The sequence below is a fragment of the Neofelis nebulosa genome, chromosome 9 (genome assembly GCF_028018385.1).
Source record: "Neofelis nebulosa isolate mNeoNeb1 chromosome 9, mNeoNeb1.pri, whole genome shotgun sequence".
Classification (NCBI taxonomy): domain Eukaryota; kingdom Metazoa; phylum Chordata; class Mammalia; order Carnivora; family Felidae; genus Neofelis; species Neofelis nebulosa.
This window is the reverse complement of record NC_080790.1, coordinates 93,692,161-93,836,339: the sequence shown is the minus strand read 5'-3', so window position 1 is coordinate 93,836,339 and position 144,179 is coordinate 93,692,161. Positions and strand designations below refer to the sequence as shown.

General features: G+C 43.7%; 3 protein-coding genes and 1 long non-coding RNA gene across 6 annotated transcripts; 2 read left to right on the top strand and 2 right to left on the bottom strand.

Annotated features, from left to right (window-relative positions):
* The first annotated feature begins 80,281 nt into the window (after window positions 1-80,281).
* SSTR4 (somatostatin receptor 4) lies at window positions 80,282-83,165 on the top strand. The gene is made up of 2 exons (XM_058684733.1): window positions 80,282-80,997; window positions 81,194-83,165. The coding sequence occupies exon 2, from the start codon at window positions 81,278-81,280 to the stop codon at window positions 82,439-82,441; it is 1,164 nt and encodes a 387-aa protein (XP_058540716.1). The 5' UTR covers window positions 80,282-80,997; window positions 81,194-81,277; the 3' UTR covers window positions 82,442-83,165.
* Window positions 83,166-94,394: 11,229 nt separating this feature from the next.
* THBD (thrombomodulin) lies at window positions 94,395-98,434 on the bottom strand. The gene has a single exon (XM_058684731.1). The coding sequence runs from the start codon at window positions 98,318-98,320 to the stop codon at window positions 96,299-96,301; it is 2,022 nt and encodes a 673-aa protein (XP_058540714.1). The 5' UTR covers window positions 98,321-98,434; the 3' UTR covers window positions 94,395-96,298.
* A 1,034-nt stretch (window positions 98,435-99,468) lies between these two features.
* LOC131485340 (uncharacterized) lies at window positions 99,469-103,233 on the top strand. Its single transcript, XR_009248785.1, has 2 exons — window positions 99,469-99,822; window positions 99,855-103,233. It is a non-coding gene; the product is annotated as an uncharacterized LOC131485340 (long non-coding RNA).
* A 1,448-nt stretch (window positions 103,234-104,681) lies between these two features.
* Window positions 104,682-137,807, bottom strand: CD93 (CD93 molecule). 3 transcript variants are annotated; one of them, XM_058684729.1, is made up of 2 exons: window positions 135,512-137,806; window positions 104,682-107,602 (listed from the first exon to the last, which is right to left on the bottom strand). In XM_058684729.1, the coding sequence occupies exons 1-2, from the start codon at window positions 137,431-137,433 to the stop codon at window positions 107,557-107,559; spliced, it is 1,968 nt and encodes a 655-aa protein (XP_058540712.1). In that variant the 5' UTR covers window positions 137,434-137,806; the 3' UTR covers window positions 104,682-107,556. The 3 variants fall into 3 exon arrangements, with proteins under 3 accessions (XP_058540712.1, XP_058540711.1, XP_058540713.1); XM_058684728.1 differs by lacking the exon at window positions 104,682-107,602 and adding an exon at window positions 115,504-115,687 and having other exon boundaries at window positions 135,512-137,807; XM_058684730.1 differs by lacking the exon at window positions 104,682-107,602 and adding an exon at window positions 134,177-135,262 and having other exon boundaries at window positions 135,512-137,804.
* Between the last annotated feature and the right edge of the window lie 6,372 nt (window positions 137,808-144,179).

Below are 144,179 nucleotides of genomic sequence, written 5' to 3'. Positions count from 1 at the left end.
TAGGTAAAGTGTACAGGGGAATCTCTTTGTGTTATTTCATGTGACCACATGTGAACCTACAATTATCTCAAAATAAAAGAGTTTAATTAAAACAAATGTGACCAGGTGACAATGATGTGGGCTTTTTCCCAACCATCAGTCCTCAGATGTTGATGTTCATTAAGATAAAGTTCTCAGATGTGGATGTGTATTAGCAGAAGAATAAGGTTTAACCTGACTGGGTTGGGATTTGCCAGTGACAGCCACGAAGGGAGTTGAGGATGTAGGCAGGGAGCAGAGATGAGGCTAGGCCTGAAATCATAACTGGGGGAGCAGGGAAGTAGAACTGGACGGCAGGCAGAAGTGTTGAATAGTAAGGAAAGAATGAGCTAGTCCATTGAGTCCTACCGTTTGAAGCACGGTAGCAAAATGAATGAGCTGGAAAGACAGGATGACGTTCTGAGAGTGGGATGCTCAGTTGAGGCTTTGGAGGAGGTATGATTATGGAAAGGAATTGCTGAGATGCAGTGGAGAAAGAGACCTGGTTGTGAGGAAGTTAAGGAACCAAGAAGCCATGGCAGTGGATGGATCATTTCCTTGGATTGTTGAATCCTTTCAAGGGTGAAAACATACATTAGTGAAGACAAAAAGGGAGTCAGGTACTAAAATACTCCTTAAATGAGGCCAAGTTGGTATGATCTCATGGTACACACTCCAAATAAGCCGGGTTTTTGTAAGAGAAGGGAGGAGAAGAAGTGGTCTTGTCTGGAAGCAGCAATTAGGAACAACAACAACAACAACAACAACAAAAAAAAAAACAGAGCTAGCTCCTTACACTCCTCATGTGTGATGGGAATGAGAGTAGCTTCAAGGAAAAGGTAAGGAGAGTCTCAGAAAACAGATACAACACTCAATAAATATTTGAAATATTTTAAAATTAAATTTAAACATACAAAAATATTTAAAATTACAATTTGGAAGACTAACCTTTCATCAGTTGGTGGTTGCCTGCAATTTGGGTCCTGAAATTTGTTTTAGAAACTCATTTTCTAAATAAATGAACTGCATTTTTTTAAGTTACATTAAGAATGAGAGTAAGAACTTGGCAAACAACAAACAAAAATGAGAGGGGTAAACAGAGATACTTGTTATAATACTAAAATATCTGCCCAAGGAGGAGCTGAGGCTCATTTACAAAATTTTTACATAACATACAATGTACGTACAGGCATGTTTCTTTGAGTCACATGCACAACCTTATGCCCCCCTCTGCATACAATGACAAGGCTTCCCTATTGAAATATTCATCCTAACCCTAATCAAAAGGAAGCCATCCATCCTTCCTTGAGGAATCATGGCTTTGAAAGCCATTCCCTGTGAGCTCCTTCTTTTCTGCAGATAAGGTTTTCTTTGTGTGACAACCTGGTGCAGTTTCTGTGACTTTCCAAGGAGTGAACTCAGGTTGGTTCGATTCCAAGATCAGATTTCAGAGTATCATTCTCCTCTGCAGCTATATTGGTTTTTAGAAAGTTGGCCCATTTCACCCTAAATCATTTCTTGAAAATAGTCACAGGAACCCTGGAGGGAGCTTTTTGCTTGAGGGGCTTTTATTCTCTGATCTGATGTTATCTGGTTGAAACTATAGGCTCAGGTGACTTTCAGAAAGTGGGTTGAGTTCATTCTCCTGACTGTCTTTGGATGACCTATGCTCCCACTTCAGGGAAGATAACTTCTTGTCTGCAGAGCAAAGGGCCATTCTCATGCACCCCCCTTTGCACAAAGGTGTTCTGAGATGGTGAATTCCCAACATAAAGTTACATCCCAAGGGTACTCAGCTGTGAGGGGACGCCCTTGCGGCAGTCTGGCACAATCAGTTCCTCCTGCTAAGGAAAATGCCTGCATCCATGTAGAACCATGAGGCAGTTTGCCAATCTGCCCTTGACCTTGGTGCTCATGTTCCTCTTCATACCACTTTACCTGAAAAGCACACAGTGTTGCTGCACCATACTGAGTCCCTCAATATCCTGTTCACTCAACCCAGAAGGAGCTGACCATTCGGCTCGTGATGTAGCATGATGGGATTTCTCAGGGTACTGGCAGCCATTCCACCTTAGGGCTTGGGCATGGTCAAGACCAAAGTCAATGTGTTGGTATTTCTGCATGAATTTTATCCAGCTGAGAAACGTCCTGCTGCTTGAAGGCTTTGGTTGCATCAAAAAGGTTGTCATAATTAATGTTTGCTTTTTTGCAAAGATTTAAGCTCTAATTCCCAATTCCTAGTGTGTCCCTTGAATTTTCACATGCTTACTTTGGATGACAAGCCAAACAAGCCTTTGACTTTGTACCATTTGTGCTTGTAACTTCTCAGTGTTTTCCAGTAAACCTGGTTGTTGTGGAGCTTTAAGAGAGAATTCTTGTTGACATTTTTTTTTCTCTGTACCAGGTATTTCAGAAAATGCTTGTAGTTTTACAATGATCCAGGTACCTGTTTTTTGGGCTTCTTTACTCAGGCTTTACCAGCCACTAGAAAGAACACACCATGGTTAGAAGCTTGGAATTTTTAGCCCCACCAGCCATTCTCTTGAGAAGGAAGAAGGGCTGGAAATGGAGTTAATGATCCATGGCATCTACATGAGGAATCTTCCATATGGTGTGTCCCAATAGTACAGGGTTCAGAGAGCTTCCAGGTTAGTGGACACACCCAAACTTCAGGGAGGACAGAAGCTCCTGTGCTTAGGACTTCCCCAGACCTCGCCCTTATGTATCTCTTTATCTGGCATCCTTTATTATACTCTTTAATAAACTGGTAAACAAAAGTGTTTCCCTGAGTTCTGTGAGCTCTTCCAGCAAATTAATGGAACCCAAGGAGGAGAGTCATGGACCCTCTGATTTATAGCCAAATCAGACCAAAATTGTGGGTAACCTGGGGACCTACTCAGTATAATTGTAAATGGGAAAGCAGTTTTGTGGGATTGAACCCTTAACCTGTGGGATCTGACACTGTCTCTAGGTAGATAGTGAGTTAAAATGTAGGATACCCAGATGGTCTCAGTTAATTGCTTGCTGGTGGGACAAACACACACACACACACACACACACACACACACACTCATCTGGTGACCAGAAGCAAAGTGCTCTGTATGAGTAGTAAAGGAAACACACAAGAGAAAAGAACTGAATTTTTCCTTACAAAGGAGAGAACAGGTTGTTTTTCAGTATACAGTATTACCTCCAAGAGAATCCTGAAGAAAGAAGGTGAGTTTGGGGTCTCCGAAGCACTGCCTTTGTTTGCTATTACCATGATAAGAATAGTGGTGACTGGGCCCAGGCAGTTCCCTGATCACGAGCGATCAATTTCTCTTACCTATTGCTTTTACTTTCATCCCTTCTGCATGGCTATCTTTTTGTTTTCAGATCCTGCTAAATCCACTAGTTGAGTGGGGAGGTCTGTATCTTCAGACTCTCATTACTGTTCTCTGTTGACTCCATGGTAATTGCAAAGATAGCGGGAGACATAGAGCGTTCTCTGTCATTGATTTGTTGTCACATCCAGGAATCCCTCAGTTGGGTGGGTCTCTGCACCAAGGTGAGCACCTGCCCCACTGCATCCACCATACATATTTCTTTCTTATAAGCTCCTAAATAAAAAACAGCCCAAAGCAGAAACCTACAGGTAGTTTTCAATAAAAGAAAGCAGAAAAAGGGAACTTTGTAGCTTTAGCCCTTTCTTTTCCACAGTCAATTAAGAAAAACAAATATTTAAAACTTCATGGAATTTCCCAAGTTATTAGAACAATTATCAGGTCCATCATTAGAATGTTTTCCCTGTACCAAGCTATCTATATGCAAAGGAGATGCCATTGCAAACACCCCTGCAAGATGCCACAGTACTCGTGGCACAGGGGAGCACGACCCTGCACCTGGGTGGTGTCCATGCCACATGAGCACCAGGAGGGCCTTGAGGAGAGCACAGCAGAGCTCCATGTTAGCTCTGGGCCTTTGTAGCTATTTTTTAGGGGTCTGAGAAAGGTCCTCCCTATTCCTGGTGTACTGAGAGATTTTGTTATGAATTAACATTGAGTTTCGTCAAATATTCTTCCTTTATCAATTGATATGATCATTTTTCTTTAGCCTTTTAATATGGCAGATTCCATCGACTGATTTTCAAATGCTGAAACCTTACATAACTGGAAAAAATACCCCTTGGTCATGATTCATTATTCCTTTCATTCCCTGTTAGGGTGGAATTGCTAATGTTTTGTTGAGGATGTTTTGTTTGTTTTGTTTTGTTTTGTTTTACATCCAAGGTCATAAGAGATATTGGTATGCAGTTTTCTTTCTCTTTCATTGCTTTCTTCCTGTCCCCCACCCCTTTTATGGTTTTAGCATCCAGGCAATATTGGCCTCTTAAAATGAGTTGGAAAGTGTTTTCCCATTTTTTACCTTTTAGAATATGTAAAATTGGTATTACTTTACTGTGAGTGTTTGGCAAAATTTTCCAGTAAAACTATTATGGGCTTGGAGATTTCTTTTTGAAAACTTTTTAATTATGAATTTATTTTTTTATTATTTTTTAATGTTTATTTATTTTTGAGAGCCAGAGAGAGACAGACAGAGAGACAGAAAGAGACAAAGTGACAATGGGGGAGGGGCAGAGAGAGAGAAGGAGATACAGAATCTGAAGCAGGCTCCAGGCTCTGAGCTGTCAGCAGAGAACCCAATGCAGCACTTGAACCTATGAGCTGTGAGATCATGACCTGAGCCAAAGTCGGATGCTTAACCAACTGAGCCACCTAGGTGCCCCACAAATTTAACTTTTAAATACTTACAACATATGATGTATTTTGACCAAACTTACTCCTGAAAATCTTTCCTATTGATTTGTTACCTTCCCCAATTTATTCTATCTACTTAGTATAGCATTGAAATATATATATATATATATATATATATATATATATATATATACCATCCCAAATCTTCATTGAAATAAAGTGAAAGGCATGGGGGTGCCTGAGTGGCTAAGTTAGTTAGGTATCTAACCCTTGATTTAGGCTCAGGTCATGATCTCATGGTCATGGGATTGAGTCCCATGTTGGGGTCTGTGCTGAGTGTGGAGCCTGCTTGGAATTCTCTCTCTCCCTCTCCCTCTTATTCACATGATGAATGTACTGTCTCTCTCTCTCTCTCCCAAAATAAATAAATAAACATTTTTAAGTGAGAGGTATAGAAAAAACAAATATTACAGAAATAGTACCTAGTCCAAATTATACAACTGAAACAAAAATATCCATTGTGTAGTTTGAAGCGGTTGACTTACTGCCTCATCCCTATGTTGTGAATTATCCCACAGCTCCCCAAAGAGTGTCTGTTTTGGACACTTTTGAAAAAAGGCCACCAAAAAGACTCCAGTGGAAGGACCTAGAGAATATGTGACAAATAGTCCAAGATTTTTCTAACGAAGTTTCTACGTACCAAGAATTCACTCTTCAATGTGGGGCCAAGGCAGCCAGGTGGCCCTGGGAGCCCAGGTGAGTAACACAGAAGGAACACACCCAGGAATGCATCTTCTGAGTCCTGGAGAATGAGACTCATGGGAAAGGAGAAAGGGAAGTCTGGACATGGGCAGCAGGGCTAGTCCTGGATCATAGAATGTGCTAGAAGTTGACACACAGCTCAGTTATTATGGATCCATTCTTTGGGGTTTCAGGAAGTGGTGCATGGAATGGGAAAGTTCCCATGCTGTGTCCCAGGAGCCCAGGTTGCTGTGAGGGTGATGGCGACCAGAAGCCATCACACCAGCTCTGCTCAGCTGAGTCACAGCCACTCTGTTGCCTGCTTTGTCTGGGACTCCAAATAAAAAGTTGACTTGGGGATTGAAATTGGACCCTTTAGAAAACAAATCCTCTGTCCTTCTGGCTTCATCTGTTTTTCTCATACCATAAAACTGAGAGAAGCCCACCAACCCAAATGCTTCCAAAGGCAGTGGGACCTGGAATTCACAGAGGCCTTGTGATTAAACTCCATATGGTGCTTTGAACTTCCACATGAGATTTTAAAAGAGAAATGTGAGTGGAAAGGTAGGTGTATTTTCTTTTTTTTTCCCCCATTGGCTTCTCCAGTTCTCATTTCTTCTGTGTACTGGCATAGCTCCCTCTCTGTCACCCCTGGACACCCAACAAGGGACTTACATGCAGAGAGTAGGCAGACAGGAAGACTTCATAGAAAAATGGAGAAAGCATTAACTGAACAGATATATTGTTTCCCTGGTCACCCATCTGCAAGCCTTGGAGGAGTCTAAGGGCCTGCCCTGGTCCAAATCACTTTCACTAGGCTCTCTGTTGGTTGCCACTTTTTTCCTACCTTGAGTCACCAGAAATGCTGGAATCCAGGCTTCCTGCAGAAGAAGAAACTGTTTGTGTCTATTATGCTGAGCACCAGCGCTGCTCTGCTCCCCTGCACAGCCCAGGGGCCTCTTCTGCAAACCAAAGATCCATTCACCAAATCAACGTACAGTTCTAACCCTGGAAAGAATTCTGCTGTTAGAAGCAGAAGTGTTTACCTTGGGGTCCCTAGGTAGACTCAGGACAGGACTTTCGATGGAAGAAAATAACATCTTTATTTCCATTACCCTGAAACTGAAACTTGGCAATTCTAAATGAGACATCACCAAAAAAGTTGTACAGGAATGGGGAGTTCTCCAATCCTCACCTAGCTTGTGGGAAAACATGCGGCTGCTTTTCTGTTGACCAAAGCTATGTAAAGAAGGAAGGTGAGGCTGTGGGGAAAAAGGAACCCTCGTGCACTATTGGTGGAAATGCAAGCTGGTACAGCCACTGAGGAAAACAGTATGGAGGTTCCTCAAAACATTAAAAATAGAACTATCGCATGATGCAGTAATTCCACTATTGGGTATTACCCAAAGAACATGAAATCACTAATTTGAAAAGATAACATGCACCTCTATGTTTATTGCAGTGTTATTTACAATATCCAAACTTTGGAAACAGCCCAAGGATCCATCCATAGAACAACAGATAAACACGACTTCTTGAAGCTAGAAAAAGAAATCCTAAAATTTGTATGAAACCACAAAAGACCCAGAATAACCAAAATAATATTGAAGAAGAAGAACAAAGTGGGAGGCATCACAATCCCAGACTTTAACCTGTACTACAAAGCTGTAATCATCAAGACAGAATGGTCTTGGCACAAAAACCAGACACACAGACCAATGGGATAGAATACACACTCAAGAATTGGACCCACAAAAATATGGCCAACTAATCTTTGACAAAGCAGGAAAGAATATCCAATGGAAAAAAGACAGTCTCTTTAACAAATAGCGCTGGGAGAACTGGACAGCCACATGAAGAAGAATGAAACTAGACCACTTTCTTACACCATTCACAAAAATAAACTCAAAATGGATGAAGGACCTGAATGTGAGACAGGAAACCCTCAAAACTCTAGAGAAAAAAGCAGGAAAAAACCTCTCTGACCTCAGCCACAGCAACCTCTTACTTGACACATCTCCAAAGGCAAGGGAATTAAAAGCAAAAATGAACTATTGGGACCTCATGAAGATAAAAAGCTTCTGCACTGCAAAGGAAACAATCAACAAAACTAAAAGGCAACCAACGGAATGGGAAAATATATTTGCAAATGACATATCAAAGGGCTAGTATCCAAAATCTATAAAGAACTCACCAAACTCTACACCCAAAAAACAAATAATCCAGTGAGGAAATGGGCAAAAGACATGAATAGACATTTCTCTAAAGAAGACATCCAGATGGCCAACAGGCACATGAAAAGATGCTCAATGTCACTCCTTATCAGGGAAATACAAATCAAAACCACAATGAGGTATCACCTCACTCCAGTCAGAGTGGCTAAAATGAACAAATCAGGACACTATATAGATGCTCGAGAGGATGTGGAGAAACGGGAACCCTCTTGCACTGTTGGTGGAAATGAAAATTGATGAAGCCACTCTGGAAAACAGTGTGGAGGTTCCTCAAAAAATTAAAAATAGATCTACCCTATGGCGCAGCAATAGCACTGCTAGGAATTTACCCAAGGGATACAGGACTGCTGATGCATAGGGGCACTTGTACCCCAATGTTTATAGCAGCACTTTCAACAATAGCCAAATTATGGAAAGAGCCTAAATGTCCATCAACTGATGAATGGATAAAGAAGTTGTGGTTTATATATACAATGGAATACTACTTGGCAATGAGAAAGAATGAAATATAGCCTTTTGTAGCACATGTATGGAACTGGAGAGTGTTATGCTAAATGAAATAAGTCATACAGAGAAAGACAGATACCATGTTTTCACTCCTATGTAGACCATGGGGGAGGGGAAGGGGGAAAAAGTTACAGAGAGGGAAGGAGGCAAACCATAAGAGACTCAAAAAGTGAGAATAAACTGAGGGTTTATGGGGAGTTGGAGGGAGGGGAAAGTGGGTGATGGGCATTGAGGAGGGCACCTGTTGAGATGAGCACTGGGTGTTGTATGGAAACCAATTTGACAATACATTTCATATTTAAAAAAAAAGAAGATGTGGTATATATACTCATTGGAATATAAAAAGAGATAAAATCTTGCTATTTGCAACAACATGAATGGACCTAGCAGGTACAGTGCTAAGTGAAATAAGTCAGAAGAAGGCAAATACTATATGATTTCACTCATACGTGGAATTTAAAAAAACAAAGAAAAAAAGAGAAAAACAAACAAACAAACAAAAAACAAGACACTTAAATACAGAGAACAAACTGACGGTTGCCAGAGGGAGAGCTGGGTGGGGGAGAGGGGTGAAACAAATAAAGGGGATTAAGAGTTAAGAGTACACTTATCTGAATCAGCACTGGGAACTGCATAGCATCAGTGAATCACAACATTGTATAACAGAAACTAACATGACATCATATATTAATTACATTTGAAACAAAACAAAGTAATAAAAGAACCAAGGCTCACCAGGAAACCACATTCTTCCCCCAAGGTACTGACCCCAGGACCTGGGAGGAAGCACACACTCTTTGCTGGCTGTCCCTTATCTAAGAATGAGACACAGAGCAGGCATAGCTCACCCTTGGCTTTCACAGCACATTTCAGGCACTGTTAATATCCTGTGCCATGGTCACCACTATTTTCTTATCCAGCTCCTTGTCAGCCTCCAGTGGATCCTGCCAGTCATCTTGTACAGCTTGTCCCCACTGACTTTTTAAATTGTAGAATTAAGAAATACAATACAGCAAAGAAACGGTTGGATTACAAAAGTTTGTTTGCACACTGCTCCAGTAACTCAGAACACATTCCCCTAAAAATAAAGGAGATAAGGCATCAACACGGGATGGCTCTCTCCCTCTGCTCAGCAAGAAAGGATTTGGCCTATGATATTTTGAAAGTACACTACTGTCTCACGAGCAAATTGTTTTCCAAAATAATGCATTCTGACTTGAAACTTAGATGTCTAATGCCTTTCTAGGACCATAGTGATTTTAAAGCATGGCCTCAAATATTTTTGTACTTTTCCCATTGAGGTGAGTCTATGTCCCCTCCTCTGGAATCTGGGCTTTGCGACTACTTGACCAAAAGAGTATGGCAGAAAGGATACTGTGCCAGTTTTATTTTATGAAGATAATATTATCCTGACAAGATAAACACACAAGGATAGTACAAAAGAGAGAGAGACCTGTATCCCTACTAAATACAGATGCAATGATTCTTTTTTTTTTTTTTTTAGTTTTTGAAAATGTTTTTATTTACTTTGGAGAGAGAAGAGAGAGAGAGAGAGAGAGAGAGAGAGAGAGAGAGAGAGAGAGAGAGAGAGAGACTGAGTACAAGTACGGGAGCGGCAGAAAGACAAGGAGACACAGAATCTGAAGCAGGCTCCAGGCTCCGAGCTGTTAACACAAAGCCCAACACAGGGCTTGAACTCATGAACAACGAGATCATGACCTGAGCCGAAGTCAGACACCCAACTGACTGAGCCATCCAGGTGCTCCACAGATGCAGTGATTCTTAACAAAGATAATTATGAACAAGTGGGTGTCTCCAGGAGTGCAAGGCAAGGCTGGTTCAGTATCTCAAAACAAATTAATGTAATCCACCATATTAACAGGCTAAGAAAAAAAGTCACATGATCATATCAGTTGATGAAAGAGAAAAACGTTTGACAAAATTCAACACCCATTCATGATAAAAACTATAGGAAAAATAGAAGAGGTTAGAACTTATCAACTTGATGAGGAGCATCTATAACAAGTCTGGTTTCCCTACAAGTTCTCTCTTGACTGCAGGAGAGTGGGAGTTCCTACTGGCTGAAAGGTATGGAAGTCTTGGCTCCCTAGGGGGCTTCTCTGATACCATCCCATTGTAGGGGTGAGGCTCCCTGTTACAGCCCTGTGGGGATGAAATTCCAGGTTCCTCATGCAGCCTTGGCTGGGGTGGATAAGGATGGAACCCCATTTTTTTGTGGAGTTTGGCTGGAGTAGAGTGGTTCTTGTAAAAAATGTTTTGTCTTTTTAGGCAGCCACCTGCCTAATGCTTCAGCTAGAGATAGCAGCTTTTTGTTAGGGCCTTTCTTATCTGTGCCTGTTAGCATTTCTGGGTTCTTGGCTTCTTCAGGTCCAATTCCAGGATACATGAGGTGAGATAAAAGCCTGCAACTCACCCACTATAGTTTTCCTTGGGTCCTGAGGTTCCTAGCCAGTTAGCTTTTTCTCCACCTTCCAGAGTCTTCTTATGCTTGCTTTACATAGGATGTCCTGGATTTTGTTGTTCTTAGCAGGAGGAAGAGGGAAACTACATCTATTCCATCTTCCTAGAATATCCGGCAGAAGTCCCAATATTTTTGAAATATTTTTGTTCTCACTTACACTTTATTTGTCTGAATATAGAATTCTGGGTTGTTACTAGAGCTTAACAGTTTAGCTGCACCAACTTTTACTTTTACAGTGTTGCCTTCTGATTTCATTTCCTTTGAATGGGTTCCTCTTTCTCTTTCTCTCCCTTTCTCTCTTTGTCTCTCCCATCCTCTATCTCCCTCTCCCTCTCTCCTTCTTCCTATTCTTCCTCCTCTCCTTCCCTACCGCCCCCTCTCCCCGCTTCTCTCTCTCTCTTTCTCTCTCTCTCTGGATACTGCTTTCTGTCTAGAATTCTAAAACGTCAGGAATGTGTGCTTTGGTGTGTGTGTTTTCATCTCTTTGGTTAGGTACTCCTAGGGCTCGCTCAGTGTGGAGATTCATGGCCTCAGGGATGGAGAAGTGTCCCCTACCACTTATGTGATAGTGATGGCTTCTTTACCCTTTCTTCTCACTGTTTCTGAGTTTCTAAAGAGTCAGGTGTTGTGTCTGGCTTGCTTCTCTAAGTTTCTTATCTTTTCTCATCCATCTTATATCTTCTTTTAGTTTGTTTTATTTTCTGAACAAATTCTTCTAATCTTATTTACTATTTTTGGCGATTGTATTTTTTAATTTAGACTTTCTTCACATTATCTGATTTTTTCCGTTTTTCATAACATGGCATTTCTGAGAATGGAATGACTTGACTTTGGATTCTTGGTGTATATATGTTCCAATGTCCACTACATTACTTCCTCTGGGTTTCTTAAAAAAACAACAACAACAACAACAACAACAACAACAACAAAAACCCAAAAAGTTTATCCTCTTCACTGCATGTCCATTTCTCTCAGTTTCCCTTTGTTTGCTTATTTGTATGTTTGTGTGCTTTTTCGTTTGCGTCTCTCTTCCATGTTGAAGGGGTTCACTTATCTGATGTTCCTGGAAGCCATTTCAGACTTAAAAAAGAGAAACTGAGAGCTGATTAGAAAGTGAGCTTTATATTTTTTACTGGTGGCTCCAGACTGCATCCCTTCCACCCTGTTCTGTGCCCCAGAGGCTGACCTACTTGCATCATCTAGCTTCCTTTACACTATGGATTCTGATGGGCTTTAGCCACCGGAGCACTGGCAGGGGATCAGACATCAGGATGAGATAATGTTTGGGGAACTGATGTCCCAGGTTTTCTGCTGAGCTGTGTCTTGGCAATGGCTGCATTCCTCTGCTGAAGGTTACAGACCTCTCTTGTCAGTTGACCTTCTCTGACAACCTCAGCCCTAGTTGGGTTCTAGGAAACACTCCCATCCTGACTCGCAGACACAGAAGTGATAACAGCTGCCTCTGTTGTTCCTCCCAGGGCTTGCACCACCCTGCCTTGGTTTCCCTTAACCACACCCTCAGCTCTGTAAGTAGCCCTTTTATTAAACTCGGCTCTACCTCCCCTTTAGAGAGTGCCATCAGAATTTCTTGCCAAGGCCCTGATCAATACAGAAGCTCCATGCACTTAGGTAAGACCTGTGAACTGGTGGATTTCATGGTACTATGACTGGCCTTTTCACTGGAGGACATCCAATGCATCAGTTTGCTCAGGCTGCCATAACAAAGTACCACACATGGGGTGATTTGAACCACAGAAATGCATTTTCTCAGACTTCTGGAGATCAGAAATCCAAAACCAAGGTGCCAGCAGGGCTGGTTTCTTCCATAGGCTTCTCTCCTTGGCTTATAGGTGGCCAATTTCTTGTTATGTCCTCACATGGCCTTTCCTCTATGTATGCAAATCCCTGGTGTCTCTTTATACAACCAAATTTCCTCTTATAAGAACACCTGTCAGATTGGATTAAGGCCAACCCTGATGGCCTCATTTTAACTTAATCATCTCTTTTTAAAAAATATTTATTTATTTATTTTTAGAGAGAGATAGAGAGCAGGGGAGAGCCAGAGAGAGAGGGAGACAGGGAATTTCAAGCAGGCTCCATATTGTTAGCATGGAACCCCATGTAGGGCTCAAACTCACGACTGTGAATCATTGACTTGAGCCTAAATCAAGAGTTGGCGCTTAACCCGCTGAGGAACACAGGCAACCCTTAATCATGTCTTTGAAGGCCCTGTTTCCAAATATCACCTACCACATTCTGAGGAACTGGAGGTAAGGACTCCAACATAGGAATTTTGGGGAGACACAATTCAGCCCATAAAAATCTATATCTGGAGGTGTCTCTCTGGATAAGACCTCTCTGGGGTCTGTTTCCTTAGAAGAATCCTCTAATTCATTATTTGGAGAGCACACACCAGGCTATTAGCCTTTTGAAACAGGTCCTGGAAAATGACCTTACTGTTCACAGTGGGAATTTTCAACTCTTCCAAGAGTTAGTCCTGGGACTGAGTCTCCTCAGTGTGTGTCCAGAATTGTAAACCAGCCTGGTCTGGTGTGTCCAGAGAATGAACTGATCACCTACCTTGGGATAAGAGAATGTGTCTCTCAGCAACCTGGATCCAGGGAGACAGCACCATCCTCCCCTTTCCACCCTGTTCTTCAGCCCTGCCCTTAGGGGTATTGGGCACCTCTGATGCATTGGCTGTTCCCGGTTACTGCAGAATAAGTTAACTCCTTGCTGCTCCTCCTTTCCACAGGCACTTGGGTTACTTTTTTTTTCTGCTTTTATGGATATGTTACCACCAGTTCTGTGAATCGTCATGTAGAAGGATCTACACTGATGCATGTTCAGTCAGTGTTAGCTGTTCTCTTGTCTGAAACATTCCAGGGATACCCTCTTTGTTTTCTTTGTCCAAATAATTTATTATACTTTTTTCCCGCCTTTCATCATTGTGGTAATTTTCAGGAGGTAGTAAAGACAGAGACTGATCCACCACATTTAACAAAAGATCCACATTGACCCTTTGGAGTTAGGCCCTGAGAGTCCTGCAGTCACTTTGGCCAAGTATTAGGAGTGTCCTTGACCACTAGTATCCAAGCCTATGCAAAAGAGTATAACAAAGGGGCTGGATTTCAGATTTTTTTTTTCAGTATTAGGTATTTCTATGTGTATTCCTTAGCATAATATGACTGGTCTTTTTGCCTGAAGAATTTCACCATTTTATTACCAGCTTTTCTCAAAACCCTCTTGCCTACTCCCTAGAAATAATTCAAGAGCTTTAATTTTATATCAAATTCTAAAAAATACTTCAGAAGCACTGGACTTACACAATGCCTGTGTTAGGACCAACCCTTTTTTATGATTAGTTGTATTTAACTAATCTTTTTTTTAATTTCTAAAAAAGTGGTAAAGACAGTATGGAAGGCACCTAGGTGCTCCTCCTCATCCAGTTTCTCAGACTATCAGTTTATATTAGCAGGTATATTGATCACATATAAGGAACCAAGTTACTATTAATGAATGTCTCATTCATGTTTCATTCACTAGTTTTTTTTTTCTAATGTCCTTTTTCTGTTTTAGGATTTAGCTCAGAAGATGAAATTACATTTAGTTGTCATGTCTCCATAAGCCTTCTTTGGTTGACAACTGTTTCCCAGATTTTCCTTTATTGATGACCTTGAAGAGTGCTGGTCAGGCATTTTGTGGAAGGTTCCTTAGTGTCAGTTTACCTGGTGCTTTTCTCATGGTTAGATGGGGGTTATGGGCATGTTGGTAGGAAGACCACAGAAGCAGAGTGCCATTCTCAACATGTCATATCAAGGGAACATGCTGTCAACATGTCTGGTGGTAGTAATCTTTATCCACTGGCCACTCTAAAGCTACTCTCTCTCTTTTCCATGTTCTACTTTTTGGAAGGAAGTCACCATGTGCAGTCCACATTTGAGAGTGGCAAATTAGGTGACACCTTCTTGAGCCTCTCTCCCACAAATTTTTGATTTTACAAAACCACAGATGATTTTAGATGGCTTGAGTTTGCCGATGACTCTCTCTGGATGAGTAGAAGTTGCTCTAAACATCATCAGTTACAGACAAAAGCGAAATTGTCTTCCACTGCCCCCAACATCCTTCCTCCTGAAATAAAACAATCGTCGTTTCTCAGAAACAAAGTCCATGACATCACGACAACGAGTTTTTCTACAAACAAGCAGACACACGTCAGGAGGTCTCCTGGGGGTGCAAAGGGCCAAATTTATACTTGGATGTGGATTTCAGAAAGTTATTAGGTTCTTGGGTGTGTTTGTTTGAACAAAGTTGTGTATTCTGGCAATGAGAAGCCTAAAAAGAGTGATTGGAAACCCGGAGCAGTGTGTGGGGGAACAAAGTTTCTAGGTTTTTCTCTCATTCCACAATTTCCTTTGTCCTAGGGAAGATCTGTGTCTTCCATTGTGCAGGACACAGATCGCATTTCTTGGCACTTCCCCATCTCACCAGGCACTTCTGGAGGCTAACGAAATAAGTGTTTAAAGAATTCTTTGTGCTCCCTGGAGGAAAGGAAAAGCCCTGTGCCAAATGTATATTGTCTGTGTGAGGCTAACTGCTCTGCTGTGAGTCACATGCACAGATTTTCAATTTCTCCAGATTCACGGGAAGGAATTAGTTACCTGCCTGAATGTAAAAAGTACTAAAAACAAACCCTAACACTATGCTTTACCTACAGTAGCTCCCAAAAGTGCCCTCACCTTTCACTGGCATCTCCTAGAGTCCTTGTTCTCTAAGTACCCTCAGCTTTCACCGGTGGTGTCTCTTTTCTTTCCACTTCCTAAGTGTCACTGGAGCCAGTGGTTGCATGTAAGTATTTGGGGTCAGGATCCTTTGGCTTTTTGGCCTAAAGCACATAACTTTAGTTTTACCAAGGAAGTGCAACTGGCATCTTTCTCAAGTTATTTTTGGAATTACAGACAAAATTAAGACTTTTAAAATGTCCTGGACACAGTGGACCCTGTTACAGGTGCATCTCATTTTATTGTGCTTCCTTTAGTGTGCTCTGTAGACATTGCCCTTTTAGGAATTGAGGGTCTGTGGCATCCCTGTGTGGACGGAGTCTATAGGCGCCATTTTTCCCACAGCATTTGCTCCCTCATGTCTCTGTGTCACATTCTGGTACTTCTTACAAAATTCCAAATATTCTATTAATACTATATTTGTTCTGGTGATCTGTGACCAGTGACGATCCACTGAAAGCTCAGAGGATGGTTAGCATTTTTTAGCAGTAAAGTATTTTTTAACTAAGGTATGCACATTGTTATTTTCGACATAATGCTATTACACACTTAATAGACTACAGTGTAGTGTAAACATAACTTTTATATGCACTGGGAAAGCAAAAAATGTCATGTGGTTCACTTAACTGTGCTATTCCTTTTTTTTTTTTCTTAATGAGAGCAGGAGAGGGGAAGGGAGAGAGGGAGACACAGAATCCGAAGCAGGCTCCAGGCTCTGAGCTGTCAGCACAGAGGTCCTCTCAGAACTTGAACCACAGACCCTGAGATCATGATCTGAGCCAAAGTCTCATGCTTAACCAACTGAGCACCCAGGTGCCCCTGTGCTGGTCCCTTTTTTGTGGTGGTCTGCCACCAAAACTGTAATATCTCCAAGCTACCCCCGTGTTGGGGATGAAATGATCACTGACTATAGGATCACTGCTGCTCCACAGGGGAGAATTATAAGCTACAAATAGGTCAAAAGCACCTGGAATCCAGGCTCCAGTTCTTTCAATCACTCATGCAATCATCAAAGGTAAACCATGCCTGCGCACTAGCCCAGCACCCCTGAAGACTGGACAACAGAAAGGAGTGGGGGTGGCTGGCACCGTGGAACCGAACCAAGTATATTTTAAAGGAGGCCAAGCTGGAGGCAGTGCACAGGAATGGTTAACCCGGCCAGCCTTGCACACTGTTTCCAGGAACACACCCAGGAAAAGGTGAGGTCCACCCGTTAAATTGACAGTCCGGCCCAGTTACAAAAAGACACTGGGTTATTTTTATAAAGAAAGAAAAGAGGCAATCCCTTCCAAACAAATCCCAGATGGGCTGAGACCCCTTTCTGTAAAATAAACACACCCCGAACTTAGGAAGTGCAAGGGGAAATGTTTACAGGAGATCTGAGAGCTGCCCAGCCAGGGCCCGCAGACCTGGGCCATCTGAAGGCAGCCGCCTTTGTGGAAATCGCCTGGCTGCTAGAAGGTGAAAGCATGGATGCTAGAATCCTACCCACAATGGAATTGATTTCTGACACTCTAGGATGGTCTCCTGCACGAGATGAAATTCTTTTGTGATTTCATTAAACCTTTTATTTAAAAGGTGTCTATTAAGCTACTGCCACATAATTTTCTTTTTATTTGAGGGTTTCTGGCATGCATTTATATTATAATAAGCAATTAAATTGAATGTGCAATGCAAAGGAAAAGAGGAGTGTGTACATGTGTGTAAGTGTGTACCAGTGTGTGTGAGTGTACATGGGCATATGTGAGTGGGTATGTATGGCGTACAAATGGTAGATTTGCCAAGTTTAGCAAATAAGAATATAAGATGTTTAAATTTGAATTTCAATAATGTTTTGGTCTAAGTATGTACCAAAGACTGCATGGCAATATTGTAAATACTACATGTGCAAATACTGCATGGAAAATATCTACACTAAAAACTTGCTCATTGTTTATCTGAACTTCATTTTATTTTTTACTATTATTTTTAAGTTTTTATGTATTTATTTTGAGAAAGGAAAGAGAGAGAGAGAGAACAAGCTGGAGAGAGGCAAAAAGAGAAGGGGGGAGAGAGAGAGAGAATCCCAAGCAAGCTCCGCACTGCCAGCACAGAGCCTGATATGGGGCTCAAACTCACTAACTGTTGAGATCATGACCAAAGCCAAAATCCAGAGTTGGACACTTAACCAACTGAGCCACCCACGCACCCCTGAAATTCATTTTAAACTGAGGATCCTTCTCTTTTCTGTATTTATCTTGAAATCCTAGTGAATGTGAGTGTGCAGAGTTATGTCAGTATGTGTGTTGTGAGTGTGTGAGTGTGAGTGTATGCACATGCACATGAGCATGCTACGGCCAGGTGGGGGAAGAAAGTATATGTGAGGAACATGGGTGACAGTGCCACACCAGTCTGAAAGAAGTCACCTACTGCCAGTTTTCATTCCATCCACCCTCTAAAAGTCTACAGTACCCATCACAAATCATAAATTGCAGATCACAAGCATTTCCAACAGGCTTCATACAAATTGAAAGTGTACATTTTTTGAGACTTTTTGTGACTTTGATCAAAAACATCCATGTCAGGCAACATTGGGTCCAGTGAACTTCCAACTTAGGGACTGACTCTGACGGGCTTTTCCCCGAGACCCAGGATCTCTGACACATCATTTCCTCTCTTATGCATATATGAAGAACAGTTTTAAATTATAAACTTTCAAATGATAAACCTCACTTCATTAATGCCACCTCTGGGGATATCATCGTAAAAAAAATCTAAAATGTGTTAGCTGCATTATGTGAATTCATGGTTTATAAAATGGACTGCAATGTTTATAAAATGAAAGCAACTGTAAATACCTAAACATCATCCTACAGGATGCCCGAGTTGGTTATGGTCCATTTACACAATAAAATAATATGCAATCAGTGCAGCAATACTTATGAAAGTTTTCCATCATTCAGACTAAAGGAATCTGACAAACAGGAGACAGAAACACACTTATGAAATTATTTCTCTATGCGTAAAAGGTATAAAATATATAGTGCATGAAAAAACCTGGTAGGAAAAGAAAAAACCTGAATGAATTATTATCAAATTGGAAAAAATAGAAATGGAAGGAAATGAACCAAAATGTCAATAGAGCGTTTTCTTTTGTGTGTGCTGGGTTATTTATTTATTTTTTAGATTTTCAATGCTTTCCGCAATGAATGTGTGTTACTTTGAAAAATTGGAAATAAAATTTATTTTGGAAGGAAAATAAGTACACACAGAAATGTGCTGTGGATGATTGTGATGCGGACAAGGCACACAGCATCCCCGTGACCACGTGTGAGCTGTGTGGGAAGCCTTGGAAGTTCTCGCCCAGGGACCTTGTCAACACTGGATGCACAACTGACCCTGTGAAGAATGTGATTCAGGTTCCCTGGGAACTACCAGCTAACCAGGGACATTGTCAACCATTGGGGGTAGTCATGTTTAGGTAGAAAGAAGGTTTCAGGGAGAGGAAAGTTTCAGGCCTTTGTGCAAGGACAGCTAAATGGTGGCTGGTGCTCTGGCATGTGGGCTGACATTGGGTTATGGAGCTACAGTACATATGTATGCCTGGGAGAAGTACGTAAAGGCCAGGCCAGCACTCCAGAATTATTTAAGCAGAGTGTGTATCTCCCACTTGTTGGCTTTGTGCCCTTGTGTGTTCAAGTTTCCCTTCTCTCCTTTGTGGTTGAATGTGATTCTAGCTGTTGCCTTCTCTTGCATCTCACATTTCTTGATTGTTTGCAAGGATTGATGCCTGTGAAGTGCACTTGTAGATTTGTGTACTTGCTCTGAGGCATCCCATGACATCTCTGAGCCTGGGAATGGTCAAAGCATGGAGCAGAGGCCTAGTCTCTGTGAGTGCAGAGGACCAAGGGAAGGTTTATGCAGACCCAGTTAATGGCTAACCAGTCAGAATGGGAGAGTTCAAAAGTGACATGTTGGGGTGCCTGAGCGGCTTAGTCGGTTAAGCGTCTGACTTTGGCTCAGGTCATGATCCCACAGTTTGTGAGTTCAAGACCCACACTGGGCTCTGTGCTGACAGCTTGGAGCCTAGAGCCTGCTTTGGATCCTGTCTCCTCTCTCTGCCCCTCCCCACTTGAGCTCTGTCTCTCTGTCTCTCAAAAATAAATAAATGTAAAAAAAAAAAAGGTGTCTTAAAAATCAAAAAGGGAATATTGCATTGTATTAAGCTCTGTTACAGGGCATGACACCATGACACCATGTGACATGGATCTAGATACAGTCATCGGAAAATTCACTTTTGTTCTTGCCCTTGGCATGTATTCCACACTCCTCTATTGGGGAGCAGCTGTGGAAGAGGGGAGCCTGACTGGTCTCAGTCAATGGGAACAGTCATCTACCGTCCCTGGTTTTGGTGACCCCCTGTAAGTCCTGATTCAAGACATGGCTCAATACCTGCAACCCAGTCTGGGCCAATGAAATGCAAGAGCGGATTCCTTGGCCAAGTCCCTTTAAAGGGTGGTGTATGAGTGTGAGGCTGAGAACTGTAGCAGCCACACCATAAAGGAAGATGAGGTCCCTGGGATGGACCTGGCAGCACAGAAGGTAGGGAGAATGCAGGACAGGTGCTGTTGATGAGCCAGCTATTAAATCTAAGCATCATGGAAGGGCCTCTAGTCCCTGAGCTTTCTAAGTGTGGGATCCAATAAATACCTTTTATCGTTCAAACTTGGTTGCATTGGATTTTCTGTCATTTACACAGAAAATAAACTGGTTTCTAAACTGATTCCTTTAGAGGTTATATTTTTATAAGTCACAATATGGGTAATAATGTATTGGGGAAATAACATGCACCCCACTGTTTATAGCAACACTATCAACCATAGCCAAATTATGGAAAGAGCCCAAGTATCCACTGACTGATATACAATGGAATATTACCTAGCAGTCAAAAATAATGAAATCTTGCCATTTGCAACAACATGGATGGAACTAGAGAGTATTATGCTAAAATAAATGTCAGTCAGAGAAAGACAGATATCATATGATTTCACTCATGTGTGGAATTTAAGAAACAAGACAGATGAACAGAGGGGAAGGGAATGAAAAATAAGATAAAAACAGAAAGGAAGGAAAATCATAAGAGACTCTTAAATACAGAAACAAACTGAGCGTTTCTGGAGGGGAGATGGTGGGGGATGGGCATTAAGGAGAGCAATTATTGGGATGAGCCCTGGGTGTTACATGTAAGTGATGAATCACTGGGTTCTACTCCTGTAACCAATACTACACTGTATGCTAACTAACTTGAATTTATATTGAGAAAGAATTGGGATCTTCATGGAAAATTCAGAATCAACAGTTTTCATAGATAAGCCACAAATACAATTATTTTCCCCAAATGACATAACTTAGAGGCTCAATTAAAATCATAACTTTCAAAAAGGTGTGAAATGAAATGATTTAGGGGTAAGACCAAAGATGGACCAAAGATGGTCCCAGAAAAGATTATGTATTTGGGCTCTCTCACCAATACAGCCCATCCTCTTGCCTGCCCCCATTTCTCTCCCTTCCTGTATCTCCACCTCAGTGATCAGTAACGTGGCCACATTAGTCAGATTGCCCTGGACAGATCTTGGCTTCTCCACTTACTGTCTGAATGACTTGGGGCAATTTTCAGAGGAGGCCCCAGCAAACTTCCCTTTAGGTCCCACTGGTTCCCAATGAGGCCAGTGTCCATCCATGAGCCATCCTTATGGGAGAGAAAAGGTCAATTGACAGGTACACACTGACACAACCATTGGGGTGGGTGAGTCTGTTACCCCAGTTGGCCCAGGCCAGCATTGAATAGAGGGCCAGGCATGCACTAAGCACGAAGCACATTAGAGTTTGAGATTATTATTTTTGTTACATGCTTACCCAAAGCAGCCTGTTTCTTTCTACTCCTGCCTGATATTGTTATTAAACATTATTGATTAATGTTCAAGTGAGTATCAATATCAAATTTTTGCCCTCCCTAATTGATATGATTTCTTTGATAGTAAGGACTGGAGTCTTGCTCAAGTGGAATAGGGGAGGGGTCTTGCTTTATTCCTTGAAAGGAGGGAACATAAGTGAAGACAGAGTGATCAGAGCCTTCCCACTTCTTACCTCCCCCAAGAAGTTGCCAACACTGCCAAATTATATTACACACTATGAACATGACCAAGTGTAAATATGAGACAGGATGAGTACCCTTTGCCAATGCTGCCATGACTATAGTTTCTAAACACAAAGCTAAACAAAACTGGGAGGGTTTGGTTTAAAAAACAGTCAGAAGACTTAAAATTTGTAACAGTCACAGAGAGTTAAGACCCTAGGATTTCTTTTCCACATCTCAGGTTGATTACTCTGTGCTCACTTGCAGTAGGGTGGATAAGATGTGAGCAATCAGAGAAAACATCTGAGAAAGAGGAAATCCATTCTTCATGCACTGTGTGAAAATGGAGAAAGTAGACTCATGAGCAAGAGGAAGACATGTTTTCACTTTAAGAAAAACTCAAGTCCCTGGGTTCAAATCCAAGATATGTTTCCAGCAGGGTGATAGAATGTCACAAATTGTAACAAAGCTTGTGGCACACTAGACCTCAGTTACCACAAATAATCCAGTTATATGTAAGAATAAATAATAAATTCACTTACATTTTTTATTGCCCCTTTTACTTCACACTTTAAAGAACACTAAGGGAAAAACAAGTTAAATTGCAAAGAAATGTGGCCCATGTTGAATAGCCAATTGAGCAAATACAAATGTGAGCCATTTTTGGAAAAACTGTTACACAAATATCTTTCAACTTAGAAAAACTCATAGTTTAGAGAAAACTGTAACAATAGAGGAGACCTTAAAAATGGTTCAACAAGGACCTTATTTAAAAGGTGTGCAATGAAAACAAACAGGAACAGACAGAATACTGTTTCCATGAAATCTCTAATTTTCAGATTTTATTTGTATTATCTGGGATACCTTTGCTATACAAAAAGAAGACTCACCTCACAGACACAGATGATGAGACAATTTCTTACATCAAGTAAAAGATATTTGAAGGTCTGGCGGGCTCCCAGGTTGGTCAATTCAACAGCTTGCAATGGCATCAGGGACCCATGCTCTTTTCTGTCTCTACTCTGCCATCTTCTGTGGGCTGGAATTGCCCCCAATGGTTTGCCTTGTGGTTGCAAGATGGCCCCAGGAATTCTGGATATTAAAACCAGACCTTTAATATCCACTGTCCAGAAACACAAAAGTACCATCCCTTCATATGAGTCCTTCTGAGGAATGAGGAAAACTTTTCCAAGAGCTCCAGCAATCATCTCAATGACTCGTTGGTCAGACTGGGCCAGTGTCCACTCCTAATTCAGTCATGACCAAGGCATCAACCCACCATCCACAGCCGGGTCCACTCATCTGTTCCCCCTGAGGAAGGCAGAGTCATCATCGCCTCTGGGTCAATAGTTAAGGAACAAATACCTGAACAAAATTAAGAGTCTGATCAGGAAGTTATTTCAGTGATCGAGTTCTAGTCTAGTTGTTTCTGAAAAGCACAAAAGTTCAATTGTTTGAGTCAAGAGGACAGGAATTGAAAATACTTTTTAATTCACAAAATAGTTTTAGAGTCAGCAATTGGGGTGATTTCTTTTTCCAGATTTTGCTTCCATTGTAATTTTCTATTTTAAATGTATGATAATTTAGTTTATAGACATTGTATACACAGTTTTTGAGGGTCAATTTATTGTAGAGAATATGGTTTACTTACGTTTACTTTGGAGCAAATTTGGTAAGGGAAAAATATAATAGATGCACTCCAATGGCATGATTGGGCTGTGCTTTGAAAAGTTGATTTGTGTTGCTTCTTACACAAAATGTTATTTTAAATCTTCTTTTGTTTAACTTATATATGATGCTAAAATTTCCATAAAGAAATGCTAATTGAATTTTATATGTAACTGAAGAATACAATATCATTTAACATGATTGCAGAAATGTAGATATTTAGTTTGATTGACACCAAATATGGAAGAAGAAAAAAAAAACCTTGAACTTTGTGTCTGAACATATTTGAGGAGTAATTTTCAAAAAAAACAATAACAACCAACTTCCACCTCCCTAAAAAGGCCTATTTTAACTTAATTTGGGGAATATAAATTTATATGACAATGCTATGATGTTTATCCTGAGGTATGAGAGAATGTGGCCAGTTTTAGCCAACTCCCAAACAGAAATTAATCCAAATAGCATTTCTGGCAGTTTCCAAAATGGGAAAGCCAAGACTCATCTTACTGTGGGTTGGCTTGATGATCATGATAGTGAAGATAAGTCAAAATTCCACTTGGTTATGAAAGATGTTATTTGATCAGATGTTTCTAGAAACACAAAACTTAGAATTAAAGAAAAATCCCAACTTCACCTTCACTCCTCCCAGTGTTCTAGGTTTCCTTTACTCTTTTTATCTGTTTTGTGGGGGACGGGACTACAACAGGAGACTTGTGCCTATTTTCGTTGCTGACCCTGCAGTGTTCTGAGTACCTGCTTCATGGCTATGCCTATGGAAACATAAAAATTGTTTATTAACTCTTGTCTCGAACCCATGCTGATAGTAAAATTTTTCCTATTTGAGGTATCGTAAGGAGCTGGCTTCTCTCCAACAAGGCCTTTGGTGTTGTGGGGAAGGATTGATTGAAGCTTTAAGGTATCATGCTGCTGTGGGTTTGCTCTAGCGGTCCACAGATGTGGTACCTGGAACTGCACCATTAGCATCTGGGAACTTAACAAGTGCAAGTCCTTGCTGGCTCCAGAGATACCTGAAGGGGGTACCCAACAACCTGTGTGCAGACAGACCTCGAGGGAATTCTGATGTCCATTGAAGTTTGAGAACCGCTGGGTTAGCCATTCTCAATTCTTTTTTCCCTCAAAGATCTACTGGTCACTTAACTGTAAAAATTAGTTTGTTTTAATGATGGGGGATGGGCATGTATGAGTGCTATTTAAGGTTTGGAGGGAGAACTATGGATTTCCCCGTTGTAACCACAACATCCTGGGTGCAGCCCAGCCAGTATTTCAGATTCTTGGTCTCTTTGAGCCTAACCCAGGGCCTGAACCCTGTACCATGGGATGGGCACAGTTTCTGCCATCCGTGAATAAATCACTGCAGGAGCCCACTGGGCTGAGGGCTCAGCCCAGGTCATCACTGAGTGTCCCTTACCTTGAAGTAATCAGCCATGTGTGCTGTGGTTCCTGATGAAGGAGTTTTGATCATTTCAGTGGTAATCAATGTGCTCCTATTCTATGAGATACGCCACACTAGGGTGTTGAGGCACTGATATTAGGAACACCTGCGACCAAGGGCAGGTGCCATGTGGTGTGGGGACCACCAGATGGTGTGCCATGGCCCAGCTGGAGCAGAGGGATCCTCCACAGAATCACAGAAGGGAGGACAAAGTTTACCTGAGACCCAGATATCCTGACTCTGCATTCATCCTGCCATTAAAAGCATCACAGAATATGGAGAATGGAGTCTGGTGTGGATAGAGATGCAGGAGAAGCTCTCTTGCTTTTCCCACCATAGACAGTACCTGTACCCTGCACCATCCCCTGGGTTCCTTGGCAGAGGATCAGTAGAGCTCTACCTCGTTGGAGGCCCAACACCAGAGGAAGGAGGATGGAGGACTTTGAGCCCACAGTCTCCAAGAGGCAGCTCTGCAACTGTGGAAACTGATGGGAATTTACACAAAAATCGGTGCCAAGAGTTTTCCTTCACAAAATCTCATTGCCTCAAAGCCCCTAATGCTCACCCAGGGCAGAAAGGCATTGGGCAAAGTGTTAAGCAACTAAATGGCCCTGGAGTAAATAGCAAAATAAAAATAAAAATAAAATAAAATGTCCTGAAGTTATAGGGGACTGTACTTAAACTCTAGCTTGGTAGCTCAAACCTGTCGTGCAGTCCTGGGGTGAGTTACCCATTGGTTCACATAAGAATGGTTATTTCAACATGCACCAGCTACTTCGCTAAGCAAGTGAGATTCTTGGGTAAGAAAGGGTTTGTGGACATTTATAGGAAAGCACAGAAAAATCAGATCTGTTTTTCCCTGGCTTCCACTGAAAGTTTTTCTCAAGATTCCTTAATAATTAAGAAAGAAAATCCTAAATACCGAGCAGCAGAAACCCAAAATGGAAGTGGCTTCTCGTGTGCTCAGTAGTCCTGAAACAGTGTGTCTCCACATGCTGAGAAGTCACTGTGAACATTGACATCACCAAAGGCATTTTAGAAGTCCTGGTGCCTTATCTGAATTTCTTAATCTAGCAACAACACTAGTGTCCACCCACAGGGTTTTATATTCCTTCTCCATTCCATTACTACTCTGGAAGCAATTGGGTCCAGTAAGGTTGGACACAGAATGAGTAGTGTAGGTGTCTACAGGCATATAATCGTGCCAGGAAGTCTATCTCCCTCTCCACAAAGAATATGGCTATCCTAATATACTTGCCACAGAGCCAGACACCCCAGTACTAAAAGTTCATTCAGCTGGATCTGGAAGATGTTTTCTCTTCAGTGCCTCACTGCCGCATGCACACCTGTGGGCGAGGTGTCACTGACCTGCATGCAGCAAATTCATTAATGGGATGGGTCCAGTGGACCAGGGGAGACAAGTCCACCAGAGAGGGAAGCAGCTGTCAGGAACTGCTTTGCCACCTGAATAAATTCATGTGCAAAAACACCCAAACAAACCCTCAAAGTGCACATGCTAAGTTTTCAAAGGGAACCTCCTGCTGCCTGTCAGGCTGCCTCTGCTAATGCCAGCCCATGGTCTTCCTGTGGTGGAAAGACCCAGATTAAACAACATCCAAGCCCAACAGCCACTCAGACATTAACTTGGCACGGATTACACGTCAGGCAATGCCTAGTTGCCGACAATCAAGATATGGTTTGGGCCCAGTTTCTTCTTCTGGGCCAAGTGGGCAGGTCCTGTCCTGCTCTGACCTGTTTGCCTCTTCCACGAAATGGGAATAAAGTAATTCAAACCCCTTGCCTATTGAGAGGACGGATGAGGTACTCGGCAGACCATACAATGAAAATGGCATACACATGGAAGGAATTACTGGTCTTTTCCATAAAGGCAAATTCAGCCACAGACTGTGCAGGGCGTTGTGAGTATTCTGAATCTCCTTCCTCTTCCCTGGATCCAAGCTCACCACAGAGCTGGTTCCAATGAGGGATCTAACAGCGTCTGTTAAGTGATCAGTTGAGCCAATCCCTCTCTCCATCTCTTCCACAAATCAAACTCAGGCAGTTTTACTTTTCATGCTGCTTGGTGATACTTAAAAATTAAAGGCAGATTTACAAACACTCTGAAGATGGCAGGCAGGACACTCCATAAAGATAGCTCTGTGAGATGGAGACCTGCTTCTCTCTGTGCATACATGGGAAGTCTCTGTGTCACACTCACACCTTTTCTCCCTGCATGTGTTCTCAATAAACCGCTCATAGGAATAAACCGGTTTCATAGGAAACCGGACCTTCTTTGAAATGAGACACTGTATTTAGAGCTGCTCTTGACCAGTCACCATCCTGAGAAGCCATGCAGAGTTCCTGAGTGCAGTATGTGCTCTCGACTGGTGTTTTGGCACTTGGAGTTTTCCAAGCCAGTTGTGTCTACCTGGGTTTGCTTTGAGCTGGCTCCAAGTGGGGTGAACCCCTGTATGAGTTAGGGGGTGGACACCGGTGCTGTTGGCTACCTGCCCATATCCCCTAACTCCTCGCTGGTCCAGTGACCCCTCTGCAAGGACCTGTATTACTGCTTTCTGACCCCCAGGGAAACCATGTCCCCAAGAGCTGCCTTGGGCAACAAGGGGAAGGACTTAATGGCAAGTCCTGGAAACCCTAGTCCTAGTGGATCCCCCATCTCCTTCAGGCCTGGCAGCAGGCAGCAGGCTGCTGTGCTGCATGCTCAACATAACCTCCTGGAGGTGACACAGATGAACTGTTCATGATGCAAATCTGATCATCACTCCCTGTGTTTTTTCTTCCCTTCCCTGCTCACTCCCCCTGAAGATGCACCTGGGGTTCACCTTCCAAGCCAACACACCCTTTTCCCTTAAATCCCCCTCCTCCCAGGCCTGCCTCTGAGGATTCCACTTTAAGATTGAACCATATGCTGCAGGCTCTTGCTTGGGAAGATCCCATCAACAAGGCAAAAACAAAGTTTTGGAGAAAGAATTGAAGCAGCTGCTAGAGCTATTTTCTTCCTTGGACTTACTGACACAAAGCCAGTTAGTGCCTCATAGCCCTTAAATCACTATTGGTGACCCTGACCCTAAGCCTGAGGTGGAAAAGCATGTGATCAGAGTCTGGAGGAGAGGGATTTCCCTGTGATGATCACCCCAAGCTCCATCTGAGCCCAGAAGCAGTCACCAGCTGACTGATAATCCCAAGCACAGCCTCCAGACACATGGGGGCAGGGTTATAGCCTGGAGAGTTGGCCTGAGGATCTCCATAGTCAGGAGAGATCAAAGTCACATTGAGTTCCCTAGAAGGGCCAGGAGTGCCCCTTCCTTGACAGAGGCACGTCCCTGTGGGCCACCCCCATGGGGCCATCATTGCTGCTAGCACAAGACAGAGACGAGACCACCTTGAGAACACCTTGTTATCACAGGGTCCCTGGTGCCATGTGCAGAGAAGGTGCCCCAAGCATGTCTGTGTCCATTCCTAAGAAAAGGCAAGGCCATAGCCACAGTTAGACTTATTTGGCCAGCCAAGATGCAGAGGCCACTTTTATTTTTTTAATTTTTTTTAAATTTTTTAATATATGGAATTTACTGTCAAATTGGTTTCCATACAACACCCAGTGCTCATCCCAAAAGGTGCCCTCCTCAATACCCATCACCCACCCTCCCCTCCCTCCCACCCCCCATCAACCCTCAGTTTGGTCTCAGTTTTTAACAGTCTCTTATGCTTTGGCTCTCTCCCACTCTAACCTCTTTTTTTTTTCTTCCCCTCCCCCATGGGTTTCTGTTAAGTTTCTCAGGATCCACGTAAGAGTGAAACCATATGGTATCTGTCTTTCTCTGTATGGCTTATTTCACTTAGCATCACACTCTCCAGTTCCATCCACGTTGCTACAAAAGGCCATATTTCATTTTTTCTCATTGCCACGTAGTATTCCATTGTGTATATAAACCACAATTTCTTTTTTTTTTTTGAGAGAGATTAAATATTTATTTTTTATTTATTTATTTATTTATTTATTTTTTAATATATGAAATTTACTGTCAAATTGGTTTCCACACAACGCCCAGTGCTCATCCCAAAAGGTGCCCACCTCAATACCCATCACCAACCCTGCCCTCCCTCCCACCCCCCATCAACCCTCAGTTTGGTCTCAGTTTTTAACAGTCTCTTATGCTTTGGCTCTCTCCCACTCTAACCTCTTTTTTTTTTTCCCTTCCCCTCCCCCATGGGTTTCTGTTACGTTTCTCAGGATCCACATAAGAGTGAAACCATATGGTATCTGTCTTTCTCTGTATGGCTTATTTCACTTAGCATCACACTCTCCAGTTCCATCCACGTTGCTACAAAACGCCATATTTCATTTTTTCTCATTGCCACGTAGTATTCCATTGTGTATATAAAACACAATTTCTTTATCCATTCATCAGTTGATGGACATTTAGGCTCTTTCCATAATTTGGCTATTGTTGAGAGTGCTGCTATAAACATTGGGGTACAAGTGCCCCTATGCATCAGTACTCCTGTATCCCTTGGATAAATTCCTAGCAGTGCTATTGCTGGGTCATAGGGTAGGTCTATTTTTAATTTTCTGAGGAACCTCCACACTGCTTTCCAGAGCGGCTGCACCAATTTGCATTCCCACCAACAGTGCAAGAGGGTTCCCGTCTCTCCACATCCTCTCCAGCATCTATAGTCTCCTGATTTCTTCATTTTGGCCACTCTGACTGGCGTGAGGTGGTATCTGAGTGTGGTTTTGATTTGTATTTCCCTGATGAGGAGCGACGTTGAACATCTTTTCATGTGCCTGTTGGCCATCCGGATGTCTTCTTTAGAGAAGTGTCTATTCATGTTTTCTGCCCATTTCTTCACTGGGTTATTTGTTTTTCGGGTGTGGAGTTTGATGAGCTCTTTATAGATTTTGGATACTAGCCCTTTGTCCGATGTGTCATTTGCAAATATCTTTTCCCATTCCGTTGGTTGCCTTTTAGTTTTGTTGGTTGTTTCCTTTGCTGTGCAGAAGCTTTTTATCTTCATAAGGTCCCAATAATTCACTTTTGCTTTTAATTCCCTTGCCTTTGGGCATGTGCCGAGTAAGAGATTGCTACGGCTGAGGTCAGAGAGGTCTTTTCCTGCTTTCTCCTCTAAGGTTTTGATGGTTTCCTGTCTCACATTCAGGTCCTTTATCCATTTTGAGTTTATTTTTGTGAATGGTGTGAGAAAGTGGTCTAGTTTCAACCTTCTGCATGTTGCTGTCCAGTTCTCCCAGCACCATTTGTTAAAGAGACTGTCTTTTTTCCATTGGATGTTCTTTCCTGCTTTGTCAAAAATGAGTTGGCCATACGTTTGTGGGTCTAGTTCTGGGGTTTCTATTCTATTCCATTGGTCTATGTGTCTGTTTTTATGCCAATACCATGCTGTCTTGATGATTACAGCTTTGTAGTACAGGCTAAAGTCTGGGATTGTGATGCTTCCTGCTTTGGTCTTCTTCTTCAAAATTACTTTGGCTATTCGGGGCCTTTTGTGGTTCCATATGAATTTTAGGATTGCTTGTTCTAGTTTCAAGAAGAATGCTGGTGCAATTTTGATTGGGATTGCATTGAATGTGTAGATAGCTTTGGGTAGTATTGACATTTTGACAATATTTATTCTTCCAATCCATGAGCAGGGAATGTCTCTCCATTTCTTTATATCTTCTTCAATTACCTGCATAAGCTTTCTATAGTTTTCAGCATACAGATCTTTTACATCTTTGGTTAGATTTATTCCTAGGTATTTTATGCTTCTTGGTGCAATTGTGAATGGGATCAGTTTCTTTATTTGTCTTTCTGTTGCTTCGTTGTTAGTGTATAAGAATGCAACTGATTTCTGTACATTGATTTTGTATCCTGCAACTTTGCTGAATTCATGTATCAGTTCTAGCAGACCTTTGGTGGAGTCTATCGGATTTTCCATGTATAATATCATGTCATCTGCAAAAAGCGAAAGCTTGACTTCCTCTTTGCCAATTTTGATGCCTTTGATTTCCTTTTGTTGTCTGATTGCTGATGCTAGAACTTCCAGCACTATATTAAACAGCAGCGGTGAGAGTGGGCATCCCTGTCGTGTTCCTCATCTCAGGGAAAAAGCTCTCAGTTTTTCCCCATTGAGGATGATGTTAGCTGTGGGCTTTTCATAAATGGCTTTTATGATCTTTAAGTATGTTCCTTCTATCCCGACTTTCTCAAGGGTTTTTATTAAGAAAGGGTGCTGGATTTTGTCAAAGGCCTTTTCTGCATCGATTGACAGGATCATACGGTTCTTCTCTTTTTTTTTGTTAATGTGATGTATCACGTTGATCGATTTGCGAATGTTGAACCAGCCCTGCATCCCAGGAATGAATCCCACTTGATCATGGTGAATAATTCTTTTTATATGCTGTTGAATTCAATTTGCTAGTATCTTACTGAGAATTTTTGCATCCATATTCATCAGAGATATTGGCCTGTAGTTCTCTTTTTTTTACTGGGTCTCTGTCTGGTTTAGGAATCAAAGTAATACTGGCTTCATAGAATGAGTCTGGAAGTTTTCCTTCCATTTCTATTTCTTGGAATAGCTTGAGAAGGATAGGTATTATCTCTGCTTTAAACGTCTGGTAGAACTCCCCTGGGAAGCCATCTGGTCCTGGACTCTTATTTGTTGGGAGATTTTTGATAACCGATTCAATTTCTTCACTGGTTATGGGTCTGTTCAAGCTTTCTATTTCCTCCTGACTGAGTTTTGGAAGACTGTGGGTGTTTAGGAATTTGTCTATTTCTTCCAGGTTGTCCAATTTGTTGGCATATAATTTTTCATAGTATTCCCTGATAATTGTTTGTATCTCTGAGGGATTGGTTGTAATAATTCCATTTTCATTCATGATTTTATCTATTTGGGTCATCTCCCTTTTCTTTTTGAGAAGCCTGGCTAGAGGTTTGTCAATTTTGTTTATTTTTTCAAAAAACCAACTCTTGGTTTCATTGATCTGCTCTACAGTTTTTTTAGATTCTATATTGTTTATTTCTGCTCTGATCTTTATGATTTCTCTTCTTCTGCTGGGTTTAGGGTGTCTTTGCTGTTCTGCTTCTATTTCCTTTAGGTGTGCTGTTAGATTTTGTATTTGGGATTTTTCTTGTTTCTTGAGATAGGCCTGGATTGCAATGTATTTTCCTCTCAGGACTGCCTTCGCTGCGTCCCGAAGCATTTGGATTGTTGTATTTTCATTTTCATTTGTTTCCATATATTTTTTAATTTATTCTCTAATTGCCTGGTTGACCCACTCATTCGTTAGTAGGGTGTTCTGTAACCTCCATGCTTTTGGAGGTTTTCCAGACTTTTTCCTGTGGTTGATTTCAAGCTTCATAGCATTTTGGTCTGAAAGTATGCATGGTATAATTTCAATTCTTGTAAACTTATGAAGGGCTGTTTTGTGACCCAGTATATGATCTATCTTGGAGAATGTTCCATGTGCACTCGAGAAGAAAGTATATTCTGTTGCTTTGGGATGCAGAGTTCTAAATATATCTGTCAAGTCCATCTGATCCAATGTATCATTCAGGGCCCTTGTTTCTTTATTGACTGTGTGTCTAGATGATCTATCCATTTCTGTAAGTGGGGTGTTAAAGTCCCCTGCAATGACCACATTCTTATCAATAAGGTTGCTTATGTTTATGAGTAATTGTTTTATATATCTGGGGGCTCCGGTATTCGGCGCATAGACATTTATAATTGTTAGCTCTTCCTGATGGATAGACCCTGTAATTATGATATAATGCCCTTCTTCATCTGTTGTTACAGCCTTTAATTTAAAGTCTAGTTTGTCTGATATAAGTATGGCTACTCCAGCTTTCTTTTGGCTTCCAGTAGCATGATAAATAGTTCTCCATCCCCTCACTCTCAATCTAAAGGTGTCCTCAGATCTCAAATGAGTCTCTTGTAGACAGCAAATAGATGGGTCTTGTTTTTTTATCCATTCTGATACCCTATGTCTTTTGGTTGGCGCATTTAATCCATTTACATTCAGTGTTATTATAGAAAGATACGGGTTTAGAGTCATTGTGATGTCTGTATGTTTTATGCTTGTAGTGATGTCTCTGGTACTTTGTCTTACAGGATCCCCCTTAGGATCTCTTGTAGGGCTGGTTTCGTGGTGACAAATTCCTTCAGTTTTTGTTTGTTTGGGAAGACCTTTATCTCTCCTTCTATTCTAAATGACAGACTTGCTGGATAAAGGATTCTCGGCTGCATATTTTTTCTGTTTAGCACACTGAAGATATCGTGCCAAGCCTTTCTGGCCTGCCAAGTTCCAAAGGAGAGATCAGTCATGAGTCTTATAGGTCTCCCTTTATATGTGAGGGCACGTTTATCCCTTGCTGCTTTCAGAATTTTATTTTTATCCTTGTATTTTGCCAGTTTCACTATGATATGTCGTGCAGAAGATCGATTAAAGTTACGTCTGAAGGGCGTTCTCTGTGCCTCTTGGATTTCAATGCCTTTTTCCTTCCCCAGTTCAGGGAAGTTCTCAGCTATAATTTCTTCAAGTACCCCTTCAGCACATTTCCCTCTCTCTTCCTCCTCTGGGATACCAATTATGCGTATATTATTTCTTTTTAGTGTATCACTTAGTTCTCTAATTTTCCCCTCATACTCCTGGATTTTTTTATCTCTCTTTCTCTCAGCTTCCTCTTTTTCCATAACTTTATCTTCTAGTTCACCTATTCTCTCCTCTGCCTCTTCAATCCGAGCCGTCGTGGTTTCCATTTTGTTTTGCATTTCGTTTAAAGCGTTTTTCAGCTCCTTGTGACTGTTCCTTAGTCCCTTGATCTCTGTGGCAAGAGATTCTCTGCTGTCTTGTATACTGTTTTCAAGCGCAGTGATTGATTTTATGACTATTATTCTAAATTCACTTTCTGTTATATTATTTAAATCCTTTTTGATCAGTTCATTAGCTGTTGTTATTTCCTGGAGATTCTTCTGAGGGGAATTCTTCCGTTTGGTCATTTAGGATAGTCCCTGAAGTGGTGAGGACCTGCAGGGCACTTCCCCTGTGCTGTGGTGTATAACTGGAGATGGCGGGCGGGGCCGCAGTCCGACCTGATGTCTGCCCCCAGCCCACCGCTGGGGCCACAGTCAGACTGGTGTGTGCCCTCTCTTCCCCTCTCCTAGGGGCAGGATTCACTGTGGGGTGGTGTGGCCCATCTGGGCTACTTGCACACTGCCAGGCTTGTGGTACTGGGGATCTGGCGTATTAGCTGGGGTGGGTAGGCAAGGTGCATGGGGGCAGGAGGGGCAGGCTTAGCTCGCTTCTCCCTAGGTGATCCACTTCAGGAGGGGCCCTGTGGCAGCTGGAGGGAGTCAGATCCGCTGCCGGAGGTTTGGCTCCGCAGAAGCACAGAGTTGGGTGCTTGCGCGGAGCGAGCAAGTTCCCTGGCAGGAACTGGTTCTCTTTGGGATTTTGGCTGGGGATGGGCGGGGGAGATGGCGCTGGCGAGCGCCTTTGTTCCCCGCCAAGCTGAGCTCTGCCGTCTGGGGGCTCAGCAGCTCTCCCTCCCTTTGTCCTCCAGTCTTCCCGCTTTCTGAGCAGAGCTGTTAACTTATGACCTCCCAGACGCTAAGTCGCGCCTGCTGTCGGAACACAGTCTGTCAGGCCCCTCCGCTTTTGCCAGCCAGACTCGGGGGCTCTGCTTGGCTGGAGAGCCGCCCCTCTGCCCCGGCTCCCTCCCGCCAGTCCGTGGAGCGCTCACCGCCTCGCCGCCCTTCCTACCCTCTTCCGTGGGCCTCTCGTCTGCGCTTGGCTCCGGAGACTCCGTTCTGCTAATCCTCTGGCGGTTTTCTGGGTTCTTTAGGCAGGTGTAGGTGGAATCTAAGTGATCAGCAGGACACGCGGTGAGCCCAGCCTCCTCCTCCGCTGCCATCTTCCAGAGGCCACTTTTAAATACAGACAGTTTTGAGGAACTCACACAGATGGAGCAAAGAGAGCAGACATAGATGCCAGCTCCCAGGTCTTCATCTGACACGCCAAACAGGATAATAGAGTGAAAGTGGCTGGGTATCATTGGGGGACTGGCACCACACTGCACCTGAGGGCAGAAGCTGGAAGCTTCAGTCTCATCAGGACCATGAGAAATTGAGTCCATGAGAAATTGTCTCCTAACAGCCTTGGGGGGCATGGGGAGGCCGGTGGGGTATGGCCTCTTATTCTGGGAGGACCATAAAGTGTCTGCCAAGACTCAGATCCACCACGTTCATGCCTTTGTCTGTGTGGCCATTGTGGGTACCTGCATGGTTGCCTTTGTGGATGTGAAGAATCACCACAGCTCAGTGTACTTATAAACAGATCATTTACGATCATAACTCAGAGCACTTTAACTTTCATTCTTCTCCACTGATATTTGAGCACAGATATTGAGACAGATGTTGTAGCAACACTTTAGAGACATATTGTATTATTTAACTGAATCTTTACCAACATTGCAACCCTTTTGCAGGTAAGGCAATAGATTCAAGTGGTTACGGGATAAGTCCATGGTTGGGCTGCTGGTGTGTAAGCCAGGGATTGTCAGAGAACCAGATTTCTGGGTTCATCACAACACTTTCCAACTTCCACTTTCAAAAAAGTTTAATGAAATACTTTCTTTAAAAAATGTTTATTTATTTATTTTGAGAGCAAGGGAGGAGCAGAGATTGAGAATCCCAAGCAGGCCCTGCACTGTCAGCACAGAGCCTGACATGGGGCTTGAACCCATGAACTGTGAGATCATGAACTGAGCTGAAATCAAGAGTCAGATGCTTAACCGACTGAACCACCTGGGTTCCTCTGACATACTTTCATATTATACATAATTTTAAAGAGTGGTCAGGAATATTACCCAGTGTTTTATGAAAAAAGAACACCAATATGTCCTTGAGCAAAGTCACTGGGTTCTATCCTGAGTCAGAAGGCCTTTCGGTGGGGTCCCTTGTACAAAAAGTGTCAGTGTCAATCAGAGCCACTTCTGATCACCAAATACTATGCACTATTTCCAAATTTGTAATGGAAACAGCAGCTTGGTGACCTTTAAACCTCTAGATCTGACTGCCTGGGTTCTCTGAAAACCTAAATTTAACAATGAACTAAATGAGAATAGGAAAGAAACACAAATAATAATAAATATCTTTCCTTCCTGGCCTCCAAGCTATATCTAACATCTCTCATCCACAATTTCATATAAACGGAAAAAGGAAGGAATCCCACACTTAGCCCTTCTCCAGGGCCCACAGGGGACACAGCCAGTACAGGTCCTCCTTCTGCTTCAGGAAGAGGCAAGGAGATGGGTGATGGCTCTATGTTTGGTTCTTCTGAAAGTAATATAAACAATGGAGTGAGTCTCATATTAGTTACAAATGAAAATGAATTTACCCATAACTTCCTCTTTAATGTTTCAAGTGTTTACTCCAATGAATTGATTGTTTGTAGGCTATGATTTTAAAACTTTTAAACTCAGCTGTTTCCTAGTTCTGCTTTCTAAAGTCATAATAGAGAAGATGTCACTGTCTTTCAGGGGACCATACTTGCTGAAACCCCCACAGGAACCGGTAGCTGATAGGCTCAGCTCCTCTGGGAAGCAGGGCAGGTCTTGAAGCTGTGAGGCCTCTGGTGCTGGGGGAGGCAGCTGGCAAGCTGAGAGCCAGCCTTTCCAAAACAAAGCTACAATGTAATGCCCTGACAGGATTTTTGACTAGTCCATTAACAAGACTGCTAATATTCAAGGTTAGCAAGGGAATAAGGAGCATTCACTCTCATACCATATTGGCAGAAGTGTTCGCTGTTAACGGTATTTTGGAGAGCACTTTGATAACACTTATTAAAATTTGAAATGCACATACACTTTGATCCAGACATTCCACTGTGGGATTTATAGAGTCCAGAAATACTTAAATATATACAAGTAAGTGGTGAATGTGACTCTGTAAATGACATAAAAATTTGGAAATAATCATCAATAAAGGAATAAATAGGCCACAGAACAGCGTTTATAGAATACTATGCAGCTAGTAAAAAAAATGATGTAATTCCATACACCACAATGGAAGGAATTCAGATTAATTAAGTGAAAAAAGGAAGAGTAGAATGATACATTTTGTATGATAGTCTTTCAGGACAATCATTTGATCCAATAGATCCACACACAGACCACTGAGCAGTGCATGTGGGTGCAGCTATATGCATATATAAGGGTAAAGTCACCAAAGGGCTGATAGCAATTAGCTGTAAGACTGTCGAGGAGGACAGCTGACCCAAGCAGAGTCACTCTCCTGGTATTCTGGGACTGGGTGTCCTTGGGTAGCAGGACACCACCATATGTAAATTTGTTTGCAGATGGGAGAGCTGTCTTACTCCCGCCATGTGATTAGCTGAGAAGTGAATCTCTGGAGCATAAAAAAAGGAAACAGAAACAGAGAAGGGAGGCCCAGGAGATGGAAGTACTGTTGTGTGGACACCAACAACTTTTCATCTAGCTTCCAACCTCTTCCCATGTGTAGCATATTCCCACCTTTGAGAGTCACTGCTCTGAATCCCCCTGGAAAACATGGGATAAGTTACTTCCTCTGTGTGTGGAGATGCTTAATTCAACCCAAGTTGTTTCTATAACATGTAAACACATTTGCATCTTAGTATATGTTAGGGAGCTACTTCTATTGATTGGGGAGCTATTTCTAAGTCTCTTGCAAAGTATAGACTCATTGGTTATTCAGCATACTATGCCCTTCTCTCTTGACCTTTAATTTTATTTTATCTTTTCCATCCATGGTACTTAATGTGGTGCTTGCTGCTCAGCTGGCATTTAATAAATGTTTTTGGTGAATGAACAAGTAGACATATTCAAATGAATCAATGATAGACAAGGACAGCCAGTGGATTTATCATATTCTAACAACATCATCCTATTGACTACAAGCACCTTTAATTGCTGAAAGTCAACTATTTTCACCACAAAATGGAAATTCTACATGCTATTACATTTTACACTCTGTAAGGCATTTTCACATCCTTTGTCCACCAGTTGATGGGGCCAGGCTCTAAAGGAAGGAGGGATTCTTCCCAACACACTGAGTGGGATGGATTCAACACTCGATTCCAGTCCCCATGGTAACTTTGGCAATATTCTCCTTTGTTAAAGAACAAGTAAAGAGTAGCTTGTGCTGTGTTGCAATTTGGCCCTACTTTGGCTGAGCACACTGAGGAGATGGGGCAAAATCCAATACCCCCAGAAGCCACGCCCACCACATCCACTGTAACTCAAGAGACACTTGAATGGTGAAGTTGGTTCCCTCTGCCACTTCTCAGAAAATTCAGTGTTGCCCAAGCCCTTGAGGACTCATATTCAAAACTGAAAAGGAAGAGGGAGGCTTCTCTCTACTTACAGTGAGAAAGAACCCATTTCTCAGGGTCATAGATTCCGTTTCAAGATCTTGCCAAGAGCTTGGTTTATATAAACCAAGAGGCTTGTGATCAAAGTCAAGTTTTCCTGTTAAAGTTGCCAAATATGTCACATCACAATAACAGGCACATTTTAGCTCTGAATTGGGATGTTTGAGAAATAATTCTAATAGCTCTTTTCAAAGTTTGGATTCCCCCCAGCTGAGCAATAAACCCAGTCATTGCCACTTCTTTCCTTTCTCTCAGCTCCCCATCTCCGACTTGCATTTTCTGGCTGTTGCATGCTACACGTGTAAACAAGCAATTGCAGGCCAAGCCTAAATGCAATCAGGTGGTATCCCTGATATTTAAGTCTTCCAACAAAAGATGACAAGTAAACGGCTTAGTAAACGGCTACCATGACTATACTGAGATGGTAAATATAACTTTTCTTGTATATCCAGGATGTTACAATGAATGCTACACTTGAGTCATAAGCCTTAAAACTTTTATGAAGATTGAGAACCAACTATTAGTCACTTACACCCTTGATTCTTCATCCATTTTACCAGTTTTTTTTGTTACCACCTATTCTTTCCAGGAAAAGACAACTCCAGCTTTCTGGAATGCCTGTAATATTTGGTTTCCGTACATGAGAAGCAGTATGCATTCTAGTTGGACTTATAACAGGAATAAGACCTGTCACCTGGGCAGCACCAGCTCACCCATGTGAGCCACACTTGGCCCCATCACCTAAACCATAGCTTCTATTTGCATTTCTGTCATTCAGCTCTGAAACTTTCAAAATCCTTGGACAGTTGTCTTTCTGGTCACATACCATTAACAAATAAAGTAAAAAAAAATAGGTAAACAAAGGTAAAGATCAATAAGTAAGTACATAGATACACAGATACAATACGTTTTGCTGTCTCAGAATAATGCAGGCACTCAAAATGCATATTAAGTCTTTGATTACAATCAAAGAATTAGAATGGACCTGAATGCCTGTTCAATTCATTAGCACATTTTTATTTCACTATGCCTTTTTCTGTGAGAGTTCTCTGTATTTTCTGGATATACATCCTTACAACAGTGAGCAGGCAGTACTAGGATAGACAAGAAAGTGAACAAGATTAGAGAAACCAGAGCCAGACCCACCTGATTTACAACAAAGGGGCCTCTGAAATATAGTGAAGAAGGGTTTGGTTTTTTTTTTTTTTTCAATAAACCGCTGGGTCGGTTGGTCTGCCATGGGAAAAAAAAAAGTTAACTTTGACCCCTACTTCATATCATACACAGAAATCAACATCAGATACATAGATCTTACACTGAAATATGAAAGGTAACATGATAAAGGTTTTAGAAGCAAATGGGAATATTTTCATGACCTTGAGGTGGGCAATTTTCAGAACCAGTATATAAAAAGCAAGAACTTCAAAACAAAACATTAATAAAATAAACAATCTTAATGTTAATAATGTCTCATCAAAATGTATCAATACACAGATTTGGAAAGAGGTTTACAATGCATGTAATATGTGTATTTTCAAAGTCAGTTCAAAACACCTTCGCAGTAAAATGAAGTAAAATAAAGAATAAATACCATTTATTGAGTATGCATTCTTTGGGGCTGGCCTAAAGACTTTACCCACCATGATCTAATTTAATCCCCATGAAAACCCCAGATGGTAGGTGCCACTAAATCCATGCTTCACAAGATAGGGGAGAGGGCTGTTTTAGGTTAAGTAAGCCCCCTAATCTCACCCAGGTAGCAAATGGCAAGGTTAGGAGCCGAACACAACCCTCAACCTCTGTGGAACTCTCAACCAGTGCACTCAACCTTCCATCTTTCTCTCCTCCTTCCATTTCTTCCACTCATGCTCTCACCCATGTATCCATTATTACTTCTTTGCTTCTGTTCCTCCACGGTAGTGTAAGGTTTTGAATGAATGTCCAATAATATGTGCTGTTTGGACATTTGGTGAAATTGGGAGAGAAGAAATTGAAAGATTGACATGGAAGGATGATGAGTCAGACTTGGGCAGATGCTCTAACCTGTCCATTCCCTCTTCCACTCCAAGCTGCTGGCTTCTCAGCTGTATGGATCCCCAATTTTGCACCTTGAGAAAATTGTATTCTTATTATTCCCTTAAGAAGAGTTTGAAGCCCCAACTTTGACTTTTCTACTTCAAGCAATGGGAAATATAGAGGGAAAACTCGCATGAGGAAATATGTCACTACCCTCAAAACTGTGAACATGAAAACTCTAATAAATTGGCCAAGTTTGCAAGACCTCTAGTTCTATGGCAAGTTATAACAATTGTCATCAGGTCAGAGGTAAGAAGAGTTTCAATGATCATGCCATCCAAGTTTGTCAGCCCTGGAGGCATAGCAGAGGCAAATGCCAGAACCAGGCATCATGCTGTTTATAAAGTTCTCCATGTGATTCTAATATTGATGCAGGGTTGAGAACACAGAGGTACTCCAAACTTTCCTGACTACAGGAGAAGCTAGGAGGACTCAGGGATCCCAACAAAATGTGGGTAAATGGTCCACAGTCATCTAGAAAGGAACTCATGATGAATTAACCAGGTCAGCATTTTCACTACTCTAGAGAATTCCATAGCTCTGCTCTAAGTGATTAATAAAGAACACCAATGGGGCCACCTGTGTGGCTCAATTGGTTAAACATCCATCAGCTCAGGTCATGATCTTGTGGTTTGCAAATTCCCGCCTCTCATCAGACTATCTGCTGTCAGCGTGGGACCTGCTTTGGATCCTCTGTTGCCCTCTCTCCCTGTCCCTCCTCTCTTGCTCTCTCTTTCAAAAATAAATCACCATTAAAAAATATAGAACACCAATGAAATTCATCTTCTTGCTCTCCAACTTCTTAGGAGACTGGCTGACTATCCATAGATTAAAACATAAACTTATACAAGATCTAAATATTCAGCAACAAAACCAGGGACAGCGCATGAGTCATGTGAAAGAAACTCAACTCTATCCCACTCTACTGAGGATGGCACAGTTTTGTTTTGTTTTGTTTTGCCTCTTCTCCATCTACAAAAAAAAATCAGGATGGCTTACAACCAGGATACACACACACATTTGCACACAATACATTAGGAAAGACAATGTCATGAAATGGAAATAGAGATATTGAATCAGGAACAGGAAAACATTTTTAAGGACAAAAAATGCACATGCAGAGACACTGAGTGAATAATGAGGCATTACCTGTGGATTCCTGAGACTGAAGAAATAGAATACCTAAATACTTATTAAAGGGATTCAATTAAATTATGAAAGGTCAATAAGATAAAAAATGAGGTGACTCTCTATGTTATGGTATGGAGGAATTTCCAAGACAAGCTGAAAAAACTAGAAGTTCAGTCCAGAGCACAGAACATGATACCCCCTCCAGAAGAGGCGATGCCAGAAGCAGGGGCTGCCTCTGCCTCTGCCTCTGGGGAGGGTTTCAGGATGGGTGGAACAGGAGGGAGTTGACATTCATAATAGACCTTTTTGATCTACTGGAATCTTTTGTACTATATGCTTTCCATTTTCCCAAATAAAAAACTAACGGAACACTACTAACACTATCATTTAAAAGAAGTACATAATTTTTAGAAAAATAGAATTTTAAGACTAAAGAAAGGAAAAACCCAAGTTATTTAGAACTGTGAAGTCCTGAATACAGTATTTTAAATTTTTTTTCAACGTTTTTTATTTATTTTTGGGACAGAGAGAGACAGAGCATGAACGGGGAAGGGGCAGAGAGAGAGGGAGACACAGAATCGGAAACAGGCTCCAGGCTCAGAGCCATCAGCCCAGAGCCTGACGCGGGGCTCGAACTCACAGACCGCGAGATCGTGACCTGGCTGAAGTCGGACGCTTAACCGACTGCGCCACCCAGGCGCCCCCAGTATTTTAAATCTGTCTCCTGACCTGTGAAGAAAAGGAGAAGAAAAGAGATGAACTTACAAAAATCCATGTGAACATTAAGTAATGACTTTCCCAGCCTAGGTCTGGGTTGCTCAGGCAAGAATGGACATTGTCAGGTTGTGTGGGCAGCAACCATTCTGCCCAGATCAGCCAGAACTCATGCTCCCAGTGTGACCTCCTACTTGGGACACTCTCCTTCAAACCAAGAACCCGAGTCTTTATGGAGCCCACCTTTGGGCCCAGCCAGATCCACCCAGACATACTCTCTTAGGGAAAGGCCACCACACAGTCCCATCCAGATGTCCCATCTCCCCATCCAGATGTCCTACCTCTTTCTAAGCTTTGCTGCATGATGAAGAGACTATCTCATCTTCTGTGGTGGTCACATGCTGCTATGCCGACTACAGATAATGCTGACTTGATGTATGAGCCCTTTCCTGGAGACAAAATACTGTTTGCATTTTCAGTGCTGGAAATTTTAGGCAGAATAACACTTTGAAAGATTCTAAGCTATAGAAACTTCCAGCAGCAACTCCTTGAATCATACCATATAAGCAAAGTCTTTCATCTCCCCCTTGGGTCTGTTCTGTGAAACTATGAATGTCATGTTCATTTGGGGAATGTTGATTTCTGTATTTTCCTGATGCCTCTCCCCTTTACTTCCCTCAATTAAGCTGATGGACAAGCCCCCATACTTTCGTACATTGCAAGAGGTTTGTGTCAGGAGAAAAACGAATTTGTCTGCAAGAGACTTCAGTTGCCTGATTTTGTTTCCCAAGGCTTATCCTGGTTGGAGGTTGCACCCATTGCCAGAGACACAGGAGAGGAGCAGCAGAGACTGTGTCCGGGTGGGCCAGGAGGATGATGGTAAGTGTAGCCTCGGATGGAAGGCTGACAATGCTTGGCAGTGGGACACCCAGGAGGTGGTAGGATCAGAGCAGTCCAGACACCCAAACACTGAGCTCCAGAATGAGAGGTCAGGGCCCCATGCCCCAGCTACCCCTGTCCCTTTCAAGTTCCCTGAAAGCCTGAGAGGAGGGGTCCCCAATAATGCCAGGGTGGTATCTTTTAGACATTTAGTTGAGGGCAGCAGTTTTGAGTCAGAATGAAGTGATTTGAGGGACTAGAGATAATTTTACTTCTTGCATACCTGAGTATGTGGGCTGAAATCCTACCAGTTATTCATAACTTTCAAGAACTGCTCCAGATCAAACCTGATAACTTCTTGTACACTGACTCTAAGTAGAATCAAAGGGAAAGAGAGAGAGAAAAATTTTGAAAGTGAGTCCTCTTTTGCCTCATGGTATGTTTTCACTATGAAAAAGGTGGTAATGGGGCAAGTTCACATTCCTCCTGAAGCCCTCATTCCTGCTTTCCTTAGGGGGCTTCCTCCACTCTCCATTGCTTTATATTTTGTTTTGTTTTGTTTTGTTTTTGAAAATAGGAGAGGCTCCAAGGCAGGGTTGGACAAAACTCCATAAAAAGGTCTGTCTCCTGCCACATGCCCCCTGCTTGACATGACCCAGGTTTGGAGAATGGAGGGCTGTGTGCTTTCTGGTATTCCAACGACATGTTTTATCTTCAGGGACTACATCAATGCCCATGGAAGAAACCGTGAGTCTTCCAGATAAATCCAGCTGCAGGAGGAAGCTGAGGACATACCAGGAGACTTGCAAAGTATACGTATATGAAGAGGTAAACCTGTGTTTCCCAGTGAGAGCAACTGAAGCAGATGGCTCTCACTGCTCATGAGGAAGGAGCTGGATAAGGTCACAGAGAATTGTGTTCAAGGACCAGAGAGGGACTGTTCTCAAGAGAAACCATAAACTGCCTAGAGATGATAGTCGCAGATAAGATCAAGTGGTGTCATTGTCATCCCATCTTTGCAGAAGTAACATGACAAAAAGCAGACTGGCTGACAAAGGCAGAGCTTAGATATGAACTGCAGCCCTTACCAAGGAAAATAGAAACTTTGCTGCCAATCCTAAGAATGACTGTACAGAAGTGAATGCTGCCCCATGCAGGATTGTACTGCAAGCGGGGGTGGGGAACAAGTACCTCTGTATCTACCTTCCAGGCTAAAGGGGTTAATGACCACCACTTTTCACTTTCCCTCCTAAAGACCTGTGGCTGGGAGCACTCCCTGGCCCCATAACCCCTCCTGTGCAGACGTAACATGCAGAACCTGGGGGACAGGCAGCTGAGGATGCAGAGCAGACAGCATCCCCTGCTGCCCTGGCCACCCGCACCCACCATGCAGCCTCTTTTTACCAAGGTATCGGGTGGACAAATCACATCCTGTGGGCCAGATGCCACCTAAACACTTGTCTTGTTTAGTCTGCACATAGTTGGGTGTTTTTAAGTAATTGCCAAATCATTTCTTGTAAAACATGAACTGTGTAAAATTGGAGAATCTAGCAAAATGAGGCCCAATATCTCAAGCCCACAATCCTCTGGGGCTAAAGTGCACTTCCCTTTCTAGATGTGGACTAGCTCCCTAGTTGGACATAGTCCCCTGCCACTCCCTATTTCACTGCTAGTTTGGTCCACTTCACTCACTTTTATTATTGCCTGGCCCATGTGGGTTTGGGGAACTATGATCTCTGGGAGAATAGAATCAAAAGACCTGTAAAGCCCAGACTTCACTGTGACCTGGCTGGATGTTTCCTCCAGCATGCATGTAACCACTCTGAACTGCGGGCTTCTGGTCTCCAAAACAAGTCATGATATCTTCTACTGGTACCTCACAGAGCAGTGGTGAGACTAACTGAGATGGTACTTGAAACACTTTTTTTTTTTAGGTTTACAAATAGAAGATAAATCTGGAGTAGGGGGCCAACAATCTTCCATTACCTCCTATTAGGTGTTTCTATGGGTGAGTTGGGCCGGAGTCTTTTCTCCCAATAAAATGCCATCTTGTTTGTCTGTGTCTGTACACACAGTGGCTTGGAACATACCCAGATGGGCAACCAAAGCTCAAGTCTTCGGGAGATGCTGGAAAAAAAAAAAACAAAAAAAAACCACACACACAAAAAAACAAGGAAACACCTTGCTTGGTATCCTTGCTACAACTCTTCCTCCATCCCCTCCCCACCTTTATGCCAATTACCACAGTTAGAGAATGAAATGCGATCATTTGAAGAAGCTTAGTGTCGAATCTATAATTTCCTTTGCTGTTTGGGTTTATAGACTATGACCTTCTTATGTCAGGCTCCTTGAAGGCTAGCCTGGCACCCCCCAGGATTCTGAAGAATCTTAGCAAATTTGTTTTCTCAAAGGAAAATGCTGAAGCTCCCATGGAGGGGATTCTGAATTTCTCAAGCTGGGACAATAACAGGCCGGTAGTGACTGGGGCTGGCAAGCATCTGCACCCACACCAGCTGTCAGCCTTTCAGCCTCATGTCACATAAACATAGTTTGTAGTTTGTCCAACCCCGGCATTTGATCACCACAAAATAAACACTGTGAAAAATGAATGTGTAACAGCCCTTCCCCCGACTCCCACCCAGGGCTAGGGGAAAGGTCAAAAGAAGTAGGAGGGAGATGACAGCCGATCATGTTCCTTTAGCTGACACTAGTAGAGAAGGTAGTAGCTTCCAGCAGTTGGTGGGGATGTCTTAAGTGAGACAGGCTTGGTCTCGAGTGCTTGGTGCTCCCTGAGGATGGGAAGATCAACTACTCACTTTGAAACCTACCCCAGGGATCTCTGTCTAGCAATCTCTATGTAGCTAGCATGATCTCTAGCAGCAGATGTGTTAGCATATGTACCTAATACCCATGCAAATGTTGAGTCAGGCATTCATATACATTCCCAGGCCAGATGTGAGCTCTTGCTGCCCCTTGGCATCCAGAAAGATTTCATTCAATGTTCCCTTCCCTGATTTGTGGAAAGTCTTCATCAAGGCTTTTTGCAAATTTCTATGAATCAGGGTTCTCTCAAGAACTTCTATTTTGGGGCATTATTTTCCAATTCTCATTTTTTTTTTTTTTGGTTTGGTCTCCATTTCATTGTTCCTCAGGGGAACTCAACACTATACTTTAATTTCATCAACAGACACATACACACACGCACACATTTATGTCGGTGGAGGAAACACTTTAATAAATGTTTTGGGGATAAAAGCACTTGCATGAAGGACTTGCAAATTATGAACAACTTACAATTCAATATCAGATGATTCTGCTCTTTAGATCCCTCCCATCACCTGCACAACTTGCTGGCCATACTGCTGAAGCTTCCTTTGTGCTTTCTCTGTCCATTCTCTTTCCCCTCGCCCCCTCCATGTCTCCAGGGTCCTTTCTGTTTCTAATGTAAAGTGGGTTAAGCAAACCACTGGTACTTTAGTCCTGGCTAGCCCATTTCCTCCCTTTTGGTCCCCAGGAGCCCACCAAGACATTGTCTCCTAACAAAAGTAATTCCCTCCCCATCAGAAATTATGGTTCAGGCTCTTAGAATAACCAGAGCACTCACTCTCCCCCAATGAAGGCTCCCCTTTCCACTTCTTAATCCTACTCTTTGGGAGCTCTGCTGGTCGTTATAAATTTTGGCTTTCAGTACAGAGAAAGACCTGAAATGACTATTTTGCCCATGAAAATTAAGTTTTTCTCTTCTACCTATGGGCACTGCCAGGTTTCTGTCTGAAACCTGAAACTGGGAGGTAGACTATGTAAATTTTTCACAAACATTGGGGAGCTTGTTCTATTAAAGAAAGTATTCTCATATTTTGAGAATTTTGATGGTCTATTTCTTAGTTTTGGTCCCCCCGCACAGGCCCTAAGACAAGGGCTTGGATCCAAGTGGTTTATTAGGGAAGTGATCCTGAGAAGCACACTGATGGCTTGCAGAAGCAAGATGGAAATAAGTGAAGGCTGTCAAAATGTAGGCTTAGGAGGGTGACCTCTGGAAGCCCCTGGAGGTCAGTCCCTGGTGACCTGAGAGTTTGTGGGGAGACATGCTCAGATCTATCTGTGGAAGGGCAAAGACAGAAGATATCAACCTCACACAGGATGGTCAGAAATGGAAGCTGACCTTATCAGAGGACCAGGGGATATTGGCTGGACACTGTCTCCATCTGCTACTGAGAACTAAGGTGACTTTTTCCAGTGTAACTAGCAGAGCGCCCATGACATGTACATTGTATATACCACTTCATTTGCTTCCTCCAGCAAATCTACGTAGTTAGTGTTCTCCCTATTTGAGAACAAGATGCCTGGAGCATTGGGAGTTTAAGCACTATGCCCTGGCTATGCAGCTGGTCATCAACAGGATCAGGGATTGACTCTTACATCTGATGCTCTAGGACACGGTCCTCAAGAACGGCCACCACAAATTCCCTCCCCGTAAGCATATGCTGTTTCATTCATTACGACATGTGGTCTGTGTCCACCATGACCCTGAATTTATACTGGCCTGTGACTGCTTTGACCAAAACAATGTGGCAGGGTTAACACCATAACAGTCCTGAGACTAGGCCTTATGTGCTTCACAGCTTTTATTTTCTCTCTTAAAGTCAGCCACCATGAAGACGGTGGGCCACACTGAGACCGCCATGCTGTGAGGAAGCTCGATTTAGCCTCATGGGGAAATGGAGCAACACCAAGACACCAGTGATGTGAGTGAGGACTTCCCTGATCCTCCAGACCAGTCCAGAGGCCAGAGACACATACAAAATGAATGCCTTCTACAAGTGTTATGAGGAGCAGAGCCACCCAGCTGAGTCAAGTCAGCACACAGCATCATGAAAAGTAACAAACCATTACTGTTTTAAGCCACAACATTCTGGCATGGTTTATTAACTGAATAATGTTATTTTTCCCATAGTCACTATCTACTTGCATATAACTTAGATAAGCAGAATCATTTTTTAAGATAAAAAAAACAATTAAATAGAAAATATTTGACAGGAAAATCTTAAGTTTCTCTCAGGCATCATGCAATTTTGAAGCCATTTCTAAGGGCACTGTAGCTATGGAACAGGTGGCAATCATGTGCAATGACCTTACAAATGAGAACACAGGAGAATTCGCAGGCCCAAGGCCTGCCCCTGCTCTGAGTCCAGGATGGTTCATTAGTGTGCCTTTGATGGTGTATTTGCCTTGCTCTGTCTCCATTTGAAAGTGATTTATCAGGCTCAAGAGGAGAAACCTTAAGCCCAGTTGCTCCAGGCCCCATCATTAACACACAGGGTAACTGAAGGAAGGCCAAAAAGCCCGAGGACCAGCCTCACTTGTGGCTCAGGACAGCTGTGACCATGCTTTCCAAGACAGAGTCACTGTCAATGAGCTGCCCAGGCAACAGCTCTCTAGGCACTAGTAGAGGTGAGGGGTAGAGGGAAGAAGGAGGAGGCAAAGCCCTGTCCTCAAGGTACCAACAGCCTAGCAGGAAAGATAAAACTCATGTGAGACAAAATTAGGGGGCTCAAGAAGAACGAGGTTGGAGAAATGACACTGCCAGACTTCATGTCTTAGTAACCAAAACAGGTGGTATGGAAAAAAACAAACATGTAGACAAGTAGACCAATGGAACAGAATGGAGAGACCAAAAATAGACCCACTTAAAGATAGTCAACTGACCTTTAACAAAGGAGTAAATGTTGAGAAAAGACAGTCTTTTTCAACAAACAAATGGTACTAGAAAAACTAGATGTCTACATGTGGGGGGTGGGGGCGGGAAGAACCTAGACACAGACCTTAATACTCTTCACAAAAATTAACTCAAAATGGATTATAGGCCTAAATCTAAAACACAAATGTATAAAACTCTTAGAAGATAACACAGGAGAAAATCCAGATGACCTTGCATTTGGCCAGACCTTTTTAGATACACCCAAAGGATGACCCATGAAAAAAAAAAAAAAACTGATAAGGTGAACTTCATTTGTATTAAAAACTTCTGCTTTGAGAAAGACACGGTTAAAGGAATGAAAAGATAGGTCAAGGACTAGGAGAAAATATTTATAAAACAATTACCTGATAAAGGACTGGTGTCCAAAATACACACACACAAATCTCTTACTACTCAACAATAAGAAAAGAAAACAACCTGATTAAGAAAGAGCAGAATAGCTGAGCAGACACATCACCAGAGTTGAAATACAAGTGACAAATAAAGATAGGAAGAAGATGCTCCATGCGTCCTTACGGAATTGCACAAGAAGACACCACCGCACACCTACTAGAGTGGCCATAAGTCCAAACACTGACAACACCACATACTGACAAGGATGTGGAGCCACAGGAGTGCTCGTTCATGGCTGGCAGGAACGCAAATGATCCAGTCACTTTGGAAGACAGTTTGGTGGTTTCTTATGAAGTCAAACATACTTTTACAATACGGCAATCCCACTTCTTGGTATTTATGCAAAGGAGTTTAAAATGTTTGTCCACATAAAAACCTGTACATGAATGTTTACAGCAGCTTCGTTTGTAATTGTCAAAATTGGAAGGAACCAAGCTGTCCTTCAATAAGTTAATGGATGAACAAAATGTGGTAGATGCAGACAATGTAATATTAGTTGGTGATTTTACTTATTTTATTTTTTAATGTTTATTTATTTTTGAGAAAGAAGGAGAGCACAAGCCAGGTAGGGGCAGAGAGAGAGAGGAGGACAGAGGATCTGAAGCAGGCTCTGTGCTGACAGCAGAGAGCCTGATGTGGGGGTTGAACTCACAAACCGTGAGATCACGACCTGAGCAGAGGTCAGATGCTTTACCTACTGAGCCACCCAGGCACCCCACTCAGTGATTTTAAAAATGAGTTATCGAGCAATGAAAAGACATGGAGGAACCTTAAATGCATATTGCTAGGTCAAAGAAGCCAATGTGAAAATGTTTACATACTGTATAATTGTAACATGACATTCTGGAAAAGATAAAACTATGGAGACAGTAAAAAATTATCAGTGGTTGCCAGGGATTTATGGGGGCAGAGTTGGGGAAGGAAGGGGTGATGAACACGTGGAGCACCAGGGGTATTTCAGGGCAGTGAAACTATTCCGTGTGATACTGTAGTGATGGATACATGTCATTATATATTTGTCAAAATCCTAGAATGGGAATATCAAGAGTTAACCCTAATAGAAACTATGGACTTTAGTTAATAATAATTTATTAATATTGGCTCATCAGTTGTAACAAGTGTATCACACTAATGTAAGATATTCATAACAGGGGAAGCCAGGGTGTGAAGAAGGAGAGAATATGTGGAAATTCTCAGAACCTTCTGTCCCTTTATCTGTAAACCAGAAACTATTTTTTAAAAAGAATAAAATAATAAGCTCTACTAATTTTAAACAAATAAATAAATGTAGACATGTAGATATGAATGTCGAGGTAAAGAATATACACCGAATTCTTTCTCTGGGTGGTGGGCTTATGGTGCTTATTTTTTTCTCTTTCCCCATCAGTATTGTCTATTTTCCTGCAATAAACATACAAAACAGAGACAGAGAACAAGTGAGCAGGTGTGAAAGTGCCTTTCCCTGACTTATGAAAGGGGAGAAGGGCCAGGACAGGTATACTGACTGAGTAGGTTTCCAGGAAAAATTGGGAGTATTGAGGAAGGAAGTAAACAGAAGTCTTGTTTGTGGAAGAAAAACCTGGGTGACATAAAGAGAGTGTGAAACACCCTAACAATCCATCCATAATGAGATTTTAATGTGTAGTGAGAATAATATACACTGTGTTTATAGAAATACATATTCTAGAAATTATTTAAAACTTCAGAGCTTGAACATTTTGCATTGCACTATAAGTTCACACTGCTTCTTCCACATACCCATTTGAGCATCACCGAGCAGGTGCTGTAGTCCCTCTTCTTCCAAGAGCTGAACCAAGGCAAGAGAAGCTGAAATGCCCAAGGCCACATGGCACGCTGACCCCTCTTCTCATCACCCATCACTCTTGGACTTAACAGTGCTGCTCTTGAAGTGACCACCATGTAATTAATTGAGAACTCCAGATCAAGGGGCACAGATGGGCCCCATATAAGCAAACCATGTGTAAACAAAATCTGAATTTAGCAAACGTATATGATTTTGTTCAATTTGCAAAATGATTTAGTTGAAAAGGATTTGTTTGGTCCTCAATTAACATATATAGTTTCACCAACTTCTTCTTAGAAATGATTTTGGAGAAGGATGTAGAAATTAAAAAAATAGCTAGAACACTAAAGGAACTAATAGCTGTTCCCTTGTTTGGCACACATTTATCCACTCTGTGCCCATCCCCAGGGACAGAGGAATGGACAAGTAGACAAAGTTTCTGCTGTCACAGAGCCAGGGAGACAGTAAACACAGAATTACATTATTATCTAGTGCTGAGTTATTCTAATGAAATAGGATAAAATGTGGGTCCAGCCTAGCCTGGGGGGTGGGAAAAAGCTTCTCAGACTAAGAAATACTTACACAGATGCTTGTCAAATCAGTAGGAATTGGCAGATAGTAGTGGATTGAGAGCCTTGGATATGAAGTCAAGAAAGTGTCAGGTGTAGGAAGCGGCATGTGCCCTGTTGGCAGGAAAGTGCTGGCTTGGTTGGACAAAGCTGACACTTATCAGTGAGTCTGAGACAGAGCTAGCAAGGAATCAGGTAAAAGAAAAGGTTTAGGAGATAGGCAAGATCTTACATGTCAAGGTGAGGAGTTAGGACAATATTCTCAGAACCATGGAGAACCCTGAGGATCCTGAGCTCAGGGGTGGCATCTTCCAATCTATTTTAAAAGAGGATGGAGCTAGAGTATAAATATTACCAACGTGATATTTTGTTTTAAATCTTTAATTATGATTCTTCTGAAGTTATAGTAAAAAATATTTTAAAAATAATGCTGGGGCACCTTTGAGTGTCCAACTTTGGCTCAGGTCATGATCTGTGTTTTGTGAATTCGAGCCCCACATGGGTTCGCTGCTGTCAGTGCAGAACCTGCTTCGGATTCTCTCTCCCTCTCTCTCTCTCTCTGACCCTCTCCCCCTCACACTCTGTCTCTCAAAAATAAATAAAACATAGAAAAAATAATAATGCTTGGTTTGCATACATTATTAACCTGTTTCCGTCCGGGACTCTGGGGAACAGGAGAGAGGTGGTGGTCACTTCTGTGGTCCTTGCCTGCACCTGCCACATGGGGGCAGCACTTCACTATGGTCATCACGGCAGGGGCGTCCTGAGCACAGCAGATGCTTGCTAAAGCTGTGGATCCTGGAGGTGCCAGGGAGACACCGTCTTCTAGAAGGCCACAGACACTCTGTGGCACACTTTATTACCCAGGCCTACAGGATGTGTTCTTGCCCTCATACCTGTATCTGACGGAGTCCATCCCCAAGATGACCCCTCCAGAATCTTCCTTTTGGCTCTTTCCCCAGGCCTCTGATAATGTGGCCGTCAATCTGAGACTGCTCACAGGAGGCCTTCTGCTCCAGGGCCCAGGCTGGTCCTGGTGCTCAAGCAAAGCTGATTTCGCAAAGAGGCCTGATGGTCACCCACCCTATCAGTCCCTCAGCGGTATTCCTGAGCCCCTGTGGGACCCAGCTAAGTCTATTGTTTTCACCTCTACAGAAACGGAGGAAGTGATGTTAGGCTCCAGGCTCATATCTGGAATGGGCATTCGTATTAAATCCTTATACCAAGTTTATAAGCACAACTGCACAAATACCTAGTTTAGAGATGAAAAACAGACAACAACAACAATAACATAGGCACGAAAACACAAGATGTCAGAGTCACAGAACAAGTAAAAGATGCCATTGGGATTTGAACCAGCACCTCCCTCCACCATGCTGCCACAAAAACCCAGGAACTGTGGGCTAAATCACAACCTCCCAGCCACTCACCTGCGCCGACACTTTGCAAGAGGCAGCAGGCCCCAAGGGCAGCTTAATGTGGTGCAGGTGCTAAAAGACCACCCTTCAAAAAAATAATTCATGGGGTGCCTGGCTGGCTCACTTGGTGGAACATGGGACTGTCTTGGTCTCAGGGCGGTAAGTTCAAGCCCCACGTAGAGGTTAATACGGCATAAAATATAAAAATAAAATCGTAAAATAATAATAATAATAATAATTCAGGAAGAATTTACTTTCACAAAGAAGACAATCACAAAGAAGAAATCAATGATGTCTGAACAACATTTTTTGTCTAAAAGTATGCTATATTCTTCCATAGTTCAGTTCTGAATAAACTGAGGATCTCTTGGGGCACCTGGCTGCTCAGTCAGTTAAGCTTCTGACTTAGGCTCTGGTCATGATCTCACTGTTTGTGAGTTCGAGCCCCACGTCGGGCTCTGTGCTGACAGCTCAGAGCCTGGAGCCTGCTTCGGATTCTGTCTCCCTGTCCCTCTGCTCCTGCCCTGCTCATGCTCTCTCTCTCTCTCTCTTTCTCTCTCAAAAATAAGTATCTTTAAAAAAATAAAAACAAAAATAAACTGAGGATCTCTTTCATTCTGTGTTGCTTTAATATCTACCTATTTATTGAGTACCTGCCTTTATAATAAGCACTTTATTCTGTATATTGTATTTTTTCTTTCCCTAATTTCCACTTTTTATAGTTTCCATTTATTTACCAAAAAAAGTCTCTTTTCATTTATTATGAGCATGTTTTATTTTACCTCACAGAGAATAGTTTCAACAGTTGCTTTAAAATCCTACTGATTCTAACATCTGGGTCATCTCCAGATTGGGTTTCTATTGTTGTTATTTTCCTGTTTCTCAATATATTGAGTGATTCTAGAGAGTCTTTTCTGGCATTGGGACCATATGCTTTGGAGTCAAGATTGCGAATGTTCATTTGTTTTTGCAAGAAGATAACTCAGTTGAGCTCTAACTGAAAGGGAAAACCCCCTTTCTCTGACAGGAGAACAGATCTCAGCTCAGCATCTTGACCCTTAGCTGGGTTGCTTGAGCTGCAGTTCAGACATCAGGTGAGAGGCAGGCAGAACCATACACAGAATGTGGGTCCCCTCCCCCAACCCCGACTCTCCTTCTTAAGACTCTCATGCTCCAGCAGCTTCAGTGACCTTAAGCTCTGACCCCAGCTCTTTAAGCCAGTAAAGAGGCAAATTGTTCATTGGAGAGTTAGCCTCCCAGAATGGTGCAGACTGGGGCCTGCCCTCAGCTAGAAGCCTGAACAATACTGTGCCATGCCCTTCTTTCAAGTATTGATTCCCTCCCAGAAGTTTCTGTGGGACTCTGCCAAGAATATATACACCCCTCATATCAGCCTTAGAGCCACCCCTGAGGAGGGTGGTGGCTTAGTAATCATCCCCATCTTACGGAATAAAAAACCCAAGCTCAAAGAGGGTAAATCATGGCTTCAAGATCAAGGTCACACAACTAGTAAATGTCACAGCCAGGAATTGAACCTCATTCAGATGGGCTCTGAAGCCCCAATGCTTAGTCCTCAGGCTGTGACATGCTCTCTGGTTAGCACGGTTGCCTTGGCTCAGCAGTGGTTGCAAGACAACCATCGGTATAAGCTGAGTTGTATGTGGCAGAGGGCCACAAAGTGAAGGGAGGTGCTTAGGGATGAGGATGGGGCAAGGAGTGTCAGCAAGTCTCCTGGGAACAGAACTCAAGGACATGGGACTGTGGTTCCTCCCCTTTAGTTCCAAGTGGAAGCACAACAGAGAGTCATCCAGGGGCTGAAATAAGCTAAGTTGACAGAGAAAGTCAACCTATGACTTTACAAGATGTGCAGAGAATATTCTACAGAGTATTTAGAGGAAAAGTGTAAAACCTCCTTAACTGGACAGTCGTTGATAAAACCCAGTGCTATGGACTCCTACAGGTCCCTGGGCAAGAGCGAGGCTCTTCCTTATGACACCGAAGTGGTAACTGGCATCTGATCTGCAAGACCACACTGGAACTCTGCCGCTTACTGACCAGCTTGTTCCTGTGTTGGTTAAAGCCTCCACGTTTCATTGTCTGAGAGGCAGTGTGTCTTTATCGGTAGCTCCTAGGAGAAAGGAGACAGGGTACGTGAAGCACCTTGCATGGAGCTCCACACTACCAGATCCAAAAACATAGATACAAACCCTCCCTCCATCTGCATGCCAATAATATCCTAGTAGAGAGGCTTAAAGGAACACGGGGCTGCACTAGTCTAATAAAACCCACCAATATGTGAGCCTGTGAGTGTGTCCTGTACTGGTTCAGGCAGGGGAGAGGCTACAAAGTTAAATCAGACAGACATGTCTCCTTCTAGATATCTAGTATAGGAGACAAGGAAGCCACAGAAACTCCTGCTAATCCAGATACAGCCCGTGGACCAGCAGCATCAGCTCCCCCAGAGCTCATGAGTAATGCAGAGTCTCAGGCTCCACCCCAGAGTTGCTGAACCATGAACCACACTTTTTTCTGTTTATTTATTTGAGTGAGAGAGAGAGAGAGAAAGAGAGAAAGAGAGAGAGAGAGAGAGAATGGGTGGGGAAGGGCAGAGAGAAGGAGACACAGAATCTGAATCAGGCTCCAGGCTCTGAGCTGTCAGCACAGAGCCCAATGCGGGGCTCAAACCCATGAGCCGTGATATCATGACCTGAGCCGAAGTTGGATGCTTAACTGACTGAGCCACCCAGGTCCCCCAAGAGTTCATATGCATGTTAAAGAAGTGCCCACTTAGGAATCTAACTGCAATCAAACAGCTTCATACAGGTGTGTGTCAGGTGCAGGGGCATTAACACTAAAAGGAAATTGTTTGCTGGAGGAGACAGTGTTTGGGACAGTCACAGAAGCAGAAGCACCTGGTTCTTGATTTGGGTCTTGAGGGATGATGAGCAGCATTTATCAGAGGGGAAGGTCATTACTGCTGGTGGGAACGGTGTCCTAATAGATGGTGTGAAACACTGGGGAGTGAGGGCAATACTAATCGTTTGCAACCGGTGTAGGGTTTGAGAGGGGACAAAAAGTAAGAAACAGACAGAGACCAGGACATGAACCCCTGGATCCCATGCAAAAAGACAGAATTCAGTCCAACTGCTGTCCATTTCTCGCTGTCCTGGAAGATCACCATCCATGACTCACTGCAGGGGGTGAAGATGAACACCTTCACTGAATATAATAATGGGAGTCTTATTTAGACAGGAGAGAAAAAACAAGTCAGAGCTGTGTTTACAGGAAGAGCATGAGCTGAAGTGAAAGTTGGCAGAGAGGAGCAGAGTCACAAATGCCAGTAGAGTGTAAGGCAGGAGAGATGAAACAGACCAAGGAGGTAGGAGGGCTTTTGACATCCTGGTCCTGACATTCAGGAATGATGTCCACTGAGGGGCAATCCTCATCCCAAAGGTCCTGCAACCTGGCACCTTCCATAAAGGATGGCATCTTCCTGTGCCTTCTGCTCGGTGGATGAGGCTCCTCTCCCCCAATGCCCTGATGGTGCAACATCATGCCCTAAGGGACCCATGTCCTTTCCTGCCTCGGGCTAGCCTCATAGGAAACCTTCACGTGGCCAGGCCAGTCCACAGACATCATTTTCCTCCTGACTCCATGCTTCTTGTTTCTTGTTGGGAGAAATGAAAGGCAGACAGCAAAATCTAGACTTAAAACACGGAAGTCCCCACTGGCAGGTAGATCCCATTGGTAGGGTCATTTTCCCCAAAGCCGGAGGACCATTTCCTTTCTATTTTATTCATCTCCCTTCAACAGATGCAAGCATGACTTTAAATATTTCAGTAGCTGTATTTTAAAAGGTAAAAAGAAACAGGTGCACTTGATTTATATAATATATACATATGTGTGTGTGTGTGTGTGTGTGTGTGTGTGTATATATTATATAAAAGGGATTTCTTACTTATCTGAACTTCTAATTTAATTGGGCATCTTGTATTTTTATTTGTTAAGTCTGACAAGTCATTTTTGGGTCTGTTTTGAATATATATATATATATATATATATATATATATATATATATATGTAAATTTACCAGTATATCCCAAATATTGTTACAGCATATAGTGGCTATGAAAATTTTTAAGGACACAATTTACATTTGGTATATGTTTACTAAGGTTTTGAAATCCAGGTTGCATTTTACACATAAAGCACATCTCACATCCAACTAGCCACACTTCAAGGGCTCAATGCCACACCGGTCAATGGCTCGAGTATTGGACAGTACAGCCCTAGGTATTTATCATGTAGCCTTGTGCTCCTTTCTGATACCTCTTGGTTAATTTTGTAACTTAAGCTTGTTATGAATACCAGTATATTCCATTTTAGCCAGTATCCTTACCAGCTTCCCATCTAGTCAGCTTTCTGGCTTTTTAAAAATGTTCATTAATTGGGGTGCCTGGGTGGCTCACTCAGTTAACCATCTGATTTCAGCTCAAGTCATGATGTCACGGTTCATGAGTTTGAACCCTTCATCAGGCTCTGTGCTGACAGCTCAGAGCCTGGAGCCTGCTTCAGATTCTGTGTCTCCCTCTCTCTCTGCCCCTCCCCAGCTCATACTTTGTCTCTCTCTGTCTCAAAAAAAATAAATAAACATTAACATTTTTTTAATGTTTGTTTATTTATTTGTGTGTGTGTGTGTGTGTGTGTGTGTGTGAGAGAGAGAGAGAGAGAGAGAGAGTATGCACATGAGTAGGGGAAGGGCAGAGAGAGAGAGAGAGAGAGAGAGAGAGAGAGAGAGAATCTCCAGGTAAACTCCTCGCTCAGTGCAGAGCCTGATGCGGGGTTTGATCTCATGACTGTGAGACATGACCTGTACCCAAATCAAGATTAGGACGCTTAACCGACTGAGTCACCTAGGAGCTCCAGGTTTTTGGCTTTTGAGTGTGGGCAGGACCAGGAGGGGAAACAGGCCATGTTAGGGAAAGCATGAATCATCCATTTATTTCTTCCCTGTCTGTTCCCACTTGTTCCAAAAAGCTTCTTAGGCCTTGGTCAGGAAATTATTCCACTTTTTGGGAAAACTTGTGCTATCCAATAGTTTTCTAAGAGTCTGTTGATTAGCTTAACTGGTGCAGTGGTTAAAAGCATCAACCCTGGATGGTGTGAGTTTGGAGCCCACCCCACTGTACTTACCAGCTGGGTGGCCTTGGATAAGTTGCTTCTCCTCTGAGCACCTCAATTTCCTTACCAGTATTATCAGAACTACTACTGCAATTATTAATCGTGGGATGAAACTGGCTTGTGACAAATGTGTTCATTCTCAAGTTCTCCATCAATTCAAAACAGACCCAAAAAGGACTTGTCAGATTTAACAAATAAAAATACAAGATGCCCAGTTAAATTATCAGTTCAGATACATAACAAATCCCTTTTAAGTGTAAGTACATCCCCTGCAATGCTTGGGGCTTACTTATACTGAAACATTGTTCATTGTTTACTGGGAATCCAAATTGAACAGGATGCCCTGTATTTTGTCTGGCGGCTGTATCCAGGAGATGGTTGGCGGTTTGCTCCTTGGGTTTGGTGCTCTGGGCTCACACACAGCATGGTAGGAGCACTGTTCTTGTGTCCAGTTTTTGTAAGGGGTAGCGCTGATGGCTGGATTTCTAGAAGCAGAGACTGTAAAGGAGATTCTGGTTTGTTTAGGACAAGGAGAAAGTCAGTGATGGAAGAAGGGTAGAGAAGATGAAAGCTAAGTGAGCATATGGTAGCAGCAGGAAACCGGCTTCAGCCTGATCCCATGGAGAGCTGTGGAGCATGTCTGGTACCCGAGGCAGATCTTTCCTGCAGGCAGAGGAAACCTGCCTTTTGTACCCTCCCCCATAAGTCACTGGCCATGGACTATGAAAGAAGGTAAGTCACCTCTGGTCTGAAGTGTCCCGGCATCTGCAGGCTTGCATCCAACTACCATAGTCATACTTAAACTGAACTGCTGCACAAGGATCAGATGCCTTGCTGAGAGTGCCACTCAATGGCTGCCAGTGCAGATGCTCACAGCAGCTCGCCCAGGTCTCATCGTGGACAACGCAGCTGTTTTCTCCATGCCTGCTTCCTCACTTGGGCAGAGAAGCAGTCAGAGGGCCGTGCTGTGCAGGGCACTGCTTGAGTGCCAGCTAACTCCAGTGAGCTCCGCTGAGAGGGCTGAAACCTTCTTCCCACATAGAGGTTTGAGGAATGCAATACAGACTTACGGGTGAAAGAACTGGTTTGGTTCAAGAACTCTGAAAAAAATCACCTGCATCTTTTTATTTATATATTTTTAATCCAGCAAGTCATAAGCATGGGTTGTTTATTTTGAAAAAAAAAATGTCTGGACATCTTGGTTGTCAGGTTTCAAATGAAGAAACACAAAACCAGAGTTTATTTAAATATGTACAAATCTCCATTTTTCAAGGCCTGAATATTGCAACAACTAGAAACTTCTTTATGACTGATGAAAAGGTACCTGGTACTTTTTAAAGAAGGCTTGTTTCCATTGAATACCTTATTTTTAAAAAGAAAACTGTCATATTTAAAAGTTTGTGGTAAACACACACACAACTTTAAATCTTCTCCCCCACCCCTACGTTGTCAGTCAAATAACCCAGAGTCTGGCTCATGCCCAGCCCCAGGCACATATCCTCCAGCACCTCTTCCTCACATGGAGTTGGTCAACCTTGGTGTTCCCATAACTGGAACTTCTTCACGTAAGCAACGTTATTACTGCTCGCAGTAACAGCATTTAGTCCTGGAGCATTTATTCTGTTTCAGACATTGTATTAGAAGGAGTATATGTGTTATCTCCTTTGATACTATTTGATAGTAACAATAGAGCCATTTCTACTATTAGCTCACTTTACAAATGCAGAAACTGAGGCAGAGAGAGTGAATGGTGAGTTTGCAGAGCACAGGGAAGATGGGGAGGAAGGACCACCAACCAGGTCTCTTCATGCCTTGCCATACCTTGGCTTGGCTCCTGCTTGGATCCTTTGCCAGGAACCCACAGTGAACCTGGTATGCTTTGATTTTTCTTTTTTTTTTTTAATTTTTTTAATGTTTATTCATTTTTGAGAGAGAGAGACAGAGCATGAATGGGGGAAGGTCAGAGAGAGAGGGAGACACAGAATCTGAAACAGGCTCCAGGCTCTGAGCTGTCAGCACAGAGCCCGACGCAGGGCTCGAACTCACGAACCGCGAGATCATGACCTGAGACAAAGTCGGACGCCCAACCGACTGAGCCACCCAAGCGCCCCTGATTTTTCTATTAAATGTGACATTTGTCAAGCCTGGTGTTTTGTTACACAGCAGTGGTAACTGGAACCCCCCCATACACACACACCCATACACATAATCCAATGATCATAACAAATTAGGAGGATCTTGGGATCAGAAAGGATTCTTTATTGTATGCAAAAAAGAGGAAGTAAGGTAGAGCCAGAGGGGCATGGATGTGAAAGAAATCAGATGTCCCTACAAGTCCTTCCCTCACTCCTCATGTGCGCTTGCTGACTCCCCACAACCCAAGCATCACCTGCTTAATCTATAAGGTGGGATTAGTAGCCAAATGCTCGGATTCTGAGAAGAAAAGAGATCCATATGTACACACACATGTATACACATACATATGTATATGTATGCACACAGATTCACATGTATATATGGCTGACTCTAGAGTCACATGGTGGTTAGGGGTGCTGACCCCCAGCTTAGTAAAAAACCCAGATGTAACTTTTGATTCCCCTAAAAACTTAACTACTATTGGTCAGAAGTCTCACTGATAACAATACATTTGATTAGCACATATTTTGTATGTTATATGCATTATATACTATATTCTTAAATAGAGTAAATTAAGAAAAAAATAAAATATTATCAAGAAAGCCATAAGGAAGAGAAGATCCATTTATAGAACTGGACTGTATTTATTGGAAAATATCCACGTGTAAGTAGACCCATGTGGTTCAGACCCATGATGTTCAAGGGTCAACTGCACATGCATAGGTTTGTGTACACGTACACACATATACACACACATATACACATGTACATCATGTGCACACATGTACACCCAGTGGGGTGTTCAGAACAGATTCAGGCTGCAGTCAGTGCACATTTCTCCTCATTCCACCAGAAAACAAGATTTACCACAACCCCCTTTAAATAACATCCTTCTCAAATATATTTAAGATGGACAGCACTTTTAAAATACCTTTTGGATGGGGCGCCTGGGTGGCTTGGTCGGTTAAGCGTCCGACTTCGGCTCGGGTCATGATCTCATGGTCCATGAGTTCGAGCCCCTCGTCGGGCTCTGTGCTGACAGCTCAGAGCCTGGAGCCTGTTTCAGATTCTGTGTCTCCCTCTCTCTGACCCTCCCCCATTCATGCTCTGTCTCTCTCTGTCTCAAAAATAAATAAACGTTAAAAAAAAAATAAAAATGTTTTGGGGGAGTACCTGCCTACCCTGTGTCCAGCCTGCTCCTCACCAAGCCTTTCTGTAAGCCCTGCCATCTCCTCCCCTCATCACTGCAGGTGGGAGTTGGCAGGAGCACCCTCATCCTTCCCTGGATGGAACCCAAATGCCCTGGGGATCCAATTCTGATTCAGAAGGTCCAGGCTGGGGCCTCAGGTTCTGCATTCCTGACAAGCTCTCAGCTGAAGGCAAAGCTGTGACTCCCTCGACCCCTTCTGTTTGACCTAGAAGGTTGCAGGGGTCCCTGCTACTCTGGATAATCCAGGAACCCCCACTCTGCAAAAGAAATGTGACTAGGAAGATTTCTTAGTAGCTGGTCAGACACTCAACTATTTATCTATTCAACAGGTATTTATTGAACAGATGTGCTATAGGCCAAGCATAGCCATAACAGCTCTTTTATGATACAAAGGTCTTGTTTTATGACCAACCTATTAAGTAGAGTGTGTTTTGCAGCTGTCACTATTTGGAGCCTTCCTTTGGGCATGGGCACAGAGATCTAGAAAGTTACCACAAACACACAAAAATAAATTGTGTTATTTCTAACAAGTGGTAAAGTAGGAATAAAAATACATCAAAAAACAAAGAAGCATACATAAAAGAAGTCAGGCGTGGGCTGGCATTAGCCTGGAGGTGGCCCTTTAAGAGGAGGACTGGGTGTCCCAGCTCAGCAGTGGGCTTTGCTGGAGGCATTTCCTCCAGGCTTGATACCCATTGTTTGGAAGGAAAACCCGAGCACATTCACCACCCCTGGCAGACTTTTGCCTTTCTGACTTCACCCCACAGTGCTTCAAGCTAATCCAGAGACTTGCACATTACACTGTTTATACATTCAGAAACTAAGCTCATTGTAGTGAGGACTCTGTGATCTGTATGTGTTATCTTGGTAACCATGTTTGAAGAGAAGGAAGATCCTTAAAATAACAGTCATTATCTCAGGGATTTAGCATCTGCCAACTATTGTCTAGATCTTCACATGGTAACAAAGTTAAAAATATCAGAAAAGATAATTATCTCCTTAATATCACGGAGATGCTTAGCAAGGCAGGAAGAGCAAAAAGAAGGTACTTTTGTGCCTCCTCAAAGACCGGAAGCCTCACATGACAGGACCAAGGAGCATACAGAGGGAAGTAGAAAGTGTGTCCTTGTGATAGTGAAACTCTCCTGGAAACATGCAAATTGTACTGATATGCCCCGATTTGAAAGACCCCCCCGAAAACAAACCACCAGAGTCCAGAATCAAAGCCAAGCGGCAAGGGTCGTTTATTGCAGGTTCGAACCCGGTCCTCTGCGCACTCGTTGCCGGTGATGCTAAGAGGCCCTGAGTAAGGATCTTACAGCTTCTTTTATAGACAGACACAAACAAGTTAGGGACCTTTTTTAGAGGTTACAGAGCTGTTGTTGGTTAACATTTAAATTTGAACGCTCAGCAGAACTCGATTGGTTCCCGCCTTTATTTTAAACCATTCAGCAGAACTTGATTGGTTCCCACCTTTATGTCAGACTACAACCGGGCACGCCCTGCCTGGTTTCCGGAACGGGGTGGGGGGAGGAGATCTTTTCTTTGCAGTTGTGAGTACACCTGGTAATTTTTCTCTTAGTCTCTCAGTACATATGGAATAGACACTGGAGAAAATTCGGGCTTCCAAGAATAAGGGGGGGAGGCAAAAGGAACAAATGCTTTCATCTACAGTTGCATGAGTTAAATTCTCTTCCCCACCCACTTTTGTGTGCAGTTTGGGTCCTATTTGGTGAGGGTTCACATGTGTATCTGGCTCGATGCTACTGCAAATCCTTTAGAGAAGTAGACATGGATGCCTTTAGCCAGTGGAAAGGAAAGAAAGCCACAGGTGGAGTACGTATGAAAAGAAAGAATCATCTTTATCATTTCATTTGTTCTCCTCTGATTTCAAGAAAAGTTAATACGTATGACAGTATATTTGGGAGAAAACAGATTTTTAAAAATAAAAAGGAATGCTACCTATAATCCCACTACTGAAAAACAACGATAGCAACTTGAATACTCCCTCTATTTATACACACTTAAAAAAATTAAGTGTCCACAGAAAAATTGTAAGAATTGTTCAGAAAACTCCCATATACTCTTTATGGAGATTCATCAATTGCTTACACTTTTCCCCATTATCATTCTATCAGACTCTCTTCTTCTCTCTGTCTAAGCCATTCAAGGGTAAGTTATAGACATCCTGCATACCTACTCCCTAAATATTCTACTTGTGTTTTCTTAAGAACAAGGACACTTTCTTACATTACCACATTATCAAATCTACAGACCACATTGAATGTCGTCAGCTGCCCTGTGATGCCCGTGCTAGTTCTTTCCCCCTAACCCAACATCCAATTCAGAGCCACATTTGTCAGTTCTCTTGAGCCTCCTTGATTTGAAATAGTCCCTCAGCCCTACATGGTGTTCTTGACCTTGATGTTTTAAAAAGTATAGGTCAGTTATTTTGAAGAATGTCCTTCAGTGTGGGTTTGCCTGATGTTTCCTAATGGACTGATTCAGGTTATGCGTTCTGGGCAGTAATGCCACAGACATGCTTGGTGTTCCTGTCAAGGTATCATCTTGGGTGTTATGTGACATTGGTTTGTCCCCATCTTGCTGATTTGAGCTTCTATCCTTGGTTTAAGGTGGTGTTCATCAGCTCTCTTCCCTCAACAGTTCCTAGTTTCTCCTTTCACATGCCAATTTTTTTAAGTAAGCTCTTTGCCCAGTGTGGGGCTTGAACTCACAACTCTTGAGATCAAGAGTCTCATGCTCTACCTACTGAACCAGGTACTCCTTTCACCCAATTTTTAAAAGCAAAAATCTTAGTCTGTTTTTATCTTGCATTAACCAACAATGTTACTAGGATGTTAAACAACACTTTTATTTCATAAAAGACAAAGAAGTTCACCTGAATCTGACAAAAATGGTAAAAGGTGGCTGTAAAGGATATGGGGGCATCACAACTGGGAATGTGTCCCAGTGTCTCTGTAGTGCAGCAGAAGGTGAGGAGATCTCAGTTTTCCATCTCCCATCCTATCAGGAGGCAGTGAGAGAGAGTACACATTTGAGGTCATGGAGATGCTCACGAGACAATCTCCAGATGTCCACCAAAGTCAAAAATATGGTTCTCAAACTTGAACATGATTGAAATCCTCTGGAGGGGTCATTAAAACACAGCTTCCTGGGAGCCGGAGTTTATGATTCAGATTCTGGGGTGCAGAGTTTGCATTTTTAGCAATGCTTATGGTGATGCTGGCACTGCTGTTCCAGGCAACCATCCCACTTTAAGAACCACTAGTCTAGGGGCGCCTGGGTGGCTCAGTCGGTTGAGCGGCCAACTTCAGCTCAGGTCATGATCTCGCGGTCTGTGAGTTCGAGCCCCGCTTCGGGCTCTGTGCTGACAGCTCGGAGCCTGGAGCCTGTTTCAGACTCTGTGTCTCCTTCTCTCTCTGACCCTCCCCCATTCGTGCTCTGTCTCTCTCTGTCCCAAAAATAAATAAACTTAATTTTTTTTTTTAAAAGAACCACTAGTCTAGACTTCTTTAGAATGACAACTAGTAGCATTCTGCCCAAACAGGGAACCCAACTCTCTGAGAAGTCCTTGGCTACTATCTCAGGGTCTACTGACCTTCAGCATTTCATGTCCCTTCAGTTTGCTACTGGCTATGAAAATTACCTCACTTGAATCATGAGGTCTGATACACACACAAACACACAAAAAGATTTATGACATTAGGAAAATTGAAAACCCATTCCAGCTGCTCTGCTTGAAAGTCATTCTTTCCTTAGTTATAAGCAAAGTTCTTATATACATATAAAATACATATACATATAAAATATACATACATATAATACATATAAATTTTTATATGTATTTTTTATATACATATAAAATATGTAGACTCTGAGCTCCAGTTCCACAGATTCTGCTTCATCCAGCCAGGGGTCCAAGGATCCAGGCTTTAACCAGAAAATCTCAGAGGCACATTATATAAACCCTACCCATGGTCCCCACACAGATCAGCTACAGCAATTCCCAGTCTTCTTTACTAGATCCTTTTACCCAGTTTCTAGAACAAGGTTCTCAAATTTAGGCATTCATTAGAATCATCTGGGGAGTGTGTTAAAAATGCAGATCCTGAACCGCAGCTCCTCACCTTGTCCCAGCATTCTCAAGTCACCTGTGGGCCCTGCACCTGCACTTGACCACATGCCCATCTGATTCTAAGAAGCACTGTTCCCCCTAAAATGATAGCTCCTGTCTTAGGGCTCTGTACAATGAGAGTCAATCCATCACTCAGCAAATGTTGATTTGCAGTATGAATTATGTTAGCAAAACAGGAACTTACTGGTGTAATTGTTGCTAATGGTATAAAAACACATATCCTGGGGCTGTTCCAGATGCTGCCTTTGAAGACCACCTCCACCCAGCTTCTAGAGGGCTGACAGAGAAGAGAAGAGAGTGCACACGTCAACTTTAAATACATGTTTACTTACTTTGAACATGGTCCCTGCACACTTTTCTAGTCATATTAAACTGTCCAGACAGTGTCAACATTCAAAGGTCCTCCAGGGCAGGTGCTGCCCAGAATGTAACTTAGCTGCCAAAGTTGATAAGGAGAAATGTTCTCCTGTAAGGTAAAACCAACCAATGTATCATCAGGGCCTGGAACAGACAGGAGAGGGAAGCCCTCTTCTTTAGCCTTGGGTCTCTGGATTGCCTCCACACCCCTACCCTCCTGGCTCCATCTTGGCTACTTCTCTTCTGATCTACAGAAGTCTGAGCAAGTCTTCAAATTCTCTCTCATTATGAAATCTGCCCCAGGGTCACCAAGCTGAAGGGGAGGCCCATGCTCCTTAAACCCTAATGCAGTCCCCAGTCTGGCCTGCATGCTTTTGAAGAGCACCTTGTTTACTTGCCTGTCTCTCTCCCACAGTGGATGGTGAGCTCACAAGAGAAGACACCAGGCTTTTGTCTTCATCCCTGTAACTCTCAAAATTCTTAGCCTAATGCCTGGAGCATGCAAAAACAAACATGGATGGATGGATGGATGGATGGATGAGTACCCAAGCCCTAGAAAGACAATGGGCATTGGAGGGGGAAAGCCGCTGTCTGACAGTCAAGCTGTAGGGCCCAGAGCAACATGTCAAGGAAGAGAGAGAAGCCACAGGCAGGGGTATGATAAGGCTTTGCAGTGCAAGGACAAGGACAAGGCAAAGAAATTCCTCCTACATGTGTTTAGAGGAAGTCAGACTCAATGCTCAGAGTCTGTTGCAGGACTGTATGGGGACAAGTATTTCCAAAGCTTGGGAGGTGGTTAATGAGTGGGTAGAGGTGAGGCCTTTCTGATTACGGGCCACAAGGCAAGGAAGCAGTTGGGTTCAAGTACTTCCAAGGGCAGAGGAAATGAGCCTACTCCCCTCACCTCAAACTTGTCTGTTAAATGTTAGTCATTTACATTTTCTAAACTAGAGACTAGTGTTGACTGAATATGCACAATTTACTTTCTTTTTTTTATATTTTTTAATGTTTATTATTTTGAGAGAGAGAGAGACAGAGTGAGAACGGGGGAGGGGCAGAGAGCAAGGGAGACACAGAATCTGGAGCAGGCTCCAGGCTCTGAGCTGTCAGCAGAGAGCCCGATGCGGGGCTCAAACCTACGAACACTGAGATCATGACCTGAGCTGAAGTCAGACGCTTAACCAACTGAGCCACCTAGGCACCACACAACTGACTCTTTCTTACCCTCTGACTTGTCTTGAACAGCCTTCAGTTGGGCTTCTCTCTTTGGATGGCTCTTTCATTTCATTATGAGAGAATAATGAAAATGTAGATAAGCCCATGGAGGATGATGCAGGATAAAAATTCATTCAACACTAAAGTACACATTCACTAGCTCAGAGCTTTGTTTTTTGAGAGGCCAGTGAGGAGGAAACTGGAGGAGTTTCACTGAAGATACAAACAAGAAAGGCTGTGAGGAGGAGAACCCAATTGTCCTTTCTGACCCTCCATCCACATTCAGCAAAACAGGACAGAGAGAAGCCTGGTAGGACAGCTTCTCGCAAATTCTCATCCTGTTGAGACTGACTTCTGCTTTCCACAACTCCACTGTTTTTCCCAGGTAATGCCTTTTCAATAGGTTACCTTTCTTCTGGCTGTTGGAGTGGTTTTGCAATTGCTTTTCTGTTTTTTGGAGTAGGATTTACATAAACAGCACATTTGAGTGACAATACAAATGATTCTGGCACCTTTTAAAGAGCATAAACCCAGCAAGCCATCAGCAATAAAAAGAACTGTCAAGCATTGCTCTGAACACACACAGCAGGGCGATACAATACAATTTTTTGAATATTCAGAATATGTAGACTGTGTAATTAAATGACTTTATTATTGTGACTGTTTTCTGCTGCAGTTATTTGAGACATGTTTGATGGCTCTTTTTAAGTGATTTATAAGACTTCTAAAGAGGCTGCTGCTAATGATGATAACACCAGTTATGCAATAAATCTTTGTTGGATGAGTCTTTACTAAAGCTGTCTCCCTGCCCTCAGCCTTAAGTGGATCTGGCCCTTCTGCCCATTTGCAAAAGGGGGCAAAGTGTTGGTGTCAACTGACCTTGCCTGCCAGCCACAGCTCAGCGACACCCCCCTCCCCAGAGTACTGGACCCAAGCTGGGCCAATAAAATTCTTTTCCCTGGTAATCTGAGTGGGGGCCGCTGAGAATGTGATTTATTTAGAAAGTGATGGGTCACCAAAAGGTAAAATTTGGGGGTGGGGGGAAGCTTGGAGCCACACGCAAACAGCAAACATCTCTGCTAGATGCCAACATGGTGTACATAAAGAAGGTGGTAGAGGTGAGACACTGTGGCATCTCTACTCTGTCCCATGAGATGAACAAAGTGTCGGGAGATAATTCATCACAGTCTCTCTCATCTCTGCACATTTTGTGCACCCAGGCCTTTGCCTTGAACTATTTTCCCAAGGAGTTTTGTATAGCAAAAGCCTTAGAAGACAGGGATAATGTCTCCTTGGGGCAGAGAGCAGATTTGTTTCCTGATCAGGATAAGAAAGATCCTATTTCTTTCTGGTGCAACGGTGAGGTAGGTTTGCTACTACTCTACAAGATTAAGATTGCTTAAACTCAGAACTCTTCAGCTCTGATGTAAACCCACTGTGTGTGCAGCATCCCCCTGGGCCCACCTCCCTGTCATCTTCATGAGATGGGGGCTGGAGGGTAGACAAAACAGAGTGATATAAACAGGAAACTCATGCCCCTATTGAGCCCTCAGAGATAAAGTCCTTGTCTCTGACCCAGGACTTGATCCAGCTTCCATGAGACGGTGATAGGCTAATTGGTTAGCTTTCAAGTAGGGTAAATATTCAACCCTTCATAATTCTTGACAAAGCATTAAGAACCAGGTGACTACCAAAAGCAACAAAGACTAGAAAGGACCAGAGAACACCACCAGAAACTCCAACTCTACAAGCATCATAATGTCAATAAATTCATATCTTTCAGTACTCACTCTAAACATCAATGGGCTCAATGCTCTAATAAAAAACAGAGGGTAACAGAATGGATAAGAAAACAAGATCCATCTATATGCTGTTTACAAGAGACCCACTTTAGACCTAAAGACACCTTCAGATTGAAAATAAGGGGATGGGGAGCCATCTATCATTCTAATGGTCAACAAAAGAAAGCCTGAGTAGCCATACTTATATCAGACAATCTAGACTTTAAAATAAAGACTGGATCAAGAGATGCAGAAGGGCATTATATCATAATCAAGGGGTCATAATACCACAAAGACCTAAAAATTGTAAACATTTATGCACCAAATGTGGTGGAACCCAAATATGTAAATCAATTAATCACAAACATAAATAAATTCATTGACAGTAATACCATGATAGTAGGAGACTTCAACACCCCACTCACAGCAATGGACAGATCATCTAATCAAAAAAATCAACCAGGAAACAATGGCTTTGAGTGACACACTGGACCAGATGGACTTAACAGATATATTCAGAACATTTTATCCTAAAGCAGCTGAATATATATTCTTCTCGAGTGCACAGGGAACATTCTCCAGAATAGACCATATACTGGGACACAAATCAGCACTAAGTAAGTACAAAAAGATTGAGATCATACTGTGCATATTTTCAGACCACAATGCTATGAAACTGGAAATCAACCACAAGAAAAAACTTGGAAAGGTAACAGATACTTGGAGACTGAAAAGCATCTTACTAAAGAATGAAGGGGCTAACCAAGAAGTTAAAGAGGAAATTAAAAAGTATATGGAAGCCAATGAAAATGATAACACCACAACCGCAAACCTCTGGGATGCAGCAAAGGTGGTCATAAGAGGAAAGTCTATAGCAATCCAGGCTTTCCTAAAGAAGGAAGAAAGATCTCAGATACACAACCTAACCTTACACCTTAAGGAGCTGGAAAAAGAACAGCAAATAAAACCCCAAACCAGCAGAAGACAGGAAATAATAAAGATTAGAGCAGAAATTAATGCTATTGAAACCAAAAAACAGTAGAACAGATCAATGAAACCAGAAGCTGGTTCTTTGAAAGAATTAACAAAATTGATAAACCACTATCCAGTTTGATCAAGAAGAAAAAGGAAAGGACCCAAATAAATAAAATAAAGAATGAAAGAGGAGAGATCACAACCAACACACAGAAATAAAAACAATAATAAGAGAATATTATGAGCAATTATATGCCAATAAAATGGGTAATCTGGAAGAAATGGACAAATTCCTAGAAACATATATACTACCAAAACTGAAACAGGAAGAAATAGAAAATTTGAACAGACCCATAACCAGTAAGGAAATTGAATTAGTAATCAAAACTCTGCCAAAAAAAACCAAGAGTCCAGGGCCAGATGGCTTTCCAGGGGAACTTTACCAAACATTTAAGGAAGAGATAACACCTATTCTCTTGAAACTGTTATAAAAAATAGAAATGGAAGGAAAACTACCAAACTCTTTCTATGAAGCCAGCATTACCTTGATTCCAAAACCAGACAGAGACCCCACTAAAAAGGAGAACTATAGACCAATTTCCCTGATGAACATGGATGCAAAAATCCTCAACAAGATATTAGCCAACAGGATCCAACAATACAGTAAAAACAATTATTCACCACGACCAAGTGAGATTTATACCTGGGATGCAGGGCTGGTTCAATATCCCAAAATAATTAACGTGATTCATCACATCAATAAAAGAAAGGACAAGAACCATATGAACCTCTCAATAGACGCAGAGAAAGCATTTGACAAAATACAGCATCCTTTCTTGATAAAAACCCTCAAGAAAGTCAGGATAGAAGGATCGTACCTCAAGATCATAAAAGCCATATACAAAAGACCCAACACTATTATCATCCTCAATTGGGAAAAACTGAGAGCTTTCCCCCTAAGGTCAGGAACAAGACAGGGATGTCTACTCTTGCCACTGTTATTCAACATAGTATTGGAAGCGTTAGCCTCTGCAATCAGACAACACAAAGAAATAAAAGGCATCTAAATCATCCAGGAGGAGGTAAAACTTTCACTCTTAGCAGATGACATGATAGTCTATATGGAAAAACGCAAAATATTCCACCCAACAAAACTGTTAGAAATGATTCATGAATTCAGCAAAGTTGCAGGATATAAAATCAATGCACAGAAATCGGTTGCATTCCTATACACCAACAATGAAGCGACAGAAAGAGAAATCAAGGAATTGATGCTATTTACAGTTGCACCAAAGCCCATAAAATACCTAGGAATAAATCTAACCAAAGAGGTGAAAAATCTATACACTGAAAAGTATAGAAAGCTTGTGAAAGAAATTGAAGAAGACACAAAAAAAGTGGAAAAATATTCCATGCTCCTGGATAGGAAGAACAAATATTGTTAAAATGTCTATACTGCCCAAAGCAATATACATATTCAATGCAATCCCTATCAAAATAACACCAGCGTTCTTCACAGAGCTAAAACAAATAATCCTAAAATTTGTATGGAACCAGAAAAGACCCGGAATAGGCAAAGCGATCTTGAAAAAGGAAACCAAAGCAGGAGGCATCACAATCCCAGCTGTCAAGCTATACTACAAAGCTGTAATCATCAAGACAGTATGATACTGGCACAAGAACAGACACTCAGACCAATGGAACAGAATAGAGAACCCAGAAATGGACCCACAGACGTATGGGCAACTAATCTTTGACAAAGCAGGAAAGAATATCCAATGGAATAAAGACAGTCTCTTCAGCAAGTGGTGCTGGGAAAACTGGACAGCGACACACAGAAGAATGAACGCAGACCACTTTTTACACCATACACAAAAATAAACTCAAAATGGATGAAAAGACCTAAATGTAAGACAAGAAGCTATCAAATAAATCCTCGAGAAGAAAGCAAGCAAAGAGCTCTTTGATCTTGCCCGCAGCAACTTCTTACTCAACACATCTCTGGAGGCAAGGGAAACAAAAGCAAAAATGAACCACTGAGACCTCATCAAAATAAAAAGCTTCTGCACAGTGAAAGAAACAATCAGCAAAACTAAAAGGCAACCGACAGAATGGGAGAAGATTTTCACAAATGACATATCAGATAAAGGGTTAGTATCCAAAATCTATAAAGAACATACCAAACTCAACACCCAAAAAGCAAATAATCCAGTGACGAAATGGGCAAAAGACATGAATAGACACCTGTCCAAAGAAGACATCCAGATGGCCAACTGACACATGAAAAAATGCTCAAATCAAAACCACATCAGGGAAAATACAAATCAAAACCACAATGAGATACCACCTTAGCCAGAATGGCTAACATTAACAGCTCAGGCAACAACAGATGTTGGTGAGGAGGTGGAGAAAGAGTATCTCTTTTGTATTATTGGTGGGAATTCAAGCTGGTGCAGCCACTCTGGAAAACAGTATAGAGGTTCTTCAAAAAACTAAAAATAGAACTACCCTACGACCCAGCAATTGCACTACTAGGCATTTATCTAAGGGGTACAGCTGTGCTGTTTTGAAGGGACACATGCACTGCCATGTTTATAGCAGCACTATTAACAATAGCCAAAGTATGGAAAGAGCCCAAATTTCCATTGATGGATGAATGGATAAAAAAGATATGGTATATATATATATATATATATATATATATATATATATATGGTATATATATATATATATATATATACACACAATGGAGTATTACTTGGCAATCAAAAAGAATGAAATCTTGCCATTTGCAACTACATGGATGGAACTGGAGGGTATTATGCTAAGGAAATTAGCCAGCCATAGAAAGACAAAAATCATTTGACTTCACTTATTTGAGGACTTTAAGAGACAAAACAGACAAACATAAGGGAAGGGAAACAAAAATAATATAAAAACAGGGAGGGGAAAAAACAGAAGAGACTCATAAATATGGAGAACAAACTGAGGGTTGCTGGAGGGGTTGTGGGAGGGGGGATGGGCTAAATGTGTAAAGGGCACTAAGGAATCTACTCCTGAAATCATTGTTTCACTACATGCTAACTAATTTGGATGTAAATTTAAAAAAATTAAAAAAAAAAAAAAAAAAGAACCAGGCAACTGATTGAGATGCTAATTCTGCACAAAACAATGTGTGGTGTACCAAAAAAGCAAAACCCCATTTCTATCTATGATCAAGGAGCTCTTTCAGCTTCTAAATAGATTTGTGGATATTTTTATTATGAGTCTATTTTTAAATACACACATTGTAGCCTGAACACTGGGAAGGCACTTTTCCATGTATTGATTCCTATGTCAATCAATTGGGAGAGAATTTGAATTTCTAAAAATGTCCTAGGGGCAAAAACATTTTTCAAATGCTTGTCTAGTCTTCCTGGAAAGGTGGGAGAAGAACAGGAAAGGCTACTTCTTGCCACAGTAAAGAAGATGTCTAGGAACAGAATGTCTGAATTAATCACCTGGTTCCTGTGACAGTGACACTTAATGATAAGTGCTGAGGATATATTAGCATTTTATAAATAAAAAAAAACACTTGTAACTGACATAAATGCCTGATAACGTTATTATCCCATTATCTCATATGATGAGGTAAGCAACTCTTGTGTTCATATCCTAGAGATGAGAAACTCAGGCTTAGAAAGGTCAGTGACTGGCCCAAGGATAATGGGCTAGAATGCTTCTGGTTGAAAGTAACAGAATATGCATCTGAAAACACTAAAACAACAACAATGTGCATTACTTTGCATAAAAAGAAGTTCAGTGGGAGCAGGTCCAGAGTTGGCTGACTCATTAGCTCTCACTACTGTCAAGTACCCTAGTTCTTTCTTGCTTCCTGCCTTACCATCTTCAACATACTGGCTCTCATATCAGATAAGCTTTTTACCTCATCATCACTAAGTGGCTGCAACCCCTCCAAACACTATATCCCTGCCAGACAATAGCCAAAACTTTCCCAGAAGTTGCCCCTGCAACTTCAATAATGTACCCTCATATCTCTTTGGCCAGAGGAAAAGCATATGCCCATGCCCAAACAAATCACAGATTCTGAGGAGAACCTGAGTACATTTAAAGTGGAGTCCTAAGCAAAATCAGAGATCTATACATAAGGAAGAGGAAGTAGTGGTATTTGGGAGGCATATAACCATGGCTGAAACTTTGTCAGAACCAGACTGGAATTGTGGGGACTAAAGGCCCTACACTTAAATTCTAATGCTATATTTTTCATGACAATGGAATGTTCTAGATTTCCACTGTTCTGTATGGTGGCCACATGTGACTATTTAGCACTTGAAGCATAGTTAATGTGACTAAGGGATTGAATTGAATTTTTTTACAAGTTTAATTCAAAGAGACACATGGGTCTAGTGACCATGCGGGAACAGCACATTAACAGCATTGCTGGGGCATCCAATAGAGTTCTAACGCTGGAGAAATATAATGTGAGACACAAATGTAACTTACATTTTCCAATAGTTGCATTAAAAAAGGTAAAAAGGAACAGGTAAAATTCATTTTATAATATGTTTGACTTTACTTTCATATCTAAAATATTATTTCAACATGTAATCAATAAAACATATTAACGTGATGTTTTACATTCTTTTGTTCACCCTCAGTCTTTGGGATCTGATGTGTCTTTTACACTTAGCACATCTCTACATTTCAGGTGTTCAGGAGCCGTGTGGCCAAGGTAGTCTAGAGATTTCAGAGCATTCATGCCAAATGATCTTTCCTGATACTGGTTCACCACTCTAGGAAGACAAGAAAGTGAGGCTCAGAAAGGCTATGCCAGTGGCTCTCAGACTTGAAGGTTGTCATACACCCCTAGAGCTCTGGTGAGCACTGTGGCTGGTCCCACCTTCCGTGTTTGTGATTCTGCAGGTCCAGGATGTGCACTTCTCATAGGTAGTGCGGGTGCTGCTTGTCCCGGGTCCTCTTGAAGCAACAGTGCTCTAAACAAACCGCCCACACTCACACCTGTGATGAACAAAGCATTTAGAACGAAACCCATGTTTTGTCTTCCAGTTCATTCTCTTCTACATGCAGAGTAATGAGGCCAGGATGCTGGGACAGCTGGAAACAACTCCCAGACAACAGAACAGCGCTCAAGGCGCTCAATTTCCTTGATCCAACAATTGACAATTGACAATTGACAGAGTCTGGACACATCATATGGATATTACATAAACATTGTTCCTATCCCAGACTTGTGCCCTTCTCGTGCCGACTTTCTGCTTAGCTCATATGATTTCAGGCTTACTTTCTTTCGAGAAAATCATTGAATAAGTAATAAATTCTTAAAGGAATTCCTTGCCCTCATATTTAATGTCTTTGGGGTGGAGTGGGGATGTATTATCATCACATTGTCCACATATCACTAGAGTTCAGATGGGAATCTGAAGAAGAGGCAATTATGTAAATCACTTCTGACAATGCCATGCACTCAGCCCCTGGTAAATTATGCTTTAGTATACTCAGCAGAAGCTATCAAAGCCCAGCTGAGATCCTGAGAGCTCTTTAGATGATTTTCTAATCAGCAGGTGACAGAAGTGGCTCTCGGGACGATAGTCCTCATACTGCTGAAGGTCAAGTCTCTTCAAGGTGCACTGCTATTTGCAGAAGAAGCTGTTCTTGCAGACCTGCTGCCCAGATGCTTGGAGGCCAGATGACTCCTGACCAGCGGGGCACACCTGAAGTGTGGAAATAGAGGAGGTAGTCACATTGCCCACAAAGGAGCTGTTCCCCCTGGCTCGAGGAGGGGCTGTGAGGCCCCCACTTCACCCTCTCAGCTGTCACTCACACTGAGAAACTCCAGGTGCCTACCAGCTACTGGGGCCAGCCATACCCATGGGTGGCCCTATTGCGACCTGGAGGAGAGAGAAAGACCCTCAGATCCAGCCCAAACCCAGCCCTTTGCTGCTTATAACTATGTACAGGTGAGCAATTTGGGTCTGATGCCAGACATTGAATCAACAGACCCAAAATAGGCCCCTCATATATACATCCTACAGCAAAGGGACAGGTGAGCTAAAAAAAAACAGCTTATAAATGCACTTTGTTTCCCCCGCTTTTACTCAGCATGAATGTTGCACTCTGTTTTCTCTCCCTCTGTAGATATGTCGCTGGTCCCCTTCAGTGGCATATTTAGTGCCTTGGGAGAGGACAGCTATGGGGTCCCAACCGCCCCAGCCTAATCCCATCTGGTATCCAGCAGGTTACCCCTTGCCCCTCTTGAGCTGTCTGTTTCTCTGTGCAGAGGGGTCTCTGGTTTCCTGGATGCTTCTTTTGACCTGTCCCTTCAGACTCCCTGGAGGCCCAGTGATTTCCACACACTGTGGCCCCCAGGCTGCCTGTCTCTTATGGTTCCATTTAATTGAGCGATGCATCAATACACTTTAGAATTGTCTGGAGAGCCTTTAAAATATTCAGATGCTTGAGTCCCCCTCCAAACCAAATGACTCAGAGTGTGTGGGAATGGGGCCCAGGCATCCGTGGTTGTAAATTTTCCCAGGGGTGCCAACCTGCAGCAGAGGGTGCCTGGCTATCAGGGAAGTGAGCTCCCAGAAGCTGAGGATCCTGTGCCAGATCCTGTGTCCTGGGCTCCAGTGAGGGATGGGACCTTCTCTTTTCTGCCAGTCTGAGCATGTTTGTACTTGGTTTTTGACACCCCAGCAGCACACATGTTCCATGAGTGATGCCTGCGCCTTCCGGCTCACCGATGCTAACAGAGGGGGTCCTCTGCTTAATGTCAGAAAAACCAGATGTGCCCAGGAGCTTTGAGCTACCAAGCACCAGAGACTTCAGATGGAATATTAATAATAATAAACATATTATTAATAATAAACATATAGTGTTTATTGGAGCCAGACCCTGTTGTAACTGCTTCATATATGTCAACCTGTTCAGTCCCCACAACAGCCCATCTGTGGTAGGACTAGAATTAAGGCCACTTTACAGGGGAGCAAGTAGAGAAACAGAGAGGTTGAGTAACTTGCCCAAGGTCACATAACTGGCAAGCAATGAGCTGGGACTCAGATCAAAGCAGTCACATTATGTTATGCTGCCTCCCAAAACGTCTGCCATTCAAGAATTAACCCCTCCACCCCACACTGTCAGCTCAAACACAAATCCTAGTAGCTCAGCCTCATGACCTTCTTGACTTGGAAGAAGAACCTCCATATCAGACCTCAATTTCTAAACCTGTTCTAGTCCATGATATTTTACCATTATGATGATGCTGCAGTGAAGGCAGTGATTCTCGGTATAAACTCAATCTTGTTTTCATCATTATGGCAATTTTTCAAAAGCTAAGATGCTCTCTTCAATCCCTGAACCCCACTCCCAACCTAGGCCTGGGGTTTGAGGCCAGATGGAACTTGAGAGCAAAGTAGAGAAATGGGATGGGCATGAAAGTGTTCATCTCAGGATGAGCTGAATATGACCTAGGTGCACATGTCTCTCCAGAGCCATCTCAGGAGGGGGTTCAGCACTGTGAGTGCTCATTCTCTCAAGAATTCACTGTTGCGTGAGTGGTCCACACTTCAAATGCTTCTCTGATCCTTCCCTAAATATAGAAGTCTGGAGAGAGTATTTTTGGAAATGGTATGATTCCCTGCTCTTGGTCTTGGATGCATAGACATTTCAATTTAATCTTCAATATCTCCTGGTGTTGTCAGTGAAATGCACACCTCACCTTTACCACTGCAAACCCTTTCCCTATGATGCTCTGGGGAGATGTGTGACAGCCCCTTAGAAGTTAATCTGGTGCTTCACAAACTTTATTTTCTGCCACTTAAAGTGGCAATTCAAAAGTTAAATTGGAGAGTCCCCCATAATCAGGGGATCCTTGTCCTGGTTTGCCTGGAAGAGTCAGGTGTCATGTTGTTGGTCAGCACAACTGCTAATAGAGCTTCCTTTCACTCCCAGGGGAATCTGGTTTGAGCATAACCCATCATTAAGGTGTGAGTCAAAGCAGAATAAAGGTCAGGCTGTGTCTGCAAAGCTTGCTCTGTTTGGGTCATTTGCACAAAGTTGGGATAGAAGTAATGCTTTCCCCATGTGTCTTAGGATTGTTTTCAATACAGGTTAGATATAAAAACACTGTTAGTAGAAACCGATACATCTGACAATAAAACCTATAATAATAATTAATGGGGGAGTGTGTCAGTGGCCTCCACCACCCCCTTGACCCTTTACCCTCTGAAGGGAACTAATCAGTAGAACATCAGACAACAACGTGGGGTCAAGTGGGAGCAGGCAGACCTTCTCTTTAGTCTCATCACACTGAGAGGGTTAGAAAAATAAATAACCTTGACAGCTGACACTCACTGAGTGCTGATGACGGCCAGGTACTCCCCTAGTTACCATAGGTATGCCAAGGTAATGGGTCCTCATGGCGCCTTACCAAATAATTACTACCATTACACCCACTTTCCAGATGTGGAAACAGGCACAAAGAGATGGAGGGACTTGCCTAAGGCTGCATATCTGGGAGGAGGTGAAGCCGTATTTGAACCAGACAGCCTAGTTTCAAGGTCAAGATGCCACAGTGCCGAGCCTACCTGCCCTGTGTGTACCTAGAATGCACCAGTGTGCCCTCTCTGCTTGCCGCTGCAGCAGTCCTGGCACAAACATGCAGCTCTTGCTTGTGCTGTTCCAAATGCTCCAAAGGCTCTTTGTGTAAACCTCACAGACCTGGACCCCCAGGCCACCCTCTGTCATGGTAAGGAAGCCATGCAGACCCCAACTCTGACCCTGACAGTTGCTTATACACACTCCCAGCTTCTCCACCTCCTCAGATGACGGCCCCAGGCCTCCTCCAGGCACACAAGGCATACCTTATCATCACCCACTACATTCTGCTCCCCTGCCAGGCATCCAGTGCTGCTGCCACTTCGCAGTCCATTCCCCAGGCCCCCAGCAGCATCTGCTCTGCCAGCTTCTCTCTCTGAAGTACACCTTCATCCTCACTATCATGCTCTTTGTCTCCTTCTTTGCCACCACCCTTCACAGGGGAAGGTGATCCCAGGCACTTCCCCTGTGATCCCAGGCACTTTCCAGTATGTTTCCAATGTGGGGCGGTGGTGAAAATATAAGCCTTCCAAGGCCCTGCACACAGTAGGCCATCATCTCATACTAAGACAACATATGCAACCATGCTTTGCAGGGGACTCATACTCTCCACTAGCATTTGTTGAAGGAATGAATGAATGAATGAATGCTCAGTCTCCCTGACTTCTGGACTCCAGAAATGCTGGGTTTGGGTGTCCCCAGTGCTACATGCAGCACACTCATAATGTGGGCTGTTTTCTAAAACCGCAGAAAACAGCAATACATATTTACCTTATTAAATGCTAGCTTGGTTTGCTGTGAATTGTATGTCTGCATGAGGGGAGAGAGGGCAGAGCCAGGAAAGGTTAGGAGAAAAACTCTCCAAAGTAGAGGTGGGAAAGATCCCAAGGGCTCACGTGTTAGGCAAGACACCAGGAAATATTCAGAGATGAGAGGGGGCTGGGCATTAAATGGACAGAGAGAATGATGGTAGAGGGGTATCCAGGCGTGCAGAACAGCTGTGGGACACCTCCCCTATTGGGCCTCGAGGGGAATCATTTAAAGATTTCCCCCAGTGTCCAGGACTAAAAAGAAAAGCCCCTGTACTTCTCCCCCTACCCAAATCTTGGGTTTCTGTCACCCCCCCAAACACCTGCACCCTAGAATGACAAAGCCACCATCTCTTTCCCCATAAGAATATCTCCCTTAGAGACAATGAGGAAAATGAGAGCAGAGGAAAGAACAGACTACTGTAAAGAGTGTCCATAAAGGGGAGGAGGGTTGCTAAGACAAATCTTTTATTATTTTTTAATTTTTTTTTAAGACAAATCTTTTAAAGGAACCATTTGGGTGGCAGAAACTAGGGACAGAGATTAGACTCAGCCACTATGTTGCACAGGGGCTGATCACCGGTCCCTCCCCTCTCCCCCCCCCCCACCAAATCCTGGATAAATGGCAGTCAGACCTCTGACAGGTCACCTCTAGCTGGCCTTAATCATCCCGACACCCTCCCTTCCGCAGCTGCTCCAGCCATCCAGCATAGGAGATGGGACCCCACCTCTGGCACTGGGTAGCCACTTCCAGATGCATCAAAGACATTTCAGGAGTGTGCTGAAGGGAGGCTCAAGGAGGCCACTGGCCTGCAGAGGTGGTGTTCCAAAGGGCCAGCATTTCCCTGCCGATTATCTTCCAAGACAAATCCCCACTTCACTAATTCTGCTGTGCCCTGTGCCTGACCAGTAGGGCCAGGGTTGTGAGACTGCCTGCTGGATCCCCAGACCCGGACTGTAGCCCAGAATCATCCAGCTCAAGGATGTCAACTTGCACTCTCTGGAGTTTGGGAGAAGGATGGAATCCAGCCCCGGACACCGACCTTTCCAGAGCACCCTTTCCCAGGCACCTTTCAGAGACCTCAGTGGAGACGCCTCAGAAGTCAGCCAGCTTGGCATAGGCTTTGCCGCGTCTGGCTCTGGGGCTAGCTGCCGCTGTCGGTGCTGCCCCGCGCGATGAGCATCGGACGCAGAGGCTGGCCTTCTTTTGTGGCATCTCTCCTCCTCTGTGGATCCTCCTCAGTGCCTCCTCCTCTGGCATCTCCGTTGCCGGCGCCCACCCACCTCCATCCTACAGAAATCTCACTGAAAAGGTCCTGGGATTTGCGATTGCGCGGAGTGAAGGGAGGGGGCGACTGGGACCCGGGCAGACCGGGAATTCACAGCGACGCCTTTGGGAGCTTCAGATTCCGCTTCTAGGAAATGAGTTTAATGGTGGGACAGACCCTGCAGGTCTTCAAGAAGATCATAGGGGCAGGGGGGCGCGGTGGAGAGGAGGAGGATGCCAAGCGCCCGGCTAAGGGCTCTGCACGGTCAGCATAGTCGCTACCACCCCAGGGCCGCGTTACCCAAACGGAGGACTCTGGGACCCCTAGCCCCGCGGCTGCAGAGGGCAGAGCAGGGGAGTGGGAGGCCAAAGGTCAGACAAGACAGGATCTGAGGTGAGCAGCTGAGGGGGCGGGAGGTCCAGCTGGGGCTCTGGACTACCTGTGGCGGGGTTGGATCCCAGGCGGGGGCGCGGAGGTGGGCAGGCCGGGCGGGGCGCGCGGGCGCTGGGACTGGGGTGCGGAGGGCGCGCGGCGCGGGATTGGCGGGCGCTCCCCGCGGGGCCCACCACAGGCTTTTCAGGCGGAGCAGGCAGAGGCGCACGCACCTGCACCGGAGTCCCAGGGCAAGTACTCTCCACCGCGCTCCCGCCGCCCCGGACGGGCACCCCTGGGCATGAGCGCCCCCCCGACGCTGCCCCCAGAGGGCGAGGAAGAGCTCGAGACAGCCTGGTCCCCTGCGGTCAACGCCAGCTGCGCCCCTGCTGAGGAGGAGGCAGCGGCGGGGACCGGGGACGCAGGGGCACCGGGCATGGTCGCCATCCAGTGCATCTACGCGCTGGTGTGCTTGGTGGGCCTGGTGGGCAACGCCCTGGTCATCTTCGTGATCCTCCGCTACGCCAAGATGAAGACGGCCACCAACATCTACCTGCTCAACCTGGCCATCGCGGACGAGCTCTTCATGTTGAGCGTGCCCTTCGTGGCCTCGTCAGCCGCCCTGCGCCACTGGCCCTTCGGGTCTGTGCTGTGCCGCGCGGTGCTCAGTGTGGACGGCCTCAACATGTTCACCAGCGTCTTCTGTCTGACGGTGCTCAGCGTGGACCGCTACATCGCCGTGGTGCACCCTCTGCGCGCCGCCACCTACCGGAGGCCCAGCGTGGCCAAGCTCATCAACTTGGGCGTATGGCTGGCATCCTTGCTGGTCACCCTGCCCATCGCCATCTTCGCTGACACCAAGCCGGCTCGGGGCGGCCAAGCTGTGGCCTGCAACTTGCATTGGCCGCACCCGGCCTGGTCGGCGGTCTTTGTGATCTATACTTTCCTGCTGGGCTTCCTGCTGCCGGTTCTGGCCATCGGCCTGTGCTACCTGCTCATCGTGGGCAAGATGCGGGCGGTGGCACTGAGGGCCGGCTGGCAGCAGCGCAGGCGCTCAGAAAAGAAGATCACGCGGCTGGTGCTGACGGTGGTAGCCGTCTTTGTGCTCTGCTGGATGCCTTTCTACGTGGTGCAGCTGCTAAACCTGTTTGTGACCAGCCTTGATGCCACAGTCAACCATGTGTCCCTCATCCTCAGCTACGCCAACAGCTGTGCCAACCCTATCCTCTATGGCTTCCTCTCAGACAATTTCCGCCGTTCCTTCCAGCGGGTTCTCTGCCTGCGCTGCTGCCTCTTGGATGTCGCAGGTGGTGCTGAGGAAGAGCCCCTGGACTACTATGCCACTGCTGTCAAGAGTAGAGGTGGGGCAGGATGGATATGCCCCCCACTCCCCTGTCAGCAGGAGCCCTTACGACCAGAACCCAGCCGCAAGCCGGTCCCTCTCACCAGGACCACCACCTTCTGAAGAGCCCTTTCACCTCCTCCCTAGCCTGGCCACCTGTAAGGGAATCTGTGCTACCCTGACACCCCAGCAGACTGCCTGTCCTAGATGCTCATCTAAGAGCCACCACCTGTTCCCACCACAGCCACAGCCACCTTTTCCCAGCAGTCTATGGGTCAGCCCCAAGAGCATCAAAGCTCCTTTCCTTTGTTCTGTCCTCAGGACTCTGGTTTCTAGGGGGGGTACCTCCATGGGGGTAGGACTCCTCTGACCACCAGTCCATGATGTTAATTATTCCTGGATCTTTGACTAGTTTCCGAGGGGTGGGAAGCAGGGGGATGCCAGACAGGAATGGCCATCTGCATGTGACATGTTACAGAATCTCTGCCTTGGAGAGGGCTGTCCAGAGGGTGGAGGCAGCCTGTGCCCTTGGTCTCTGCAGACTCTGCCTGTGGTGGAGACATAGCATGTTCGAAAAGGGAAGGGAGGAAGGAAGATGCCTCCAAGCACACCATTGCCTTCCATTCCTGGGATCTTTTCTAACTGAAATTGATGCATGACAGCCTGGGGCACCTCCAGGCCCAGTGCCTGCTTGCAGTCAGAAATATCACTCCAGTTTTCTGGGGCTAGCAGCAGGCTTCCTGTGAGTAGGAAAGGTTTGGAAAGTCATGATCTGGGATTTGTTATGAGGCACAAAACCAGGTCAGTAATAATAATAATAATAATAAAGCAGAAAGGATGAATCTCATCTAGCTCCTATGGTGTGATTTTTTGCCTTGACCCTTTGTCATGAGAACATGAGACCTCATTAAGTTGACCAGTTTATTTTTTTTAATTTTTTTTTCAACGTTTTTTATTTATTTTTGGGACAGAGAGAGACAGAGCATGAACGGGGGAGGGGCAGAGAGAGAGGGAGACACAGAATCGGAAACAGGCTCCAGGCTCCGAGCCATCAGCCCAGAGCCCGACGCGGGGCTCGAACTCACGGACCGCGAGATCGTGACCTGGCTGAAGTCGGACGCTTAACCGACTGCGCCACCCAGGCGCCCCAAGTTGACCAGTTTATACCGCAGTGGTGAGTGGGAGGGAACTGGAGGTGGGAGGGAAGAGACCAGAGAATGCAGATGGAAATCAGCCCAGATTTTGGATAGAGGAGGCAGCTCTGTCACCCACTGTTAAAAAAAAAAAAAAAAAAAATTGCAATTCAGTAAAACACCAGCCAGATGTACATAATAAACATATCTAGGCTGAACATGGTAAACAGCTGTAACTTCTTGCCTAATGTTAACCCAAGGATAAATTAGCTTTTCCCAAAGGAAAAAGTCAGCTTATGAGAGCTTTAATCCTGTTTTCTGTGAATAAATCCTTGCAATGCTTCTGTAGGGGCCTGGAGTGAAAACATGCAATTAAACATATGTGAACAGCTGTGTGGGAGACTCCACCTGGCTGAGCAAAGCAAAACACCCTTCTGGGTTTGGCCGGCCCATCCCGGTGCAGAAAGGAAGATACTCAGGGAGGGAGGTGAGGACAGCAGGAGAGAGAGCCCCTCTGCTCTTCAAATGGGGTCAGCCTTGCAGCTTCCTAGCAGGAGGGCTTCAAGAGAAAACACAAGGGACCTGCCAGCCTAGCAGAACTTGCCTGACTTGAGCCTTTTGGGGCAGTCAGCAGGCATCCCAAGGTGGGCACAGAGGGCTTCTAGGAGGCTAAAGAAGATTGAGGAGGGCAGAGCAAGGCCCAGGGAGATGCTCTGCTTCCACCATGGGCAGGGGCTCCTCTCTGAGGAGGAAACAGAACAGGGCTCTTCCCTGAAGTGTTAGGGCCAAAACCAGAGTCTTACTTGATATGAGCAGGTGCCTGGTGTATGAGAACCAGGCAAGAGAGCTGATTTCTGGTCCTAGATATAAACATTGTGTGATCCAGGCAAGTGACTGAATGCTAGGGTCCTCAGAGTTCTGTCTGTAATATCACGAGGTCTTCCAATGTCGGCACACTGTGACAGAGAACTCACCGTATGCTCTTTTCCATGTGGCTATAGAATCTAGCTTCTTCCCTACTGAATGAAAAACAAAAAGCCTTACCTACATTGTGTTTGGGCATATAACCATTGGATCCTTACTCCTCTACATGGCCAGCCAGCAGTATGATCTGTAGGCGGTAATTAGTGTTGATCCAAGTGTGTCTCATAGGGCTGGGTGGGTGAGGTAGAGATGAAGGCCATTAGGGTCTGCACATTGGGGTGGTCTACATCTGTCTGAGAGAGAAAATGTGTAGCCAATCTGTATTGCATCCCAGAGACATGGCTGTGGTTTGGGAGCTCCAAACTAAGGTGCAAGAACCCCTTGAACTCACAAACATGTGTGCACACATACACACACATGCATGCATGTAAACACACAGACTTCAATTGTCCCAAACCTATCATACCCACTAGAGTTGCCTTGGGCATCTGGAGTAAGCCAGTGCTGGTGTTGGCTGGCCTTGTGTAACCATAATTTCCTAGCAGTCTTTAAAACTTAATTATTTCTTTGTTCCCCAGTGCCTGGCAGCATGCAGCAGTGTGGTCACTCAGTAAATGTGGTGGAGGGGCCACTGGAAAAGATCTGACATGGGTGTGGGCTGCTGGGCTTTTGCCCCCTCTTGGGTGGGGGGCTACAGTCCTTGTCTTCAGTGCCCAACAATGATTCACACCAGGCCAACTCTCTGATGAGCAAGACGGGGCACTGACCAGGAGTCTTGGCAACACTGGGCTGGGCTGAGTATTTGAAAATGCAACGTTTTTAACTTAGTTGGTGATGGCTGAAGTAGAGGTAGCCTTAGGTGATGAAAGGAAAAATCCCTGAGAGGCAGGGGCCCTCCATTGGCCAAGCCAGCCAGCAGTGAATGCTATAATTTCTCTGAGCCACAGTTTCTCACATGAAATATGCACAAAGCAGGGTGTGGGTTTTGAGTTCTTCTCAGCTGTAAACTGCCTTTTCAAAAGCACTGAAGAGGCATGCTGAGGCAGTGGGAGGGTGAAAGACAGCATTCTTCTATGCTTAGTGCTTTCTCTATCCCTTGTTAAAAATTAGCATTAATGCTGCCCCTGACCTGGGAGTCATAAATCACGCAGTGGAGGGACAGGCTAGGGGTGGAGAGTGTGCTGCTGGCCAGTGTCTTCCTCAGCTGCAGAGCCTTCTCGTTTCTTGGCGATTAGCAACTCAGCACCCACAAAGTATCCCGGGCATTTGTTGGGGGACACATTTAGAGCCCACCAACAGTGGTAGTTAGCATCAACCCTGAGGCCTTTGTTAACAGCTGATTACATGAACCCCTCAGGTTCCTGAGCAGAAAATTTGCAGAATTTGTGAATTAAAGTCAGAGATAGAAGTAGCTGGGGTCCTGAGAGCATTTCACATTACACATTTCACCTGCCTCAGGGGTCAGCCATGAAGACATGCAGGCAGGCTCTGGCCTGAGTCCTGCTTCTACTGACCATAACAGCTTTTGGCTTCAAAGTGAATGAAAATGTTTTTTACCTGGGTAGAAACAGCCTTCAGACACCCCTCAATCAGTGAACTTGCTTTGCATTTTAAAGCTGTCTTTAACTTACTGTTCAGTGACAAGCCAGGTGTTTATTTTCTCCAGATGATTGTAAAATGATATTTGAACATGACAGGTGATCACTCATTGGAATTCTTGCCCAACCTGTCAGCTCTATGTCATTGAACAAAGATACATACTATTTTCATTTTTTCTTTAAATTCTTGGCTTCACTTTCATTAAAAATAGCATACCTAGCACTCCTTAGGTGCCAAAGGCTGATATCAAAGGAAAAAAAACAAAAAAAACAAATGTATGTTTCTGCTGTGCTATTCAGAAACCAGACATGGAAGACTGACCAGTGGCTACGCAAATTCCTATAAATTTGGGTTTCAAAGCTCTTCTCTGACATCCCTGTCTCACCACCCCTTACCCAAAGCATGCAACAGAAAAGCCTCAGATTCCTTAAGCACAAATATCAGAGTGCTAAGGCACTGTCCTTGAAGCTCTGCTTTGTGGAGGTGTGTGCTGGGAGTGTGCATCAGACAGCACTCTGAGTGCTGCTTCTGGCAGCTTTGTGGTAAGATGGGGAGTCTCCACAGACAGCACCCGTGTCCTCATGAAGCTTGGAGCTTAGAGGCAAAAGATGAGCCTTCATCAGAGAACCACAGAAATGACAGTACAATTTTAAGCTTAAATAAGAACACACAGGAATGGACTCTGGTTTCTATGAGATGATATACTAAGAGAACTTGACATCGTCATAGGGTAGGTTTCCCCCGGAAGGTTGCTGGAGATGACATCCTCATAAAGATGAGTGGGAATCAGCCAGAAGAAGGGGTGGAGTGGAAAGTGCAAAGGGCTCAAGGCACAGCATGTGCAAAGGACCTGTGATAGTAAGCACTGAAGATGACAAAGATGACTGGAACAGAGGACGGATGATGCCCAGTCAGCAACAGGCACTAGGAGACAGACCAGCAGTGCCTCATAAGTCCCCTTGAGGATTTAGGACCATGCCACATCACAGCAGTGGCAGACTTTAATGAGAGGGTCAGGTCAACCTGGCAAAGAAACCCATCAAGGAGTCTTGAGTCCTTGTAAAGTTTGGACACTTGTACCCTCCATTTTTCAGTGCGAGGCTGGCAGGTAGAACGTGTTCTTTCCATTTCAACAGTCATCAACTTTTTTCAACAGAAAGGCAGAGTTCCCAATCCTATGAATGGATTGGCCTAACCAAGAGGGGCACCTTTGAAAGTGGGGGAGAACTAATATTAAAAAAATCCAAGATCATTAACTGAATCACTCAGAATGGAAGTACTGACTTGGTTAAAATAAAACCTTTGGCTTTCTATTAGCGAAAGACACTGTGGGTACCCACTGATGCCACATAGAAGTGTGGTGCCTGGGTCTAGATGGGCTGCCTGAGGTCAACGCTGGCACAGTGCAGATGTGCAGTGGCCTGGAAAGAATAGACTTGGGGACACACAGACCAGGGAGAGAGAATCCACATACCAGCCTAGTGGGACCGCAGGAAAAGCTCTGTGGCCCCTGGAGAAAGGCCAGAATGACAGTATCTACCCCCTGATTGTGCAGGGGACTGGCCCAGAAGAAGACTAAACATTCAGAGAGTGACCAAATGACAGAGAAGGAAAACAACAAGGTCAATGCAGAGAATTGGCATGTTTTGTTGTATTTTTTGATGTTTTTAAATTTTTATTTTATTATTATTGTTGTTGTTGTTGTTGTTGTTGTTGTTGTTATTCTAGAGAGAGAGAGAGAAAGCAAAAGAGTGCAAACGGGGCAAAAGGGCAGAGGGAGAGAGAGAATCTCAAGCAGGCTCCCTGCTCAGCATGGAGCCCGACTCGGGGCTCGATCCCACAACCCTGGGATCATGACCTGAGCTGAAATCAAGAGTCAGATGATCAACCGACTGAACCAGCCAGGCACCCTGGTGTTTTTTTAAATCAGGATTTCTTTAGCCTGTGATTTATTTTCAATCTATTTTTATTGAAGTATAATTTACATAAGGCAAAGCTCACTCCTTCTAGGTGCTCAGTGCTATGAATTTTGACAAACCTACACAGTTACGTTATTTAACTGCTACTGCCACCCCAAGTTAAGATGGGGACTGTTGTTGTCACCAAGCATTTTCCTCATGGCCGTGACACATGCCTTGAGAGGGCAGGTTGCCAATAGCATGGAGGACATGAGGGGATCAGATCTGGGGCAATGTGATCCCTAAATTGAGGGAGGCCCTCCACCCAATACCATTTCCTGAGCTCCTTTACACAGGCAGGGATCCCTCAGGAAACATTACTCAGGAAACGTTGCCCTTTAGACCTCCCATATCTGAAAAGAACCACCCTGGGCTCCAGAAATCCCTCACCCACAACCATGGGCTTGAGTATGTCTCTGGGCAAGGTGCCAGCTTCTTGATGACCTCATAGGCTTTTACTCTGAGCTCTGGAGAAAGAGCACGGCTTCCCCTCCAAGCCAGGGGTTCGGACTCCTTCCAAAGCCTTGCAGAGTGGATACCCCTCAAGACCCCACAGAAGCTTCATTTCCATTGATCTCAGGCCCATGGGCTTGCTGCTGGGTAGCTCTGTGTTTACTGAAGCCTTGTCCTGAGCTCTGGACATTCAGACAAATGAAACAGAGAAGCCAGGATTTACTCCGGGCCCTTCTCAGACTTCCCTTTCTTGTCCTGTTACTATTAGACTTATGAAGCCCCACCTTTAGGAGAAGGGCAACAATGTTTGAAGAAAGACAGGAATCACATTCTGGCAAAGAATCACCAAAAGTGTCACTTTTGGATTCAGTCATTATTTCAAGACAACTTTAACAATATGTGCCCCTATTACAGGCAAGATGGTGTGCAAAGCTCTAGTTCCCCAGAGTCCGTGGGAGTCGTGGGCCCCTGTTTTCAAGGAATTAAATGGAATTGAGGTGGGAGGCAGAAGGAAGAGGGGGAGGATTCAGGATACTGTTGCAAAGCCCTTCTTCCTCACTGGGTGGCTGAAGGAAGGTCTGCTGGGGTCCTACAGCCCATGAATATGCAATTGAGGTCAGCCTCAGTGTGAAGCCAGAAGAAAGATTCCAGAAGGACAACAGAGAGAAGTTGCCACATGTCCAATATGCGGAGGGGAAGAAGGATAATCAGTCATGGGATAAAATCAGTCGTGATAATGTCCCATTAAAAAAATAATAATAAAAGATTTATTTCAGACAGAAAGTCAGAAAAGTATCTGGCCTATGGCCTGGGTGTGGGGGGCATTATCATCATGGACCCGTTTGGAATCTCAGTGTTTATCACTGTATCCTAAAACCCTTCTGTGGCTAGCTCCCCTGTTTCCAGTGGGTGTGACTTTGAATTAACGCATCCCCCAGGGTTCTTTTGTCTTTCGTAATCACACTTTCCAAACAAGCTGAGAAGGATTTTGATTCTGTTAGAATCTGATGTTAAAAAAATATTTCTTTTCTCTTGTGAGAGGAAATTGGTTGTTTGCCTACATCTGAACCTACTGACCGAGACAAAAAGGGGGTGGGGGCGGTGGAGAAGGACTTTCTCAAAACAAAAAGAGATAGTGCTGAATCTGGGCACACATTCTGAAAACGAAAGGAAGAGTCAGGCATTGCTTGTATTATTTTATGAAGAAGCGCCTACAAAGGTCAGAGGATGTGTTTTCAAATGAGCTTGGGTACCCCCCCCCCACTGAGTCTTGACCATGATGAAAATGTGCTTTCATATGTTCTTTGTAACATTAGTTTTCCTGAAGATGTGAAATAATAATTAACCCCTATTTAACATGAGACCAACAGAAGCCCGCAGAGAGCTTGGCCCTTCTTCTGTCACCTGGCCCTCCACACCCAGAATGGCAGACCCAGGGGCCCAGGAATGAGAGTGGCACAGCAGGTGGTTGGCACAAGGGGTAGGAGGCAGCAGTGCCCTGATTTCCCTTTGCACACACCTTCCTTACTTCCTTATTGCACCCTCAAGCCCCACCCCCGAAATTGTGGAGCAGGGGATTCACCATCTAGCTTTTTTGTGTCTTTGCACATTCCTGGTGGGCTGCCAGAAATTTGGGCAGCACAAGTCCAGAACACAAGGCAAATGAGCAGAGCACTGGGAGACCTAGGAGCCAGATTTCACTGAAACTTGTTTGCAGAAGGTTAAGAGAGTCAGGCTGTCTGGTCAAAACTCAGAAAAGTTCATCCTTGTGATTCAATCATGAAAACACAGGATTCTTGGTGCGGGGAGACCCTGAAGAGGTCGAGGGAGGGTTATCGAGTGTCATCTGGTGTGTGTAGACAACTCCAGTGGCATGAAGGGGAGTGGCCTGAGTGACCTCTCTGGTATGACCAGGATGATGTATGTATTGATAATGGTGGTAGTTCCCAGAATGCACGTATTCTTCAGGACTTACAGATTGGGTCACCAAAAAGGGTGAATTTTAATGTATGCCAATTATGTTGTGGTTTTCTTTTTCTTAAAAAAAAAGAGATAAAATAAAATGCACTGGCCACCATTTGGCCCTAGCCTGCTCTTCCTGCGACCTGTGGTCTTAATGGCGAAAACTTTCCAGGTCTCCAGATTTTAATTCTTGTGGCACCCTAATCAGTGATCAAATACCACTTAGGTCCTTAGGAGCGTAGGTTCTTCTTTGTCCCCACAGAGAAGGACAAAGATGAGCAAACATGCCTGTATTTTTCCGAAGTTCCCTCAGTTTGGTGGATGAGACCGCCTTCCCTCAGATGCAGGTGGCAGCTGTCAGTGTTTCTGAGTCGGAAGTCTCCCATATGCGGCAGGCCCCTGGGAACTCAATCAGGAAGACGAATCACAGAAGAATCTGTTTAGGTGTCCACACCCACCAGCCCCCTTGCAGTCCTCAGTGGGGCAGATGGTTGATAGAGTTAAAAGATTTGCCCAGAGTCACCCTTCAAGAATCTGTGGACATCTGGGGCTGTCTATCACTTTCAACTCATGATTCCTCTCTCTTTTGCAAGTTCCTCCTCTTTGGTGTTGCTACATTTGAAGGCCCTGTGTAGCAGGTGAGGGTGAAGGTGTGGGTAGTGCTGCCTTTCCCACAGCTCCAGGGTCTGCCTGCGCTGAGCCACTTTTGGGACCGGAGAAAGCAAGCTTAGGGGTGTGTTCTCTCCTTCTCTGTGGCCTCCCCGGGAGCACAATGGAGGGGATCTCTGAACCCCTATGCTTTGACAGGCTTAGTGAGCAGGGAAAATAGAACTTGGAAGCAGGATTTTACAGCTCCCAAGGGGCTGCTTCTCACTCTGCAAACATATCCTTCCTTGAGGAATCCCCACATCCCACCATGATGCTTCCTCTAGAGGGGGCAGCAACCCTTCCAAGTGACTGCACCTTGCCTGGAAAGAGTACTTTCCACTCTCTGCACCACCCTGAATTTGCTCTCAAGACATTTGAGATCTCAACATAATCATTTTTAATCCACTTATGCATCTACTAATTTATTGGCAAATATACAAACATTTATTGGGCACCTGCTGTGTGCCAGAACCTGTGCTAACTCACTTCATTTAATGTTCATGGAAACCCTGTGGAGTGGCTGTGCTAGTACCCCATTTTACCACCTTATAGGCGTTGCATGGTATCCATGGTCATGTGACAACCACGTATCAGGTTGGGATTCAAACCCAGGTGTATATGACACCCACAACTCATGTTTGCTCTGGTGGATGCTTACAAGGGAAACTGTGCAGGTGTCTGCCTATGGGGGCATGTAAATAAGTCTACAAGTAGCTGTTATCATCCCAACCAATTTTAGTACAGAAATTGAATACCAATATCCTCTTAATAAAACTCGAGTGACATGAGATGCCTGGGAGGCTCAGTCGGGTAAGCGTCTGACTTTTGGTTTCAGCTCAGGTCATGATCTCATGATTCATGGGGTCCAGCCCTGCACTGGGCTGTGCACTGACAGTATGTGGAGCTCTCCCTCTGTCTCTGCCCCTGCTCCACTCATGCTTTTCTCCCTTCTTCTTCTTCTTCTTCTTCTTCTTCTTCTTCTTCTTCTTCTTCTTCTTCTTCTTCTTCTTCTTCTTCTTCTTCTTCTTCTTCTCTCAAAATAAATAAATAAACTTGGGGCGCCTGGGTGGCGCAGTCGGTTAAGCGTCCGACTTCAGCCAGGTCACGATCTCGCGGTCCGTGAGTTCGAGCCCCGCGTCGGGCTCTGGGCTGATGGCTCGGAGCCTGGAGCCTGTTTCCGATTCTGTGTCTCCCTCTCTCTGCCCCTCCCCCGTTCATGTTCTGTCTGTCTCTCTCTGTCCCAAAAAAAAAAAAAAAAAAAAAAAAAGTTGGGAAAAAAATAAATAAATAAACTTAAAAAAAACTTGAGTGACATACTTGCTTCTGGTATAGAATTTCCTGTCTGTAAGCTGACCTGGAGTCCCCTCACCCCATCCTTCTCCCCCCTTACCTCTCCATTCTACCTCTTCAGTTCCATCTTAGTGATCTTCCACCTTGTTCATCATGCTTCATGCCCTGCCCTCTGCTAAGACTCTTTCCTACACAGGGCCTTTGCACATGCTGTTCCTTCACCCAGACTGTATTCTTCTCCACTCTCCATTTGTCCAACCCCTGCTCCTCCTTCACATCTAGTGTTAAGGGTCAAAGACACCTTATTTACTCCTGCAACCTAAGTCCCACTCTCCTATTGTGCTGAAGTTCTCCTCCTTAGCTCCTACTACTGTCTCTAAGTTAAATACAGTTTGGGAGCAATTTGTTTTATATGTACCTCCCCCATGGGAATGTAAGCTTCTTAAGGCAGGGCTTGTTAACATGACAATCACCAAACCAGGCACAGAGTATGTGCTCAATAAATATTTGCCAAAATAGTCTAACAAAGGGGCTAGAGCTGAGGAGGGAAGAAATGCCATTTAACTCATAAAATCAAATTCTGATTTATTTAGAAGTATGACCTTGGCCTTCTTCCCCAAGCCCTACAAGTTGTGGGACATCATCAGCAACCATGAACCAGTTGCTGAGATTTAGAGTTCTCCCTCAGACCTGAATATCCAATAATGTGAACACAGAGTGAGACCATATAAGATGACCCACAGTCCCTGTTTCATAAGGCTTACTCTGATTCTAAATGCTGGGGAATTGTTCTTACAGCTGACTGATTTGTTTATGACCCTGGCATCTTTCTCAGAGTGAGGCTGTGGTTTCCCAGTTGTTTTGAGAATCTCAAGTTCAGACGAGTCCTATAAGCAGGGATGCTGATCTCCCACTGGACAGGGAATGAAGAGGATAGGGAGGAACTAGGACCCTTTTAGTGCCCTGGGCTCCAAGATGCCCCAGTAAGGGTTTTTGGCTCTGAGTCTTAGAAGTGTGTTTTGGTCTTCTTATATTCCTTAAGAAAAGCCCCCTCCTTTGGAGGTGGAAACACTAAAGCAATAAACCTTAAGTCAATTTGCTGGCTACTTGGAAGCAAGCCCTTTCGAAAAATGGAAGTCCAGTAGTAAGGACAAATTTGTAAGGTATCACTCTCTCCTCTTGACCCCCAGCACAATTCATGTGTACCAGCTTTGCCTGCACACATCAAGTTTTTCCTTCATATGTGCCTCCTACTGAATTTGGTTTTCCGCTAGCCTACCAAACTCCTAAGGGCAACATTGCTCAAATTTGTTATCTCGGGAGGGCACTGTGCATAGTAGCCACACCCCAAAGCTGTCAGCTTCACCCAGGATGGATGTTGAAATCTCCAACTTCATCTTCACAACTGTAACTATTCAGATGAGAGCTAGGAAATTCAGCATTATCCAGATGTATAAAAATACGTGAATATTTGATCAAACTCCATTCCCTTCCAATTTCTGTTTTATGAAAATTTTCAGAGCACTGCATATAAAATTTAGCCAGTGCCACCATGTGAGGAAAAGAGGCCCAGGAAAAGACAATGTTTCTAATCTCCAACAGAAATAAGAATGGCTTAATACTGCATGAGACCTTGGTATGTGGAAATGATGGTTTGAATTTGAGTCACAGACTGAGACCCCTCATGACTGTTGTGTTTACATATCTCAGAGGGCAGATAATGCCAAACCATTCACAGGAAGGACACAAGCTGGGATTCTAGAGATGCCCCAAGAAGAACTGTTTCTTTAACTCATCCCAACAAATAATCCTATAATGTGTTTCAAAACACATAGACACAAGTCCTGTGTATGAAGTTGTTATGGTTACAGAGAGAAACATAAATATTTGTGCACACAGACATAACATGAAGTCCGCCTACAGTGAAAACAATCTCCTCTGGAGAGATCTTTGAAGTCAGAGATGGTGCCTTGAGCAGATGGAACTAGTGATGGGGTGTGGAACAGCCTTTAAATGCATGGCATGGAGTTTGCATTGTTTGCGAGCCCTGTTTAATGACAAAATGAGGCGGTTGGGGAAGCCTAGGTGAACAGAAACAAAACCCAAGAGCACACTGTTATTTGTTTATTTTCTACATGTGATGTCATAAGCAAGAGTTTTGCCTGTGTTCTAGTTTGTCTCCAATAAATAAATAACTATGTACAAATGTGCCGAGTTTACAAAATAGAGGAAAATCTTTGTATTACAAAAGATACACTCGTATGATACATTTTCCCCAAACAGTGAAACATGATTTCGATTTCAGATTTCGATTTCGTTCCTAGCTTAGTTGAACCAACAACCCTGTGTAGCAATGTCTAAAGGTGTGTACCTAGTCTTTTCTATCAGAAAGCAAAGCTATAAATGGAAAATTCCTCAGTTTCTTGAGAATATAGGCCCTGACTTGGCCTGCTACTTATTACTGATCCACATTTAATGTATTCCAGAAAGTTGGAAGCTGTCTGAAACAGTTCTCAAACTATACTGGGCAGACCCCTGCAGATCTTGTTAAAATATAGATTCTCATGCAGCCCAAGTTTCTGCATTTCTAACCAACTGCCAGAGGCAGGCAGCTCCTAACTCTTGTCGAGCAACCATGTTCTAAGTGGCCAGGGTGAGAAGGCTTCTTGGAAGTCGGAGAAATTCTTAAGGGCTTGATCAAGGTGAGGTCCTAATTGAGCATCCTCCAGGCTCCATTCCCAAGCTCCCAAATTCCCCACCCCCACTCCCTACAAGGCCAGCAGAACTGGTTTTATTTTGGAGCACAAATTACTAGAAGAGTAAAACTCAAAATGGTAACTGGCATGAACTGTGCAGCTCATAACTTTCTTAAACTGTCTCGTGGGAGATCCTTCATTCCCTTCTGAATCTAGGGCTATCACGAGAGCATTTTCAACATTGTCAAAAATAACCAGTAACAACAACAACAGCAATTGTAGTAATGGGAAAAAGAAACGGCATAAGGAGCAATAAAGACCTTTTGGTTCAAATGAAAAGTGACAACAATAAAACCCAGGCTCACTGTTTAAAAAGTTAAAAACAAACAAACAAACATCCCTTAGCTTGAATTTCTATGACAGTCCAGCAAACATTAGTTAAATGAGTGTCTCTCACATCTTAACTTTTGTTAAAATGATATTGTTCTGGAAGTCTGAAGTTTCAGGATAAATTAGCAAATCTTCTTCAAGACCAAATGGATTCCCAACCATCCTTGTTTGTAGTGTTTCTGTTTCTGTGTCACGGAGGAGTTTTGCCTAGGCAGACATGGAAGGGTAGAAGCAGGGTCTAGGGTAGGGTGGGAGACTCCAGGTGGGTTGGCTGAGTTCCAGGTAGGGGAAATTTGGGAGAAAATGAATAGGGAACTGGGGCTTGGCTTTATCAAGGTGAGCCCACCAAAAAAACCTACCAAGATAGTTTCACTGCCACCTGAAGAGTGGAAGTACATAAATATACAAAAAGGGGAGGGGGAAGCAAGGAAGGGAGAAAGAGCAGAAGGGATATAAAGTGGGTATTGGACACATACAGGTAGGGAAAAATGCAAAAGCAAAAAATAACAAAATAACAAAACCATCCTAAATACTTAAAAAATAAATATCTTCGTCATTCCTGACACCTCGATTACACTCACTAGTCCACAGGATCACAGTCTGCCCCAAAGACTGCCAACCAACAATGCTCACCCCTCCTGTGCCCCTTGGCGAGGGCATGGGACACTCTATAGTCTGTGTCTTCATTGCCATCTCTGCCCAGTTGTCCAATGACGTGTGGAAGTGGCTGGAGCACATACTCCTTCCAACCCCTACCCCTCCCCAGCAGTGTGCAGAATCGGCAAAAGGGGCGGGGAGGGTATTCTCCAGTTCCGATGCCAGTTAAAGTGCTTTGGGTTAGGTGGCCAAGGAGTAAGGCTGGGGCAGGGGAGAGGCACAGGAGGGAGGGAAGGCCTAGCCAACACCGGGGTCCAGGGAGGCAGCCCCTCAGAGCTTCTGAGGCGTCCGCTCGGTTCGCACTTGCTGCAGCACCACCTCCTTGGCTGGGGACCCACACTTGTACTCCAGCTCTGCCCGCGTGGTGCCTTGCTTCTTGCGCAGGTGGCACAAGAGCGCCAAAAGAGCTACAACCAGAGATAGGCTGGCGATGGAGATGCCGATGAGCACTCCAGAATGCAGGGGCCCTACCGGCGAGGGGATGGAGGTGGTGCTAGGAGTCTGGCTGACCGGGGGCTCCCCAGAGCCACTGTCTCTGTCACTGTCACTGTCATTGTCACCGTTCATCTTGGTGGGGTCACAGTCAGTGGCAACCTGGCCGGCAAAGGACGAGTCAGGCCCGCAGATGCACTCGTACGTGCCAGGGAGGTTGCGGCACGCATAGGGGCAGTCTCCATTCTCACACTCATCGATGTCCGTGCAAATGTAGCCATCGTCCAGGATGTAGCCATCAGGGCACTGGCAGGAATCCGGGTTGTTGGGATCGCAGTCAGCTGGGCATGTAGTCTGGTTGCAGAACATCTGGCACCTGTGCGGGGCCTGAGGGCTAGGTACGAAGCCCTCAGCGCAGATGCAGCGATAGTCATTTTGGCCCACGGACTGGCACTGGTACTCGCAGTTACTCCCGAAGCACGGGTCCACGGGCTCCACGCATTCGCCGTCCACCATGTCGTAGCCCGGGTAGCAGTGGCAAGTGAAGGCGCCCTGCGTATTAACACAGAGTTGCGGGCAGGGACTGGGCACCTGGATACAGTCGTCCACGTCCTCGCACCGGTGCTGGTCTGCAGCCAGCTGGTAGCCGGTCTCACACATGCACGAGTAGGAACCAGGCACGTCCGGGCTGGGAATGCAGAAATGCTCGCAGAGTTCGTAGCAGGACTGCTCCTCAGGCGCGGCGGCGCAGGAGCGCCCGTCCGCCTGCAGGGCGGCGTCAGCTGGGCAGAGGCAGTGCGACGTCCCGGCGCTCCGGTTGCAAGTGTGCTCGCAGCCGCCGTTCTCCACGCTGCATTCCCAGGCGCCAGGCGCTTCCCGGCCCCAGCGCGCCTCGGCCTCTCCCCGCGGCGCCATGCACTCCAGCTCCACTCCGAAGGGCTCTACAGCGGCGGAACTACCCACCGGCAGCGCCTGGAAGTCAGCGCCAAGGGCCCGGAACGGGGTGCTATAGGTGATCGCTACACCGGCGGCCGCCACCGCGCCAGAGTCCACGAGCAGGGGCCTGCAGGAGGCTGCGAAGTGGAACTCGCAGAAGAAACCGTCGGCCTCCGCGTCGCACTGCTGCTCCTCCCAGGCCGGCTCGCCGGATGCTAGGGCCCGGGCCTCCGAGACTGCGACGCACAGGGGACCGCAGAGAGGCGCCCTGTCGACGTGGAGCCGCGCCCACCTGCTGTAGCTGGTGCGGTTGTCTCCTGTAACCCACTGGAAGCCGCGCAAGGGCCCGAGTTGCTCGGGGTCGTGGCAGCCGTGCTGGAGCTGCAAGCCGATCCAGAGGCGCGGGCTGTCGCCGCTGTCGCCGCTCAGTAGCAGGGAAATGACATCAGCCGCCACTGAGGAACGCACGGTCATCAGGTGGCCCCCCAGCTGCTCGCAGGCCTGGCTGGCGGCGGGGAAGGTCGCGGGGCCGGGGAAGAGCGCGAAGCAGTCGTGCTCCACGCACTGGCTGCCGCGTGGCTGCGGCCCTGGAGGTGCGGAGAGCCCCAGGCCAGCGGGGGCCAGAACACCCAGAAGCAGGACCCGAAGCATGCTGTCCCGGCACGCCTTGTGCAGGCGCCGGGGAGAGCGCAAGCGCCGCGACGGGGCCCAAGTCCGATTCGGGTTGAGAGGCGCAGGGCGCTGCTGGCGACAGCCGCTTGCGTTGGTCCCAGCCCAGACGCGTCCAGCCGCGGCGCGCAGCCCTGCAGAGGCAGCCTCTGACATGCCGGCGGACCGGGGCCCGGGTTTATAAGTGCGCGGCCCTCCCTCCTGAACGTTCGGGAAAAGGAAGGAAGTGCCTAGTGGGAAGGGCTGATGCTGCATTCTCGGATTACTGGGTTCTTCGGAAGACTTGTGCCCGCCCTCGCTCCTGGGATCACCTCGCGGAGATGAGTAAACCCGGCGGGGGAGCTGGGAGGTCCCCGGACTGGACCGCCAGGCGCAGGCGCCACGGGAAGACAGCACCTCTGTCAGCTACACTCCGTGTCAGCCGCCGCCACTAGGGCCCTCAGGCTCGCAGTTCTGGGGGGAGGGGGGGGGTCTTAATCCGCAGCCCCTCCTAATCTCTTGCTCCTGTTTCTTTTTCTTATAAAGGTATTGTTACTACCGATTTCAAAGGAAGCCTGGATTGCAGAACCTTGGGAAATGGAGACGGGGGAGGAGGGTTTTGAATGAGGGGTGGGGGAAAGTAATGCCCTGGACCTGTAAGGCTCTAGAGGGAGGTGCCCGCCAAGAAGAGGATTTCGGGAGGAACTGCCAAGAGCGTGGACATCCCTGAAGACACGATCGGTAGAAGAGAACTGGACTCCGCCCCGGGCGCCTAGAGCAGGAGACGGGTGCGCTCGGCCCCAGAGGACAGAGGGTGTGGCTGGTGCGAGGATAGGCAGAGGGGGAAGACTGGGGTAACACAAGCACCCCCGCGCACAAGCCAGGACCCACGGGTCCCTGAGCGCGAGCTGCCTGGCTGGATCTCATCTCGTCGCGTGGGAAAGTCGCGAGGATACTGTCAGGGTTCCAAGGTCTTGTCACCCTTCAGAAGCAGCGGCAGGCGAATTCCTGCCGCACCCTATAGGGGCAGGCGAGTTGGGAAGCGCGCTAGCCTGTTTGGTCTGTTTTTGTCCAGCTTCACAAAGGGATAGCCTATCTCGCACCCCAAAAGGGGCACACGGGAGCCCTCGCGGGAAGACGCTGCTGGCTCCAAGAGGATCCCACTTGGGACTGTTAAGGACTTTTGCATTTGGCTGAGATGTCAGAGTGACATAAAGGTGCATATAAATGCCACTTGGCGTTGCAGAAGAGCGGTCGTGCGGACGGGCAGGGTGGGGAGAGCAGCGAGGAGGAGATGAGAATCTGTCACTTTCACGACCTTTTCCGCTTATTCACGTACCAAGAATGCCGGGGGTGGTTCCAAAACTTAACGGAGTGACAAACTTTTTTTTTTTTTTTTTTTTTTTTAACCCTGTGCCGTCTCCGCTATGGTCACTCACAACAAAGCACCAGGGGGCGGCGCTGTTGAACTCTAAACAAAGGCCCCAAAGTTGGAGCTCTCTAAACTTGGGCGGAAAAGAGTTAAGGGTGTGGGGGCCTTAACTGCCTTAAGCCTAGGGCAGGAAACTTGGCTCCCAGGGAGTCCCAAGCAAATTCTGTCGCTTAGCTGGGTATCTTGCCTCTTTGGTTGGGCAGAGCCCAGACCTTGTAAGAGAGAAGTGCAGTGTAGCGTCTTCACTAGCTAAGACAAGCACCTGCCCACTCCTACCTCCAGACTGTACTGACAGATAGTTACCCAGGGGGTGGGGCGTGGACACTCCCAGCATGAAAGGGATGAGGTACATGACACTCCCAGCATGAAAGGGATGAGGGTCCTTCCCTACACTGCCAGACACTCAAGAGAGCTCGGACAAGCAGTGCCTCCTGAGAACTGGGTGGGGGAGGAGCACAGCTTGGAGACTGAGGTCTGAAGCTTCCCAGAATGGGCGCCTCTACTCCTCTGAGAAGAAGAAGAAAAGACCAGCAGATTTGAAGAGTTGGGTTGTCTCCCAGTGAGAGCAGACAGGTGCTGGCCTGATATCCCACCAGCTGCCTGGGCTGAGCCAGGTGTCTGGACTTACCCCCATGGCCTGCCCCCTGCCTGAGCTGGAGTAGGGCTGCCTCAGGGACAGCCTGCTCTGGGAGTGGGGCCTTCACATCTGGGCAGATCCCTTTGGCCTTTCCCAACCACCAGGTCCCAGCTGAAAGATCTCAGGAAGTGGGAGCAACCGTCCGGATGCATGAGGCTAGAGAAGAGACAGGACCAGTTACACCCTTTGCTCAAACTTTACTAAGATTTTCAAGCCTGCCAGCTCTCGCCGGAGTTGAGGGGCATGCAAGGATAGGGCCCTGCTGCTCAGCATGCTGGCTCACTTCTTGGATGAGTTCTAACTGATTCATTCACCATGGCCATCTCTAGTGGGGAGTCCTATTCAGGTCTCCTTGAGCCATCACTTTGAGGCTTTTATGCATGTTTTAAACTTCTGTCCTTCCTTTCTGTACCTCCTGTGCAAAGGGATGGACCACTGCCTATGTCTCCATGGGGATGACACACTCAGTTCCCTCTCCTTGACTGACCCCTGGCCCTGCCACCCTCACTGAGGACTTACTAGCCCAGGCCCATTTCACTGTTTCATTGGAACAGCTCTCTTTAAGAATACCCATTATCTTCTAAATACTGAAGCCAAAAACTTATTTTCCCTCTTCATTTTTTCTTGATGTCTCTGTTGTTTTCACTCTTGAGCCCTGGCTGTTTTCAAGTCTCCCCTCCCACGACTTCTAAGAAACCTGCGCTTCTGCTTCTTCTCTCCTCTGCTTGCCAGAAGAGTGGATCCTTTGCCTTTTCTGCCCCAGGAGGTTGGCCAGTCCTCACAGTTCTGCCCATGGCCTTCACCTATCTCTTTACAACCCACCCTTTTGTCAAATTCAATGGTTCTTGTGGATGCTGAAGGTCTCAGGAAGAGGAGTTCCTGCTGACTGTCAGAGAAATGCCTCATCCTGTATCATCTCCAATCTATGGCTCCTGTCTTTTTGTCTACCAGGAATGTTCTCACCTATGATTCTTTTCCATCTACTGAGATCTGACCCTTCTGTTAAGGCACAGGTGACATGCGGCCCCCATCACAAGTGTTTCTGAGTAACCAAACCAGAACTGATCTCTCTTTGAAGTTCATAGGACTTTCTATTGGCAATTTACCACTTATCACACCTTCCCTGTTTTACAAGTAATCATGTGTTTTTAATCATGCTGTCTGCTAGATTTATAATCTACTTTCTTGAGAGTGGAGCATAGCTTTTACACATCTTTGTATCCTCATCCACCTACAGCATGTTTTGTTTGCAGACAGTGTTCAGGAGTTTTTTGAGCACCTGTTATAGATATTTCTCTGTGCCCTGCCTCCAGTGTGACTTTCTCATGTTAACCTGCAAACGCAAAGGTGGGGGACCTCAGAGCCTCAGGGTAAGGAGTGTGGACTATGCAGCCACCATGGCTGGATTTGAGTCCCAGCTCCATCATTTATAAGTTGTGTCATATTTAGCAAGTAGCCCAGCCTCTCTGTGCCTCAGTTTTTTCAACTGTGTGATGAGGTATCCTAATAGTCACCCCTTCAAAGTGTTATTCTGAGGATTGAATGAGTTACACATGTAAAGCAGTCAGAATGGCTGAACCATGGTAAATTCTCAACAAATTTTAGCTAGAAAAAGGATATACTCGGGTTTCAATAATTTGAATTCAGCACTGATTGTGTTCGACACCCTGCATGGTTCCTGACCATAGCAGAGACTCACTAAATGTCTACTGGGTAAAATGCAATTCAGCTGAGCATTTTTACCAATAATAACAATAAGCAATTGTGAAAATAAAATCAAGGACAAAAATAAGTTCACAGACCAGGAGGAATAAGGAAGGAATTGAAGATAGCCCCAAGAAGCATGACCCGTGTCCCAGTGTACCAAGAGGGCTGTTAGTAAGCCTCAGGCTTACTCCCCATCTGGCTGGAGGCATCCATTATCAATAACTCATTTTCCAGATGTGGAAACTGAAGGTCAGGGAGAATAGGTGACTTCCCAAGGCCACACAGATAGTCAGTGGTGAAAGTAAGATTCTCTAGCTCGGTTTAGGATGAAAGAATTAGAATGTGCAGTACATCAGAGCCCTGATTTTGTCACTTACCCATTGTTGGAATTTAAGTTATTTAAATCTCTGGTTTTCTCTTCCCAAACTGGAGGTATAATATCTAATTTACAAGGTTGTCATGGAAATTAGAAAATGTATTAACAGGGGGTGTTACCTTCCTTGTAACATAGCAGCTATTCAACAAATACAGCTGTTACTACTGGTGAATGTTGTCAGAACAGAAGTGGAGAGGAGTCCAGATGCAGGAGGGGGTCCAAGGGCAATGTGTTGCCCCAGACATATCCTAGCCAAAGATCTTTTTCAAGTGTGGGAGGCAGCTTTTTTCTTAAAAGACTTGAAAAGAACTTTCTAGTTCCAACATGATCACTTACTGAAAAACCACCTGCTAGAGGGCACAATTCCAGGTGCTAAGAACATCAAGACTGTGGAGATACGTGACTGACTACTAATTGTTGCTGGTGATGAAAGTTCCAGGACCTTTGGATGGAAAATGATGTTGGAAAAACTTGGGGACAAGGCAGATAAAAGTCGCATACACTATCCAATATGATAGGCACTAATCACCTGTGGTTAGTTAACTTAAACTCATTAAAATTAAAGTTAAAAGTTTATTTCTCAGTGTCACCAGTCCTATGTCAAGTGCACCATAGGCTAGTGACTACCAGATTGGGCATTACAGAGAGAGAATATTTGATCATTAGCAAAATTTCTTTTAGATGGTGTTGCTGTATACAGTCAGATAATGTCACCTGAATGTACCATCCATTGCTGGAAGAACATTAGTGTCCCTTTCTTAGGTTCAAAGGATGCTGTTTCACAATTGTTTTCAAGGTAATGGTGGTCAAAACTGCAATCAAAATTTATAAGGGGGAACATTAATAGAAGTATTAAGGGGTGCCTGAGTGGTTCAGTCAGCTCAAGTCATGATCTCACAGTTCATAGGTTGGAGCCCTGGTCAGGATCTGTGATGACAGCTCAGAACCTGGGGCCTGCTGCGGATTCTTTGTCTCCTTCTCTCTCTGCCTCTCCCTCACTAGCTCTGTCTCTGTCTCTCTGTCTCTCTGTCTCCCTCTCTCTCTCAAAAATGAATAAAAATTAAAAATGGGGCACCTGGGTGTCTCAGTCAGTTGCGCACCTGACTTCACCTCAGGTCATGATCTCATGGCTCGTGGGTTCGAGCCCTACATTGGACTCTGTGCTGACTGTTCAGAGCCCGGAGCCCACTTCAGATTCTGTGTCTCTGCCCCTCCCCAGAGAGTGCACTCTCTCTCTCTCTCACTCTCTGTCTCTCAAAAATAAATAAAAACATTAATTTTTGTTAAAAGAGGAGTGCTAAAATTATATAACCATCATTAGTACTTGACTAATAGATACATCAATCTTATTTTTAACCTTGATGTTAATTATAATAATTTAGATATTGGGAAGAAAGAAACTACAAAGGTAAAAACATAATATTTATAAGCCATAACAATACTAAAATGCAGCCATAAAAATTAAGACTCTGTGCCTAAGCAGCAATATATGGGTCTAAGCTTGGAAAATAAATGCCTGATAAGCAAATGTTATTCAATAAACAATATCATGTCAGTATGGCAGAGCAAATATTTTACTAAATTTTGACTCTTACCCAGACTTTCTTTAAGAAGCAAGGTAAAAATGGACAATCTTTTCTTGGCTCATTTTTTTGTTAGTAAAATTGTGTTTCATCTACAAAAAAACTACAGCAGACATCATACTTAATCATCAAATACTAAAAACTTTCCTCCGAAGATCAGAAACAGAAAAAGATGTCAGCTCTTGCCACTGCTATCAAGTGTCCTGCAGATTCTCACCAGAGCAGTTAAGGCTGGAAATGAAATAAAAGGCATCCAGATCAGAAAAAAAAGGAATAACATTATATACATTCATTAATGACATTCTCTTGTTTGTACATAGAAAGTCCTAAGGAAAATATTTAAAAACTATAAGTACTAATAAATGAGTTTAGCAGTTGCAGGATACAGTATCAATATACAAAAATCAATTGTATTACTATATAGTAACAATGCACAAACTGAAAACAAAATCAAGAAATCAATTCCATTTACAATAGCATCAAAAAGAATAAAATACTTAGGAATAAATTTAACAAAAGAAGTGTAAATTGTATACTGTTGATCCTTGAACAATGAAGGGGTTAGGGCTGTCACTCCCCCACTACCATGCAGCCAAAACTTTGCATCTAACTTTTGTCTTCCCAAAGCCTTAACTGCTAATTAACTACTGTTGAAAATAAGCCTTACTGATAACAGTTGATTAACTCATATTTTATATGTTACCCGTATTATATAGTGTGTTCTTACAATAAAGTAAGCTGGAGAAAAACAATTATTAACAAAATCATAAGGAAAATACATTCACAGTCCTGCACTAAACTCCCATATAGGTGGACCTATATAGTTCAAACCTGAATTGTTGAGGGGTCAATGCTGCTCTGAAAACCACACAATGTTGAAATAAAAAATGTTAAGTTCTAAATAGATGAAAAGTCATCCTTTATTTATGAATCAGATTTACACCTGTGTTTTCTCCTAAGAGTTTTCTAGTTTAGCTCTTACGTTTAGATCTCTTATCCACTTTGAGTTAATTTTTGTATGTGAGATGATACACAGAATTACAAAGAGTACCAATCATATTGAAATATAGTTAGAAGAATATAAAAAAGAAACAAATACATGAAATTAAATACACATACTTCTTTATGGATTTTAAAATCACAAGACCTTTATGGTGTATCACATAAATATCATAATCTCAAAGTGGTGATCAGTGCAAACAAGATGTTGAGAGATCTATAATAATAACCATGGTGTGGTGTGAAGTATCTGTGATTTCAGTGCTGATAACTTTTTCTCCCCCAAGAATGGAAGTATACGCTAAGTTTCAGGTAGAGATTAGTGAAAATAAGGATGCAATATTTTTTATTAAATTTATGGAACCCCTGAATTAAGAACAACTGAGGTAAAAAAAAAATGCAAAACTATCTTGGTTAGTCAAATAGAAATTTCCAGAACTATGTTTCGTCAAGGTGTATGTATGCCATTTTAGACTCTCCCTTTATTTTTTTATGTAATATTTATTCACAGCAGATTATGTTTTTATTGAAAACACAACACATATTTGAAAGGAATGCTCTGTCCTTGAAGATACTCTTCACAAGGGAGCCAAGAAATCCAAAAGCGTTATTTGAAAAACGTCAAATATGCTTTGACGTCTGGCAAACATTTCCTGTGGGATACGTTCTTGGCTCAGCCACATGCAGGATGAGGGCTTAAAAGTGAAGCATGTGTGGAAAACATACCTTACTTATGAAATTAAGAAAAGAGAACTTATATATTTTAATGCTATGTAACAAAATTATATTTTAATATGTACTTTAAATGTGTTAAATGTAAGAAATCCAGCAACAAAAACATTCATCTGTCATAAAACTACACATAATCTTTTCAAAAATTGGAAACCTGAATATTTTGTTAACATACAAAGAACAGTTAATGAATTATAACAGATATATCCATTGGATGGGAAGCTATGGAAATAGATGATCTGATTTAGAAAAAAAACTACACATAATATATAGTTTATATGTGTGTATATTAATAAAGTTATCTGTGTTGAAGCATAACAAATGATTTTCACTTTCCTCTATATTTTTTACAACAAACATGTTCTTCATAAGTAATGGGTTCCAATTCTTTTTTTTTTCTTAATGTTTATTCTTGAGAGAGGGAGACAGTACAAGCAGGAAAGGGACAGAGAGAAAGGGAGATACAGAATCTGAAGCAGGCTTCAGGCTCTGAACTGTCAGCACAGAGCCTGATGCGGGGTTCGAACTCATGAACCATGAGATCATGACTGGAGCCAAAGTCGGATGCTTAACTGACTGAGCCACCCAGGCACTCCTCCAATTCTTTATAAAGAAGGCAAAATTACTTTTTGGCAATTGAAAGCTAGTGGCTTTGAAAGTAATTTGTTAATAATATGCCACCTAAGTTTTGAAGTCTTATGCAAAATAGAATGTATTTTGTGTCACTCTTAGCTCACTGCTTTTGAAGCATTTAATGAAAGTGTCTTTAGCAGCATCACAGGAGAGTTGCCCTTGTGGACTTAGGAAGAACTTAGGTTTTTGCATCCCAGATCTCAGTACACATGCTTCCCCAAACAATGATTTCACAAGTGAACAGATTTCTATCACAGAGATTCAACCAGGCTATGTAGTAGAGCCCTATCCTAATGCACCCACAACATAACTACCAATTTACTATTTAGTTGCTACATCTTGTGGCTTCTTGCTTTCAGTTGTGGCAGGTGAGACAATCAGAGCACCAGTTAAGACCCAGGTATGGGAAGAATTTTGTGCAGGGCAAACTTCCTCTGTAAAAGGCCAGGTAGTAAATGTGTCAGGCTTTGCTGGCCCTTTTGTCTCTGTTGTAACTACTCAACACTGGCATTGTAGCATAAGCATAACACTGTCCAATATAATCAATATGCTATTTACTGCTATGCAATAAATCTTCCTAAAATTTAGTCATGGGAACAATCAAAATTTGACCCCCCCCATTATCTAGTCAGATTGTTATTGAATAATGTAGACCTGAGTTCTTTTAGTAACTCCTAGATGCTAGTTAGCTTATTTCCATCAATATCTGGTCAGTCAGGGTTGCAGACTAGCTACTACACACCTTTGGTGGCTGCAGTCCTGCAGGATGGTTTGACAACTTTGGGTGATTTAACTCGGAACATCTTGAACTTGGGAACACAGGCCCTCTGAGGAGTAAAGGAGTCACAGTCCACAGTCTACTGTAAGGAGGGAGCTTTACTCTGGGCTCAAGGTGGCCAACATTTGAGTCTGTTACTCAGAAATTCCACTTCTACCCACAGGCCTGCAGGTATTTGAGGCTTCCTCAAGCTTTTGAGGGAGAGGAAAGGGAGTGGATCCCCACTGAGGGAGCTTCAGGTCCTGCTCACCTGCATCCAGAGCCAGCCCACCCATGGGGAGATGGGGAAGCATTCAGTCCACACCCAAGTCCTTGTGAATACTTTCCAGAGTGAGAATAATTCTGAAGCCAGATTCCAGAGGAGCACTGGCAAGGACTCCTCATCAGGGTTTCTTCTTCTTCGGAAGGGGTTTCTGGGACATTTAGTAAAATCCATCTTTCCAGAGTCCCTCAAAGGGCTCTCCAGAACATGAGGAACCATGGCACCCTTCCTTGTCTTATTCCACGGAAGAAATGATTTTCCTTGGAACTGGTTGTTGCTTTTATGGTCACTTCTGGTGACCAGCTGGCTACTGAAGAACCTTGGAGCCAACAGATGCAAGGGAAAGTTCTGGCAGCATTATTCATGGTGCAAATTAAAAACTCCAACTGGTTCTACAGCAAGCAGATAAATGCACACAGCTGAAAATAAAGTAAATGCAGAACTTGAAATATGCCACAGAAACATTCTGTAATTCTCTATTTTCTCACAATGTGTGCACTTTCTGTTCTTTTGCCTGTAGTTCTGAGCTTGGACATCATTTTCATATTTTATCTTGTAATCTAAAAGTACTTATTTTGTTGGGAATAAAGCAATCTCTGAATCTGGGGGAAAATAATAATTGAAAAAAAATATTTGACTTCCTAATTCTGAGAAAGTGGCCCAGCATCTTTCCAAGTAGTTGAAAACATCATTCGAATGAGATATTCTCCTGGGCTCAGTAGAATTGACAAAGATGTGGACACCCTACCCCCAGAATATTTGGGCATTGCTGCCTCTAGCAGAGCGGAAGATAGCTTGGAAACAGGGTGGCCCTGCTGTGATGCAGGCTGAGGAAGAGGAGGGAGACAGTAGACTCCTGCAGGCTTGTCCCTCAACATGTGATCCCCAGACCAGCATTCTCACCTGGAAGTTTGTTAGAGAAATGTCTCTGACTCCTTCCCATGGCTTCTGAATCAGAATCTGCCTTTGACAAGATCCTGGGGGGTTGGTACACACAAGTCCCCCAGCATGGTTGTGCCTGAGGAGGAACCAGGAAGGCAACTGAATGGCCTCATTGAGATGAGAAGCTCCTTGCCCTGCCCTCCATTAGAGTTTCAATGATCCTCTCTAGGTGTGCGGAAAGGTGCTCCTAAGACCATTAACATCAAAATTATGTCTTCTCGCTGTAAACACCATTCATCACCATGGGACTTGTCAGCAAAGCAGATTCTGGGCCCAGCCCAGTCCTCCTGAATCGGAAACTCCAGGGGTTGAGCCCAATCATCTGGATTTGAGCATGTATTTCTGGGGATTCTGATGTATACCCATGAGAACCACGGGCTCATGGTGTATGAGATATGAATGAAAGTGGCCTCTAAGGCTCTGAGCACATCCTCACCATCCCACCTCATCTCCTGTGCTTTCCACTCTGGGTCCTGGCTCTGCCAACACATCCATAGACCCTGAAACCACAGTTCTTGGCTCCAAGGCCACATCTAACCCAAATCTTATTGTAATTAAATAGTAGAGATAAACTTTTAAGCCAATCAAGTTGGAATTAGTAGAATTTAGCCACAAAGAAGAAGATACAGCAGGCATCACTATCATGAGGCTGAAAGTCATGCATTGGGATAAAAGCAGAAAGATTGAAGAAATCCAAGATGCTAAAAGCATTAAGAACTCATAGCCCCACTCATGAACAATCAACCCCTGGAATTCTTGTTAGGGGAGATAAATCAATTTTCTGATTCCACCACTATAATTGGATTTCTGTTACATGCAACCAGTTACATGCCTAGTTGGTACAAATTTGAATAAATTAAAGTATAGCTTCCTGGATTGCCATTTATCTGATCTAATTTCTTTAAATTTCAAGGCCTGACCCCTATGTTTAGTCAAATACCTCATTTAATAGTATCTTCTATATGTTCATTAGGTCATATCCCTTAAACCAGGGGTCAACAAAGAAGGGTAGATAGTCAATATTTTAGGTGTTGCCGGTCATTTGGTCTCTGCCATCATAGATGAAAGCAGCCATAGGCAATATGTAAATGAATGAAAGTGTTGTGTCCCAATAAAACTTTATTTGTATACCTTGAATTTTTTTACAATGTTCTCATGTCATGAAATATTTTTCTTCTTTTGATTTTTGCCTATTAAAACATGTAAAAACCATTTTTAGCTCATGGGCCTTATGAAAACAGGCAGCAGGCCAGATTTGGCCTACAGGTCATAGTTTGCTGATCCCTGCCTTAAACACATTAAAAAAGAAAAATCCCAGATGACATAGACCTTACTTATAAGAGTTTTCTCTAATTCAAAGAAGATATGCAGACAGAAAGGTAAAAACCCAACAACTGAAGTAGTACTTATTCAAATGTAAGGGGCAGTGGCAGAGAGGGGACCCCAGCTCTAAATTTTGCCCCATTATGGATGTATTTATCACTGCTGCACAAATCTGGTGGGTGAAAAAGAGGTTACAGTCAGAAGGAAAAAAGGAGAAAGGAGAAGCCAGAGTGTTTAAGAAGTTGGAGTTGGGGAAGGATGAATTAAAATGACTGGAGGCTCGGGGCGCCTGGGTGGCGCAGTCGGTTAAGCGTCCGACTTCAGCCAGGTCACGATCTCGCGGTCCGTGAGTTCGAGCCCCGCGTCAGGCTCTGGGCTGATGGCTCGGAGCCTGGAGCCTGTTTCCGAATCTGTGTCTCCCTCTCTCTCTGCCCCTCCCCCGTTCATGCTCTGTCTCTCTCTGTCCCAAAAATAAATAAATAAATAAATAAATAAATAAACGTTAAAATGACTGGAGGCTTTGAACTGCAAAGAGAGAGAAATACTGTTCAGTTCTTTCAGTTCAAGGCCACAAAGATTCCCCATGGCTCCCAGACAGAGTTGGCCTTGCCTTGACTGATCCCCATCAGGTACTTGGAACCCTCAGTCATGTAGTTTCCAGTAAGTTGTGAGCCTAGGCTTAACATCCCCCTCCATGTTCTGAACTCACCACATCCAAGGCAGAAATAAGCCGTTTCCATCTTTGGTTACTTAATTAGCTCAATCTGGTCTGCTGCACAGGTGCTTCTGTCCCATGAATTAGTTCATACAAGGTTGGCAAATGGGAGCCAAGGTCACTGTCCTGCAGACATATACTAGTTCAGACACTGTTTTTCATGCACTTTTAGAAATCACTTTTTGGTGATACTATATTACAGAACAAAGCTACATTAAAAAAAAACTTGGAAATATCTATAATTTAGTTATAATCTTAGTATGCAAGGGAATATGTTAGTTTCCTATTGCTACAGTAGCCAACTACCATGAATTAGTAGTTTAAAACAATACACATTTATTATCTTAACAGTTCCTTCTGGATGTAAGAAGTTCAAAATCAAGGTATGGTAAGGCCATGTTCCTTCTGGAGAATCTAGGGGAGAACATTCCAGCTTTTGGAGGTTGTCTGCATTTCCTGTCCCATAGTCCACTCTGTCTTCAAAGCCAACAGCTTAGTACCTGCCAATCTCTCTCTTCAACCTTTGCTTTGGTTGTTGTATCTCTTTCTTTGACTTTTCTATCTCCCTCTTCCATATTTTAAGGAATTTGTGATTACAGTTGGGCCCACCAGACTGAGGCTGTAGATCCAAAGATAATAAAGGGTTAATAATAAAACCAAGGAAAAAATCATTTTGTTGAAATGACATAATAACCCTAACATTTCTGATTTTTACATAGGTCAAATACATCAAAGATATTATCTGGACCATGTTTCATGAAATCTTCAGGGGCTTATAAATGACATGAATTAAAAACACCATTCATCTTTCTGACCCTAACTTTATTACTTAAAAGTATCATTTCAAAAAAAATTCATTTCTGAATTTCATTCAATTTTTTAAATTTCACACTTAAAATTACAAAATAGTATGCTGATTCCTGGGGCAGATGAATGAGAAGTACAATGTCATAAATCCTCAAAGAGGATTTCTTGGCCAGGTGTAATTGTGGCACCTCACTTACCACAGCAGAGTGTCAGAAATCCACATCCACACATCTTTTGTCTGTCATCTGAATTAGATGCACCTGGATTTAGCAGCAAATCTGTGTCTCTCAAATTGGTTGGCAAGGCCGCCAAACCTGAGTTTAAAAGGTTCAATTTACTTATAATACCACATATTCCTTTTGTTTTCTTAATTTAATGATAAGCAGGAGAATTTGAAGTAGGAGAAGAAAGACAAATGGAAATAAAAAGGTTCTGTGAGCTGTTCTCTTCACAGATTTGGTTTGCCCTATGCCTCTCCAGAAGCCAGAGCTGGATTCAAGATCTAAAGCTTCGATGTCTACTCACTCAATGACATCAGTGTGGGTGGTCTGACCCCACATAGTTGTCTGTGGCTTCCACAGTGACCAGCACATTCTTTATTGCTCACTTTCAATTCCCTTCTCTCAGCAATTAATTTTACTTTTAAGACAGTCACCTCCCCTAGCCAAACCATTGAAAGATGGAAATACCATCTTGTCTTCTAAAAAAGGCACATACCTTAAACCACTGGAAAACCTGAAACATAGTAAAAGGCTATGTCAGTTTTTCCTCCAGTTTCAGAGTTGGTACAGAGCAGTGCTGTTGAACTTGAGCAATGTTTATGGCAAAAATAAGTGATCAGAAGCAGGAAAGCACTGCAAAGAATAACAGTCCTTCATTTATGGAGAGATTTTATTTGCTTTAGCAATCTAATAGATGGAAAGAAAATTTCTGTTAACAGGAATGTCACCCAGCAGGGTGCCTGGTAATAAAAATGTCACCATCAACTATGTTGTAAGAACATAGTTCTTGTAAGAACAACTATGTTGTTTTTTTCTATATTTTGCCACTGACATTTTCTAACCCTTTAAAAGGAAGTGCAGTATACCCTTATCCACAGGATGAGTTTGTCTCTGACGTGTCAAGGCTCTGGCAAGACAGTCTTGTGAAATGCAGCATCAAATTAGAAACAGCCCAGGTGTTCCTCAGTAGTTAAAAGGATACATGGATACATGAATTGTGGTATGTCCATTCAATGGAATTCTATTGAGCAATTAGGAGGAATAAACACACAACAGTAGGGATGAATCTAAAAAGCATTGTACTGAATGAAAACAGATTTACATACAAGAGTAAGCTCTGATTCCATTTTTCACAAAGTTTTCTAAAAAACTAATCAATGGTGGGGAAAAAAATTTAGAGTAGCAGTTGCCTCTAGTGAGAGCCTGGGGCTAGGTGTGTGGTCACAATTGACCGAGAAGCAGGGTGAGGAAACTTTCTGGGGTGATGGTCATGTTCCTTACTTTGATAAGGATGTGAGTTATGAAGGTGTCCATATTTGTCAAAAGTCACAGAATGATATGCCTAAAATGTATACATTTAATTGTATGTAAATTTTACCTCATAAGAAAAACATAACCATAAACAATTATTGGACTCTAGTTAGTGGCATGTGCTAAAGTGTTTAGGATGAAGTGTACTGATGTCTGCAATTTACTTTAAAATGCACCCAAAATAAGATGTACCAATAGGTGTATAGATGGGTAGGCATGTGATAAAATAATTACAGTGCAATATTAGTGGTAGAATCTGGGTGGGTGTATAGATGCTCACTTACATGTTAGAACATTTTCATAACAAAATGTCAGAAAAATGGCATTGCTAGGGGAGTATACCCTCTTTCCATTAAACATTTTTCACTAACTTGAGGGAGACTCACTTTGCTCCATTGACAAATAACAATCTTGAATATGCAATAAGCATTTGCTTTAGGCACTAGGTGGATGTCCATCTGTGTGACACCTGTAATAGTAACCACAGCGGCTGTTCTGTGATTTCATCCTTCTTTAAGTCAGGGAATAGTTTAAGGACAGCCACAAGAAGAGCCTTGTGAAGGCCCCGGTTCATCCACCCAGCAAGATGACACCCATACTGTCATCCCTCTGGGAAGCTGCAGCAGCTTTGAGGTTCCTTCTAATCATGTCCTATGTGCTCTTCCAAGGCTGTTTCACTCTTCCCCTTCATGAGCCTTCCTTCCATGTAAACTCTTTCTTTAGTATTCCTAAGGAACTTCCTGGAAGCTTTCCCCTCCCATCTTCCATCTCTACACCCTAGCCACTTCCCTCCACTCAGCTCCTGAGCGGTCTGACCCACATTGCCCTGGGCGGCTGTGCCAGCTGCTCCTCATTGTAGCTGTCTTCGATCTCCCACTTTGTATGTCTGTGCCTTTCTTACTCCTTATCAGCACCATGCCCAAGCCACCACTGCTTCACCCTTTTTATTTCCACCACCTGCCATTTCCCTTATCTCATCCATCAAATATATTTATTTTATTCCTCAGTTAATGTTTGTAAGCATGTAAATATACATACATACACATACTTGTGTACACACATGTGCATGCACACACACATAGGTGGTAATCACATATTTATTTTGTTTACTTATCTTCTCTCTATCTGCTCCATAGGGTGGGCATCATGTCCATGTTATTTACTTATGTTTAGATGTAGAGCATGATGGCCATCACACATTTTAGGCTTAGAATAGATATCACTTGTTTGAATGAATAATTACTTCTGTTCATCTCAGCCTGTTCTGGTCCTTATGTATTCAAATACTTGAGCTTAAAAGCCTAGCTCAAGCTCCAACATTTAAAAAATAATAAGTCTATTATTTTTATTGCTCTTTTTGGTACATCTGCTTCTCAACTGATTTGTAAGCTCTCTGCAGGCTACAACTAAATCTAATATCCCTATTACAATATTTTATGTATAGTAGGAAATCTTAACCATCTATCAAGTGATTATTTTCTTTTTTTTTAATTTTTTTAACGTTTATTTATTTTTGAGACAGAGAGAGACAGAGCATGAACAGGGGAGGGGCAGAGAGAGAGGGAAACACAGAATCTGAAACAGGCTCCAGGCTCTGAGCTGTCAGCACAGAGCCTGACGCGGGGCTCGAACTCACGGACCGTGAGATCATGACCTGAGCCGAAGTCGGACGCCTAACCAACCAAGCCACCCAGGCGCCCCTCGAGTGATTATTTTCTGTCTAAGAGAAGATTTTTTGTCTTTGTTTTTTTATTTAGCTGACACACTAAATTACATTAGTTTTAGGTGTATAAAATAGTGATTTGACAATTCTATATGTCATGCTATGCTCACCACAGTGTAGCTACCCCCTGTCACCATATAGTGCTATTAAGTACCTTCAGTGTACCACTTAGTACATTCCCTGTGCTATACATTTCATCTCTGTGACTTTTTCATTCTATAACTGGAAGCTTGTATCTCCCACCTCCTTCACCCATTTCGCCCATCCAACCAACCAACTCCCTCCCTGCTGGAAACCATCATACAGTTCTCTGTATTTATGGGTCTGTTTCTGCTTTTTATTTGTTTACTTCTTTGTTTTGTTCTTTAGATTTCACATATAAATGAAATCACATAGAATTTATCTGACTTATTTCATTTAGCATAATACCCTCTAGGTCCATTGTGTTGTTAGAAATGGTAAGATCTCATTATTTTTTTATGGCTGAATAAAACTCCATCTGTAAATATCACATCTTCTTTATCCATTCATCTATAAGCGGACACTTGAGTTACTTCCATATCTTGATTATTATTAATAATGTTGCAATAAACATGAGGGTACCTATATCTTTTTGAATTTGTGTTTTCATTCTCTTTGGGCAAATACCAAGTAGTAGAATTATTGGATCATATGGTGATTCTATTTTTAATTTTTAAAGGAACTGCCATACCGTTTCCCACAGTGGCTGCACTAGTTTGCCTTCCCAACAACAGTGCATGAGGGTTAGCTTGCAACTGGTTTTACTAGTCAATGTCTCATGCCACTGCAAAACCTTCTCTGATTTTTTTCAGAAGTTAAATACATGATGGTTTTAGTAAACTTCGGAATATAGTGCCCACAGAAGCCACAAACATTCAGGGAGGATTTAAAGAAGTACAGAATCTAGAGCTCTGAGGACTTCTGTTTTATCGAACTCTTAGAATATTACTGGATCCTCTCACGGCCCTCCCCCAACACTCCTTCATTTCAGTGCAAGCAAATGAGCAGATTAAACAAGCAAATTCTGGAGGTGAGCTGCCTGGTGTCTTCATCGTGGGCAGGGACAGGGACAGAGCCAGACCTAGGCCTTAGTGAAGTCTGGTGCAGACCCTCTCCAGTCCCTTTCTAGAGCTGACTCTTGGAGCAAGGCTCCTCTCTGTGCCACAGTTTCCTCCTCTGTGCAGTGAGGATGAAAGGCACCTTCAGCAATGTGTCTCAGAAACTGTCTAGGAGAAGATTCTTAATGGCTTTCTCAGCTACGTTATACAGTGTTTATAAACTTCTTACCCTTCCATCCTTTGGCACCCACTTACCAATAGTCCAAGTCCTAGGACCCTTCTGGAGATGAGAAGGGCTGCTGAGGTCTTGGATACCAATGGTTACTGGGAGACTCTCACAGGGATCCAGGTGGCAGAAGGAGATGGTGCTGGCAAGGCCAAAGCTGAGGAAGGGGATGTGCAAGGAAGAGACAGCATGGGAAGTCCCATTCAACCAGAGAGACAGATAGGCACATTGGCAGAGGGAGACCAGTGAGCTTACTGAGCTCTCGGTACCTGCCTTTGATGCAAGGTTCCATTTCATTTAGCAACTGGCATGAATTTAAAGATCCATTGATTGGTATGTTTCAATCTGTACTTGTTTTGCAGCCAATGTTCTGAGATGTGCGCATGTCTGCACACACACACACACACACACACACACACACCACATGTACCCTCCCCCATTCTTACCTCCACCAGGCCCCTTCCACACAGTTTGGTATCTACTCTGTCCTAAACTAGCTCTTAATAGATTTCAATCAGAGTAAAATAAAAGTCCCTGCTTTCCTTTTTATTGATCCAGGGTAAACAAAGTTCATCTCTTTGAATGATACAATTTATACTGTGCCTAGTAAAATAACCAGAATTGTGTTTCCTTGTTATAGTCTTTCATCAACATCTAGGGAATGACATGGCTTTAAGAGCAAAGTTATGGGGCATCAGATAGGCTTCAGTTTAAATCTTGGTTCTGATAGCTGTGACAATGGACAAATTGCTTAAATGTCATTAAGCTTTAATTTCTCTACCTATAAATCGAGCATAATTCATAGTGTCTAGTGCATAATGAAGACATTTAGCACAATACCAAGCATATAGGATGGGCCCAAATAATCATTACTACTATTCGCTCTGTTTTCATGATAGCTAGGACCTCTGAGTCTCGGTTTCCCTTCCCTTTCAAAGTAAAGATAAAAGCCACATCCTAGGGTTAGATGACACAATACAGGTGACACAATCAAGGTTACTCTGAACTCCTGGGTCTGTCTCATGGACATCCAGGATGGGCAGTGGAACCAGGCAGGTGTATGGGAAAGTGTCAGGCATTTGTTACAGAGAAAATAGATGTTGCTGCTTATGCTACTGTCAGCAATTATACTGCTATTAAATTCCTATCCAGACCTTGTTGGCAGGGAATTGTTATGAAGATCCATGGTCCTCAAATCTTAAAGCTTACGGGGATGTATGATCATCTTCAATAATCTATACATCAAGGTCATACAAAACTCCTGGGCAAATCTTCAGTTTTAATCCAAAATTATTGTGTCAAACTTCATTTATTTAGATAGAATATATGAGGATGTGTTTGTCTTGTTGGGAGAGAAAAACTGAGTCTGAAAGTGTGAAAAAAATTGAATTAGAGAATGTTTTAAATGGCAGTGTGGCAGACACTTTATGACACCCCCCTTTCCCGATCCACAAGCCCTACACTTTAATGTCCCTTCCAGTGCTTGGGCTAGAGAAGGTCATGTTGTCCAATTCTAGCCAACTGAGCATAAAAACACGTGATGAGTGACTTGGAGGGTTCTTCAAAAATGACAAGCTTAGGATCTGGTTTTGGTAAAACAAAACAAAACACTAGTAATAATACTTCTGGACAAAATATGAAAAACAGCCATTTGAAGGCACTGGAGCATGACCAAAACCAGGCAGAAGCTGCAGGGATTTAACCCTTTGAAGAAGAAAATTACTTTGGATGATATCCATGTTATTCATACTTTCCCTGAACATACCCCCAATTCACAGAACGTGGGGTAACTAAAACACTTGTAGGCAGTCTTGTGTTATTGGCTGGAAGTGTCAAAAGATGGATTTCAGGGTTTACACAGCTGGATATTAAGATGGTAATCTTGGAAAACAGGAAGCCACAGGGAAGAGTCCCAGATCATCTAAATATAAGCTCCACTTAAAGCTTTGACTAACCCCATGAAATACATGCAGGAAGGAGAATCCAAGAAGCCCAGTGGAAATTAACAGACAGATGAATGAAAAGGCTGAGCATATATGTCTTCCACTGACCACCACAGGGGAGACAGAGTTTAAAGTTTAAGTATCACCAAGTTAGGAGGGCTTGGTAAACACCTGGGCTTTTCACTGAAATCCCCCAAAAAGCCATACTTTAGAAGTAAAGATTATATCCCAGAACTAAGGAATTTACTCTAGGATCAAGGGGAGAAAACACAAAATATACATACCCTAATAAAGCATAAAACCAAGTCTTCACAAGTTCTGTGTAATCAACCAAGAATTTAACAGCCTGGTAGAATAAAAGTCAAATTCACAGAACAGAGGGAAATTATACAAACGAGAGCCTCCAAGGTATGTCAAAGTCTGCCATAAAATTTAAAATACTAGATGTAAAAAGAAACAGGAAAAAATGACTCATAATTTAAAAAAGAGAGAGAGAAAGCTATCAACGAAACAGGTGTTAAAATGAGTCAAAAAGTGTAATTAACAGATAAAAACTATAAAGAAACTATTATAAGCATATTCAAAGAGTTAAGGAAAAGATAATCATATTGAGTAAACAATAAATCTCAGCAAATAAAGGAAATTCTAGTACTGAAAATTACAATATCTGAAATGAAAACTTTACATTATGATATAGGAAATGGTAGGAAGATAAGTCAGTAAACTTATGGATTTGAATATAACTCAGTAGAAATCAATCAGTATGAAGAATAGAAAGATACATAAATTCAGAAAGAATAAATAAAGCTTCAATAATAAGAAATTGGAGTCTTAGATGCAGAGAAGACAGAGAAAGAATGTAACAATAAAGTATTTGGTGAAGTATTTCCCAAATTTCCCAAATTTTGTTAAAATTTTAGTTCCAAGAATTTTAGTGAGCCCCAAGCAGGTAAGTACAGAGAAAACCATAATTATGTCTCTTATGGCCAAATTGATGAAAAGGAACAATAGGGGGAATATCTTGAAAGTAGCTAGAGAAAAACAAACTGATCTCTTATCAGAAAAAATGAAAACCAGAAGACAATGAGACAATATCATTAAAGTAGTTAAACAAACAATAAAGCTACTGTCAACACAAAATATTATGCCCAGATAAAATATTCTTCAAGGATGGAGAAGAAGTAAATACATTTTCAAATAAAAGAAAACTTAGATAATCCAGTGCTGGCAGATGTGCACTGTAATAGTGCTAAAGGAAGCTCTCAGGTGACAGGAAATGACACCTCATGAAAATTGGGATGACATCCAAAATGGTAAATATGTGAATAATTATAAAAGATAACATTTACTCAGCTCCCTCAAAAACAACTGACAATTTAAAGCAAAGACTATGACATTGTATTGTAGGATTTATAAGTTCTGTAGATATAAAACACATGACCAAAAAAATACAAAAGACAGGCATAATAGAATTATACTGTTTTAAGTCCTTGTTATTTCATACAAGGTGGTACAGTATTAATTCTAAACAGACTGTGATTAGATATAATTTCTAAAGCAACAATAAAATAATAATATTCAGGTATATCTGTAAATACCCATGGGAAGTCTGTCTATAGGCTGAAATTTTCAAGCTTGACTATAGGTAATTGCAAAGACTTTAGCTAATGGGTGTCATGGGCGAAGCTGCCCTCCCACAGTGGACTTGAGGCATGGCCAGTGCACTGCAGTCTCTGAATGGGGGTGCAGTCAGGACTCAGGACCCCCTGGATGGAGCTGCTCCCTACATATTTGCATTCCTAGCCCTGGATGCCTTCATTCCTAGGTCTGTTTATCTGAGGGCCTGGACAGAGGTCTTTTTCCTGTACCTCGGCTGAGGTTTCCTTATGGGCAAGGCTGGGAGGCAAGGAGAATCTTGAAGACTTTTCCCCACTCTGACTCAGTCCACTCCTAGCCTTCCCCTTCTCTGACTCTACCTCCTCATAACCCATAAAACTTCTGGAGCCTTTTGTTCAGGGCTTCCTCCACAGTGAGACCACTCCCACGCTTGTGTTGATTTAGCTGACCCCTTACCCATTCAACTCCATGGGAGAAAATGGAACAAGGGTTCAGCACTTTCTCCCGTTTTAGATACTTGCATATACTGTCTTAGTAAGTGATTAAAGGCTTCATTGCTTACTTAGTTTTTTAATTTTTTTAAATGTTTATTTATTTTGAGAGAGAGAGAGAGAGAGAAAGCTCAGGAAGGAGAGGGGCACAGAGAGAGGAAGAGAGAGAATACCAAGCAGGTTCCACGCTGCCAGCACAGAGCCCAATGTGGTGCTTGAAACCACAAGCAATGAGACCATTACCTGAGCCAAAATCAAGAGTTGACACTTAACCAACTGAACCATCCAGGCACCCCTCTTTCATTTTGCCTTATTGTTGTTTTAATCAGCTACTCCAACACCTGACAGATTCTCTCTCTCTCTCTTTTTCCAGCTCAGCTGAACTCCTGACACCCAACAGAAAAATAAAAATGCACTAGTAAAATATACTGAAAATTTAAAACTTCTCTTAATGGGTGGAAAGACAAGCCACAGCCTGGGAAATATCATCAAAACAAATATCTGAAAAAGAAATGTTACCCAAAATATACAGAAACTTTTAAAACTCAACAATAAGACTATAAATAATCCATTTTTTTAAATGGGCAAAAGACCTGAACAGACACTTCATCAGAGAAGATACACAGATAGCAAGTAAGTGTCTGAAAAGACGTTCCACATCATGTCATCAAGGAAATGCAAACTAAAACAACAATAAGATACCACTACACACCTATTAGATTAGCCAAAATCCAGAGCACTAACAATACCATGTGCTGGCAAGGATGTGGAGCAACAGGAGATCTCATCCATTGCTAGTGGAAAGGCGAGATGAAACAGTTTCTTTGAAAAGCAGTTGGGCTGTTTCTTATAAAACTAAACATACTCTTATCATCTGACCCAGTAAGCACACTCCTAGGTTTTTTACCCACCAAATGGTTTGAAAACTTATGTCCACACAAACACCTGCACACAAAAGTTTATATTTTATTGATAATGTAAAACTTGGAAACAACCAGTATGTCCTAAGGTGAACATATAAACTGTAGTACATACTGACAATGGAGTATTATTCTATATTAAAAAGAAATGAGCTATCAATCCATGAAAGACATGGAGGAACTTCAAATACTAAGCCATAGCATAGCCATATTGCTAAGCCAATCTTAAAAATCTATGTACTATATGATTATATCTATATGACTTTCTAGGAAAAGCCAAACTGTTGAGACAGTAAAAGATCAATTTTTGCCAGGGCTTCAGAGGGGAGGAAAGAGGGAGAGGTGAACAGGTGGAGCACAGGGTTTTTTTAGGGCAGTGAATACTCTGCATGACACTGTAATGATGAATACATGTCATCACACATTTTTCAAAGCCCATAGAATATGCAACAGAAAAAGTGAAATGTTAACTGTGGACTCTGGGTAATAATAATGTGTCAATATTGGCATATCAAGTGTACCAAATGTCCCACATCAATGCAGAATGTTAATAACAGGGAAAGTGTTGGGTTAAGTGTTGAAAGATTATACGGGGAACTCTTTGTATTTTCAGCTCAATTCTTCCATAACCCTAAAACTGCTCAAAAAAATGTCTAGTAATTAAAAAAAAAAAAGAATACTTGATTAATCCAAAATAAAACAAGAAAAGAAAAAAAAAACAGGCAAGAGAGGCAGAAAACAAACAACAAAATGATAGGCCTAAACCTAGTAAACTGATTCCATCAATATGATTTTCTTGAAGCAAAAGTAATGCATTGTGATAGAAAGGAGGGTGTTTGTCTCTGGGGTAAGAAACGACTGGAGGGAGCTTGGGATGTGTGCCAGGTAATGGCATGTTCTGTGTCTTGATTGGAGAGATGATGATAGGGTGTATGCATTCATCAAAACTCATCAGATTGTATAGTCTGGACTGGTACCTTTCTCAGCAGGTAGATCTTGCTTCAAAATTTAAAACAAGAAAAGAAAAAGGGACTGCCTTGGTGGGCCATGCCATAAACATGAAGATGAAAGCCACAGGTTGGTGATGAAGGACCAAAAAGATTGGAAGACCCCTGAGAGCAGGGACCCTAGAGTCCCCACCTCTGAACTTTTTATCAAGTGAGAGAAATAAGCATAATGTCAGCCCGTCTTTATTACGTGCAGTCAAATTCACTGCTAAATATTGTGAGTTTGCTTCACATACAAGTGGAACCAGAATAAAATACCCAGAATTTTTAGTTAGGCTAAACAGCTTAGCTGAAAATCTCTCATCAAACTCATTTCCCCAATGAATATTTATTTATTTATTTATTTATTTATTTATTTATTTATGGTTTGTTTTCTTGTTTGTTCAACTAAGTCATGAGTTGATTCTAGACCTTCTGACTCCAAATTTTGAAATAACAAGGCCCAAATGAACTATTTTCTTCTGTGCTCAAAAAGGATAAATGCCTCATGGTGAAGACCATTCATCATGTATCTAAAGTTAACAAACAACACTTAATTTCAGCCACAGACCATTAAGCATCAAATCTAGTCTCTGTGAGCATTAAAGAAGTCATTCTGGGCATCTGGTCTCCTCTGTGCAATGCAAAAAAGTATCTTAATGAAAGGCCATGACTTTCCGGCTGACACTGGTTTCACTTCCAACTTGGCATCTGCAGTAACCAAGAGCTTTTCTAAAGTTGTTTTTACTTATGAATTTTAATAACATAAAAGTTGTTTCCATAGTAAAAAGCTGCTTCCCTAAAAGTACTTGGCTTAAAGCCAAAGGGTAGGGTTTGACTGGCCATCTCAAAGAAGGAAATGTGTAGTTAGATGATTTACAGAAGTGAAGAAGGGGGGTGGTGATAAAAGAAATAACCCAATAATGTGAATTTTAGAAGTCTATATTCCTTATATGGGAGAGGAAAGTGGGTGTGGAGCAGACAAGATATTTTCTTCATGGTATTATTGAATGTTTTGATGGAGGTCAGCAAAATGAAGGGGATTAATATTTCTTGTGCTACCTTGGAGAGAGGTAGAGAGAAGACTGGTCACAGAAGAGGTACCTCCCCAATAATTAAAGCTGAGTGCAAGATATAGACAAGTAACCAGCATTGGAGACAATTCATACGGTTCAAGGCTAACTTCAGAGTCATTCATTTTTTTATTACCTCTGCAATAATGAAGCCCAACTCAATCATGGTTCCCTGTTCCATAAAAAATACAGATCACAACTTATAAACTTTTATTTTTATCTATAACATCACTAACCAAGAGTTTAAAGTCAACTTAATGATGGTTTCCAGAGGGGAGGAGCTGGGGAGATGGATGAAATAGGCGAAGGCGATTTAAGAGTACACTTTTCATGATGAGCTCTGACTAATGTCTCGAATTGCTGGATCATTATATTGTGCACCTGAAACTAATATAACACTGTATGTTAACTATATTAGAGTTAAAATAAAAAACTTAAGAAATATAAAACATAAAATAAACTTAATGAGGTGTAATTTACATACAATAAAATGTACCCATTTTATAGGTATGGTTTGATGAGTTTTGATAAATACAAACACTCATGTAACCACCACCCAATCAAAACAGAATTTTTTTTCCCGTGAAGTTCCCTCAAGGTCCTTTGTGATCAGTTCTCATTCCACTCTCACATAACCACTGATCTACTTTCTAGCATGATAGAATAGTGTTACCCAGTCTAGAATTTCATAGAAATGGAATCATGTGAGTTATAGTCTCATGTGTCTGGTTTACTCTGCAAAACATAATACTTTTGAAATTTACCCATGTCATTGTTGTGTATAACAAAAGTCTTCCTCCTCTTCTCCTTCTTCTCCTCCACCTCTTCCTCCTTCCCTTCCTTCCTCCTCCTTCTCCTCCTCCTTCTTCCTCTTCCTTTTCGTCTTCTTCAGAATATTTCACTGTATGGTAAAAAGCTCAATCTTTATCCATTCACCTGATGATGAATTTTTAGGTAGTTTGCAGGTTGAGCCTCCATAAATAAACCTCCTGTGAGTATCTGTGGTCAAGAGTTTGTATAGATGATGGTTCCATTTCCCTTGAGTAAATATCTAAGAGGAGACTGCTACATCATACATGTATATTCAGGTTTTTAAGAAACTAGTCTATAGTTTTGAAAAGATTGCTGCATTCCCATGGGCTTACATGACAGCCTCAGTGGAGAAGTAGCCTTTGAGGGCAAGGCACAACTACAGGGTGATTTGCACATGCTTTGTTCCCTCCTCCTCCTTTGCCATACACAAACACATCGTTTTGATCCAGATAGAAGATGGATGACCACTCTGGGGATCAGTGAGGGTGTGGTCGTGGGATCTGCCCTCAGATCATGGTGAGTTGCAGGTGGCACGATCTCTCTGGGGATGGCAGGCAGCTTTGTAGAGATTCCAGTCCCAGTACTTGTGTGTGTGTCTGTGTGTGTCTCTGTATGTGTGTGTCAGGGGAATGCACAAGCTTAAGTATGTTCATTTGGACATAAAATATTATTAAAACTACCCACAATTGCTTCATGCTCCACCTTTCTTATCTTGAATAGGTTGAGAGGACAACCAGTCTAGCTTGTTGCTGGTTGACACTTTTTCAATTATAGCTCCCATTCACGTTAATTGAAGGCAGTGAAACCTAGTGATCAAGACTGACACCACCAGCTTCCATCCCTACTTCATCAGCTGGCATCTGTGTGACCATGGGCAGGTTTCTCACTTCCCTATCTAAAGTGAGAATAGTAATAGGGCCTGTTTCTCAATCAATAAATACTATTTTGACATCCAGTAAGTAGTAAAAGTTAAATGAATGGTTTCCCCTATGTGGTTTTAATAACATGTCATATGAAATAATATATCCAGTTGGTCTTTAATTTAAAGAATATTTATGATTCAACTATGTGTGAAGCACTGTGTGAGGCACAATAAAGATGCAGTCCCTTCCCTCTAGCACCTTATAATCTCTTAGGAGGCCATAGCCACTGAGCCAGCACTTGAGAATTAAGTGATTGAGGACATTAGATAGAACAATCCAGAAAGAGAACCCCTTTCTTAGAGTCCTGATTCCTCCTGAGAAAATCAGTCTATGACTTGTGGAAGAAGGAAGGGGTGTCTCAGCTGGATGTAAGGGACAGGTGAAGATGCTGCCAGTGCTTAACCTGTAGCCCTTAGGCTTTTCACTGTGTGCGGGTCAAGTCCCATCTGCCTGTGCCCCATCCCTGTACCTGATGGCTTCCTCAGCCCTTCTTCCCATATGTTTGGTAGTCTGGAAGTGCCAGCAATTACTCACCACCACCCCTGAGGGCAGCCCCCTCCCCATTACAGACAGGAATCGGTGTATGAATACCCTGGTTCCCTTGTCCTGCAGGTGGAATGACCCCTCTGGGTTTAATACATTTCCTAGAACTTCCATGGTTACATGACTCTACCAATGTTCCTCATACTTCTAAGGAAAGTACTTGCTTTGGAATCCTTATATCCAGCTCTGCTTTTGGGAGTTGGAGTGAAAGGAGCCTGGAGGCCAGATGGACATTAAGGTGACAGTCCAGGGGAACTGTAGTGAAGGCTTGAGCATAGGCAGAATCCTGAGACAGACAGGGTCAGGCTGAGCAGACTGTGAAGGGGCAGTTGATGGTCTCTGCCTGCTGGTAGGGGAGAGAGAGGTCACAGATGTCAAGGGTGCAAACAGGACCACCCAGGGGTGGCATTGGCTCACCCTGCCTGTTATACTGCTCCAATGCCCTGCTCTCTCACCATTCAACACTTATTGAGCACCAATGTATGCCAGGCCCTGGTCTAGATGCCTGGGGTGTATCAAAGACCACTGGCCTTCTGGAGCTTGCATATATATAAATATGGATGATAAATAATGCATCGTAATTATGAAAGGAAATTATAAGCTATGTTAGAAGGCATCCAGTGCATTGAAAAAAAGCAGGGCCGAGCAAGCATCCCTGGGAGGCTGGAGAGAAGGAGCATAACCCACTGAGACAGAACAGAAAGGTGGAAAGTATGGAAGAAAAGTCAGGAGACACAGAAAAGAGAACCACCTACAAATTGTTTCCAGAATAAGAGAGTCAAGAGAAAAGACAAGAGGCATGCTCACAATAGTAAGAGAAGAAAATTGCCCTAAACTGAATAAAGCAGAGGTTCTCCAGGAAACAGCAGCAGCTTCACCTGGAAACCTGTCAGAAATGTAAATTCTCGGGCTTCATCCCCAACGTGCTGACTCAGAAACTCTGGGCTGAGGCCAGCTCTGTGGGCTTCAGCATCCCTTGTAGGATTCAGCACCCCTTCAGCACCCCAACACACACATGTTCAAGTTCACAAAGTGCCAGAATAAAGCACCCTCCCGAGATGGGAATGTTCCAGCACAGGCAGGATGGGAAGAAGGACCACATCTGTACACCTGAAGTGAAACCTCAGAACACAAAAGGAAGTGAGAAAATAATAGAAGCATTCAGCAGTAGAATAGAAAAGAAAACAAATTGCTTGTGAAGGAAAATAATCGTATGACATCAGCCTTCACACCAGGAACAGCCTGTGAGAATGCAAGGGCTCCGTATCTACAGCATTCCTGAGGATGATAGTTTACAGGCAGTCCCCAACTTACCATCACTCCACCTAAGTTTTAGGCTTTATGACAGTGTGAAAGCAATACATATTCGGTATAAACCACACTTTGAATTTCATATTTTGATCTTTTCCCAGGCTAGTGATATGAGTTGCAATCCTCTCTCATGATGCTGGGCAGGGGTAGCTCCCACTCAGCCACACCATCACCAGGGTCAACAAATGGTCCACTGACAACCATTCTGCTTTTCATTTTTAGTGCAGTATTCCATAAATTATATGTGATAGTCAACACTTTATTATAACATAAGCCTTGGGTTAGTTGATTTGGCTCAACTGTAGGCTAATGTAAGTATTCCAAACATGTTTAAGGTAGGCTAGGCTAAGGCATGATGTTGGGGGGCGGCAGGAGGTCAGGCATATTAAATGCATTTTTAACTTACAATATTTTCAACTTACAATAGCTTTACTGGCATGAAACCCCATTGTAAATCAAGGAAAATCTGTATATTACAGAAATCATTATCCAGGTAAGCCATCATTCAGTCGGGAAAAGAAGTATTTCCAGTAGCACAAGGTTGCAGCAAATCTAGTCTTCAATGGCCCCTTCAGTAAAAGACAAAAAACAACCAACCAGAACACTTGGTATTTAGCTCCACTCCTGTGAAATCCAAGAGCACTTGGAATTAGAGGAGGGGGAGTGGAGAAGGAGATCATGTACAATTTGTAGCATCTAAATAGGTGTTGATCATAAAAATGTATAGAAATCAAACAGTAAAATTCAGATGCAGTGAAGGTGGGTGATAGTGTTGGAGGTTAGTGTAGTTTGAGAAGAAGAGAGAAGAAATCACAGATTGCTACGATTCTTGTCATTTCTTTTTTCAGGGAGAAGGATATAGCTATTAATTAACATTAGATATCAATGGAGAAATACAGGTTTAAGTATATGAGGCAAAAATTGAGATGAATCATTTGAAGAATACAATCAGTCCTTACAAATTTCCATACTATTAAGGTAGAAAATAGACAAAGAAATGTCAATCAAGCCAATAATTGATTAAAAAGAGAGAAAAAGAGAGAGAGAAAGAGAATAGAAGCACCAAAAACACATTAAAAATAGAATAAACAAAATAAGCTGCTGCAAATTTACTAGTAATCTCAGTAACTGTGAATAGGTTAAATCTCCCATTAAAAGACAAAGATTTTTGATTGGATAAAATGAGGGGAAAATCCAGCTTTGTTTTTACAAGAGACAAAGGAGACACAAAGAAGCTGAACATTTGTTTTTAATTTTTTAAAAATGAAAAAGTATTCAACAAATGTAACCAATTAATCAGGTATATCAGTTGTGATAGACAAAATATAATTGATATGAACTTGTTAAGAAAGGTATACTTCATATTGGTAAAGCATCTGGCAAATACATATCAATCACTTAACCACACAGTTTTAAGTAGAAAGCAAAACCGGTAGAAAGGTCAGCAAAGTCACACCACCATGAGAGAAGATGACAGGGACAAAGTCAATGGAAGAGCCTGATGTGGTCAACATGCAGAACCTGCACGCAGTGCCCACGCTGTGACCAGAGAAGGCAGGCCAGGATGCCCAGAGGTCATCTGCTTGGGGTGCCCATGCTGTGACCAGAGGAGGCAGGCTGGTACGTCCAGGGGTCATCAGCTTGGGGTGCCCACACTGTGACCAGAGAAGGCAGACCAGGATGCCCAGGTCATCTGCTTGGGAGGGCAGATGATTGCTTTGACAAGAAAGTGAAACACTTGATTTGTGACATAATGTTTTTGGGAAAGGAAGACCCTGGTGAAACAGGGTAAAAGGCACAATTATTTGCTCTACCTCACAAATTTTATTATTTTCATTTGTTATTTGAACATAGAAGGATTTCTACAGCACACAAGTCATCAATCAGCTTAACATTATGATATGAATTATGTGGACAGGCATAAAACGTGAAGTGGGAGAGATAAGCAGTGCTTCGCAGGAAGAGCTGGCAGGATCATGATACAAAGGGCATTGGTCTTCATCCAAACTCGGCGAAACAGAGCTATGCCTTCTGTGAGTGTGGTCAAGGAGGTTACAGATGGCAGTGAGGACAAATGGCCCCCAAATATCTCAAACTGAAGTGGAGATGTGTGAATGGTGACCCAATGACCTTGCTGAGTCATCCTTTACCTTGCTGTTCTCTCTTTCCCTCTCTCTCTCTCTCTCTCTCTCTCCCTCCCATCTCTCTGCTCTCTCCTTTTTTTAAATCTCTGTTTCTTCTATTCCTTCCTTCCCTTCTTGCATTCCTTCCTTTCTTTCTCCTTCATTCCTTCCCTCCATTCCTCCCTCCTTTCTTCCCTCTCCTTCTTTCTGTCTCTCTCTCTCTCTCTCTTTCCTTCCTTCCTTCCTTCCTTCCTTCCTTCCTTCCTTCCTTCTTTCTTTCTAACGACGCAGTTGAATTCTATGGACCAGTTTCAACCAGAAGAGAAGATCAACATCCAAGTCAATGGTGACAGATTTCAAATAAAAACCCCAAAACTAGAATTTGGGGTTGGGCAGCAGCTCAAGGTGCTGCAGTTGTGGGGACCCAGAGGCTCAGGTGAGGACATGTATGTGCAGCCCCGTGAAGAGCATCCTGTCAATTCAGGCTCCCTGGGAGTGGTTGCTGGCCTCATGGGTTATCCTGGCTCTTTCATTTCTTTGCTCTCCTTTGCTCACTTTTCACCACTTACCTGTCCATCATTTCCTCCACAAAGGATGACCTGGAGTATAAGGAAGCTGTGAAGGGCTAATGGAGACTTAGAGTATGTGGGTTTATTTCCTGTGCTCTGTCCCCTCTTACTGAATAAATTTAAGAGTAGGTTGAGAACTTGATATGTTCATCCATCCATGTTAAACTCCCTGGCGTGTGCATGATACATATGTGAGTCTTGTATTTTAATCTACATGTCATCTGTTACAAATGGACTTTGTTGTGCAATAAATATAACTCTGTATAAATTGAATTTCCTTGTAAATGATTCATATTTGAAATATTTATCTAATATTTGTTATTTTAGTTAGCAGATAGCAAAAGTCACCAAGAGACGTTAAATTTGGCATTTTTGTTCATGGGCTTTTCCTAAATTAGGAAACACCAGCCTTGGGTTTTTCTGTATGAAAGAGAACAATGTTGAAATTGTGGTGTGTGTGTGTGTGTGTGTGTGTGTGTTGGGGAGCAGCGACGGTTGTTTATGTTAAGATATAATTTCCAAATGTATTTTGTCACTCACTGGACTGCTAACAGGATCAGCTTTCTTTTTTTTTTTTTTTTTAATTTTTTTTTCAACGTTTTTTATTTATTTTTGGGACAGAGAGAGACAGAGCATGAACAGGGGAGGGGCAGAGAGAGAGGGAGACACAGAATCGGAAACAGGCTCCAGGCTCCGAGCCATCAGCCCAGAGCCTGACGCGGGGCTCGAACTCACAGACCGCGAGATCGTGACCTGGCTGAAGTCGGACGCTTAACCGACTGCGCCACCCAGGCGCCCCAGGATCAGCTTTCTTTAACTCTAAGAAATGAATGGTCATCGCACGTGTCCTGTCCGTCTTCAGGACAGCAGGATCCTATCCAAGCCCTGTTCTTACCCAGCACCATCCAAGAGGCAGGCAGACTCAGATCTGAACACCTGCTGCCCTGGCATCCAGCCACAGTGAGATTCGTGCAGCCAAGCTGGAGGGGATCAGGTTTGCCTGTCCAATGAGTTAAACAAACTGAAAAGGCTTTGCTGACAAAGTGGTGACAAATGCTCCTATGCTAATTAGGGAATGGTGTGCTCACATCACACCAGTTGTACATGTTTAATCCTGCACCAGGTGTCCCCTGTGCAGTTAAAATGATGTGGGGAATTAAACAGGCAGAGAGGCATGGAGCAGTAGACTCCAGGTCAGAAGAAAATATCTGGAAGCATGGAGTCTGGCCTGGCTGGGTTCAGCAGCTAGGACCCAGGACACACTGTGGCCCCATCCCTCTGAATGTCCCTGTTCCTGTGGACAGGGTCTTGCCCCAACCTAGCTGCTTTGGGGTCAGTATCACAACCAGTAGGTAGAGATGCAGAAGTGGAGCAGCCAAAGTACATTTTTTTAGCAGCTCTTTGAGAAGGGAAACGGATATGCTTAATGGCCATGAATGTAAGTCCTGCAGTGTATCTTGAGTTGTTATGAAATAGATTGAAACAAGGTGACAACAACTGCAGTCCAGAGTTTATTAGGTTAAGCATGTGACATAAAACGCAAAGGACGGCAGGCTTGCTGCTTGTCGAGGCAGACTCGATATGGCCCTTGGTTTCTCAGAGTTCCGAGGCCCTGTGCATCAGCCAAGCCTGCCCTCCCCCCGCCTGGGAAACAGTCGTGCCCAGGACAGAAAGACGCCCTGCACAGAAATCCCACGATGGCAGAATTAGTGGAACAAATTTCAAATACACAGATTTAAAAATACTAAATTCTCATCTAGCATTTGTGAAGTGATGACTGACATTTACAGTCCCATTGAGTGTCATAGAACAAGGCCTTGCAAACAACCTAATTCAAGATTCAGTCAAATGTGCACCAAGAACCCAGTCCAGAAGAATGTTGGGCAAGATTTGTGGAAAGGAAATGCTTGCCCCCTTACAGATAAAGAGGAACAATGTGAGAAAGATATTCTAGAGTTTCTTCCTAGAGTAGATGCGCATGATCCCCAAGAACAGGTCAAAACACAATTCACTTTTTAAAAAAGCACTTCAGCGTGTATTAGTTTTGAGAATCTGGAACAGAATATGGTATTTGATTACAGAATATGTGGAGAATTCTGATTATCAGCTTTTTTGTTTGTTTGTTTTGGTTGACAAATGCCACAAACCACATGGCTATAAGCAGTAGGTTTTGCAGCCAGACAGGGACAGATGTTTTCAAGGATCATATCTCGGATTCCCATGCTAATCTATTGTTTAAGGTGATGGAAACATGGAGGGGACATTACACCATTTTGCAGCTGCTAGAAAACCATGCTTTCCTGTTTTCCTGATTTAGACAATGGAGAAGCTAAGGAGAAAAATAATAGGAAAAGGCTGTCCTATATTTGCTTTTAAAAATGTGTTACTTTGAATGTAGTACACTTTTGGGAATCAAAACTCCTCTGTTCTCAGTTTTCACAGAAACGTTTATGGGAAAGAAGGTTGGAATAAAATCAGCTAATGATCACATCTATATTTTCCAAAGGTAACGTTCAGTGATAAAAGTGCAGGTGCCACCAGAATGAGTTCAAACAGGGGCTCCTGACTGAAACATAAGAATAGTAACACACATGTGTGTGTTTCAGGGACAAAGATTCATTTCCAACTTAATTCTTCCTGTACTGTGCACATACAACGCTCACATACATGTTTAACTTTTTATTCCACCTTTTTGTCTAATCACAGACAGGATGTTAGCCTGCATCCCTCCCGTTCTTAAGGCAGAACCCACTTAAGTCACCCACTTGATGCTGAAGGGAAAACACGATGTGGATGTGTGGTGCCAGATGCCACAATTATGATGATCAGGCATGTGGGTGAACCAAAGGGACACCTGCAAGGCCATCTTTTGCCTCAAGGTCATGATGTTGAGCAGGGGTGGGTGCATCCTACAAAAGACCTCACTGGGTCCAACTCTTTCAAAGGCATTTTCAGATAATTGCCCCACCTTTGCTTTTTACACTCCTCAGATTCTGGAGGGAGGCTTGTCCAGCATCACATGTTCAAATGAACAAGAAAAAAGAGCAGTGATTATCTCTAAGTTCGGGAATGAACATAGTGGGCTGCATGTTTTAGGAGTCATTCTCCCTTTCAATTATCTGCCTTGGGAGATGGAGAGAGGGGAGAGGGTGAGTTTCTTCCTAATATAAATTGTCCAAGAGCATCCTAGAATTATTGAACTATGGGAAATTCTATTTGGGCAAAAGTATCCATTGTTTTTAAGCCTGTTGCCAAATGGACCTGTCACCCTTTCTCCATCACCCTGGCCGTTCTGCTGCTCTGCAGGTCAGGGACAGAACAGCCCTCAGTCTGCCCCAGCCCAGCCCAGGCACACAGTTGGAGGAGTCTGTGCACAGCAGAGTCTACCTCTCCCATGCTCCAACCCCTCCATTTCTCAGGCCGTGTCATGGCCGAGCCACCCGGGGAGCTTCTGTATATATAAATGGACAGTTTGCCGACAACTAGTTTGTCAATGGCCATGTGGCCAGTGGTTCATCCACTGCTGGGTCCCCATCTCCCCAAACAGTAGTTCACATCCCTCATACAAAATGGCAGCAGAATCAAAGGGGAGAACAGTATTTGTTTGAGGCCAGTGGTTTTCATCAGATAAGGTCATCCAATTCAGGGATCTTGGCCACTGGTTGGAGCTTCCGGGAGAGAAGGTAGGGCTCATCTGCTCACGAACGGACTGATTCTGCTAGAGGGGATTTTGGGAATTATTTATCGGTCCATTTCTCCCCTTGCGTGTTTTACAGTGGGTATCTACAGTCTGCCTGTCATCAGGGATAGGGCTTCACATTCCCAGGCACAGAGGGATTTGAACACAAAAGTCAAAAATGGGGCTGGGCAGTAGAAGAAGTCAGACTCCGTAAAAATGAGAGAGCATGTTTGAGGACCTCAGCCAGTACAAGGTCCCACAGGCCCTCAGAGGGACTTAGGGGAAGCCTAAATAGGAATGTCTTCTTTCCCCTAGTGATAAGGGTAGAACTGTAAAAGCCTGGAGGCAAAGCTGTTGAATTTGCAGTTAGTTCAAGTAAGTGCACATATTGTCAGCAATGCCTCTGGCCAGCTCTGAGTAGTGGCGTGGTTGGTTCCCACACAACAGACAGCCAAGGGTCCTGGGGCCAGTGGATATAAGCCTTTGTCTCCTGAGTGTTACACACCAGTATTTCAACTGAAATCTAAATAATATTAGATGTCTTTAAAAAGCAAAGTTCCAAACACCTTGCTAAGTCCTCCAAAACCTTCATCTTTCTGTATACTCACTCCTTCAGTTACTCTTTTTCCAAAAAAAAAAAAAAAAAAAAAAAAGAATCTGAACTATAGAATTTACATTTCAATATTGGCAAAAGGATATTTACTTAACTCTGAGGGCCGGCTGTTCACCTGGCAGCTATTCCTGCCCCAGGTGTCCTCCTCTGGAACAGATGTGTTTCTAAGGCAAAGCCAGAAACAATAGGGCACCCTGGTTTTGAGAGGCAGACTTGGGAATCCCCGGAAGGAAACACATTCCTAATCTGTTCTGCGTGGTGACAGCAACAAGCCTGCAGGTGACCTGAGTCCTCCTGGTGCTACTCAAGCGGTTGTGGGCAGAGAGGAAGGAGCTTGTTGGGATGAGCGCTGGGTGTTGTATGGAAACCAATTTGACAATAAATTATATTAAAAAAAATTAAAACTCCTCTAATATAAAGTAAAAAAAAAAAAAAAAAAAAAAAGCTCTGATCATCGGTGAATCCCACGGCTACTTTCCAGTGACCCAGGCAGAACCACATGAGGAGACAGTGCTCTCCACCACTACCTCAGGAGGGGAAATCTTCACAAGCAAGCATTTAAAAAGGAGGATATAAATTAAAATTGCTTCAAGCAGTTTTTATGGTTGCAAAAGATTTGAATTACTCTTTTTCTCTCTCCTTCTCTTCTCCCCCGCTTTTTTAATTTTTTTTTTTTTTAAATTTTTTTTCAACGTTTTTTATTTATTTTTGGGACAGAGAGAGACAGAGCATGAACGGGGGAGGGGCAGAGAGAGAGGGAGACACAGAATCAGAAACAGGCTCCAGGCTCCGAGCCATCAGCCCAGAGCCTGACGCGGGGCTCGAACTCACGGACCGCGAGATCGTGACCTGGCTGAAGTCGGACGCTTAACCGACTGCGCCACCCAGGCGCCCCTCCCCCGCTTTTTTAAGAACAAGAGAAAAATATGACAAATGTTCTTTAAGCAGCACAGGGCCAGCGTCCCTCCTGTCTGGTCCCTGACCTGGTTGCAAGCTATAGCCACAAATCAGGAATCACGCCCTCAGGAAGCAATACCAACTGTGAGCTGTGTTAAAATGCTTTATGATGCCAGCTTTCAAAGCTCAGCATCTCATCTCCCTCATACAGTGTTAACAGTCAGAATGAGAGACTTTAGGGGCTTCATCCATCTACAATCAGAGCATTTAAATCCAGAGCACAATGCAGGGAAGGCAGGTGGCATAGGAGAGATGACTCTGACTTTTCTCCTTGTGGGTGTTCACCTCATCAATAGTGTGTGTTAACACAAGTGCATTTAGATGGATTGATTCAAGTATTTGTGAAACAAACCCCAGGCCTCTCTCTCCAGCTCTTTGGATTACTGGCTTTCAAAAACACTTTCAACTCACTTCATCCTTCTCCCACACTTTCCAGACTTCACTTGCAAAGAAACCCAAAACTATTAGCAATGTTAAGAACTAGGAAATGCAATTTGTAAACTTCCAGCATCCTTGCTACTTGAGCAGTCCAGGGTACTATGGTCATTCTGGAGGATTTCAACAAGGTCAAGCTTATCAGGGCTTGTGATGGGAAAATACATGAATGCAAATGTAAAGAAATGTTTCCAGTCCTCAATATGTTCCTTTTGACAAAAAAAGGAAAGAAAAGCTTTTTACATCATTAAACAATGATTTAGTCTCTGTTATACCAAGAGGAACAAATCATTTCAACCCTAATTAGCATTAGCAGACAGCCTTTTCTCCTCAGATGTTCAAGCGAGCAGAGAAGCAGTTTAGAAGGAGCCCCATTAGCACCTGATTTGTAACTCACTCATCCAGAATCAGTGGGAAATGTGAAATTGGTCACATTTGAATTTGCAAAGGGAAAGTGAGTAAGAATTATTAACATCCACAAAATTCCCGAAATCACATCCCAACCCATTGCTTCTACTTCAGGATTACCACGCACAAGTAGAAAATACCTGTATATTCCAAGGTGCTAGGCTTTTAAGAATGTTTACAACTGTTTGCTAAGATTCCAGTCCAGTCTTTGGGAAGGATGTGGGTCGCCCCTTCCGATGGGGTGTGGAAAGCTCTGAGGATGGTGATGGCCGACTGTCAGTGTCCCTGGGGCTGCCTCACCTTTCAGCAGTCCGTCCCTGGTGTTGGACTATGAGAAACAATGATGACAGTATTGGAAGCCGTTTTGACCCGCCTTGCACATCTAGACCCTGGGAGAAACCCGCGTGGTCCACGTACCAGGCAGGGAAAGAGCCTCAGTGAGTGCCTCTGGGCCAAAGGGTTTAGACAGCGCCTGCCCCTTGTGCTCTGCCTGCTTTGTATGGTGGTCCTTTCCCTCCTGCCTCCCTGCACCTGCCCACCCTCCTGCCCCCTGTAGGTGATCTGAGGCCTCCTTTACCTGTACTGATTTTCCAAGGCCCTGTTCTCAGCCCGCTCTGGAGCCCAGGAGTAGCTGTCAGCAGCGTTCTGGGGCTTTTTCTCCTTCTCCTCCTCCCTCTTTGCTTTCCGCTTGCGATAGACCAGAAGTCCAAGAGCCAGAGCCAGTAAGAGTAAGATGGCTACCACTGTGCCCAGGATATAGAACAAAAGCAGCTTTTGCCCATCGGTGCCATTGTCACTTTGTTTGGCCATGGAATCCTCATCCATATTCTCCCCACGATCTGTGGTAGCCTTGGGGTGATGGGTGATGGGTTCCATCCATTCACCAGGGGGCCCACTGGGAGCCAGCATGTCAGGCGCATTCAGGGTGGTGGGAGCCTCAGATGGGAGGGAGGGTCTCTTCATGGTGGGTGGCTCCTTGGAGGTGCCCTCGGAGTCCCTGGTGGGCCTGGATATTGTGGAAGAATACACAAGATTCCCCTCTCTATCTCCCATATCCTCTCCCTGGGGAGGCCCAGTCTGTGGTGCCAGAGACGTGGACCCTGCGGTACATGAGACCCCATCCGGGCCCAGCTCCCAGCCCGGCAGGCAGCTGCAGCGGAAGGACCCCTGCGTATTGAGGCACAAGCCCTCACAAAGGCCATGCTCCGGGCCCTCACACTCGTCCACATCCAGGCACTGGGTGCCATCCTCCCCAGCCAGGACATAGCCCTCCTTGCAGAAGCAGTGGAACGAGCCATCCGTGTTAGTGCAGCCCTGGGAGCAGGGCGAGTGACCAGAGGCACACTCGTCCACATCCTGACAGGCCTCCTCCCCAGGGCCACGGGGCTCGTAGCCCACCCAGCACTCACAGTGGAAGCCCCCAGGGGTGTTGACACACTCTTGTGGGCAGGGGGAGTCCTGGCACTCGTCCACATCCACACAGTCCTGCTGACTTGAGTCCAGCTGGTAGCCTTGGGGGCAAAGGCACGTGTAGTTCTTCCTGTGGGGTCCCAGGACACAGGTGGCTGCCCCTTTGCAGGGACTGGAGCTGCAAGGGTTCCGGGAGGCACAGGTCACTAGGTCATCCAGCAGCCTGAATCCCGGCCGACAGCCACAGCGGAAGGAGCCATCACCACCCTCGAAACAGTCTTGCTGGCAGCCCCCGTTGTTGAAGCTGCAGCCGTACTTGGGGCTAACACAGAGGGGGCCTGAGCTGCCCCAGTCGAACACATCTGAGGCCTTCTCCTTACACAGGAAGTAATGCTCCCGACCCTCGTCCCCATCCCCACAGGCCACGTTAGCCACAGAGGCGAAGGGCACAGTGTCCAGGGAGGAGCTGGTGGCCTGGAACGGGGTCCTGTATTCCACCCGGCCTGGGCCCCCCAGAGCCAGAGGCTGGCACATGCCTTTGAAACTGAACTTGCACACAAAGCCCTCGATGTTGCTTCCAGGAGAGTTTGGGGTCCCACAGGGGCCCTCAGACCATTTGGGGAGGTGGCTGGCATGAGACGGCAGAGACAGATAGAGCAGCAGGGATACACAGCGCCTAGAGACGCAGGAGCTCCTGACCTCCCTGTTCCAGTTGGTGTAAAGTGTGTCTTCCCCTCCGCCCACCCAGCTGAAGCCTTTCAGCGGCAAGCTGGAGTCTAAGCACTTTGCCTTTTCGCGCTGGAGCCCGATCCAGAACTTGCCCATCCGAGCTTCTAGGGCCTCCTCCAACTCCAAGAGCTGGGCCAGGGCTCGCTGGATGTTCCAAGCCTCCTCTTCACTCTTCACGGTGGCCAGGTTTCCCCCATTCTTGCTGCAGTGACTCTGGGCCTCGGCCGCACTCAGCTTGCCCCAGTGGGCTGTGTAGCAGGCATTCCCCGCGCACACCACAGCTTCCCTGGGAGCTCCAGCCCCCGCCCAGGGCTGGCCCAGGAGCAGCAGCGGCAGCAGCAGGCCGGCAGAGGTGGCCATAATGGCCCCGTGTCCCCTTCAGCGGGAGGCTGGCAGCCGTGCAGTGACAGCAGCTGAGCTGAGAGGAGAACTGAGGGCTCCGACGCAGACGTTCTGGCACAGGGAAGAACACAAAGACCGAGGGCTTTTCACATCCCCCTGACCCAAGGCGCATCCTGTACTGTTGTACTTCTTATTTCTCACCGGATACTGGGGCTTCCTGCAGTGAATAGTTTTCTGACTCCTGTTGCCTTCATCACGGTTTTGTTGTTCGTAAAAGAGGTCAGGAGGCTGTGTTGGGTCCCTGGCTAATCGCTGGGGAAATGCAGAGGCGTGGGGGCAGACCGTTGCAGCTGGGAGACACCCTTCTGTTTTATTTGGGCTCCCTTGTCTTCCCCATCTGCAGGAGGAACTTAAATGGCATGCTACAGAGTGAGTGGAGACTTTTGGGGACTAAGAACTTGAAAAAGCTCACTTAGTAACCCATAATAAAATTCCACTTTGGTTTGCAAACAGCCAGAAGAGAAAAAAAAAATTCTCAGACTTGAGACATGAGGCCACGGATGGTTATAATTTTCAGCCTTTTTTAGAAGCAAACTGGATTTTTCTTCTGCCTATCTCATGTTCCCTTTGGCTTTGGAAGTCTTTTTTCTTTTATCCCCCCATCATGAACTTTAAATAGATGGGCAGTTTTTAAATAGGAACCGGGCCGTGGGAATCACAGAGTGTCTAACACAATGCCAAGCTCCTAAAGAACATTAAAATAAATAGGGTGAAATTTGGCAGTTTTCAGGGTTTTGTGGTGCATATATTGTGTTGTGAGGTGGCAGTGTCACAAAAAGGCATCAGAAAGAAAAAAAGAAAATGCTTCTGGCCTCATGGCCCTGGACTGGCACTCCTGTCTCCCAGCTCAGGGTTACCAGGAAGGGCCAGAATTCTGAGAATCCTGGTCACGGCAGGCCCCTTCCGCTCAGCAGCTCATCAAAGGCCCTTGAAGAAAACAAAGGGTGTTCCTCCTGCAGTTCTTCCTGCAGATGTGTTACTCACTGGCGCTGTCTTTGGTTGGGGCACTTCCCCTAGAAGTAGACCCTGACTCAAGGACTGGGGACAAGTCATTCATTTGAGAGGGCAGGTCAGGCAGGGAATGGGGGGCACCAACACAGGGTGCCTGAGTGCATAGGTGACACTGGGGCTCCTGCACCGTGGTCTCTGGAATACCTGCATCAGTTTTCTGAGCCAAGGAGAGGGGGCTGTGGCAGCTCTCCTCCAGCCCCTTTCCTCACTGGAGGCAACAAGTTCTTGGCACTCTGGGCTGACAGGAATAACCTAGCTGACCAGAGGCAACACTGAAGAGAATTGCAGGGAGCTGCCAAGGGGCTATGGGCATGGCACCAGTGTCTGCTACATCGGCCCTCCACAGAGATCTGAGTTTAGGGTGTTGTGAAGATAATGAACTTGCTGGCTTTCGCCTCCCCAAGGCATGCAACGCCCATCTCAGACTCTTGGACACTCATCAGAGGTGTTCCTTATGTTCTTATTTTAATAAGATATTTGAGATAGTCCAGAGATTCTCTCCCAGAACCCATAGGATACTCCTGTGTTCTTTGATGCCATCTATCTACCCACTCACCTATCCATCTGTCCATCCATTCACCTGTCCATCTAACCACCCACTCATATATCCAACCATCCATCCATCCATCCATCCATCTATACACCCACTCACCTATCCAGCCACCTAGCCAATGTTATTTAAGCCTCCAGCATGCACTGGGCTGGGCACAGGGATTACAGGAGGGAACTCCTACCTTCATGACCCTTGAAGTCTGTTATATTAGATAGCTATGAACATGTTGAACAGTTGTAGCTATGACACGTACACAGGGAGAAGATGAGGGTGTCAGCCGAGGTACTGACTTGGTTGGGAAGTGGGAAGTGGGAAGTGGGAAGTGTGACAGTCTCCTCTGATGGAGAATGGCAGTGAAGCTGGAATCAAAAGGAAGAATAGTGAAGAAGGGGAATGATTTACATCTGGGGTAACAGCACGAACAAAGGCCCTGTGATATGAGGGTTGTACCCTTTACAAGGGAGTGAAAGAAGGGCTGTAAGACCAAAGCCTGAAAAATGGAAAGGAGGACCCAGTCAAGGAGAAGCTCTGTGAGTCCAAACAATGAAAATTTGGAGTTTTGTTCTGAAATCCATGGGGAAACACCCAGGGGCCAACTTGTTAAGACCTGCATGTAGAAGATTGGGGAACAGGTTGATGGACCCCAGCAATGTGGGGGAATCACTCAGCAGGCAACTGCCGATTTCCAGGCACATATGACAGTCACTTGACCTGGGCTGGTTCCCCTGGATTAAGGATAGCAGATTTAGTGATAAGGATCCAGAACACTCTGTTCTTGGCAATGGATGGAGTAGGAATAGAGGACATGGGAGGTACCCAGTAGGACTTCATGGCTCTCTGCTTATACTACCAAGGGTTGGGGGTCCTAGAAGGCTGTGTCTACTGGAGGCAGAAAAATGGGACCTGGGCCAGAGAACAATTGGAGGGAGGCTGCCTCTTGGGGCTTAGAGTCTCCCTGCCTCCTCAGGACTCTGCATTCACCCCCTTGGGAAGATTGGGAAGTAGCCACGTTCAGACTACTTACTGTCTGTATAGCACAGAGCTGGATTCCTCAGCTAACTGTTGTGATCCTGCAGGACTCATCCAACACATTGCTTGGTTGGTGCTTAAGGACGTGGGTTGAATCAGTGACTTAGAACTTATTAACCAGTCAGACCCCCAGATCTTTGTCAGGGTATTCCTTTGCTGGCAGTTCTTCATCTTTCACATGGGAACTTTCAAATCAACTACTCTTCACTTAGCCAAGTGTTGACATCATAAAGAAGAAAGTGAAGAAAGGCCATGTGCTCAGTTTATCTATTCATTAACCCAGGGAGAATTGTAAAGCACCAACTGTGAGAAAGACCATGTTCAGTGCAGAAAGCTGCCTTCTCTTAGGCTTGTGGATTCTACTTTATTATCTCCAGTAACCTGGTTATCTAAGCCTCACTCTTGACCCCCCTCATCTGCAAATGACATGGGAACAGGGCCTTTGGATATCTTTCTTACTCTAGTGTCAACAACAGTGAACTCATGTAGTTATGTATCATTCCCTCCTCTGGAGCTGGGAAGAAAGCAGACTAGCAAGAAAGCAGGGACGGAGTCCACTGCTGAGCCCTCTATGTGGCACAAGGAACCAAACCATCTGTCTAAACCACAAGAGTGCATTTGGCCTCATACTGACCCACTGAATGTTGAATGCAGAACAGTTTCTCTGTTATCTCCTCTCCCCCTGTACCTCACATCTTCTGAATTTCCCTCTGATCCTTGATCCTTCAGTCTCTGCCTCCTGAGCTTGGCTGAGTTAACTCTCCTGGCACCCCATGGCCTGAGGTCTCTAGCTCCAGATGTCCTACTGTCCTCTCCCTGCTGTATACTCCATAAGGATGTGGCAGGAGCATTAGCATGGTGGGGTTGGGAGCACAGTGCTTGTGCCTGTGAGCTCAGCAGAAGAAGGAGAGCTTACTTTTACTAGATAGAACTTAGCTAAGTTCACAAAGGATTGAGGATTGTTTGGATACCAACTTGGAGGAAATTCTGAACATCACATATGGAATCCCTCCATGGATGACAAATTATCACATTTTATTTAAAATGTAGATTTGATTAAGTCTCTCTGAAGATTGATAATTAAAAAACAGGAATCAGCAGTTGGAAGACCAGAGAGCTTTCCTTGGCAGATCTTTGAATACAAGCCACTTTACATGTTCTAGAATAAATGTAAACCTAATAGCATGGTGTAAGCACTGAGCCATGACCCCAAACTGTCTACTTTTATTCTGGACTCTTAATGAGTACTCTGCGCTTTCTTTATAAATTGTCCTAAAATGTACTTCATACAGTGTTCGGAATGGATCCATTCCAGTCTCTAATATGGGGATAGTTTAATCTCAATTATTCTGGAGCACAGTGATCGGTTTGTGGGTCATTCAGGCATCTGATGTCTCTTTTTCTTTATTCTCTAAACTAAAAATTGAATGAAGGTGTGTCCAAAAGGTACACTGCATTTTTCCTGACATACACAGCAGGTATCCCCAATATGTATGTCAGTTCATTGTCCCCCTTTTGTATCTTCACTCAGGAAATGTATGTCAGCACCTACTATGTGCCAGGCTCTGTTTTCTGCACAGGGAGGAGGAAGGGACATGGGTTTCGGTACTATTTGATTTTGCACCAGACAGGTAAGACAGAGGACAAGAGGACAGTCCTTGGTAGAGAGGGACAGGCTGGCCGGCCACAGGCTCTCATCAGCAATTCTCTTGCTGAGTGAAGGACACCTTCTAGAGGTGACCCAGGTAAGTGGGGGGCCTGAGGTGGCTGCCAGGGAGCAGTGCACTTCACAGGGTCTGCAGGGAATTTCAAATAGTAAAGTACTAAAACTGATTCAATGATGGTTTTGTTTTTATTGTCTTTTTACTTTTGCCAATTCCCACCAATTCTAAACAAGAGCAGTGATAAAATTCTGCTCCCCAAACACACACACACACACACAAACACACACACACACACACACACACACACACACACACCCCTCTGTTGCTCTACATTCTAAACAATTGTGGTGGTTACTGTTATTTTATTTTTTAAAGCTTATTTAGTTACTTTGAAAAAGAGAGAAGGACAGTAGAGTATGAGTTGGGGAGGGGCAGAGATAGAGAGGGAGAGAGACAATTCCAAGCAGACTCCATGCTGTCATCATGGAGCCCCACACGGGGCTTGAACTCACAAACTGCGAGATCATGACCTGAGCCAAAACCAAGAGTCAGACACTTAACCGACTGAGCCTCCCAGGCACCCCTGTTTAATAATGTATATGCAAGCTTCAGTGCAGCACCTTGTAATTACATAACCTTTAATAAACATTGTATTTTCTGTGGAAGCTTATTTGGGAAATTCCCAGTGGCAAAGCAGGACTCCACCCCACATGGACCACACCTTCCACAGACCTGTGGAGCAAGTTCACAGTGGCGGGGAATTGTTCAGCCGGCTCAGTCTCCAGCTCCTCTAGCAGATTCCCAACAAACAGTAACAGCACAGAGTCTGTAGAGAGAAAGACACAGAGCTCAAGCCACTTGTATTCCATCACTGTCTGTGGCCACTTGGGTTATTTGTGATTGAAAGCTTAAACCAGGGGAACAGAGATAGTTAATTGAATCTGAGTATTTTTTTTTCTTTTCAACTGAAGCTTCACCTTTTAAAATAAATGGTTTAAATTTTTTTTTAAATGTTTGCTTATTTTTGAAGAAAGAGAAACAGAGCATGAGTGGGGGAGGGACAGAGAGAGGGAGTCACAGAATCCGAAACAGACTCCAGGCTCCAAGCTGTCAGCACAGAGCCCAATGCGGGGCTTGAACTCACAAACCACGAGATCATCACTTGAGCTGAAGTCGGTTGCTTAACCAACTGAGACACCCAGGCGCCCCTAAAGTACATGATTTTAAAATGAAAAAACAGGTAAAGAAAACTCACTAATAGTGATCGTGACATGATCATTTCTGAAAGTTACGGCATTAGACAGAAGAGTGAGCCACTGCACTCACCCACCCAGGGTGCAAGTATGCTCAGGCGTCCCAAGGGGCAGCTTGTGGATTTTTTGCATTGAAGGGATAGAACACATCCATCCTTGGTTCAAATCCCACTGGGTCACTTAGTAACTGTGTGACCTTAGGCAAGCTGCTGAACCACTCTGTTATTCATTGTGTAGTAAAACAATCTGTGACTGTTTTCTCAAATGCAATTGGAGACAATGCAGTGTCATTTACCTAGGTCTTTGTGAGGATTATTAAATGAGCTCATACCTCAAAAGCACTCAGAACAGCGCCTGGCAGGAGGTGAGCTACCATCACACCAGGAGACTGAGGAGCTGAGACGGCCCAGACTCTCCTTTTACAAGAGCTGGAGCCTCAATCTGGCCATTTGCTGGCTTTGGGATTGGACCCAACCTCTTCACGTCCAGAGATTTGATTTCCTCATCTGAAAAAGGGGAAAATAAGAATCAAGATACCATCATGTTGTGAGCATTAAATTCAAGGAGACAATAGCTGTTAGCACTTCCTGTGGAGGCTGGGGCAGAGCAGATCTTCAGGAGACAAGAGTCACTGTTACTGTGAATGCAAGGAAACAGAGAAGAGGCAGGCTCCACACCTCCGGCCAGTCCCCACTGAAGAAAAAATGAAAGGGACAAAAAGGCCCCATTACATTTGGTGGAGACTTGGAGCTTTTCTTTTTCAAAGACTTCCCTGCCTTCAAGTCTTGTTTGGCTCCTTGGCTGATTAAACATTCTTCCTTAGAGCATTATTGATTTTTCCACATTTTGTAAATAGTCTCCTAACGTGATTTATCATGCACAATATTTATAGAAAACTTGACTGGGCTGAATGTTGTTTTTAAGGTTAACTGGTGTTCACCTCCTGACAACTGGCCTTGATAAGAAAAGGCCGCTTGTCAGGATTTGGAAAGAGATAAATCACAAAGAGGAATAGTGCTTTTCGGCAGGATCTTTTTTTTCTTTTCATCTCCAGCAGCAGCTCTGTGCTTGAAATACAAGGTTGTAAATCATGCTTCCATGGCTAAGCTGGGCAATTTGCAGGATCTCTTTGGCATTTACAATATTCTCAGCGGTTCCAATAAGCTGTCATAACAAGTTAGCCCTATTTAGACA

What these genes read in the sequence shown, in the direction of transcription:
- SSTR4 (XM_058684733.1), top strand. Translation starts at nt 81,278, where the DNA reads ATGAGCGCCCCCCCGACGCTGCCCCCAGAGGGCGAGGAAGAGCTCGAG.
- THBD (XM_058684731.1), bottom strand. Translation starts at nt 98,320, where the DNA reads ATGCAGCATCAGCCCTTCCCACTAGGCACTTCCTTCCTTTTCCCGAAC.
- CD93 (XM_058684728.1), bottom strand. Translation starts at nt 137,433, where the DNA reads ATGGCCACCTCTGCCGGCCTGCTGCTGCCGCTGCTGCTCCTGGGCCAG. An exon ending in GCCTTGGAAAATCAGTACAG is followed by an intron (nt 115,688 to 135,511) that starts GTAAAGGAGGCC and finishes CCCCTTCCTCAG; the next exon opens with CTTTGGCCTTGCCAGCACCA.